Below are 144179 nucleotides of genomic sequence, written 5' to 3' on the forward strand. Positions count from 1 at the left end.
TTCCGCCAGGACAAGGTGGCTATCAGCGGGGATATCAAAGGGATGTTCCTGCAGGTGAGACTAGTGGAGGAGGACAAGCCCCTGCTGCGGTTCCTATGGAGAGAGAGGATCGGAGATGAGAACCCAGCCATCTACCAGTGGGAAGTACTCCCCTTCGGAACCACATGCAGCCCGTGCTGTGCTACATTTGCACTACAGAAACACGTCGCAGAGGACCCAACAGCAGATGAAGAGGTCCGACACAGTGTGAAGAACAGTTTCTACGTGGACAACTGTTTACAAAGCGTTTCGACTCAAGAAGAAGCCGAGGCTCTCTTAATCAAGCTACGCGCCTCCCTGATCAAAGGCGGCTTTGATCTCAGGCAGTGGGCCAGCAGTGACCCGCACGTATTGCGCAGCCTCTCCCCCGCGGACAAGGCTGCCAGCAGCGAGACCTGGATGGCGACCATCCCAGGAGAAGCCCAAGAAATGACACTAGGACTAGTCTGGCGCTTCAAAACAGACTCGCTCCACTATAGACACAAACCCCTGACTCCAGAGCAGGGAAGGTCGACGGCGACACCGACCACCAGACGGAGTGTGTACAGAACACTCGCCAGACAATATGACCCGTTGGGATGTATTCTACCTTACACCACCAGGGCAAAGAGGATTGTACGAGCACTATGGGACAAGGACCAGGGCTGGGACGACCCCATACCCGCACACCTTGCCTCAACATGGAGAGAGTGGGAGACGGAACTCCGCTCACTCCCAGGCGTCAATATACGCCGCAGCTACTTCCCATCCACAGTGAGGCCAGAGACATGCAAGATTGATCTACACGTTTTCAGCGACGCCTCCGAAGTAGCCTATGGATCGGTGGCCTACTTGCGTGCCCAAGAGAAGGGAGGAAAGATACACACTGCTTTCATCCTGGCTCGCTCAAGAATAGCCCCACGAAAGCAACAATCTATCCCGCGTCTAGAGCTCTGCGCTGCCCTAGCAGGAGCGCATCTAGCCACGTTAATCCAACGTGAACTCACCATCCCGGTACACAGAACAATCTTGTGGTCAGATTCCACGACAGTACTCACATGGATCAAGTCTGATTCATGCAGATACAAAGTCTTCATGGGAGTCAGAGTCACCGAGATTCAAGAGTTAACAGAAGCAGCGAGCTGGCGGTATGTGGACACCAAACACAACCCAGCTGACGTCATCACCCGGGGAATGTCTCTGGATGACCTCACCCGTCGCAACATCTACAGTGACGGACCAGAATTCCTCAAGCTCCCGGAAGAAGAGTGGCCTACGCCCACCCCACGGGAAGCAAGTAACGAGGAGGCTGAGAACAAGAAACCTATGTTCTGTGGACTGAGCACAGTCGCCTCCACAGACCCCAACATAGATGACTGCATTACCCTAGAGAGTGCGCAGCAAAGAACATTCCTGTGGCACCACCCAGAGATTCAGTCCACCAATGACATTTCAGCAGCTGACTACGAAGAAGCAGAACTTCTTCTACTACAACGAGCCCAGAGAGACTCGTTCCCCGATGAGCTAGACTGTCTACAGGGAGGAAAGCCCGTCCCATCAGACAGCAGACTGCTCCACCTGGCACCCGAGAGTGACGCCCATAATCTCATCAGAGTGGGTGGTCGCCTGCGGAGAGCCCCCGATCTACCGGATGACATTAAGTACCCGATAGTCTTGAACAGCCGACACAAGGTCACAGAGCTGATCATAAAGAAATACGACGAGGATGTACACCACGCAGGAGCAGAGAGAGTCTTCGCGGAGATCAGACGTCGCTATTGGATACTTCAAGGAAGAGAAGCGGTGCGACGCTTCCAGCGAACCTGTCTAGACTGCCGAAAGCGGCGCGCGCAGCCCAGCATACCACGGATGGCTGACCTACCCCCCTGTCGCCTCCGACTCGGCGACAAGCCATTCCACTCCACAGGCATGGACTGTTTTGGCCCGTTGTATATAAAGAGAGGAAGAGGAACCGAGAAGCGGTGGGGTATTGTATTCAAATGCATGACCACCAGAGCGATACATATCGAGCTCCTTCCGACCATGAGCACAGACTCATTCCTTATGGCCTTCCGAGGATGTACACCACGCAGGAGCAGAGAGAGTCCTCACGGAGATCGAGGGAGTATTGAACTCAAAGCCCCTCGGTTACGTCTCCAGTGATGTAGCAGATGTCGACCCAGTCACCCCCAACACACTCTTAATGGGGCGGCTGGACCCCGCGCTACCCCAGACAATGTACAGGCCTGAAGAAGCGAACGGCCGAAGAATGTGGAGGTACAGTCAAGTACTAGCTGACAAGTTTTGGAGCAGCTTCCTACTCCACTACCTACCGTCTCTACAGACCCGCCAGAAGTGGGTAAAAGAGAGAGACAATTTGACAGAAGGAACAGTCGTCATGATTATCGACCAGTCACTACCCAGAGCTATGTGGCCGGCTGGCCGCGTAAGCAAAGTGATCACTGGTGCCGATGGCAAGGTCCGAGCAGCTGAAGTACTCGTCCAAGGGCGCACTTACACACGACCCGTGGCGAGGCTAATAGAACTGCCCCGACTCCTAGATACTATCGATGATGACCATGACCCCATGACTTTGTGAGTTGACTGACCCTTACAGCGGACCTTGAGTGGTAGACAGTGCGGTTAATCTGTCTCTGCTTAGCTAATTAGGTGGGACTAATTAGGGGGCGGCTGTTGTGAAGGATCAGATTAAACCGAATATATATATTTATTTATATATATATATTTAAATAGTATTTGTATATCGTTTGATATCCCCTGTATATTCCTTGTACAATATGCACTGAATATCCCTTTAGTCTACTAAACAGCCCATAATAGTTTCATTCTACCATTGGACGAGAACCTGGCGCCAGCAGCCATACCCCTAGGTTCAAGTTCAATCGTGCCGCCCAACATGTCGTGGCAAGCCCGGTTCCGCGTAGGAATACGTCTGGCGAAATACGAATGGTACTATTTGTTCACAGCGCATATATATATGGCGCAAGTAAAGTAGAACTTTCTTTTAGTCCATTAGTTCTTTACCCTCCAACCGAGTAACAGACGCGAAGCCTCACCCACGACGCACGTGTGGTGCAGTAAGGCCTACTTGGCCTCAGAATAGGCATTGAGATATCGTGTGGATTAATAGTTGAATTGTCATAGTTTGGCACTATACCGTCGAGTTGGACGTATTCTATTAAGCTAATAATAGTCTATTTATGTATGGTGCATCGTCGGTTAGAGTTATAAAGTGAGCAGCACCCCCATCGTTCCTGACGTTATCTGGAGTCTTAACCAGGCTGGGCAGACCACTAGTGGTGCTTGCATCCGAGGAGCTCCGGGCCAGGACGAGCGGACCTGTACATTGGATTACTTTACCCGGACGACGGCGAGCCTTCCACGGCTTGGATTATGCTTTGGGTGCTTTGATTATTCCATGGATAACGGCCAACACTGCTGAGTGTTGGAACTACCCCCCGGAGAGGAGTCCAGGTGAGACGGCGCTCTACACCAGTGAGGTCGCCTCACGTCTCTCCGTTGTGGACCGGCAGCTACCGTCCACCAGAGGGTCCAGCTGTATTAATCTGCGGACCGAGGTTCTGTGGGCACCGTGTTCAAGACTTTGAATTCTCCCAAGAAATCGTCGGCCAGATGGGATACCGCCAGCGGCTCTTCTAATCCCCCCCTCCTACTGTCTTACAACCAGCGGGACCCCCCCCCCCCCCCCTTAGTGTATCCAGCTATAATCATTTAAGTACCATCGCTATAGTTTCCTAAAGATCCGGGTTGTATACTTACTCCCTGCGTAACCAGAGATTGGACATTCAATGTTGATTTACCTACGAATACTCATTTGCCATACAAGTGCATTTCAAATCATAAGTGTAAACAAGTGAACGTTGTATATACCTTTTGCTATATTAAATATTCGATTTGTACATTTGTGTGGACTTCGTTTCATCAGGTGGGAAAGTGTTCATCATATCTATATCATGTACTGGATGGCCAGAAGTTAAAGTACAAGAGGTAGTGGTTTAATAATACCATACTTATCAATACAGTCAGGGAATTGTACCCCTCAGTTACAGCATCTGTGCTGATTGATTGATTGAAATTTGTATTAACAGATTGCAGAATGGGTACAATACAGTACAGCTCAGTACACACAATTGTTAAGGGGATGCAGACCAGAGGAAGACTTTCGTCTTGTTTACATCAGGTTCCCCCATTTTCAATTCATCATAACATATTATGACATACATGACATACAGATTTGTTGATTCTGATGGTTGATTGAAGAATCAAAGGGAGGAATGAAGGATCTCGATGGTTTTTCAGTGTATATAATGTAAACAAAATGTATATAATGACAGCACTGCTTAGAGCCATCTGAGAGCAACACAGAAGCAGAGAGAGAGTCTGTCAGCCGGCAGTGTGTCTCCACATAATAATAAGGATTGAGAGTGCAGACAGGCTTTGGACGTTTAGTGTGTGGTAGGAGCTAATTAACAACCTGCAGATGAGGCTGTGCTGTTGTCATCACCAGATTATCAGAGTGACTTTTATGATTTATTGGGAGAGACCTGCTCTAATTGTGATGACTTTACCACAGCAGAGATTATTGTCCTTGGGGATTTAAACACTGACTTTCTCAAGAAGGACTCTACTATTTTCAAAGCTTGTGATACCTTTTGTAGATTGTTTGATCTTCATCAGATGATTAAGGAACCCACTCGTGTTACACACACCTCCCAAACCATTATTGATCTGGTTTTGGTATCAGATAGGACCAGGATAAGCAAAAGTGGAGTAGTAGAATATACTATCAGTGACCATTCCATGATCTTTGTGACTAGGAAGATACAGAGAAATATATTTAAGTGTCACAATACAGTGAAAATTAGGTCACTGAAAAACTACAGCAAAGCTGCTCTCATCAAGTGTTTTAATAATGTAAATTGGGCAACTGTACTGAAATGTAATAATATTGATAAAGCCTGGATATGTTTTAAAGCATAGAACAGAGCCCTGGGTTACTGATGATATTTTAAAACTGATACATTTAAGAAATCTAAGTTTTTCAAAATTTAAGAAATCAAGGGATAATTCAGACTACCAAGAGTTTAAGAAACTAAGAAGTGAAGCGAACAGGGAGATTATGCCAAAAAATCCCACTTTTCTGAAAAGATAATCGAACACAGGAACAACCCCAGTAAATTGTGGAAATCATTAAAGGATCTAGGCTACAGCAAAAGGCTCAAAACCAAACCTAGCAGCCTTTGTTTGAACCACGAGGGTAAATTGACCTCAGACAAAAAAGAGGTGGCGGAGGGGCTGAACACCTACTTTACATCAGTGGCAAATAATCTAGTAAAAGATCTCCCACAGCATTCAGGGCGTTTCGGAGAAACACAAGTTAATGAGTATTACTCACAACTAGGGCTGCAAGAGGACTCTTTTTCTTTTAGTAAAGTGACAGAGAGCGCAGTCCTCAAGAGGCTAAAATCAACTTAATCCCAGTAAAGTGACAGGATTAGATCAGATGCCTGCTAGGTTTCTTAACGACGCAGCAGAGTGCATCACCCCTGCTATTACCCACCTAATCAATCTCTCCATAGAGCATGGGAAGGTACCATCAGATCTAAAGAGTGCTAGAGTAATTCCACTCTATAAGAAAGATAATAAGTCAGACAAGGGTAACTATAGACCAATTAGCATTTTAAGTGTACTATCAAAAGTCATGGAAAAAATCATTCATGAACAGATCAATACATATTTAGTGAGAAACAGTATCCTATTTGAGCATCAGTCAGGCTTTAGACAATCTCATTCCACTGAGACATGTCTGGTGTATTTGACTGACTGCATCAGAAAGGAGATTGATGCAAAGAAATTCTGTGGAATGATCATGTTGGACCTACAAAAGGCCTTTGATACGGTTGACCATAGTGTCCTTTTATTTAAATTGAAGGCGATTGGGTTTAGTGGGTCAGCGTTGAACTGGGTCACCTCATATCTATCAGGCAGGTCTCAGATGGTAGATGTAAACGGGACCTACTCCTCAGCAAAGGCAATCACCTGCGGGGTGCCTCAAGGGAGTGTCCTGGGGCCTCTCTTCTTTCTCATTTACATAAATGATATGAAGAATGCCTGTTCATCAGACCTTTTTCTTTATGCGGATGACTCAGCCATTCTGGTCTCCCATAAGGACTTGGCAGTAGTGGAGAGGACCCTTAGTGAGGAGCTATCAAATGTGCAGACATGGCTGTCAGATAACAAACTATCTCTTCATCTAGGAAAAACAGAGGCCATCCTGTTCGGATCAAAGAAACGGCTTGGTAAAGAAATTGAAATGAAGATAAGAGTAGGTGAGAAGCAAATAACAAACAAGGATTCTGTAGTATATCTAGGCTGCATAATGGACAAACATCTTACAGGAGAGGCCATGGTTAAAAAAGCCCACACTGAAAACGAAATTCCTAGCTAGACAAGGGGAACTACTGGACCAGGCAACACTTAAAATGCTAGCGGGCGCATTAGTACAAAGTCACTTTGACTATGCTGGCACCTCCTGGTTTAGTGGCACTCCACAGGTCCTGAAAAACAAACTTCAGACAGCTCAAAACAAATGAATGAGAGTAGTCCTTAAGCTACCTCCATGCACTCACCTAGGGCCAACTTTCTTTAGGCAACTAAACTGGCTTCCGGTCAATAAAAGGGTAATTCACATCAATTTAGGTCTCACACACAAGATAGTTCAAAATACAGGTCCGAAATATCTATCTAATTATTTTAATTGATTCCGTGACAATCATTCATACTCCACTAGAAGGAGCAGTACGGATTTTATTCTGCCAAAATGTAACTCCCTAATGGGCACAAATACTTTTTTATATTCTGCAGCACTGGAGTGGAACAAGCTTCCAGTGGCCCTGAAAAACATCGAAGAGGGGGGAAGCTTTAGACGTGCCACAAAGAAATGGCTAGCCAGTGAAGTATAGAATAGCCACGTCTAGGAAGGAGAGGGTAGTGTTTTTATGGGGTTGCTATATGTTTTATTATGATGCTCTGTTTTTTATTATGATGATCTATGTTTTATTATGATGCTCTATGTTTTATTATGATGCTCTGTTTTATTATGTTTTATTATGATGCTCTATGTTTTATGATGTCTGTCCATGTCCAAAATCAGGGACCATGATGGAAATAAGTGCTTGCACTTTCTCATGTTTTTATCCCTTGGATGCTGTCTTTTACTCCACAATAAAAATCAATCAATCAATCAATCAATCTGGCAAGTTATTACATTTTCCGGTTGTATTACATTATAAAGTCCTTCTAAATTAAAAAGTTATTACATTCTCCAGTAGTATTACATTATCCAGTGTTACATGACTGTATGTTTCCCATTTTTCTCCCAATTTAGTCATTATACCAATTCCCAGTGTGTGTCACGGTCCTGGTCATTGCGCTGCCCTACTGTCAGTCTGGGAGGGTGTAGACTACCACATGTGTCCTGTCAGTCTGGGGAGGGTGTAGACTACCACATGTGTCCTGTCAGTCTGGGGAGGGTGTACTAGGGCTGCAACTAATGACTATTTTGGTAGTCGACTAATCTGTCGATAATTTTTTCGATTAGTCGACTAATCGAGAAAAAATTATATTAAAAAAAATATTATATATATTTTTTTATTTATTTATATATATATATATATATATATATATTTTTTTTTTTGCACTACCTATCTTTGTGAAAGTGGCTTCTCAGCTCTGGTCCAGCTGAAGACAGAGCAGAGGAACAGATTGGACATTGAGCATGACCTCAGAGTTGCTTTGTCTACCATCACCCCAGACTTTGAGACTCTTGTCAGGACCAAACAACATCCCCAGTTATCCCATTAGTTCCCCCAAACTTACTGTCGGTCTGTTATGAACCCTTGTGCACCCCTGGGGTCTTTTTCTACTTTTTTGAAATATTTTGAGTGTGTGTGTGAGCACAGCGGTGTCTGTGTTTATTATTATTTCATGAAATTGGGTAAATATCTTAATTTTACATATGTGCAGCTGGTTGAAACGCTGGGATATTATGTATAAAATGTAGAAATTAATATTTGTATGCAGGTCGAATATACTTTGCTCACAGAGCGAGCCCACTTGTGTGAGTTCTGTCACCAGCCAGCTAGTTCACTGTGATTGGTCACGCCCCTCTGCTCCCGGCTGCTCACTGGTGAGACGAGAGAGGGCTCGCTCTGCCATGGGAGGGGCTCTTGTGTTGAGAAATATACCGGCAAATAAGTACTGTACCCCCGCAAAAAATATGAGTTATAACCGGTCCTCTCTAACGTTAGACTCTCGGCTATTTCTGACCGCTATTTCTGACCGAAATAGTCTACCTTTCTTTTTTATAATGGCAGATTCTTATTCACAGGTATTTTGTCCCGTTTTGATATGCTGTAAAGTATTGGAAAAAAATAATAGATATATGGTGAATATGGCGGTTTATCAGGGTTTTTTCAATAAAAACTGACGTGGTATCAAACAAACACTAATTTAAGTGGTTAAAATTCGAAAATATGTGTAATTTTTTACAGATATCTTGAGAATAGGCTATGAATGTTAAACATGGGTAAAAAAATGTTTTAAAAATAGTAAACAGTTAAAATTATTTGGCTTTAAACATGATGTATCTTTTCCTCTCTTAAGCCCAGTGAGCTCCCCCATTGTTAGGCATGCACAAGGTAAGAAGTCTTCAGCTGGACCAGAGCTGAGAAGCCACTTTCACAAAGATAGGTAGTGCAAAAAAATATATAATAATAATAATAATAATAATAATAATAATAATAATAATAATAATAATAATAATAATAATAATAATAATAATAATAATAATAATAATAATAATAATAATAATAATAATAATAATAATAATAATAATAATAATAATAATAATAATAATAATAATAATAATAATAATAATAATAATAATAATAATAATAATAATAATAATAATAATAATAATAATAATAATAATAATAATAATAATAATAATAATAATAATAATAATAATAATAATAATAATAATAATAATAATAATAATAATAATAATAATAATAATAATAATAATAATAATAATAATAATAATAATAATAATAATAATAATAATAATAATAATAATAATAATAATAATAATAATAATAATAATAATAATAATAATAATAATAATAATAATAATAATAATAATAATAATAATAATAATAATAATAATAATAATAATATATATATATATATATATATATATTTTTTTTTAAACGACTAATCGACGCAACAATTCCTCGTCGACGATTTTTTATAATCGACATCGTCGATTATGTCGACTAATCATTGCAGCCCTAGTGTAGACTACCACACGTCTCCTCTGATACATCAGCCGAGTCGCCAGCTGCTTCTTTTCACCTGACAGCGAGGAGTTTCACTGGGAGAGAGTAACGTCACGTCACATCATCTCCCCCAGATCCACTGCTGTGGCTAATGGGGATCCAAATAATCTTAAACTTAAACCCTCCCAGCTGAACAGTAGACCGACCAGTAGGAGTCACTAATGCAACAACCAGGACTCCTATACCCTCACCAGCTACCCACCCCAAACACCTTTCCACTACCCAGATGCCCATGTTTCTCTTTTAAATACTGTATACTCCTTATTTAACTTCCATGTATTGCATGTGTGTAAAATGTATTTGATGTGAAACCGATTTTTCCTGTCGTCTTGACCGACGAGAAGAGATATTGTATCTCAATAGGACCTTCCCGGCTAAATAGAGAGGTGTAGTGGTTACGTCATTGGATTTCCCACGCAGTCCACCCTCCTTGAAATTGACATGTATTTCCAATGGACCCATTTCTAAATCGTCTCGTTTAAAACAAATAAACCATGAACATTGGCATGGTGTACCTTTATGTGCGTATTCATCCACAATCTATAGCTCAACATGAAAAAATTCTTAATTAATCGTAAAAGTAGCTAAATAACTATGTTTATGTTTTCGTTCACTGAGGAACTACACTTTGGCGCTGCTGACTGACGTCACCACAGTGTAGACTCCTGGCTGTATTAGGCAACAGCACTGAACGACAGGCGTTTTACTGGTAAGTGTAGTTATTTTTTAACGACAAATTAAAAACCATGCAACGTCTCTCATATGGGAACTTTTTGCAACCGGCACTTTGGCGACCCCTAGTGGCTCGGGTGTGCATATTTTGTAATACAATTATATCGAATTGAAGGCTTATTTGTTGCCTGTCGATAGCGACAAAATCCAACAAAATCCGTTCAGGGGGGCGGCTAAGTGGCGCAGTGGGCAAGGCGCTCGCCACTAACGCAGGATATGCTGGGTTCGAGCCCAGCTCTCGCCGTTGCTACCAGCTTGGCTGGTCGTTCATACTAATACAATTGGCAGTATTAGGGGGTGGGAAGCTGGTGGGTGGGGATCAGACGTTGTGGACAGCGACTCCTACAGGTCGGTTGGTGCGCCTGCACAGCAGAATCAGGAAGCAACGGGGGCGGAGTGTCCCTCCCACGCAGACCCTCGCCGCTGAGAGATCGCGCTGTGCAGGTGAAAAGATGCGACGGCTGCCTCCTCGTGTACCGGAGGGGACACGTGATGCAAGGCTTCGTCCACATTGCAGCCGACCAGTGGGAGGCATGGCCTAACAATGTTTGAGACAGGGGAGGGGTAGAATTGGTCAATACGAAATCGGGGAAGGGAGAAGTCTATTGAATTGAAGTCTATGAGAAAACTGAGTTTTTCTTTGTACACAGTTTACCAAAATCGCTCCTAATCACTCATTTCTGAATGGATCTTTATGAAATTTGGATATGTACTACATAAGGCTTCAGGCTATGGCTCCGTCTAGATTTCTAAGCCATACCACCTTGAGTAACACGTTTTCTTTTTACAACTCAAGTTCAGACCTATGTAACGTTAGCACTAAAAGTGAATTTTCTTCTGGAATCAGAAACTTCAGAATGTCATCTTTCAAAAGAAACCAGGCTCATGCATGTGCTATAAGTATAATGCATGTTGTTTTGGTTTGCAAAAAAAGTATGCAGTCCTCAAAAACGAAAACTAAAATGGCCAATTTTGGGGGCGCTTGCTAACAGGTTATAACTAACTTTATTTCAACCAAAAATGCTTAAACAATAATGTTAGTGATAGAAGGGAACTCATTTTGTGCAAAAATGGAAAGCTTGCCAATGTTCATGAGGCAGAATTATTACAATAGCCGATAATACATTTTCCCAATGATAAATCCCTATAGGGGTGGACCACGCGGGAAACTAAAGTGACGTCAGACTACACCTCCCTGTAAAGGCTAAATAACAAAATATCTCGTCAGTGTGCAGTGTTGTTATTTGGCTCACCTAAAGCAGGGTCAGCACAGTCTTTGTACTGCTCAGGTGTGCAAACCGTTGTGGTCCCTGTTCCAAATAACACAGAAGATAAAATAATCACACATTTGAAATCTGCAGAAGCCACTATAGCCAATATATTATGTCCCCATCATAACAGACTAGGCCTGTCCCCGACTAAGGATTTGGATAGTTGACTTTGATTGGCCGAAATTTGCCGATATTACCACCCTGAATGCAAAAAGAAAAAATAATAATAAGTAAAAAAATTCTTTAATTATTTTAATTGTTTTCATTCCATTTGGGCCGTGGGGGGTGCTTAATGTCTAAAGGAGTCGACTGAACTCACTGAAGGCTCCTTGTCCTCTGCAAAAGCATGCAATTGGTCCACTGATGGATACATCTTGATATTTGTCTAGTCTAGTGTGTTCATTAGATGGGTGAAATCCTCTTTCAGTGCCTTCAGTGTTTTCTTAGGCAGTTAGCCTCGCTGGTATATGCGCGCCATTAGCGTTAGCCATGCCTCTAGGCCTCTTTGCTTTTGGAAAGAATGAAAAGAGGTTGGCAGTCGGCTCCTATTTGACTAATCGGGGTCAGCCCTATAACAGTCTATGTCACCATGTACCGGGCATGTGAACCATCCTGCAGTTGTAGTTCTCCACCAGGTAACGCATCTCACAGTCGATGCGGCAGGCGGTGATGCTGTACGTGGAGAAGAACTCGGAGTCTATGGGGGTGGATTTGCAGTCTCCCCAGGGCGGAGGGAGATACAGAAGCTGAGGTAGAGAGTAGAGCACAGGTTTCCCCCCTCAGTGTTGCCAGATCACAGTCAATATCACATCATTCAGTCCAGCAGAAAACCAATAAAACAGAAGGACCACAAGCAGACAAAAACACATCACAAATGTATCGAACACAATAAAAATACATAAAAAAAGACAATCAAATAAAAAGTGTGTTTCTTGATGCTATCGTCATTTAAAATAAGACCAACATAATATTGCTGATAAACATGGCTCACAGATAGCAACAAGCAGACGTCATGCAGAACATTACTGATGCAGGTCTAGTCCTTGGGAGGAAGCAGAGTACCATGGGAGATGGAGACAGGCTTAATATAATCTGTAAAATGTGCAAGTTCACACAAGACACCACAATCAAAGATTTTTGAACCAATCTTGAGAATGTAGAATTTGGTGCAATAAATAATATGGAGGGGCTTTCAGATCGATAAAATGGTGTTGCCTTGTCCCACACTATATACATAATATCCTATTCTAAGGCAAACAAAAAAAAAGGTAATTATGATGATATGGTTGAAAGTATAAATTATTCTAAACAAGTTTGCTGAAGCTGCCCATTATGTCTTTATTTCTAACTAGAAGGTCACTTGAAGAGATGCCTACACCTGCATGAGCGGGCAAAGCCCTAGCCATCTGGGTAACGTCAGCTATATACACCTACAATAACAATTTATTAAGGCTATATTTCATTCCTGCCATGGAGCAAGACGCCTCACTAGAATCGACCTCCATTTTGGAGCCCTATCTCACCCACTGGAACGTGTCAGTTTATGAACCATAACGGCACACTTGATAATGCACCACATCCAATTCTACTTCTACAGTCATGAATGGTCTCTTAAATTGGACCTGCCCCTACTTTTGACCAGCCATTGTGTTTGGCCAAATAGTGAACATTCTACAGTAAATACTAGGGATGCACCGATATGAAAATTGGCCGCCGATACCGATACCGATTGTTCAACTAACACTATCGGCCGATACCGATACCGATACCGATATTTGTATATTTGTATATAAGTATTTGTAAAAAAAATATTTTTTTTTTATTTATTTTTTATTTTGAATTTTTTTTTAATGAAACTACTGTATATTTGTATGTGTATGTTTGTATTTGTAGGCCTCTTTACTTACTTAAAAAAAGGAAACATCAAGAAATATGTTTATGGTATCACTATCTCTCTCCCAGTATCGTCTTGCGGCCTGCAGAGGGATACTATTTTCTCAACCAGAGCTTTCAACCAATGCAATGGAACCATTCTTGCGGCCTGCAGCAGGATACTATTCTCTCAACCAGAGCTTTCAACCAATGCAATGGAACCATTTTGATTGACAGTCGATTCGGCCAATTACGCCACACCGGTGACCGCTAGCACCCACCTCCTGCTGTCCTTACCACCAATCGGCAAGCGTTTATAAATTTGTCTACTTCCGGGCATGTTCTGTTTGCGAGAGCAGAACACACTTAACGTAGCTACCGGCGCTCCACGCATGACCAAATGAGACATAATGATTTTACTGCAACAAATGTTATAATAAAACAAAGCCTTTCTATACATTTGTCTGGTTGAAAACTTTATTAACAGATTGCAGAATGTGTAGTTGGGTACGGAATGAGCAACGGAATGGAACCGAGCTATGAACGTACTAACGGAGTAATGCCTTGTTTACTGCTATCTTCGGGTAAATAATATGCTTGTTATTGAACGTGTAACACTTCATTTTAACAGCAGATACTTTCTTAAATGCCATCTTCCCGAGAGAGGGTGTTGACGGGGAGTTGTTATTAATAGCATTGAACAGCTAACCGAAAGCTAGCGTTAACTATTGTTAAAGGTTTAGCCATAACGTTACCTTGGCTAAAGTTGCGGCTATTCATAATGCAGCAATAATGACTGCAGACCTGCAAGCAAAGTACAGCAAGTTGACAAAGGAGTATTCCAACGCAAATCACATTTTCACCAGTAACGTTAGTCTTGCATCTAATAGCTAATAACGTAGCTACGTTAGCTGCCCGGCCCGCCGACCGGCGCTCCACGCATGACCAAATGAGACATAATGATTTTACTGCAACAAATGTTATAATAAAACAAAGCCTTTCTATACATTTGTCTGGTTGAAAACTTTATTAACAGATTGCAGAATGTGTAGTTGGGTACGGAATGAGCAACGGAATGGAACCGACTCCGCTAATGAACGGACTCGGAGTAATGCCTTGCTGCTATGGGTAATAATAATATGCTGATGTTATTGTCCGTGTAACACTAACTATATAACGCTAATGCCACAAAACGAATGCCTTGTTAATCATAAATAGTTACTTTGATGCAGTAGATTGTGTGTGTGTGGGGGGGACGGCGGGCGTTGTGCAGGTAGATCGCGCGAGTGAACTTTTTTTTTTTGCCTTTTGACGCTACACAAATTGATGGGTATTTATCGGCGACTGCTATCGGCACATTTGAGCTTATCGGCCGATAGCAGTCAACAAGGCACTTATCGGCCGATACCGATACCCGACCGATATATCGGTGCACCCCTAGTAAATACCTTTAAACACAATGTTGCCTAGCTAACACAATCTTGTTATAGCTAAGATATTTGCTGGAATAACTTAAAATTTATTTTTATTATTACAATTTATAATACGCATTTGATGTAGAGATTTCCAAATTCTAACAAGACGACAGAGGACAATTGGCCAACAGCGAACATTAAATATCTAACCTACAAACATGAAACTGTTGTGAAAGCACAATATTGATGTAACTACAGTAAGAGATTTCCTGGGATCCTGAAATGTTTGCAAATGTATTTCCCCAACAATATGAGGCTGGCCTGGGCACTGGCATGTTGTAAAGTGTTGCCAGAGAGCTCTAAGGCCCTGTCCACACGAACACAGGGTGTTATGTAACTGTGATTTAACACTTTGAGTGCCAGGGACGCGATTTGTCGTTAGTTCATGCTGCCAGTTGAGTGCCGCCAACGACATATAGCGTTTGTTTGTCGTATTTCTTTTTATTAGCGATTTGAATTCATATTTCATCATTTTTCACAGATATATCAGCATGTCCCATATGTGTGTGTGTGGCTGTGAGTGTGTGCTCGCTGATCAGGAAATAAGATAATCGATTTTTCAGCCCGCTTCCCTAGCGTGCATAAGTACATATACTATCGATAATCTAGCGTTTATTTGAAAACGATTCATAAATAGGCCGAAAAATTTCAACGTTTTTGTGTATGCCAGAATATTCCAGTAAAGGGCGATTATCACGGAATCTATATATTTTCCTGAAAAACTAGGGCTTTTCAAAATGCTATACAACGGAAATTGTTAGGGTTTGAAACCGACCTCAAACGCACGGCACAGACAGGTAGTTCAGAGTTAGCCAAATACTAGGGCGTATTTATTTTCAGAGTCAAAAAGGAGCAAGTAACAATCTTGAAACAAAGGGAGACTGCCTTCAGCAGAGTTATCTGCGGCTCTGCAGATCCTCTTGGTGTTCGAGGTGGGGAAACGGTGTTGACGCCGAAGCGGCTCTGCAGATACTCCCAGCTTCAACTCGAGGTGGAAAAGAGAGAGAGAGAGAGAGAGAGATCAATAACAGTCCACATCACACAGAGGCAGTGCGGTCTCCTCCTCCCTTAGCTGAGTCCAGAACAAACAAAACGATATCTTCAGTGTTCACCACAACACACAATTTAGCTGAGGGTCAGTGCAAAACAAAAACGATAATATTCAGTGTCTCTTCTAAACACACACCCCAGCTGAGTCCAGTGCAAGCAAAATGATAATCTTCAGTGTCTCCTTTAACACACAACTTAGCTGAGTCAAGTGTAAGCAAAAATAGAACTCTTCAGTGTTCTTCAAAACACACAAAACAGAATAGTCCAAAAAGGGGTTTGGTTCAAACTCACCAAAGCGCAAGAGTAAAGCGGGTAAACGAGGCGCAGCTCAAAACGGGGGGACAAGGTCTTCACCAGCGGCAATCCACAGATGTCCTGGAGGGAGAGTAGACGAGGCACAGCAACGGGGAACAACAGGCAGAAACAGAAGTATTCAAAACGACCCGACATCGATTGAAGGGAAGTCCCAGTATAAAAAGCCTCTGGGGCGCTAATCAAAAACTATGACAGGTGCGTGCTGGAATTGATACTTGCTCCAAAAGCGTGTGGCGGGGAATGCACCAATCAACACAGTACCTTAAAGGAGCGTAGCGTGTGGCGGGGAATGCACCAATCAACACAGTACCTTAAAGGAGCGGAGCGTGTGGCGGGGAATGAACCAATCCTCACAGAAATGAACCGATTAAAAAACAATCCGTCTCGACAATGTTGACTGCAAACAAGTCATTGATAAACGACGGGCAGATTAGACACATAGCCATAATTTAAAACAGAGATTATGCGTTCACAACGCTATCATTGAAGTGGGTGGCGGCATTCAACCATGTTTTGACCATGTTATGGCCGGTAATCAAAGTGTTAATGTGTGCAGTTGCACTGTTCGTCCACACGCATCCGGGTTTTTGGAACAGTGCAACCGCGCTCATTTATAACCGGAGTCCAGGGTGGAGTTTTGAGCGCATCCCGGTTGCAGTGGTTGCGCGTGGACATAGTAACCGAGATTATTTCCAGTGTTTACGGCAGAGCTGTCTTTTTCTGGTCTGCATCCCCTTAACAATTGTTTTTATTGAGCCGTATTGTATTGTACCTGTAACATACTGTGTGTTATCTCACTACACCACACTAACACACTGATGTGATTCGCTTTCTGCATCCGTCGCGTCCCTTAACGGAGTTGCCGTAGGTTGCGACTGTCAATCAGAAATAAACAACATGTCTACAAGCTAAGTCGTGTCCGTGTCTGTCAAGTACATTACATGGTGTCAGAAGCTTAAATAAAATAAGAGAAAATGGCATACTCGCATTTTGAACACCCCAAGATCGACTGGGAGGCTCCTGATTTGTATCAAGAGTTTGGGAGATTCAGAAGTCACGTCGAGTTCGTCTTTGAGGGTCCGCTCTCGGAGCTAGCAGCTAAGAAGCGAGCCGGCTGGCTAGGCACGTGGGTCGGCGAGCAAGGCAGAGAAATCTACAAGACGTTAGCCTGGGCTGAGGGCGAGAGAGCAGATCCATCTAAAGTGCTGGATAAGTTTGCCAGCTACATCAGGCCAAGAAAAAACAAGCGGATAGCCAGGCATCGTTTCAAGCAAAGGAAACAAGGACCAAGTGAAGGTTTCGACAACTTCGTAAAGGATTTGAGACTCATTCTCATGGACTGTGAGTACCCCAACTCCGACGACGTGCTGATCAATGCAATCATCGCGGGAGTTAGAGAAAAACTGGTCCAAGAACAACTATTGGATAAAAGTGAGGCGCTAACGCTACCTAAAGCTATAGAAATTCCCCAGTGGTTTGAATTGTCACAGAAACAGATAAGAGGATTCACAAGTCTCAGCAGTATCTGTTAAGCCAAAATACACAGTGCCAAATAAGAAAATGTACAATGAAGGACAGATAAAACCTGTGTATCAGAAGAAGGCTCCAAAAAATAGCAACAGGGAAGCTGTGGGAGAGACCCCCAGCACAAGTGGAACATGGGGAGGTGTGGGCGAGACCCCCAGCACAAGTGGAACATGGGGAGGTGCCCAGCTAAAGGCTCAGAGTGTTCCTACTGTCACAAACCCAACCACTGGATGGCAGTGTGTCGCAAGTGTGCAGTTAGCTCTGTGAGTGTTGAGTCAGATCAGGATGACGAAATTCTGAACATAAATCTAGCACAGACAGATAACCCGGAGAATGATAAATGGACAGTAGACCTAAAAATACTGTCTCAGCAAGTGCCGTTTAGGATCGACACAGGCGCTAAGTGTAATACACTAACAGCTATCAGTCACTAATGCACACAGGTGAGCTAAAACGCTCTAGTAGAGTACTCCGCTCGTATACTAATCATAAGATAAGCCTGTAGCTGCAGTTGATCTACAGATGGCATACAAAAAGTGTGAAGTGAGCGCCGAATTTGAAATAGTAGACATAGCGCAGGTCAGGAGAATGTGCTCAGTGGAGCTTCAGCAGAGGCTTTGGGCCTTATTGCTCGTCTTGACTCACTTCAAAGGGGATCATCCCTATGTTCCCCGGGTCCTATGTTCCCCGGGTTCTATGTTCCCCGCTTTGATTGATTAATAGATTGAACATTTTATTAATTTTTATTATTTTATTAATTATTAATGTCCGCCTTGTTTCAAACGGTTAAGCTTAGGCCCTCTTTCGAACTGGTTGAATGAATGAATGAATGAATGAGAACTTTATTAACAGATTGCAGAATGGGTACAGTGCAGTACAGCTCAATACATACAATTGTTAAGGGGATGCAGACCAGAGAAAGACTTTCATCTTGTTTCCACCAGGGTCCCCCATTTCCAATTCATCGTAACATATATGACATACATGACATACAGATAGACAGTACTGCTACATCTATACATTTATGACATACCAGATTTGCAATTACAGTACTGTATTTGTGATACAAAAAGAGTCCAGAAAGAAAAGAGTATATACATTAGGCGTAGAAACTGTACATTCAGGTGAAGGTTAGGTTAGAGTTTGGAATCAGGGCTGGTGGTCTAAAATTTTCAATCAATCAATCAATCAAAGCGGGGAACATAGAACCCGGGGAACATAGGACCCGGGGAACATAGACATGCTCCCCTTCAAAGCAGTGTAGCCACCACAACACAAAGCATACCACCTGGTCTGGATGAGTTTCCAGAGCTACAACGTACCAGGCACCTTGCCAATTCTCGTGTTGCTCTTCAGCCTGGAGATGAGGTTAGGATGCAGCCGCATCCTGGCAATGACAAGTGGTCCCCTGGAGTAATAGTGAAACCTCACAGTGCTCCTCGCTCCTATGTTGTGGACTGTGGAGATAGAGAGTACCGCCGCAACAGTCAACATCTTCACGTGAGCACTCCAGCCGCTAACCATCCTCGCCGCTGGGTACAGGAAGCACCGTGGACTGAAACATTAGGCCCACCCGCCGAGGAGTTACAACCTCCAGCTCTTCCTGGAACACCCCACTCCCCACCCAAACCGCCTCTGAGCCCCACCCGAGCCCAGCCACTTTGACTGAATGTTACTAGGCGGGCCGAGTTGTTAAACCTCCAGATAGACTCAATCTTTAAGTGAGTTATGCCATGGACTGAATCTATAAGTGACTGTTCTGTTTGCACTTTAAGTACACTCATTTTCAGGTTATTGGCAAAGTCATTAGCTAAAGTAAAGTTCTCACAATGACTGTTATTTCGTTAATTGTTATAGTCATTATAGTACTACAGTTGGATAGTCGTTAGTGTTAGTTAGTGTGAAATAATTTTAAATAACAAACAAGCAGTTTTGATTTAAAAAGTTTGGAGTGGAAATTCATGCATGTGTTATTGTGTATTGTTTTTGCTAAAAGAAGGGAGTGGAGGACAGGAGTGATGTGTTCAAAACTCATAAGCTTTGACTGACTTTTGAATGGAACTGTGAATGGAGGGAGTGTGAATGGAACTGTGTGAATGTGAGCAGGGCGTAGCTGAAAAAGAGCATCTGTGCTGAATGGGTACAATACAGTACAGCTCAGTACACACAATTGTTAAGGGGCGGGTGGGGTAGCTGTACATTGGATGCTCAGCGAACCTACCAAATAAAGGTTAAACAAAGAATTAGGGATGCTCGATATTGGCTTTTTTACCGATACCGATATTCCGATATTGTCCAACTCTTAATTTCCGATACCGATATCAACCGATATCAACCGATACCGATATATGCAGGGTTTCCCCGTCCAAAAAACTGAATAATTTCAGGTAACTAATAATTTCACTGGATATATATATAACAAATATTGTTATTGTTTTTTTTTGTTTTTAAACCGATACCGATATTTTCCGATATCACATTTTACTGCCGATATCGGCCGATAATATCGGTCGGCCGATAATATCGGACATCCCTACAAAGAATGCATGGAATTCACGCTGAGACAGCTGACTCTTAAATGGGCCCACCTTAGGATCACCGGATCAACCTGAATTTCAACAAGAGCAGGCTATAAAAGTCTTCAGGCCATCAGTGCTGAACACAGACGATGAAAATGAAGACTCATGTGACATTGTTCTTCCTGGTTGCTGCAGTCGCTCTGCAGACACCAGCTGAACCTGACTATGGAGACATGATTTCAAACATTAAACTTCCACTGGACAACTACCAACCACTTCTGAATGAAGTCGAGGTTGAAACTGTGAGTATATCTGGAGGACTCACACTCTCTTAACACAAGATAATTTTGTCAGTTGAATGAAGTGAAGTAAAATAGTATAAAAGATTATTATACATAATGAAGTCAGAAAGTTATCGTCCAATAGGTGAGGCGAAACTGAAATGACTTTATTTTTATTCTGTCTCAAATTCAGTATAGAATAAAAAAGTATTTTATATATACATTTATAAAACGGGTATCTCAAATCAAGCAATATGATTGATACCTAACCAGGTAATTCCTGGCTATTGGTTACTTTTCAATGTGCTAACCTTTGGGGGGAAATCATGTTTTTTTTGCGTTTTTAGAATGATATCAGGTAAATAACATGTTTAACCTTGAATGAATGAATGAATGAATGAATGAATTTATTCACACACACACACATAGGGTGACCACCTGTCCCGCGACTCGCGGGACAGTCCTGATATTGGGCCGTTTGTCCCGCGTCCCGCAACAACAAAACAATGTCCTGCAATTCAAAGATAAAAAAAAAATATATATATATATATTATTTTTTATTTTTTATTTTTTATTTTTTATCTTTCAAAGATTATTATTTAATTTTTTTTTTAAATGTTGTTAATTTAATGCCTCGTTCCAATACCCTCTTATATTTAAAATAAAAAAATCGGGCGACGTCACAAACCAATGCATTGCGCAGCCGAGCAATAGTATCCATCTGCAGGACCACAGCACCGACACATTCAGTACCGCGACACTTTGCGGACCCACACTCATAGGCGGCGCGTATATAAGGCCAGGGGAGGCTATGCCGACCCAGTCTGCGCATTATTATAGGCAGCCTAGGCTACGATATTGTGTGCGTGTGGGCTGCTGCAGCCCGGTGGTGACAATACGCAAAGGGTCGGCCAACCAAGGTGTCAATGGCAGTAGGTGTGGTGTGGTGGCCGTTTAACATTCCAGACTGCGGGCAGTAACCAATCACGCCGCATCACCAAACTAACCGATGCCAGTCTGGTCTTCAAAACCCTCCAAGGTCTAGCCCCACCCCCACTTTCCGATTGTTCACCTCCAGGTTCGCGTGTAGTCTTTTACCAACAAACTTGCAGTTCCGCGTTCGGGTTCAGAACTGTTGTACCGGGTGGCGTCTATTCGCATCCTAACACTAATTTCCATTAAGGACAAGTACATTTAGCGAATCAGCCCTCTCCGTGAGAGCTGCCAAGACCTGGAACTGCATTCCAAGTTACATGCCGCCTGGGCATAACACTGGATCACCTGAGGCCAAGGGCTTGCTCTACGAGGGCATGATGAGACTGAGTCAGAGTTAATCAAACCGTGGAAACTTTTTAGAGCTACTATGTACATTGTTTTCAAAGCATGATGAGATCCAAATTATGGAAAACGTTTCCTTCATTGCCGTCGGCACCGCAACTTGTGAACGGCCTTTCCCAATGAGGCGCATCCGAAACTTTTGCTGCATTAAGGTAAGACAATGGTTAATCATATTGGATGCCTTCATTTGAACAATTAATTTGCACTATATGAAATGAGTGGGGCTCGCTGTAGTAGCCTAGATGTGGGTGTGACATCAGAACCTGGACAGCACCGTTTGCGTGCAAGCAAAAAAGAAAAATGTTGCGCGCTACGCGCGAGTTTCATCCGATCTATATCCTACCCTAATGTCCAGCTCACCCGCCGCCTATGCCCACACTCTCCAGACCCTCGCTCCCATTGGCTGATTTGGGTCACGTGACCGTCCCACCCAATGGCTGAATTGGAGTGGGACGGTCACGTGACCCAAATCAGCCAATGGGAGCGAGGGTCTGGACAGTGTGGGTCCGCAAAGTGTCACGGTCCTGAGCAGGGGTGTAGCTCCAGATTCTGGGCCCCATGAAAGAATGTATTTGTAGGCCCCCAGTGAATGCGAGCGCGCGTAAGCGCGCAAGTGGAAACTTTTTTGGCCATGTACATTGGACTGTACATTGGAATATTGACAAAACCATACTTGGCCACCATTTACTGTACATTGGAGGGGGTTGGGTTAGGACATTTACAGGGACCAGTTTCGAATTGCAGTCTCCCGTAGGTGTTCTTTGAGAGTGGTTTTGAAAGTGGGTAGTGATTCACATTCCTTTACAGCTTTGGGTAGGGCGTTCCACATTGATGTGGCATAATTGCGAAACGTGTTTAGTCCCTTGTTTGAGCCGAATCTGGGTTTAACATGATTTGTGGAGCTCCCTCTGGTGTTGTGATCGTGGTATTCACTGACCTTTGGGAAGTATTTTGACATGTACATGGGTACTGTAAGGGCCATATGAGTGTTTTTGTTATGGATTATTATTATTATTATTACTATTATTATTATCATTATTATTATTATTACCAATAGAAGGATTTTTTTTTGATCCACTTTTTCTCCCATTTTTCTATATTTTCTCCCATCCCAATTTCGTATCATCCAATTCAACCCTCCCCTGTCACGAACGCTGTTTCTTGCCTCCCACAAGCCGGCTGCAATGTACTTGAGGTAACAGCAGTCGCATCTTTTCACCTGCGCAGCTCGTTCTCTCAGTGGCGAGGAGTAACGCGTGGGAGGCTCACGCTGCCCCCGACACTTCCTGATTCTACTGCGCAGGCGCACCAACCGACCTGTAGGAGTCGCTGTCCACAACGCCCGATCCCCACCCATCAGTTTCCCACCCCCTAATACGGCCAATGTGTATTAGTACGGACGGCCAGCTAAACTGAAAGCAATGTGGAGCGCTGGGCTCGAACAGGCAAGCCCAGCGTCTCCGTCATTCGTGGCAAGCGCCTTGCCCACTACGCCACGTAGCTGCCCTATTACCAATAGAAGGATATGATTTATGGGAATGTTATGATTATCTGTGTAACCAATTGAATGGACTCTGTTGTACTGTGGGTGGATCACCTGTCAGGCGGATCAGCCACAGCGCGGCGGAGATCATAAATGGGTGATAGGAATCAGCTGGGGTGTGTAGCCACGGGAAAGCATAATATTTTCTGACCGCTTCGGAAACGCTTCGGAAACGCTTCTGATGGCTTCTGATCGCGTTATAACGTTTTAGATAGTCTTTGAACCATTATAGGAAAATAGGATCGCTTTGATCACCTCTCCCATGTAACCCATACATATTCTAAATAAATCGGATATCTGTGGTATCTGATAACGGAACTCAAGGTGTGGAGACTATTATTTGGATGGAGCGCGTACGGAATCACTCCCCGACTACCACTAGAAGCGGACCCAGGCAGAGGCCTCTACAGGTACCTTGGTCGTGTAGTGTATCTTGTAGACCAGGCCCATTGCAAGTTGCTGTACGTCAGTACTGTCGTCTACTCTAAGCCATCCTAGGTTGTCAAAGTGGGCAGGGGTGAGGTGGGTTCTAGGAGTAAGGTCAAGCAATCGTTACAAGAATCGAGTTTGTTGGTTGACTTTTTTTATTACATTGGATGCCATTTTGTCACAGGAAAGATTAGCCTCTAGGATGGAACCCAGATAGGTAATTTCATCTTTCCTTGTGACAATATTGTCACCCACTGTAACTGAGAAGCCGTCGGTCTTGCTGAGTTTGTTATTTGAACCGAAGAGAATGGACTCTGTTTTGCCCATGTGTAATGATAGTTTGTTATCAGCGAGCCATATGCAGATTTTGCTTAGTTCCGAGCTGAGTTTTTTTTTTTTTTTTACCAAATCTTTTTATTTTCATTTTTCAAACAAGAAACAACACAGCACAATAATGACAATAATACATAACAGACATCCAAGAACACAAACTAACACAACAATGACTAGACAATAAATTAGACCTATATATATTGGATACACAACCAGTCAAAACAAGTTGTCACAGAGAAAAAGGATAACAAAATAAAATCTTTACTATAAAAAAGTGCTCACCGAGCCCCCTCCACCTCCAGGTCCGGCAACCGCAAGCCACAGTCCCGGAGGACCCACAGCCCGGCCCCCCCGCGAGCCAAAACACCACGCCTCTTTAGTGCCTCGACCCGCAGAGACCCCGAACCGCGCCCCCCCCCCCCCAGCCAGAGCCCACGATCACCAGATCCAGATCAGAAGGGGGTCAGAAAATATACATCAATATTGAATGCAAAATAATAAACAAAACAAAAATACAAAAACCACCATAACCATCAACATACATGAATATTTGCTCGTTCTCCAACCCCCCACCCCCTTCTCGCCCCAGGACCCCAACGTGAGACATCAATATAATACCTTATTCAGTACTCAATTTCCAGAGTCATATGCGTTCTTTTAGTTTTTCCACCACAGCCCACCAGACAGCGATACTGGCCTCATTAACACCTATAACACGTGCAGTGGAAATCTCCAAATAAATAACATCAAGATAATTGAGAATCCATACCTTCGGACATAACTTATCTGGTTGTATCCAGCGTGAGGCAATCAGCTTTTTGGCAGCAGTCAGCCAAAATGAGCCTCTTTACTTGTAAATATCTTCAATATATCAAATGCAAAGTAGTTTTTATGGGGGGGATTATTACAGGCTAGCATAATGGCAATGATTAGCAACAACACTGATTTCGATGGATTTTTAGTTTTTTGTAATGTCAAATTGAAAAGAAATACTCACTCTTACCATTAGGGAACTAATTGTCCTCTTCAAAAACGCCATAAAAATATGATATGCTTTTTCTTTCATACATCTTTTATTCAACTTCAGCCCTGATCATAACCACCACGTATTCAATACATTTTCGAATTATAACCCTTTAAATGCCAGTGTGTGTGATGGCATCACAAATTATTGTTAAAAAAACACAAACATTTTAATATTTTCAATATATCAAATGCAATGTAGATTTTTCTGGGGGGAATTATTACAGGCTAGCATGTGTCAATGATTAGCAACAACACTGATTTTGATGGATTTTTAGTTTTTTGTAATGTCAGATTTAACAACAACTCTTTTCAGAAAAGTGGGAGTATTTCATTTTTAATCTGACATTACAAAAAACCAAACATCTAAAAATAAAAATGGTTATGATCAGGACTGAAGTTTAATAAAATATGTATGACTGTTTAGACTGCGTTACTCTCTGTCTGTTTACTCTCTGTATACTCTCCGTCTGTTTTTAATATTTTGGGACTTAGCACTTTTCTTTTTTTTTGCTATGCGACTTACTGTGAAGCACTTTGGTTGACGTGTGTGTCATGTGTCATGTGTCATGTGTCAGGTCTAAATGTGCTATACAATTAAATTAGATTGATTGATTGTCACAGTGATCTCCTGGTTGTTGTTCCCCACTTAGGTTATCTAACTATCGCGTCGCTGCAACTAGAAACACTGGCCTAGCCTGCTTCTAAGTTATGTGGCCTGAATTTTTTATTTTTTTATTATATATATATATATATATATATATATATATATATATATATATATATATATATATATATATATATATATATATATATATATATATATATATATATATATATATATATATATATATAATTATATATATTTTTTCATCAGCACAGGCCAGGCCAGGCCAGAAAACTCCCGGTGCTCCTGATGGCCAGTCCAGGCCTGCATACTGCCATCAATAAAAGCACTTGCAGCGTACATTAGTATTTAGTAATGCATAATTGGTAAAAAAATTCAATCTTTGCAACTTCAAAGAAAGCTTGCTGTATTACCTACCTCACACACAGCAGTAGGGTGCAGGGTTACAGCTCAGACTGCATTAAGCCCTCTGGCATCTGAACATTCAAGAGGGGACGTGTCTAAAACTGACAACTTAAATGGATGGAATATTGTAGTGACGGGGCTGCTCAGAGTTGTGCCTCAAGTTCCCAGCATGCTTGGACTTTGTGCCTCAGTTAAACTAACTTACTCTAACCTAACCTAAAGGATACATTGGGGGGAAAATAGGGACAGTGCAGATCGAGAAACATCTAAATGTTAGCTAGATATTAGCCCATTGGTTCCTTGCAAAAACTCAGAAAATATTTGCTAATGGCCATATAATGTGTTTAGAATATAAGCAGGGTTTAACTATTTTGCAACACCCCTAGACTGTCTTCATCATGGCACCCACTTTGGGAAAGCCTGCCCTAGTAACCTGCATCACATTTTATCCACTAACAGAGCAGTCATTAAGACACGTTATTAAATTTTCTTGCTATGTTTTCACCACTCAATAGGGCACTTTAGCATGACATTATTTAACCGTGGGGCACATGGTCAAGTTTAGACCATTGGAAGAGCACTAATAGGGCACACCCTCTCATTTTCCGCCACTCAAAAGGGCACTTTAGCGTGCATTTTTCAACCGTGGGGGCACCAGGGGGGCCCCCCTTGCCCCCCCCTGAGTCCGCCAGTGATCTGTAGTGTATAGCATAGCAAAAGTATACCGTTACCTGGCCCATGGGGACATTAACGTGTGTGTTGTTTCATTAGGGGCTCTGCTTGGCATCACAACTGCACTTCCTCGCGTACGTGCACGCGCACTGAATAAATTCCACAAATGTACCTTTAATACCAGTATTAGTCTGACCACACCCCTCATCAGCTTACCTTCATAAGCAGGTGTGTGGTCACCTGCTCTCCTCCTTCTCCCTTTCACCACAAGAAAGTGCCTCGGTAGTACCCCACTTGACGTGTTGTTAGTGGAGAAAAATTTTGTTTACAAGGAAGGAGATACGTTGACATCATATCTTTATTTTCTCTCTCACTATTTTCGAGAAAATACGGCGATATTGTCTTCGTACTGGAGTGTCTGGAAGATGTTGATCATTCTAAAAATCCTCCACCGGTTTTCGTATTGGGAGCACGCCGCTGCATGCTTCTCAACTGCAGTTCCTTGCTGTGTTTGTTGGGGTGAAACCTGTCAGGCCACAGCTGAACTGTCGGACATGCCGCTGTTGTTAGAAGCGGTGCGTTCCAGGTTGGGTGAGTAGTGTTTTGCTGGCAGGCTCCACTTGTCTGTTAGTGCTATGGGGGCTACTTGACAATGTTTATGGAAACCGGCCCCAGGCTAGGGTCCTTTGTTCAGCCACCTAGGCGACAGAAGGCCTTGGTCTGAAGACCATTATAGTTTTAACTAGTGGGCCGCGACCATTAACACTGGTGATCCCTGTGTGTTTTGGACGAGTGGATTCTCTCTGTCACCGTGTTAAGGCCCCATCTTTCATATCCAAATGAGAGTATTCCTTCACGAGGGGATATGTGCATGGATGTGCGATAGCGGCAGATCCATGTTCAAAGTCAGCTACACAGGCCAGTTGGTATTGTGCTGATTCCGTCGGGTGTTGGTAAGATCACCGTTGTGAAGCGGTGTTGACATCTTGTTTTCTCTTTTCTCTTAAAAAGTGAGGAGAGGTTCAGAACGGCGGCCTGTCTGGGTGAGTGTTATGTCATTGTTTACAGGTTCAGTTGATAGCTGCTTAGCTTACGGTTAGCCAGTCAGCTGTTAACTGCTGCGTTAGCCTGCTGGGATCGCTGCATGGCCTGCTCAGGTTGGGCCTACTGTTAGCCAGTCAGCTGTTAGCTGTGGTGCTAGCATGTCGTGATCGCTAGGTAACGTTAGCTTGCTGCTATAGGCCATGGCCTGGCGCGGGGTAGCTTAGCTTCTCGCGCGCCGCCATGAGCTCGCTTCTGGTCGCGTGCGTCGTTAGCTGGGCGTCTCGCGAGCAGGAGCAGTAGCACCCGAACGGTTGGAGCGGCCGTTAGCTTGATGCTATTCTGTTGAACGTGCTTTGATTTTAACATGTTTTACACTCTTGACTACGACGTCATCCTTGACAGGGGATGTTTCGTCGACCCTGCCCTGAGCCAGGACGGCAAGGTTGCATCAACAAAGGACTGTAGTGCGGGTTGGAGCGGCGACGCTGCCCAGTTCGAACAACACAGGAGCGGCTGTGTTCCTACGGTGTCTGTGACTGCACTTCGCTGATCTACGTTCCGGGTAGGAACAGGTTTGACCAGACCTTATAACACGTTTTCTGGTTTTACTTTTCTAAATGTATTGTGAATAACGATGTTTTTCCCAAAACGTGTGTTGCTGCAATGCATTTGGGATACGGCGCGGGTTATGTGTGAGCTGTTTTTGTCACTGGCAGTTAGCTTCTCCGTGCAAATCGGGATGTAATGATCTGGTTGTTGTGTGAGAAACATCATGGTGTTTATATGTACCGTGTACTCACAACTAAGGTAACTGACCTATGAAGCTATGCTTGGTGACAAGTGAGTAAAAGAATGTTCTTTTCTCAGCCTGTGATGACAATGAACAGTGTGTTCACATATTAACAGGTTTTCCTGTTTTAACTGGCCGTATTGAGGGTAAAATAAGAGGATTGTGTTTCCCCCCGGTTCCCTGGGGACTTTTTCATCCTCCTATCAGACATGTTTGTGCACTATTTGTGTCTTTTGTGTGGTAGGGATGCGATGTAACTCTTAGCTTGATTGCTGAGGTTGTGCTAAAACTGCTGGAGAAACTTTATTTTCCTAAAAGAAAAAATGGTTTGGTCGCTGTCGTGTGTGCTTAGCAAGGCCTGTGGCCGATACTAATCGAGAATGATGTATTCTCTCATTGTGAAAAACGGCGTTCCTCTGTTGAGTGTTTTTGCCATTTTTTGTAGGTGATGATGGGTTGTGTGTGTCATGTGACCTACAACTGGGTTGGACTGGCCACAGAAGCACATGTGTATGTTGGACCGGGGCTCTTAGAGCCCTCTCTATTCTGTGTTTTTCCTTAGTAAAAATCAGATAGCAGGTTAGCTCATGCGCTGTGTGGAGCTGTCAAACGCTTCATAGAGCTGACTATGACTGTGTCATATTCTCTTTTTGTCATTACATCGTATCATGGGTGTGGGGTCGTAAAGGGGTGAACTGGTAACCTTTCCTCTCCCCCTTGTTTCTGTCGGTCAGGGGTACACCCCCTGTCCTTCAAGGTTCCCGTCACGTGGCGGTTCGGCATGTTACGGGGGGGGGGGGGGGAGTTCCTGGTCCCACGGCCTGGTATATTGGGCGTGTGCACCGCAGGAATTCCCCCGCCATAGAGTACGTCACCGTGCGCGTCTCTGTTGGTAGGACTTCCGTGTGCTGTTCAGGTCCATGTGATGGATCTGTTTCAGGGGGGTGGTCAGGGCTCCTCCTCACCAAGCGCCTATTCGGGCCTTCTGTGAGTTCGGACTCCTTCTTCCATGTGAGGGAGCCTCCATCGGAGTACAGAGCCTTCCTCCTCAGATTGTCAAAGTGAGTGGACCCTCTAGAAGGGTCCTATTCTATTGTATATGTATTCGATTCAATTCGATTATTGAGTGTGTATGGGTTCAGTGCCTCTTCCCCGGAGAGCACTAAAACCAATTTTTTACATGGCTCAAGGTGCAATATATTCTTTTCAATCTGTACAGCTCGCGTGGGAAGTCTCTCTGGGGATCCCCGTCTCCTTCCTATGGGAGGGTGGTGGGATGTAAAAATGTGAACATTTTTTACCCCGGCTGTGTAGACTGGGATACATACTGTTGATGCTTCCTTCTTTTCTATTCCAGAAGTGTTGGAGTTAGGGAGTGTCACACCCCTCTTGTCGTTCCCCTGGGCGCCTTGGGGATTCAATGACAGGTCTAAATAGCCTGTTCATTGATGGGGGTGTGTCCCGACGCACGTATAGTGCTAGCTCGCTGTAAACAGGCGACTGACTGGCACGCCTTGGTTGCTTGTGGTTGAAACAGCGTTTTTATAAAGCAACTGAGATGGGGGTTTTTCCTCTTCCGACGACCAAATCCCACGACCTGGGTTGGTTTTTCGACGGATTCTCGTTCATGTCTGGGGGATGATGACGGAATGGATCTGAACATATGTAGAGGGGTCTCACGCCCTTGGGGTGGGCCACCAGGCGCGGTTCGGCCGAACGTCTGGGTGGCGCCTTCTTTTTCATGTTGAGATCGACACGCATATCTGCCCTTTCTCCTGGAGTTGGCATGTCGGCGTGGTTAGGGCACGGGACTGGTTCTGGTCACGCTGGACCGGATCAGTTGAACCCGTTGTCCGCCGGGGATGCAGATCTGCTGTTCTGGTACCCTGAGGGACTTGGGCTTTTTTCAGGCGGAAAAATGCCAGGTCGGTCCGGGTGTCACAGGGTTAAGCGCTATGGAGACCCTGGTTGGGTACGTTTTTACTCAGCACTGTCGTAATGGCTTACGGCCATGCCAACCTGTACACGCTCGATCTCGTCGGATCTCGTCCGCTACACAGGTTGGTCCTGGTTAGTACTTGGTTGGGAGACCGCCTGGGAATACCAAGTACGGTGTGCTTAGGGGCTGGTTCTCCATTATTTTTCGCTCCTCTCTCACGCATGGCGAAGAGGGGCCTGTTGGGGGTGGTCTTTGACCTCCTCTGGTGACCCTGTGCTTCCCGTATCGCCAGGCCCGGTCCGAGGTAATGTTCGTCGACCCGTAGGCCTGGGTTAACCCTTTTTTGAAAACTGAGATACTTGTACTGCGGTATAGCCGGTGTATACCTGCAGGTGTGTTTTGGAGTTTTTTCTTGAGGGGTTATAGGAACAACCACCGCGTTGGGTAACACCAAGGTGGTTGATTCCCTGGTGTGTTGGAGCAGTGTCAACTCCCGGGTTACCCGGTTGAGGGTGCCCCTGCACGTTCATGACGTCTGCCAATCGTGTCAGCCTTCTCTGCCTCAACCCCTCTGGGTGGGGGTTTTTAAATGGAGGCTTGGTCATGCAACAACGCCAGCATACGCCCCTTCCGCCGGGGCAGCTGTGTTCAGCTGTCCCCTCTGGCGCCTGTCTCGTCCGCAGTCTCCAGGCTAGGGTTAACAGCCTGTTGCCTGGTTTTTCCCCGGTGCGCTGCCTGCTTCCGTTGGTTAACCTTTTTTGTGTGCTTACGGCCATGCTGACTGCCTGTTCTGCAGGGTCAGTGTGCCAGGCGGTGTACTATTGGGGGGACAGGGCCCGCTCGGCTTACGGCCATACCGACCTGAACACGCCCGATCTCGTCCGATCTCGGAAGCTAAGCAGGTTCTGGCCTGGTTAGTACTTGGTTGGGATACCGCCTGGGAATACCAGGTGCAGTAACTGAGGGGCCTTTGTCCGAATACGCTGGCGATGTGGGGGGCGGGGCACTACGTGCCCACCTGGTGGGGTCTTGATGCTGGCATCATGGACTTCTCCGGGCCCCCATTCCAGGGAGTCCAGTCCTTTTGGTGGGTCTGGGTCTGTCTTGTGGTGAAAGCTTGGGAAGGAGGAGAGCAGGTGACCACACACCTGCTTATGAAGGTAAGCTGATGAGGGGTGTGGTCAGACTAATACTGGTATTAAAGGTACATTTGTGGAATTTATTCAGTGCGCGTGCACGTACGCGAGGAAGTGCAGTTGTGATGCCAAGCGTCACCCCTAATTAACAGAACTTGGTTATAGTCATAACCTAACGTTGTCGGGCCTTACAAATAAATTTTATTTTGATTTGATTATCAATAAGGTAGGATATCTGGAACACACAAACACACTATCTTTTAAATCACATGCCATGAAACTCGGGGACCTGGCTGAATTTAAGACTGCACAAATCATGTTTAAAGCACGAAACAATTCACTCCCGGGCAGGGGTGTAGCTCCAGATTCTGGGCCCCATGAAAGAATGTATTTGTAGGCCCCCAGTGAATGCGAGCGTGCGTCAGCGCGCGAGAGAAAAACATTTTGGCCATTTTTTTATTGATGAAAACGCATAATATGGTTTTTACCTATACATTCGGATCAGCAGTTCAGCACCTGCACTGTTGGTGGGTGAGCCTAGTAAAGGATGTCGCATTGCGTTCATCTTCAATGAATGGACCAATGCAATAGTCTACTAAAGCCCCCCCTCTCTCTCTATATATCTCACACACACACACACACACACACACACACACACACACACACACACACACACACACACACACACACACACACACACACACACACACACACACACACACACACACACACACACACACACACACACACACACACACACACACACACACACACACACACACACACTTCAATAATCAATAATACACCTGAGTGATGTCTAGTAAAAAAAGAGGGAGGAGAGGGGGACGTCACATATAGTTGTTCAGAGGAGCGCCTCTTCAGCAAGTCTGGCCCGACTATTATTGAGAATTGTTTGTTATAATAACAGAATACACGGGGAATATCGCCGGGACACTGTCCAGAGGGGGGCAATAGAATCCGGAGGCTAATATCCCCAAAACCGGAGGTGAGTTTAATAAGATTAATAACAAAATGAGCTATATATAGCCTACCGTCTGCGTCGAATATGATATATAGGCATTTAAATAATAAATACATTTATTTAATTTTAATTAGCAATAATTTTTTTTTTCTTTTTTTTTTTTTTCCATATATCATATTCGACGCAGACGGTTTTATTTTCTATTTTTATTTTTTTTGAGGCCCCTCGTCACTAGAGGCCTTTTGGAGGCCCCTCGTCACAAGAGGCCCCAAATTAGTATTATTATTTTTTTTACTTTTATTTTAAAAAATTTTGGAGGCCCCTCGTCACTAGAGGCCCCACATTTAATTTTTATTTTTTTTCTTATTTTGGAGATCGATGTCATACTGTGACACTGAAATGAAAACATATTTCATCAACTAAAATATTTAGTCAACAAAAATATTTCATCAACTAAAATATACAGTACGTCTGCAAGTGGCTAATCTTGAGTATTTTTTCTCCTCTTCATAAGAGTTTGAGGTTTTCCGTTTGAGGTAAAAACAGCAATAAAAAGTCAAAACTTGCATCTCCACATCCCAGCCCCGACGCCTGAATACTTTTACCAACGGATTTCCAGTTCCGCGTTCGTGTTCTGCGCTCTGATTGGCCACTGACGTTTCTGGTAGCGCCAATCGTGTGACGCCTCTTTCTTTCACCGGTTAAGCTTAGGCACTCTTTCGAAGTTGGTTACGGTTAGAGTTTGTCTTAGAGCAGGGCGATAGAACACCAGCCCTGATTCCATACTCTAACCTTAACCAACTTTGAAAGAGTCGCCTAAGAAACGTCAGTCAATATTTCTATTGTATTTTTTTTCTTTTATACATACATACATACATACATACATACATACATACATACATACATACATACATACATACATACATACATACATACATACATACATACATACATACATACATACATACATACATACATACATACATACATACATACAGCCCCACCCCCACCTAATAGACAGTCCCCTCCCCACCGTATGTAATGTATATATTTTCTCCCCACCGTATGTATATTTCTCTCCCACCCACCCACCCCCTCCTAATGTACAGTCCCCTCCCCATCATATGTATATACTCTCTGTCAGGATCTATGGGTAACAGTACTGTATATTTGCATATCATATATGTCACAAATGTAACACTGCTATATACCTGTGAGAGCAGGCAACTGCACCTCCTCATCCATCACCCTCAACATAGGGGCCCCCCAGGGCTGTGTTCTGAGTCCCCTCCTCTACTCCCTGTACACACACGACTGTGTGGCTCAGCGGAGTAGCAATACAATCATCAAATTTGCTGACGACACAGTGGTGGTGGGCCTGATCTCTGCCAACGACGAGAGGGCCTACCTGGAAGAGGTCAAGGTCCTGGCGGGATGGTGCCAGGAAAACAGCCTCTCCCTGAACGTCAGCAAAACAAAGGAGATGATTGTGGACTTCAGGAGGTCGGGGGTCAAGGACTACAGCCCCCTCAGCATCGACGGGGCACCGGTTGAGAGAGTCAACAGCTTTAAGTACCTCGGAGCCTACATATCCGAGGACTTGACATGGACCACACACATTGACAGTGTTGTGAAGAAGGCACGACAACGCCTATACTTCCTCAGGCGCCTAAGGAAGTTCCAAGTCAGTCAGAAGATCCTTAAGAACTTCTACTCATGTACAATAGAGAGCATCTTGACCGGCAACATCACCTCCTGGTTTGGGAATAGCACTGCACAAGACGGAAGCAGACTACAAAGAGTGACACGTTCAGCCGAACGCACAATTGGAGGGGGGCTCCCCACCCTCCAGAACATTTACAACAAGCGTTGCAAGGGCAAGGCTAAGAGAATCATTAAAGACTCCAGTCACCCGAACAACTGCCTCTTTGAACTGCTGCGGTCAGGCAAGCGATACCGGAGTCTCAAGGCGAGCACAGAAAGACTCAGAAGAAGCTTCTATCCCCAGGCCATCAGGCTGCTAAACGAACAATGAATGAACACTACACAACAACAACAACCACCAAACGCACATAGCACACACATCCACACGCACACACTCACTTTAAACAAACACACTGTAGCACCCACTCCACACACTTTATAGCACACACCCACTTTAAACAAACACACTGTAGCACCCACTCCCCACACTTTATATTTATTGATGAAGGATTGCACTACAACTCGTACACCTTACTGTAAATTGTACCTAAATTGTACCTCATCCCATTTCTGCTTTGCACTAGATAGTACTGTACATTAGTACACTGCATAGTATTGTATATTATATGGTAACTCAGAACATTGTACATATGTCTATACCGAACACTGTGACCTCATTTTCTTCTTCTAAATTACATGCTATACTATGTTATTTGATACTATCTTGTCTAGCACAGTCTCTGGAGCGTAACAGTAAGAAGCATTTTGTATGAAAGTATTCTGTACTTCTGTATGACAACTATTAAAGAAACTTGAAACTTGAAACTTGAAACTATGTCATGTATGTCCCTATGCCATAAATGTCATGATGTCATATATGTTGTGCATGTCATACATGTCACTATGAATTGAAAATGGGAGACCCTGATGTAAACAAGACAAACGTCTTTCTCTGGTCTGCATCCCCTTAACAATTGTGTGTATTGAGCCATACTGTATTATTTGTACCCATTCTGCAATCTGTTAAATACAATTTTCATTAATTCATTAATTCACAGACAGTAACACAGGACAAAAACACATTTCAACCCCCTCCCTTCCCTAATTATAATTTAAATTGACATTCATGTAAAAGTAAGCTTACTATTCTAATATTATATTCTTGTCTCCAAAGTGTGTGCATGTTTTTTTTCTTCCTGAGGATGGCGCCATCCCCCCATCTAAACATGATGTGTTTCTTTTCTCTTCTTGATTAATTGATTGAAAACTTTATTAACAGATTGTAGAATGGGTACAGTACAGTACAGTACAGCTCAATAATTGTTAAGGGGATCCAGACCAGAGAAAGACTTTCGTCTTGTTTACATCAGGGTCCCCCATTTTCAATTCATCATAACATATATGACATACATGACATACAGATAGACAGTACTGCTACATCTATACATTTATGACATACCAGATTTGCAAATACAGTACTGTTTGTGATACGAAAAGAGTCCAGAAAAGAGAGTATATACATTTGACGTAGAAACTGTACATTGGAGGAGGTTGGGTAGGTGGGGTGGGGTTGGGGGGGTGGGGGGGACTGTACATTGGAGGTGGTTCGGTGGGTGGGAGGGGTGGGTCGGTGGGGGACACTGTACAACTGTACAAGCAAAACTGTACATTGGAATATTGACAAAACCATACTTGGTAATTTACTGTACATTGGAGGGGGTTGTGTTAGGACATTTACAGGGCCCAGTTTTGAATTGCAGTCTCCCGTAGGTGTTCTTTGAGAGTGTTTTTGAAATTGGGTAGTGATTCACATTCCTTTACAGCTTTGGGTAGGGCGTTCCACATTGATGTGGCATAATTGCGAAACGTGTTTAGTCCCTTGTTTGAACCGAATCTGGGTTTAACATGATTTGTGGAGCTCCCTCTGGTGTTGTGATCGTGGTATTCACTGACCTTTGGGAAGTATTTTGACATGCACATGGGTACCAGTGGGAGGCATAGTCTAGCAACGTTCAAGACAGGGGAGGGAAGAATTGGATAATACGAAATTGGGATGGGAGAAAAATAGAAAATGGGGAGAAAAAGTGGATCAAAAAACCCTAGTTATATGCGTAGCTGTGTGCTTTTAACGCAGCCCTGAGGACCCTTGGCTGTGTTTCGTTGAAATTCAGACTCGGAAGGGGGAGCTGACCAACCACACCTGGGCTATAAGCCGGCCGGAGGTGGGCGTGGTCAGACAGATGGGAGGTGCATGTGAGAAGTTTTCATTGGACGCGCACAGGCGCTGAGTGTATCCCATAGTGCGAAGCAGACAGCTACGCTTATCATATAACTAGGGTTATAGGATAACCTTCGTTATCTGCTGTACATCCACTGTTTGTGTGCTTTTAGCAGGAGTTTCATCAACCTGCTGAATAAACAAGACAAAAAAAAGAGAGAAAACATTAGAACACATTCCCATTAGTCATTACTGAATGATTTTGTATCTTGTTTGAATTTGGCTGGTATGTTGACAGTCAAGGTACCTCGAGCACTAAACAAAAGGTTGGTGCAATTAGATATAGCAACATGGAGAATGGCGATAGAACGCCAGGTAGTTTGCAGTCTGTTCGAGCGGAAATGGACAAAGGAATGTACTTGTTGAGTGTTGTGCTAACGTCGACGAGCTCAGCTGAGCTAACACTTGGCTAACAAGCTATATGGCGGATTATACACGTTTATCAAGCTCTCCTGCCCTGGACGTTTCAACTAAACAGTGAGTCTCTCTCTCTCTCTCTCTCTCTCTCTCTCTCTCTCTCTCTCTCTCTCTCTCTCTCTCTCTCTCTCTCTCTCTCTCTCTCTCTCTCTCTCTCTCTCTCTCTCTCTCTGCTTAACGTTAACGTTTGTAAATAGTTTTTTTTAGGAGCAGTACTGTTAGGCTACTGCTGTGCTGGCCATTCATGAAGCGAGACATTGCTGATTGTTTATTTATTTTATAACACAAGACTATGACTACCAACTGCCTAGCCAGCCGTGTATCAATCTTGGATGCAATAATAACGTTACTTACCACACTGACTATGTCGATGGCTCATTGATTTAACTACTGCAGCTCTCTCGGATTGAAAATACGTGGATTATGGCTTGTTCAATATCGTCTATGTTTGAATGAATGAATGAATGAGAACTTTATTAACAGATTGCAGAATGGGTACAATACAGTACGGCTCAATACACACAATTGTTAAGGGGATGCAGACCAGAGAAAGACGTTTGTCTTGTTTACATCAGGGTCCCAGATTTTCGATTCATATCGATAGTTTAATAGCTAGCCTTGGCTCGTTTAACAATATGCAAAATATGTGTACAGCCCTGTACTCATACTGAAGTTATTCTTGGTATATAATAGGTCTGATTGTGTAACGAATCGATTCCACGTCGCGCTGTGTGTGAGAGAGAGAAGGAGAGAGGGAGAGATCTGCCTGTGTTTGGAGACGGGCGAGTTTTGTTTCTAACTTTTCTATTTATATTGTGTTTCAAGTTGTGAATTAGAGTCTAGACTATACTTTATTTGACTGGTTGTGTGTTGTTGTAGTAACAGCTGAGCGACTCGTTCATAAGAGCCGATTCATTGCCGTGAGCGTGAGTCGAATCGCTCACGTCTTGCCATGAGTCTTGCGTGGTACAGTACTGTACTGTACAAAATATTTGGTATAGCGCCCCTAGTGGCGAAGTACCCACCAGCCGCCACTGCTGTACTGTACCCATTCTGCAATCTGTTAATTAAAGTTTTCAATCAATCAATCAATCTGTCTCTGTCTACACTGTCCAGATAGATTCCTCAACGTATCTTCGCCATGCTCTAAGACAAACTCTAACCTTAACCAACTTTGAAAGAGTGCCTAAGCTTAACAGTCTAAAGAACTTGCAGTCACGGCACGGCACGCTCTAAGACAAACAACAGTCCTAGACCAACCTAGGAACCAAGCTAGAAGCTAGAATTGGAACATTAGAAATTGGATTCGGCCAATCAGAGATCGTCTCTGTGAAATTCTGCCATGGAAAAAAATACTGGCGTCGGCCAATCAGAGAGTGTCTCCGCGAAATGCGGCTATGGAAATTCTCACGGAAGTTCACGCTGCTTTCTAGACCGCTTCAAATCGCGCTTGGATTCCAACATAATAGTCATATTTCAACGCACAACGCCGTATGCACTGATTGGCTGTGACGGAGACAGCGATCAAACTGTGACGCGCACTCAGAGCGCTATCGCGTATAGCCCGGGCCGAGAAATACAAAAAAAAAAAAAAAAAAAAAAAAACGTGATGTCACTTCCTGCTCTGGAAAACGATGTTTTTTTAATTTAGATAATAACGTTATATTGTGCATTGGAAATACAAACATACTTAAAATGAGTAAATATTATTAATTTTAAACATGTTTATATTATTTATAGGGCTATAAAACACAAAAACGAAAAAGTTTTATTGTCTTCTTCTCTGATTTAACAGCAGCTGGCCAGCAGGTGGGTCGGCGCCCTAGCGCCCCTAGTGGTAGAGCCGCCACTGCAGTACAGTACAGCTCAAGAGAGGCAGAGAGAAAACCTTAAATGGGTTGATGTACTTACCTAAAATGTAGACAAGTATTGCAATGAATTACAGTTATTAAAGTGGAGATGAAGCAGTGAACAATGTGATCCTAGTTTGTTTGTTGTGTACCTTGTGTAAGACAGGGTTCTATAATCAAATGTGAAATCTATCTTATTTGTCTGAAAAATCAAATATAATATCCCTGTTTTCAACATGGGCGCCGCCATTTTGTTGCTGACGTCATGGCTGACGTCATGGGGCTTGTTTGGTGTATACACTGCTGGTTAGCTGCCTATAGTGAATGGGTCAGTCAGTAAATAAAATGTTGCCTACAAAACAACGGGACCGCGGTGGTTCTGTTTGTATTGCTCCTGGCTGTTCAAACTAATTTTACCATGTGAGAGAGAGGAAAGTTGGTTAATTTCCACAAACTACCAGTGAAAAAAACAGTGTTGTTGGCATGTTGGCTCAGGCTGGCTGCACTCAGGCGGCGTGATCAGCCTGTTGGACAGGGAATGAAGATCCCCAGAGAACACTTCATTGCCTCGGATTATGGTGTTGGGGGTGGAAGGTTTGTCCAGAAGACCACTAATCAGCTGAAGCCTGATGCGGTTCCCTCGGTCTTCGACAGACAGACCGGCGTTAGCTCTCGGGAGCGATGGCTAGCTAGTTAGCACCAGCCGGGGACCGGCGTTAGCTCTCGGGAGCGATGGCTAGCTAGTTAGCACCAGCCGGGGACCGGCGTTAGCAACCGGGAGCATCGCGGAGCATTCAGCCTGCTGGCTACCTAGATCCACTTCAACCAGCGTCGCGGAGCATTCAGCCTGCTGGCTACCTAGATCCACTTCAACCAGCCGAGCGTCGGGAGCTCCAGCAGCTTGTCGATGTGCTAATAGCCTGGAGCCAGCTACCGTTAGCTTGCCGAGGCTCCAGCACACCGACAAGCTGTGTAGCCAGCTACCGTTAGCTTGCCGAGGCTCCAGCACACCGACAAGCTGTGTAGCCAGCTACCGTTAGCTTGCCGAGGCTATTAGCACACCGACAAGCTGTGTAGCCAGCTACCGTTAGCTTGCCGAGGCTATTAGCAGGCTGAATGCTCCGCGACGCTGGTTGAAGTGGATCTAGGTAGCCAGCAGGCTGAATGCTCCGCGACGCTGGTTGAAGTGGATCTAGGTAGCCAGCAGGCTGAATGCTCCGCGACGCTCCCGGTTGCTAACGCCGGTCCCCGGCTGGTGCTAACTAGCTAGCCATCGCTCCCGAGAGCTAACGCCGGTCCCCGGCTGGTGCTAACTAGCTAGCCATCGCTCCCGAGAGCTAACGCCGGTCTGTCTGTCGAAGACCAAGGGAACCGCATCAGGCTTCAGCTGATTAGTGGTCTTCTGGACAAACCTTCCACCCCCAACAACATAATCCGAGGCAATGAAGTGTTCTCTGGGGATCTTCATTCCCTGTCCAACAGGCTGATCACGCCGCCTGAGTGCAGCCAGCCTGAGCCAACATGCCAACAACACTGTTTTTTTCACTGGTAGTTTGTGGAAATTAACCAACTTTCCTCTCTCTCACATGGTAAAATTAGTTTGAACAGCCAGGAGCAATACAAACAGAACCACCGCGGTCCCGTTGTTTTGTAGGCAACATTTTATTTACTGACTGACCCATTCACTATAGGCAGCTAACCAGCAGTGTATACACCAAACAAGCCCCATGACGTCAGCAACAAAATGGCCGCGCCCATAATGATAAATGCTTCAAAAATGCACATAACAAATCGTTTTTTCTTAGAAACTGCTTATTTTTATAACGTGATTTTTTCTATGGCTTATCTAAATACTAATGTGATGCTATGAATATGTATTTATCGCACTGCTTCATCTCCACTTTAAGACAATAGAATGCCTGAAACATAATACAAAGTATCCTATACTTACCCAATTACCTGAAATCTTGTCATACTTACCTGAAACAAAATTTAAGAATGTGAGACAGACAGCCAGAGAGAGACAGAGACAGATACGTCGGTCATTTTGATCGGAGTGTATATTCCACCACAAGCAAACACAGGCAACACACTCTCCAAGCTCCACGACGAGCACTAGCGGACTGGCCATCGGGACCACCGGGAGTTTTCTGATTTTCAGTTCTGGCAGACTGGCATGGCCTGGCTGCCCTGGCAGACTGGCAAATGCTTTTAAAAAAATTTTTATTTGTTTGTTTGTCCCCGCAGTCAGGCCACTGAACTCCGAAGCAGGCCAGGTCGGTATACATGTTTCTATTTGCGCATATATAAGTTCAGGCAAGCAGGCAGGAATGCGTGATTTTTTTTCATAGCCGCAGTTTGCGAAGACGCTCTCTGATTGGCTAGCCCGCGTACAGCGAAGACCCCCTCTGATTGGTTTAGCTCCGAAGGGCTTTTCCGCCTTGTGCATAATATTCTCTGCTTCGAAGTGGTTATGCTTTGGCCTCTGCCGAAACCGGGAGATATGAAAGTTTTGGATCGCTCTAGAATGGGTGAAGACGAATGTCGGACTAAAATTGAAAGAATGAGACGAAAGCGGGGCGCAATCAGAGGTGTTACTACACAAGTTTTGAATCAGATGGACATTGAAATTGACGTGGAAACTCCGGATGTTGATCACTTGATCACTTTATTGGATGTACTGCTGGGAGTTAAAGAAGACAGTTTGTTGGAACCTGACTGTGAAATAGAACAGCTGTCTGATGGATGATTTGGATGCTGATATTGAAGCCGCAGGAAATGTAAGCAGTGGCGTCGTTTCAGTAAAAGCCAAGGTATGGCAATTAGGGAGGGTGGGGGGATGATGGTGGATTTTTTTTGTCAAATCAGTTGCGCAATAGTCACTTTTGGCGAGTTGTTTCTATACAATTCACTTATATGACATTTAGATATGACACAGGACTACACAAGCATTTTTTGTATAGAAATGTGTCAACAGACTAAAGCAGGGAACCACAATATTTTGCATACAAATTATGCTAAATGTAATATCATAACTGTCTATTATTTTTCTTGCAATTGAGCCAATTTTCCTTAGGTACGGTTTTGAGGTGTGTGTTCAACAGAATGTAGTATCAAAAACACATTCACAAAAAGTATGGGTTACTCAGTAACTGGGTTACTGAATGCTGAACTGCACTGTTATAATCACTAAGCCATTGTAAGACCTTACCTGTGTCCCACTCCCTGTATCACTTGTCTCTGCTGCCCTTTGATTAAAAAACGTCTGTATGTCCATTTTCCTTTTTTTGTGTGGCATAGTAAAAGTCACTTAGTAAAACTGAGATAATTGACAATATCAAAACATGCTAGGGCTGTACCGAATAGTTCGAAGCTTCGTTCATAATGTTGACATTCAAATTCTAAATCAACATAAAAAAATTGTAATAAAAAAATAATAATAATAATACAATTTTTAATTTGCCACGGTATGGCGAGTGCCATACCTTGCCATACCAAAATGACGCCCCTGGATGTAAGGAACGCGTCATTATGTTGAACTGACGGCAGCAGCGTGAGGGTGAGTGATACTATAATGAATCGACTAAATCACAGAGAGCGCCAGTGAAGTAGAGAAATTTAATGTAACTGCACCGGTAAACTTCTATAAAGGACACTTTCGTATTATAACCTGACATTTGGACAATCCATTATTTGGAAAGTAGTTATTCTATACTTTGGTGTAGTGTATACCAGTGGTTCTCAACTGGTCTAGCCTCGGGACCCAACATTTTCCTTAGTCATTAAGTCGCGACCCAAATTTCTTAACCACTATGATTTTTTATTTTTTTTGCAGTAATACACAATCTTTCATGCATTGTTAAAAACATGAAAAGTGCAACTAGGGCTAAAAACCCAATGAAATAAAATAATAATAAATAATATATGCTTCTTAGCAGATTTATTAGCTTAACATAACAGACCTAAGTTTGGGGGAACTAATGGGATAACTGGGGTTGCAACAAAAGTGCAACTAGGGCTAAAAACACAATGAAATAAAATTTACACACACATCCGCGACCCAATCAAAATGACCCCGCGACCCACTTTTGGGTCGCGACCCACCAGTTGAGAAACACTGGTGTATACAACTTGTATGGTCCGTTTTGTGACAGCGTCGCTGTCCATGGTGCTGAAGGTCGCATTTATACTAGTGTATACAGCCTCTACAGTGCCACCACGTGATACAACGCAGCAAGATACAAAACGCAGTTTTTTTCCCGGGCCTGGCCTGGCCTGCCTGAGTCAAATTCCCGGTAGGAATTATGGTCCCAGTCCGCGACTGACGATGAGGTAAACATAATCCAAGCAGCTAACGTTGACGCTGCTATTGTGGTTGCGGGTGACTTCAATAGCGCTAATCTGAGAAAAGTGTTGCCAAATTTCTATCAGCATGTGACTTGTCCCACCAGTCTCAAGCTGCTAGCGCTTTCGGCAAATCAGATCATGACACCATCTTTCTTTTACCTGAGTATAAACAAAGTCTCAAGCGCGTTCCTGTAGTAACGCGAGAGGTTAAGCGTTGGTCTGGGGAATCAGAGGACACACTCCAGGCTGCACTTGAATGTGCAAACTGGGATGTGTTCCGCAATAACACAGACAATATTAATGACTACACTGAAACAGTGCTGGACTTTATTTGTACTCTGGTAGAAGAAACAATCCCCTCTACCACAATTAGAGTTTACCCAAACCAAAAGCCCTGGGTAGACAAATCCGTCCGTGAGGCTCTGAAAGCGCGCACCTCAGCCTACAACGCCGGGCTTGTGACAGGCAACATGAATGAACACAAGGCGGCAAGATACAACGTAAGGAGGACAGTAATAGAGGCAAAACGGCGACTGCCGATGGAGACTCAGTGTTCAGGATAACAGAACATGAGGTGAGGAGGACCTTTAATAAAGTGAATATCAGGGCGGCTGGGTGGCGCAGCGGACTAAGCACTCGTCACCAACACGAGAGACACTGGTATCGAATCCGGCTGTCAGCGTTGCCTCCGGCTTGGCCGGCCGTCATACTGGCTCAATTGGCAGAGTTAGTGGGAGGGAAGCCGGTGGGGTGGTATTCTGGTCGTTGTAAACAGCAACTCCTACAGGTTGGTCAGGGCGCCTGCACAGCGAGGGAGGGATATGGCGAGGGTAGTGTGACCTCCCACACGTTACACCTCGCCAATGAGAGTCCGCGCTGGCAGGTGAAAAGATGCTGCTGGCTGTCTCCTATGTCTCGGAGGAAGCATCTGATAGATTTCAGGGCTCCCTAGACCGACCAGTGGGGGGCACATGCGAGCAACAACCAGGAAGGGGAGGGGGGAATTGGCATAATGACGAGAAAAAAAGTGGATAAAAAAAAAAGTGAATATCAGGAAGGCAGCAGGACCGGACGGTAGGCCGCATCCTAAAAGTCTGTGCCGACCAATTGGCCCCGGTATTCACTGACATATTTAACCTGTCCTTAGAACAGGCTGTCATCCCCACCTGTCTGAAGAAGGCCACCATTATCCCTGTACCCAAAAAATCCACACCCGCTTGCCTCAACGACTACAGCCCTGTAGCTCTCACCTACAGTACATACCCATGAAGTGCTTTGAGAAGCTAGTGAAGGGCTACATCTGTTCCTCCCTCCCCATCAACCTGGACCCCCTGCAATTTGCATATCGCCCCAACAGGTCCACGGAGGACGCCATAGCCCATGTGCTGCACACAGCAGCATCACACCTGGACAAGAGGCAGGGCAGTGGCGGCTCTGCCACTAGGGGCGCACGGGCGCCGCCCCACCTGCTGTTAAATCAGAGAAGAAGAAAATAAAACTTTTTAGTTTTTTGTTTTATAGACCTATAAATAATATAAACATGTTTAAAATGAATAATATTTACTCATTTTAAGTATGTTTGTATTTCCAATGCACAATATAACGTTATTATCTAAAATAAAAAAAACACTCGTTTTCCTGAGCAGGAAGTGACGTTTTTTTTATTTTTTATTTTTTTTCGTATTTCTCGGCCCGGGCTAGACGCGATAGCGCTCTGAGTGCGCGTCACAGTTTGATCGCTGTATCCGTCACAGCCAATCAGTGCATAATGCGTTGTGCGTTGAAATATGAATATTATGTTGGAATCCGGGCGCGATTTGAAGCGGTCTAGCCAGTAGCGTCAAGAATTTCTGTAGCCGCATTTCGCGGAGACGCTCTCTGATTGGCCGACGCCAGTATTTTTTTCCGTAGCAGAATTTCACAGAGACGATCTCTGATTGGCCGAATCCAATTTCTAATGTTCCAATTCTAGCTTATTCCTAGGTTGGTCCGTTGGTGAGAGATAGTTGTGTTGTTGTGCTGTTGTGAGATGCAGGCAGCAGAGCGTGCCGTGACTGCAAGTTCTTTAGACTGTTAAGCTTAGGCACTCTTTCAAAGTTGGTTAAGGTTAGAGTTTGTCTTAGAGCATGGCGATAGAATGCCACGTAGTTTGCAGTCTGTTCGAGCAGAAATGGACAAAGGAATGAAGTACTTGTGTTGTGTGGTAACAAGCTAACACTTGGCTAACAAGCTATATGGCGGATGCAGTCTGGACACAGTGGACAGTGGTCTGGAATACATCAACAGTGGATTATACACTACTTTATCAAGGCAAGCCCTCCTGCCCTGGACGTGTCAACTAAACAGTGAGTCTCTCTCTCTCTCGCATTTGGATTGAAAATACGTGGATTATGGCTTGTTCAATATCGTCTATGTTTGAATGAATGAATGAATGAGAACTTTATTAACAGATTGCAGAATGGGTACAATACAGTACGGCTCAATACACACAATTGTTAAGGGGATGCAGACCAGAGAAAGACGTTTGTCTTGTTTACATCAGGGTCCCAGATTTTCTATTCATATCGATAGTTTAATAGCTAGCCTTGGCTCGTTTAACAATATGCAAAATATGTGTACAGCCCTGTACTCATACTGAAGTTATTCTTGGTATATAATAGGTCTGATTGTGTAACGAATCGATTCCACGTCGCGCTGTGTGTGAGAGAGAGAAGGAGAGAGGGAGAGATCTGCGTGTGTTTGGAGACGGAGCGAGTTTTGTTTCTAACTTTTCTATTTATATATTGTGTTTCAAGTTGTGAATTAGACTATACTTTATTTGACTGGTTGTGTGTTGTTGTAGTAACAGCTGAGCGACTCGTTCATAAGAGCCGATTCATTGCCGTGAGCGTGACTCGAATCGCTCACGTCTTGCCATGAGTCGGTTGCGTGGTACTGTACATGTTTGCAAAATGTTTGGTATAGCGCCCCTAGTGGCGAAGCATCCACGGGCCACCACTGAGGCAGGGGAACTATGTGAGAATGCTATTCATCGACTACAGCTCAGCATTCAATACCATAGTCCCCTCCAAACTCATAGCCAAGCTCAGGGACCTGGGCTTGAACTATGACCTCTGCCAGTGGGTCTTGGACTTCCTGACGCACAGGTGGTGAGAGCAGGCAATTGCACCTCCTCATCCATCACCCTCAACATAGGGGCCCCCCAGGGCTGTGTTCTGAGTCCCCTCCATGACTGTGTGGCACAGCGGAACAACAACACAATCATCAAATTTGCTGACGACACAGTAGTGGTGGGCCTGATCTCTGCAAACGATGAGAGGGCCTACCTGGAAGAGGTAGAGGTTCTGGCGGGATGGTGTCAGGAGAACAACCTCTCCCTGAACGTCAGCAAAACAAAAGAGATGATTGTGGACTTTAGGAGGTCGGGGGTCACGGACTACAACCCCCTCAGCATCGACGGGGCACCGGTCGAGAGTGAACAGTTTTAAGTACCTCGGAGTCCACATATCCGAGGACTTGACATGGACCACACACATTGACAGTGTAGTCAAGAAGGCAAAAGAACGCCTCTACTTCCTCAGGCGCCTAAGGAAGTTCAACATGAGTCAGAAGATCCTTAAGAACTTCTACTCATGCACAATAGAGAGCATCCTGACTGGCATTATCACCTCCTGGTTTGGGAATAGCACCACACAAGACCGTAGCAGACTACAGAGAGTGGCCCGTTCAGCCGAACGCACAATTGGAGGTGGGCTTCCCACTCCCCAAGACATTTACAACAAGAGTAAGGCTAAGAGAATAATAAAAGACTCTAGCCACCCAAACAACTGCCTCTTTGAACTGCTGCAGTCAGGCAAGCGATACCAGAGTCTCATGGCAAGCACAGAGAGACTCAGAAGGAGCTTCTATCCCCAGGCCATCAGGATGCTCAATGACAATAACACTATGTAACAAACCATCAAATACACTCACAGCACACACATCCACACGTACACACTCACTGTAAAGAAACAACTCACTGTAGCACCCACTTTACCCACTTTAGACACTTTAACACACTTAAAGGGGAACTATTTTACTATTTCTTTCACTATTTGGGCACTTTTACACAATTCCTGTGAGTCTATGGAACACCTCTGTAATATATATATATATTTTTTTTATTCATTGTTTTGTATTTCTAATCAAGTCCTCAAAAACAGCATTTTTCTACCTCAAGATCTCGAGCTGTTTTGAGCCTGGGCTCCTAAACCTTGAGCAGCGTCGTGTTCGCCTGAACATTAACATGCAGCAGTGACTATATGACATCACATATAGGGCACATTTTCAGACGACTCAGTTCAGTGAGGGTGAATATTGTGAGAGGAGAATTGGAAGAATGCGCCAATATGATAATTTTGAGATATAGATCATATTAATATAAGTTCACATAGCTAGGAAACAATGCTAAACTCTCAAAAAGGCCATTTATAAGATAGTTCCCCTTTAATATTTATTTATTTATATTTACACCACAACTCATACCTCATTGCACCATTTTTGTTGTTTACACTTGTTTACGTACTTGACTTCTATTTTATACTTATATTATACTTATTCTATACTTATCTATTTTACCTAGCACACTCTCAGGAGCAAAACAGAAAGAAGCATTTCATACAAAAGTATTCTGTATTTCTGTATGACAACTAATAAAGAAACTTGAACTTGAGATAATTATTATAATGCAAATCTTATAGACCTTTTCAACTTGACAATATAAACATTCTAAATGGCCCCATTTGTGTTTCCTGTTGCAATGTTTGATAATACAGTATCTGACAGGAAGTAAGCATAGGACAAAGCTGTTCCCCTAGCAATGGAATTTGAATGAAAAGGTATAACACTTTATAATAATGATCAATTACTGTGTAATGTATATTTACACAAGAGGGTAATCAATAGATACATAATCACGGGTGTGATGCGGCAGGACAGAGGTATAAAGCCAAATAATAACCAATTTAGAAAAAGAAAATGATAATAACGTGTTACATTGTATACATATTGGTAAAATACAGTTTACAATTGGATATATATATATCAGCATTTATACATATTTCCTTACATTTTGTAATCGATTTTCCACCCTGTTAGGTGCATGTTCCAGCATGTTAGGTTTACTTTATATACCTAACAGGGGGAACCTAACAGGGTGGAACATTTTCAACCAAATTAGCCGTTAAACAATACCTTATTATATATATCAAACACGTTTTACTTAATTTTTTTAGTGTAATGTGGTTTACTTTCCTCCTAATTTTGCCTAACAGGGTTGAAATTTAAGAGTAGGACATACAGACTAACGTTAGGTTATGACTATAACCAAGTTCTGTCAATTAGGGGTGACGCTTGGCATCACTACTGCACTCCCTCGCGTACGCGCACGCGCACTGAATAAATTCCACAAATGTACCTTTAATACCAGTATTAGTCTGACCACACCCCTCATCAGCTTACCTTCATAAGCAGGTGTGTGGTCACCTGCTCTCCTCCTTCCCAAGCTTTCACCACAAGGTGAGGACAAGGGCTGCAGCGGCCGTCTGATGCCAAGCGTCACCCCTAATTGACAGAACTTGGTTATAGTCATAACCTAACGTTCTGTTTCATTAGGGGCTCTGCTTGGCATCACTACTGCACAAGGGGAGGCCAAGGGGAGCCGCTGGCTGACAAATACACCCCAATGACAGCCCCCCAAAACCATCAGAACAGGGAGGGCCGAGCCCCCCCGACCCCCCCTAATGGAGGGTATCCCCCCTATTAGGGGCTTCACGGGAAGGCGACGGACCCGACCGTGCGAAGAGGCACTCAAGCACTCAACGCACAGGGTGAGCAGACCGTGGCTTGACCCCACGACTACACACACGCACAACCCGCATGCCACCCGGGAACGAACGGAGGAACAACCTCGTTACTGCCCCCAGAATCACGGGGTCAAGGGCAAACCCAACCCCGTGGCAAGGCCGTAGCAGCGGAGCGCGAAGGAAGACCCAGACCCACCAAAAGGACTGGACTCCCTGGAATGGGGGCCCGGAGAAGTCCATGATGCCAGCATCAAGACCCCACCAGGTGGGCACGTAGTGCCCCGCCCCCCACATCGCCAGCGTATTCGGACAAAGGCCCCTCAGTTACTGCACCTGGTATTCCCAGGCGGTATCCCAACCAAGTACTAACCAGGCCAGAACCTGCTTAGCTTCCGAGATCGGACGAGATCGGGCGTGTTCAGGTCGGTACGGCCGTAAGCCGAGCGGGCCCTGTCCCCCCAATAGTACACCGCCTGGCACACTGACCCTGCAGAACAGGCAGTCAGCATGGCCGTAAGCACACAAAAAAGGTTAACCAACGGAAGCAGGCAGCGCACCGGGGAAAAACCAGGCAACAGGCTGTTAACCCTAGCCTGGAGACTGCGGACGAGACAGGCGCCAGAGGGGACAGCTGAACACAGCTGCCCCGGCGGAAGGGGCGCATGCTGGCGTCGTTGCATGACCAAGCCTCCATTTAAAAACCCCCACCCAGAGGGGTTGAGGCAGAGAAGGCTGACACGATTGGCAGACGTCATGAACGTGCAGGGGCACCCTCAACCGGGTAACCCGGGAGTTGACACTGCTCCAACACACCAGGGAATCAACCACCTTGGTGTTACCCAAAGCGGTGGTTGTTCCTATAACCCCTCAAGAAAAAACTCCAAAACACACCTGCGGGTATACACCGGCTATACCGCAGCACAAGTGTCTCAGTTTCCAAAAAAGGGTTAACCCAGGCCTACGGGTCGACGAACATTACCTCGGACCGGGCCTGGCGATACGGGAAGCACAGGGTCACCAGAGGAGGTCAAAGACCACCCCCAACAGGCCCCTCTTCGCCATGCGTGAGAGAGGAGCGAAAAATAATGGAGAACCAGCCCCTAAGCACACCGTACTTGGTATTCCCAAGCGGTCTCCAAACCAAGTACTAACCAGGACCAACCTGTGTAGCGGCCGAGATCCGACGAGATCGAGCGTGTACAGGTTGGCATGGCCGTAAGCCATTACGACAGTGCTGAGTAAAAACGTACCCAACCAGGGTCTCCATAGCGCTTAACCCTGTGACACCCGACCTGGCATTTTTCCCCCTGAAAAAAGCCCAAGTCCCTCAGGGTACCAGAACAGCAGATCTGCATCCCCGGCGGACAACGGGTTCAACTGATCCGGTCCAGCGTGACCAGAACCAGTCCCGTGCCCTAACCACGCCGACATGCCAACTCCAGGAGAAAGGGCAGATATGCGTGTCGATCTTAACATGAAAAAGAAGGCGCCACCCAGACGTTCGGCCGAACCGCGCCTGGTGGCCCACCCCAAGGGCGTGAGACCCCTCTACATATGTTCAGATCCATTCCGTCATCATCCCCCAGACATGAACGAGAATCCGTCGAAAAACCAACCCAGGTTGTGGGATTTGGTCGTCGGAAGAGGAAAACCCCCCATCTCAGTTGCTTTATAAAAACGCTGTTTCAACCACAAGCAACCAAGGCGTGCCAGTCAGTCGCCTGTTTACAGCGAGCTAGCACTATACGTGCGTCGGGACACACCCCCATCAATGAACAGGCTATTTAGACCTGTCATTGAATCCCCAAGGTGCCCAGGGGAACGACAAGAGGGGTGTGACACTCCCTAACTCCAAAACTTTTTGAATAGAAAAGAAGGAAGCATCAACAGTATGTATCCAACAGTATGTATCCCAGTCTACACAGCCAGGGGTAAAAAATTTTCACATTTTTACATCCCACCACCCTCCCATAGGAAGGAGACGGGGATCCCCAGAGAGACTTCCCACGCGAGCTGTACAGATTGAAAAGAATATATTGCACCTTGAGCCATGTAAAAAATCGGTTTTAGGGCTCTCCGGGGAAGAGGCACTGAACCCATACACACTCAATAATCGAATTGAATCGAATACATATACAATAGAATAGGACCGTTCTAGAGGGTCCACTCACTTTGACAATCCGAGGAGGAAGGCTCTGTACTCAGATGGAGGCTCCCTCACATGGAAGAAGGAGTCCGAATAGGCGCTTGGTGAGGAGGAGCCCTGACCACCCCCCTGAAACAGATCCATCACATGGACCTGAACAGCACACGGAAGTCCTACCAACAGAGACGTGCACGGTGACGTACTCTATGGCGGGGGAATTCCTGCGGTGCACACGCCCAATATACCAGGCCGTGGGACCAGGAAACTCCCTCCCCCCCCCCCCCCCCCCCCCCCCCCCCCGTAACGTGCCGAACCGCCACGTGACGGGAACCTTGAAGGACAGGGGGTGTACCCCTGACCGACAGAAACAAGGGGGAGAGGAAAGGTTACCAGTTCACCCCTTTACGACCCCACACCCATGATACGATGTAATGACAAAAAGAGAATATGACACAGTCATAGTCAGCTCTATGAAGCGTTTGACAGCTCCACACAGCGCATGAGCTAACCTGCTATCTGATTTTTACTAAGGAAAAACACAGAATAGAGAGGGCTCTAAGAGCCCCGGTCCAACATACACATACGCTTCTGTGGCCAGTCCAACCCAGTTGTAGGTCACATGACACACACAACCCATCATCACCTACAAAAAATGGCAAAAACACTCAACAGAGGAACGCCGTTTTTCACAATGAGAGAATACATCATTCTCGATTAGTATCGGCCACAGGCCTTGCTAAGCACACACGACAGCGACCAAACCATTTTTTCTTTTAGGAAAATAAAGTTTCTCCAGCAGATTTAGCACAACCTCAGCAATCAAGCTAAGAGTTACATCGCATCCCTACCACACAAAAGACACAAATAGTGCACAAACATGTCTGATAGGAGGATGAAAAAGTCCCCAGGGAACCGGGGGGAAAACACAATCCTCTTATTTTACCCTCAATACGGCCAGTTAAAACAGGAAAACCTGTTAATATGTGAACACACTGTTCATTGTCATCACAGGCTGAGAAAAGAACATTCTTTTACTCACTTTGTCACCAAGCATAGCTTCATAGGTTAGTTACCTTAGTTGTGAGTACACGGTACATATAAACACCATGATGTTTCTCACACAACAACCAGATCATTACATCCCGATTTGCACGGAGAAGCTAACTGCCAGTGACAAAAACAGCTCACACATAACCCGCGCCGTATCCCAAATGCATTGCAGCAACACACGTTTTGGGAAAAACATCGTTATTCACAATACATTTAGAAAAGTAAAACCAGAAAACGTGTTATAAGGTCTGGTCAAACCTGTTCCTACCCGGAGCTAACGACGGACGCGATCAGAAGCGAGCTCACGGCGGCGCGCGAGAAGCTAAGCTACCCCGCGCCAGGCCATGGCCTATAGCAGCAAGCTAACGTTACCTAGCGATCACGACATGCTAGCACCGCAGCTAACAGCTGACTGGCTAACAGTAGGCCCAACCTGAGCAGGCCATGCAGCGATCCCAGCAGGCTAACGCAGCAGTTAACAGCTGACTGGCTAACCGTAAGCTAAGCAGCTATCAACTGAACCTGTAACAATGACATAACACTCACCCAGACAGGCCGCCGTTCTGAACCTCTCCTCACTTTTTAAGAGAAAAGAGAAAACAAGATGTCAACACCGCTTCACAACGGTGATTTTACCAACACCCGACGGAATCAGCACAATACCAACTGGCCTGTGTAGCTGACTTTGAACATGGATCTGCCGCTATCGCACATCCATGCACATATCCCCTCGTGAAGGAATACTCTCATTTGGATATGAAAGATGGGGCCTTAACACGGTGACAGAGAGAATCCACTCGTCCAAAACACACAGGGATCACCAGTGTTAATGGTCGCGGCCCACTAGTTAAAACTATAATGGTCTTCAGACCAAGGCCTTCTGTCGCCTAGGTGGCTGAACAAAGGACCCTAGCCTGGGGCCGGTTTCCATAAACATTGTCAAGTAGCCCCCATAGCACTAACAGACAAGTGGAGCCTGCCAGCAAAAACACTACTCACCCAACCTGGAACGCACCGCTTCTCACAACAGCGGCATGTCCGACAGTTCAGCTGTGGCCTGACAGGTTTCACCACAACAAACACAGCAAGGAACTGCAGTTGAGAAGCATGCAGCGGCGTGTTCCCAATACGAAAACCGGTGGAGGATTTTTAGAATGATCAACATCTTCCAGACACTCCAGTACGAAGACAATATCACCGTATTTTCTCGAAAATAGTGAGAGAGAAAATAAAGATATGATGTCAACGTATCTCCTTCCTTGTAAACAAATTTTTCTCCACGTCAACTAACAACACGTCAAGTGGGGTACTACCGAGGCACTTCCTTGTGGTGAAAGCGAGAAAGAAGGAGAGCAGGTGACCACACACCTGCTTATGAAGGTAAGCTGATGAGGGGTGTGGTCAGACTAATACTGGTATTAAAGGTACATTTGTGGAATTTATTCAGTGCGCGTGCACGTACGCGAGGGAGTGCAGTAGTGATGCCAAGCAGAGCCCCTAATGAAACAGAACACCATAAAACTTGCAAAAAAGCAACAGATCATTGATGCTTACCTCACTTTGCTTCTTTGAATTTTCTGTGGTTCTACTTCCTGAATGTTGGTTCATATGAATTGTAGTTCTCTTTTATTCAGATGGCTAAAAATCACAAACTAACAGGATGGAACACAATTTTGGCGACACAAAGTAAATTCAATAAAAATAATAAATAACAGGGGCGGCCGGGTAGCGCAGCGGACTAAGCGTCTGTCTACCACCACAGAGACAGTGGGATCGAATCCAGCTGTGGTGCTTCCGGGTTGGCTGACCGTCCATACTAACACAATTGGCAGTGTTAGCGGGTGGGAAACCCTGGCGTGGGTGGGTCCTGGTCGTTGTAAACAGCGACTCCTACAGTTCGGTCGGGGCGCCTGCACAGCAAGGGAAGGATCTGGGAGAGGTAGTGTGACCTTCCACACTTTACACTCTTCCAGTGAGAGTCCGCGCTGCCAGGTGAAAAGAAGCGGTGGGCTGGGTACACATGTGTCGGAGGAAGCATGTGATAGTCTCCGCCCTCCCGGACCGACGGTAGGGGGTAGAGTGCGCAACGACCAGGAAGGGGATTGGGAATTGGCATAACAACTAACATTGGGATAGGAGAAAAATCTGAAAAAGAAGGAGGAAAAAGATAATAATAATAATAATAATAATAATAATAATAATAATAATAATAATAATAATAATAATAATAATAATAATAATAATAATAATAATAATAATAATAATAATAATAATAATAATAATAATAATAATAATAATAATAATAATAATAATAATAATAATAATAATAATAATAATAATAATAATAATAATAATAATAATAATAATAATAATAATAATAATAATAATAATAATAATAATAATAATAATAATAATAATAATAATAATTATTATTATTATTATTATTATAATTATTATTATTATTATTATTTAATAATAATAATAATAATAATAATAATAATAATAATAATAATAATAATAATAATAATAATAATAATAATAATAATAATAATAATAATAATAATAATAATAATAATAATAATAATAATAATAATAAATAACATTCATTTATCCATTTATATATATTTATAATTAAGAGAGATTTTTACTTGAACTATATGATAATAAAGGCATATTTCAATATATATATATATGCATTTTTGTGTTTTTAATGTTATAAAGAGGACCTCAATCTATAATAAAAGCCTTTCATTATAAACATGTGATTCATTTGAACCTCTTCCACCTGTGCGGTCCGGTCAAAATGGCGAACCTGTCGCAAAAATAAAAAGCTGATTGTATTATTTACAGTAGATTTCATTCTCGGTTCTTCATGCACGCCTGGTGATATAAAACCAAATTGAACTCTGCCATTGGAAAGAGTAGATTTGGCCAGATCCATAGATGTGCAAGTTAGCTATAACAAGGTAATTTATAGGCCTCATATTCTATAATAATATTTCAAATAGCATGGGTCCGGATGGCAGAATTCAGTACTGTATCTACAAAACCTTCTGTTTAATCATCTTCCCTTTATTCATTTCCTTAGATTTTCTGTACACGTGATTTCAAGAAGTTTTTCATGTCTGGTCATTTTTAGCACAGTGTTATTCACTGTCAAAGATGCAAAGGAAAATCATAATTCATATTCTCCTTTGTTTCATCACAATTTAAGCAAGCCTAGTAATATACACACTATTTCTGACACTGGGAATACATTCACTGAGATCCATAGATGTCCCTAGATACCAAGAACATGCCAATGGACCTTGTAGAAGTCGATCAATCTTCTATTTACTTACGTATTTTAGGTGGATTTTCAGAAAATAGGGCTTCGGGATTAAGATGTTAAGTAATATATAACAAGTTATATCCTGAGGACGGAAAAGTCACCAATACCCAGGAATGACCCAACCATGGTATATTGAGTGTATATCCACAGTTATGATTCTAATTCCTTTTCACAAATCAGTATCACTTTGTGTCTGAGGGGGGAAACAACGTTAGCCTTGCCTGAAAAATATTGAAACTGTATAATAATGGTCCTAGGTCGTACGTTAAAACAACGTTCTGCCTTGGTAAATATAATAATAAACGTTATTTGTATAGCACCTTTCATACAAGAATTGCAGCTCAAAGTGCTAAATAGTCTGCATATCTGCCTGACTAGAATAATGCCATTGATTGAATTGATTGAAAACTTTATTAACAGATTGCAGAATGGGTACAGTACAGTACAGCTCAATACATACAATTGTTAAGGGGATGCAGACCAGAGAAAAACTTTCGTCTTGTTTACATCAGGGTCCCCCATTTTCAATTCATCGTAACATATATGACATACATGACATACAGATAGACAGTACTGCTACATCTATACATTTATGACATACCAGATTTGCAAAAAGAGTCAAAAAAAAAAAAAAAAAAAGAGTATATACATTTGACGTAGAAACTGTACATTGGATTGGGTAGGTGGGGGTGGGGGGGGACTGTACATTGGAGGTGGGGGGGGGGGGGGGGGGCAGCTAGGGGGGCCAGCTAGTTGTTAGTGTGTATGTTGCATAGCAACCGCGGGGGGGCGGGGGCGCTCTCTCGTTGTCGGAACACAGTGTGAGAAGAGCATTTATGCAGGTGAACACCAGGAAGGCTGCAGGCCCAGATGGTATAACAGGACGTATACTTAAGTCCTGTGCAAACCAGCTTGCCCCGGTGTTCACCGCCATATTTAATCAATCCCTGGCGGAGTCAGTAGTCCCTGCCTGCTTCAAGATGTCTACCATCATCCCTGTACCGAAGAAACCCTCCCCAACATGTCCAAATGATTACAGACCGGTGGCACTCACCTCTGTGGTCATGAAATGTTTCGAGAGGCTGGTCAAGGACCACATTTGTGCCTCTCTCCCCAGTGATATGGACCCTATGCAATTTGCATACAGGACAAACAGGTCCACTGATGACGCGGTCTCCCAGGTACTGCACAGCACTCTCTCCCACCTTGACCGTCAGAAGGGGGGCTATGTGAGACTGTTGTTCATTGACTACAGCTCAGCGTTCAACACCATAGTCCCCACCAGACTGGTGGACAAGCTGATCGAGCTAGGCCTGAGCTCCGCCCTGAGCGCCTGGGTACTGGACTTTCTGAGTGAAAGACCCCAGGCGGTCAGGGTGGGGGGTCAGACCTCCAACACCATCACCCTGAGCATCGGGTCCCCCCAGGGCTGTGTTCTAAGCCCCCTGCTGTACTCACTCTACACACACGACTGTGTGGCCAAGTTCAGCTCCAACTCCATTGTGAAGTTCGCCGACGACACGGTGGTGGTGGGGCTGATCTCGGACAACGACCAGAAGGCCTACCGGGAGGAGGTTGAGGTACTGGAACGTTGGTGCCAGGACAACAGCCTGCTCCTGAACATTGGTAAAACCAAGGAGCTGATCGTGGATTATAGGAGAGGACAGCGGGAGACACACACACCACTGAGGATTAACGGGGCTACCGTGGACAGGGTGAGCAGCTTCAAGTACCTGGGGGTCCACATCTCAGAGGACCTGACATGGTCAACACACATAGTCACAGTAGTAAAGAAAGCGAAGCAGCGCCTCTACCACCTGAGACAGTTAAGGAAGTTCAGAGTATCGGGGAAGATACTCCAGTCCTTCTACTCAGGAGCTGTAGAGAGCATCTTGACCGGAAACATCACTGCCTGGTATGGGAACAGCACGGCACAGGACAAGAAGGCCCTACAGAGAGTGGTGCGCTCAGCCGAACGTACCACGGGTATTGCGCTACCTCCCCTGCAGGCTCTATACAACAAGAGGTGCAAATCCAGAGCCTGCAGGATAATGAAAGACCCCCACCACCCCAATAACAGCCTGTTCCAGCTGCTGAGGTCAGGCAGACGCCTGCGAATTCTAGAGACTAAGACGGAGAGGCTTAGGCTAAGCTTCTTCCCCCAGGCCATCAGAGCCTTGAACAATGAACATTGAGAGACACAGAAACTGAACTATCCACACACAAGTACATACACGACACGCACGCTGAGCACGCTCACACACTAGCAGCCACTTTAACACTCATGCCGCACACACGCACACTTATGGCCAGAGGAAAGGCCACTTAAAGTAGTATTACATCAGGAACAGTGTATTGCACTACTAAAGCTAACTAGCATGTCCTATATGCTCTGTAAATACTAATGTACAGATACCGAGATGGCACACCATGTACCTGTTTATTGCACTGTTTTATTGGATTCTATTAATATGTTGTACCACTGTATTTTTATTGGATTCTATTATATGTTGTACCACTGTATTGCACATCGTCGCGGGCAAGACCAGCCGCATTTCATTGTATACCTGTATGCCGTGACAATTAAAACTCTTGAATCTTGAATCTTGAATCTTGAATCTTGAATCCTAGAGGCTAATCTTTCCTGTGACAAAATGGCATCCAATGTAATAAAAAAAGTCAACCAACAAACTCGATTCTTGTACCGGATCTCCTCTCTGGTAAACAAGAATACCCTGAAGACTCTGGCAGGAGCACTCCTTCAAGGGTACTACGACTATGCTTGCACCTCATGGTACCAAAGCACCTCAAAGGCACTAAAAACCAAATTACAAACATCTCAAAACAACCTAGTAAGACTACTGCTTGACCTGACTCCTAGAACCCACCTCACCCCTGCACACTTTGCCAACCTAGGATGGCTTAGAGTAGACGACAGAGTACAGCAACTTGCAATGGGCCTGGTCTACAAGATACACTACACGACCAAGGTACCCATGTACATGTCAAAATACTTCCCAAAGGTCAGTGAATACCACGATCACAACACCAGAGGGAGCTCCACAAATCATGTAAAACCCAGATTTGGCTCAAACAAGGGACTAAACACGTTTCGCAATTATGCCACATCAATGTGGAACGCCCTACCCAAAGCTGTAAAGGAATGTGAATCACTACCCACCTTCAAAAACACTCTCAAAGAACACCTGCAATTGAGACTGCAATTCGAAACTGGCCCCTACAAATGTCCTAACCCAGTTGTACAATAAAGACCAAGCATGGCTTTGTCAGTATTCCAATGTACAGTGCCCCCCCCCTACCCAACCCCCCCCCCCCCACCTCCAATGTACAGCCCCACCCAACCCCACCCACCTACCCAACCTCCTCCAATGTACAGTTTCTATGTCAAATGTATGTCAGTATTCCAATGTACAGTGTCCCCCCCTACCCAACCCCCCCCCCCCCACCTCCAATGTACAGCCCCACCCCACCTACCCAACCTCCTCCAATGCACAGTTTCTATGTCAAATGTATATACACTCTTTTTCTGGATTTTTTTAGTATCACAAACAGTACTGTATTTGCAAATCTGGTATGTCATAAATGTATAGATGTAGCAGTACTGTCTATCTGTATGTCGTGTGTGTCATATGATGAATTGAAAATGGGGGACCCTGATGAAAACAAGACGAAAGTCTTTCTCAGGTCTGCATCCTCTTAACAATTGTATGTATTGAGCTGTACTGTACTGTACCCTTTCTGAAATCTGTTAATAAACGTTTCAATCAATCAATCAATCAATCAATCAATCAATCAATCAATCAATCAATCAATCAAGCCTGTTGTGGGCTATTGCTTAAATATGAAGTCAGAAAATGATCGTCCAAAAGGTCACTGAACACTGAAATTCTTTTTTGTTTTGATTCTGTCTGAAATTCAGTTGTACCCCAAGGATGTAGATTATTCTACTGTGTCCGTCAGAAGCCTGACATTTCGTGCCAGAGAGACAGACTGCGACCTCTCTGTTGACCAAGAGTCACAAGAACAAAGCAAGCCATGCCCTCTGAAGGAAAATGGGGTAAGTACACCCTTAAAGCCGTACATTTTAACATTATGTGTAAATGTGGGGTATATTATTCACATACATTCTTGAAGAATTTAATTTGTATATGGAATATAGGCTTTTTGGAACTTTCTTAACCCGTTGCTAATCAGAATAGGTCAGCTAGCTGCGCTCGCAGTGTAATCGAGTAATAATTTTCTTTATTTTTTTTTATTTTTTTTAAATAGGTCAGCTTTACTTAAAGGATCAATAGGCGGCTGATGATTTTTTACAGCATTTTAAATGTCTTATTGTATCTCTATATCAATAATTGATAATACAAAAAAAACAAGACATTTGACACTGAAATAAAAAAAATAAGGGGCAGGAGCTAAAACAGCGACATCCAATCAAATGAACAACCAAGTCAAATGATTGGAACCGGCTAGCTGTTGTTGTGGAATTTTTTAATTAGCCAAACAGTGAAACTGTATAAAATCAGATGAGTCTAATTGTATCAAAAATAGAACATAGTTTATTATCTGTTTCTATTAGCCATAGATGCACAGTTTACAATCAGAGACAAATGTGTACACACAAAAGCGTCTGACCAGAAAGTGAGACAGAGCTCTGGTTAGACTTACAATAAATACATAGTTTGACATGACGTCAAAAGATGACAAATTAATAACAGATATGACAAGAAAAGTAAACAAAAATGAGATTAGGGGTTTTGTCGTATCTGTCACAAGATTGATATGAAGACAATGAGAAAAAGAACAAGATGTGATTTACTTGGACATGTCATATCTAAGTCAAGCTGGCCAGGACCTTTAAGTTGTTTTAAGAAACACTGTCAGACTGTCGCCCTAGTGTCTGAGCTGTATACTAGTTAAACTATATTAACTAGTCAAGGCTGTACAGAGAAAAATTTTACAGAGCTTATGAACATGATAATATTTTCGATCACACTGGGTCTCATTCCCGAACGAATTTACGACAAAAAATTTCATCTTAGCCAGATTTCGGCCCATTTAAGACATATTAGGGCTGGGAGCGGGAGTCCCAAAATTTTCCTGAGATCAGATTTGATCGTGGCTGAGAGCAGATTTAAGAGTGCTGAGGAGCAGTCTTATGATTGATTGAGTAATTGAAAATTGTATTAACTTGACAGACTGTGTTCTCATAGTGATTCCTTCATGTCAACGCTACAGGCCTCCTTGGAATTAATTACTTAATCATAATTAAAATAAATATGACAATATTTGTACGATAAGAAATTACGCATTTGATGTCGGAAAAATAAATAATATGGATTCATCTGATCACAGGGCAGCTGCTTAACCATATCTGAACCAGCTATTTTGGACAAATGTATAATTACTTTAATTACTCAGATATTCAAACACAATTATGCAATTATTGTGAAATTATTGAAAATTATTATTATTTAATGCCTTCTGTGGAATTTGTATTTATTTGTTACACATCTGTTTTAATGATTAATTATATACATTTGAAAGAATGCAGGGTCAACATGCAATGTATCCCATTGATTGGTATACAATGGGACAGACCTGTGTTTGATTGAAAACTTTATTAACAGATTGCAGAATGGGTACAGTACAGTACAGCTCAATTACATACAATTGTTAAGGGGATGCAGACCAGAGAAAGACTTTCATCTTTTCAATTCATCATCAGCAAAACTGTACATTGGAATATTGACAAAACCATACTTGGTTATTTACTGTACATTGGAGGGGGTTGATATAGCTATAAACCTGCATTCCTTCGAATATATCATTAATCAATTAAACTTATATTGAAATACACTATATAGCCTATACACCAACACTGAAATGACAGTGGATAAATAAATAAGAACTAAAGCTAATCGGTGGAAATAGACTGCATTAATATTCCATAACAAGTCTTGTGTGCGCCTACGAATGAACAGTATAGGCTTAATTATGGAATAACAAGCCATACTGCGTTCATTCATTACGCCCGTCGTCTATATATATTATATTTCATTCATTCATTCATATACAGTACTGCGCGCGCGTGTGTGTGTGTGTGTGTGCGCGCGCTGCGGCAGGTGTACCACGAGCTGTATATGATGCCAATACATTAATCTAATCTAGTTTGATGGCTCGCAAGACTCGCAAAGCACTTCCGCCATTCCATTTTCACACAGCTGCATTTGCCTTATAAGGAGCTCTGGAGGCGTTGTTTTGTATGCAAATGACCTGAACGGGAACGCGCGTTTCGAGTTTAAAGGGGTCCCCACACGGCGAGCGATTTAAGCCAGGCGACCGATTTTTTTAGCGAGCCGACAGACAGAATTGTATCGCCTTCATTGTTATGAATGAGAGAACCCACACGGCAGGAGATTCTGAAGCGACCATCGCGCAGCTATTTCTGTCGCCTCGCTAAAAATCGCCTCGATCCTATTTTTTGAGGCGACACAGCAGGACAATGAGGAAATAACATGACTTCTACAGTAGAAGCAGTACAGAAGTTCTACTGGTGTATCATTTGTACACCTTTAATGTATCATTCAATACATTCATTGATCAATAGCCTACGTATTATTACCATGCTACTTGTTATGTTCATTATTATTAACGGGAACAATTTAAATGGGAACTATTTTACTATTTCTTTCACTATTTGGGCACTTCTACACAATTCCTGTGAGTCTATGGAACACCTCTGTAATATATATTTTTTTTTATTCATTGTTTTGTATTTTTAATCAAGTCCTCAAAAACAGCATTTTTCTACCTCAAGATCTCGAGCTGTTTTGAGCCTGGGCAGCAGAACTGTGTGCAGCTCATCATGCACGTCTCCATTATCATGCAGCTGTGTCTCTCTGACATCACAAATCATCACATTTTCAAATGACTCAGTTCAGTGAGGGTGAATATTGTGAGGAGAATTGGAAGAATGCGCCAATATGAGAATTTTGAGACATAGATCATATTAATATAAGTTCACATAGCTAGGAAACAATGCTAAACACTCAAAAAGGCCATTTATAAGATAGTTCCCCTTTAAATAAATAACGTTAGTTTGAGAAGCTATAGTGGCCGCTTGTCATTAACTAATAAATGAACAATGCCCCACGATGCACCTACTAGTGTTTTAATACTCGGGTAACAAAATAAGTTGTGGATGTTGACAGAGTTTAATGTCCAGGCTGCAGCTGATGTAGTTTGTAAGGTTTATTGTCCAAAGAAAATTATCGTTGAGAATAAAACAGTTTGCGTCTTCCGTGAAAAAAAACACTCTTTCAGCAGCTGCATAACAATACTTGTCCAATTGGTGGTAGTGAACGTATCGTAGCGATCAGGCATGCAGTAATGTCAGGAAGAATGAGGAGAGGTTGTATTCGTATATGATGGTTTAATTCCAGCTCAATATGGGTTTTACAGGTTAATACTCTCTCGTAACGCACAACACAGCTACCTGCTAATTATATATACGCTCGCTTCACGACAAACTAACGTCCGGTCCCGGCCGGCGGTCCGTCCTCCTATATCTCCCGGGGGGAAACACCCCCAGCTAAACAGAGCGACACATAGCTTATGCATCTCATTATACCTGAGAACGGTCGCCTCTGGTGTGGGGGGCTAAGCGATTGTCATTGAGCGACAGGCGATCACATCGCCAGGCGACGTCTGTCGCCCGCCGTGTGCAGACCACTTAAGACAGAATGCCATTCTCCAAGCAGATATCAGATCATATCATTTGTGCGACCGTTTCAGCCACTTAAGACATATTACCAGCACGTTCAGGACTCAGAGTGAACTTGTCATTGATTCTGTCTCAGTGGTTCCAAGATAAGTCTTCCAGAATAACTCTTTGAAATATTTTCGGGAATGAGACCCACTGTCTATCAAACCATCTAGTGACATGTTATTCACTTGTTGTTTTTTTTTATTTATTTTTTTTATTATTTTTTAAACAAACACATAAACAAACATGACAACACACGATAAGATATACAAGCATTAGTTGACAGTGCACATCCAATGAAATCACCATTTAGTTAATTGTCTTATACAGGATATACCCTTAATACCTGTTATCTCCGCACAGAGAAATAAAGCAGATGGTGGCATGGCATTTCCAGATTTTTTCCTATATTTTAAGGCGTACACATTAAGTCCATTGACAACATGGTTTGACTCCCAAGCATTAGCATCCTGGAGAAAAATAGAAGAAAACATAGTAGCCCCACATAGACTGAAGGACATAGCATACACTAAACTACCAATCAAGCACTGTGAACGAAAATTTGGCCCCATAGTTACTCATGCGATCCGGATATGGCGTGAATCACAAAAAAAAAATCCTAACCCACAAAAATGGCACAATCATACTCCCTTATTCAATAACAATGCACTCTTAATTGGAAAACGACCTATAAGATTCCCTATATGGGAAGAGCAAGGCATACACTCATTAGGGGATGTTTTTAACAAACAGGGTTTTTGTAGTGATAAGGAAATACGCAAAAAAATGTATCTCACCAAGTCCACATGGCTTTTTCACAAACAGTTAGAGCTATGTTTGAAGTCTCACGGTGTTCCATTAGACAGACCAATTGAACACCACAGATACCACAAATTCTTCTACGCAAGAGAGACATCGAGAGGTTTTGTTTCAGAATTTTATCATCAATTACTAACGTCCTCGTATGAAACCCTCCAACTAGACTCTGCCTGGAGGAGGGATATACCAGACCTGGAAAATGACTTTGATTGGCAAGGAGCCTGGGCAAATGTCCGACTTACATCAAGGAACCCGGATCATCAACAAATCAACCTTAACTATATTCACAGGACATACTTGACTCCTATAAGACTGTGCCGAATGGGGCTTAAACAAGATTCCAAATGCACCCAATGTTCAAATGGGGACGAAGGGACATTTATGCACATGTATTGGGACTGCTCACCAGTTAAGGCATTCTGGAAAGATGTGACCCAACAAATATCAAAACTCGTATCTTGGAATATACCTGTACACCCCTCGGTATTACTATTGAATGATGTTTTTGAGTTTGCAGTGAATCCACAGCTAAAGAGATTGGTTTTATCGGGTATCACAGTAGCCAAAAAGCTGATCGCATCACGCTGGTTTCAACCGGAAAAAATTTGCCGTAAAGTTTGGTTTCTTACATATCTCGATGTAATTTACCATGAAATATCTACAGCAAGAATTCTGGGTCTCAATGAATCCAAAATGTCAATGTGGTTAGAAGTGGTGGAGAGAATAAAAGCTAGCTTATAATGGTAGTGTCTGGTTAGGTGCGAGGGATAGTGGAGGTACTTCTCAAGGTGGGGTCCGGGAGGGGGGGGTTCGAGCTGGAGCATATGTGTGTAGGTTTTTTAGATAACAGGTATTAGGGGTATATCTTATATAAGACAACTAACTAAAATGTGATCTCATTGGATGTGCCCTGACAATTAATGCTTGTATATCTTATCGTGTGTTGTCATGTATGTTTATATGTTTGTTTAAAAAATAATAAAAAAAAAAAATACAAAAAAAAAATACCTGTTATCTAAAAACCTACACACATATGCTCTAGCTCGTACCCCCCCCCCCCCCTCCCAGACCCCCCATTGGATAATCCATCCATTATCCCTCGCTCCTAACCAGACACTACCATTATATGCTAGCTTTTATTTTCTCCACCACTTCTAACCACAATGTCATTTTGGATTCATTGAGACCCAAAATTCTTGCTGTAGATATTTCTTGATAGATCACATCGAGATATGTAATAATCCAGACCTTTCGGCACATTTTTTCCGGTTGGAACCATCATGATGCTATCAGCTTTTTAGCCACTGTGATACCCGATAAAACCAATCTCTTTAGCTGTGGATGTACTGCACACTCAAAAACATCATTCAGCAGTAATACAGAGGGGTGTACAGGTATATTTCAAGTTAAGAGATTTGATAATTGCTGGGTCACCTCTTTCCAGAATATCTTAACTGGTGGGCAGTCCCAGTACATGTGCATAAATGTCCCCTCGTCCCCATTTGTACATAAGGAGCATTTGGAGTCTTGTATAAGACCCATTTTTTTCAGTCTTATATAGGAGTCAAGTATGTCCTGTGAATATAGTTAAGATTGATTTGTTGATGGTCCGGTTATTCACTTGTTATGCGCATATACAAAGGTTGCTGCTAACACATAGCTGCCTGCTAGCTACCTAGTGGGGAGTGGCTTTGGAGGCATCCTGATGCATTCTGATTGGGAAGGGCCTTGTCAAATTTGTCCGCCCCAAAATCAATGTCCACCTATTGTTCCTTTAAGTGTTTACAAAAATGACCAATGTAAACCAATGTAAATGTAATCGAATCTAAACAAACCAGCAAATGCAATTAAATACTCATAGTGGTACCTGGTACCTGTTGTCAAGTGTTAGTCCTTGTATCAAGAGCCCAGTTAATCAACAAAGAGAATATCTCCAGGCACAGACTTTAGGGTATTGTTGAACAATCTTCAAAAAATATGTTTTACATGATATGAAAGTACAGGTTCATACCTTCAAATAATTGACCTTCACTGACGTTTAAAACACCTCGGCGAGGCGCCTCGGTGTTCTAAACTCCGTGTCGGTCAATTATTTTGCAACAATGACCTCGTAGCTATACATTATCCCTTACTTAACAACCTGCACACCAGGGGGCATTAGTGTCCCCTCGCGTCACAGTAAGCAGAGAGTTACAGTGGTGGACTGTGGGATTAACGTAATTCACACACTGAAGTTGGAACTGTCTATACTAGGTTGTGGGGTCCGGGGACGGTTTAGCGTGTGGTACCTTCTCGACTTACGCAGTTGAATCGAGTTGTTTACATGCAGTAGCTTTAGCTACTAACGTTATCATAGCATCATGGTCTGTAATGTGTCAACTGGACAACGCTAGCCTCGTCTGCCAATGCCATATAGATAGCGAACGTTAACGTTTGCAAACGAAGTCAACGTCATCCAGCCGACACCACAGATCTACCATATTATGACAACGTTAGCTAGCGGCTAGCGCTAAAGCTAACCAGAGGGAAACGTTAATGTACGGTAGTCAGTGTAGCGGGAGGCAGCACTTGATTTCCATTGGCAAGAGTTTATCTCATTCTATATCACGGCACGAAAAATAAAATAAAAATACTTTTTTTTGCGACCTTATATAAGAGCCCGGCCTGTGTTTGTCTAAATGCACCAATAAAAAATAAATCAAGTACAAAAAACAGGACAATAAATAGGTTTTTGTAGAAAAAGAAATAAGCCACAAAGGTACCTCCTAATAACGGAGTTTATATTGAAAACGTAAAACAATAAACCACTAAGGGAGTTTATGTGCCATAGTGGGCAAAGACAGTTCCAAAAGAAACACAAGAAAACTGTCATGAAAAGAAACACTACCATAAAAGGCTCAGCCTATATAAAACAAAGTGTAAAATAAAGCCAGTAACCCAAAACAAGAATGGCTACAAAGAAAGGCTAAATTCTGAATAGGGCAGAGATCAGCACTACACTTCAATATAACAAGCCTGACCAGAAGGATAGCCAACACCAAAGGAAATGAAAAAAGCAGCTAACACTGCGAGATTCAAACTTAAATAGACTCAGCTTTAACATAGGCACAGCTGCACTGAATCAGGTGCAATCAAGCCCACACACCTGCCGACCCATGATGCAATTAACCACAGAGACCAGTGATTGACAGCTATCCCTCACTGGAGACGAAATAGACAGCTGTACCTCACAGAAAGGCGAAATAAAGCAAAAACCATGACAAAATCGGTCATTCCTGTCTGAATCCATGCTGGGTCTGATCCTCTCGTTTGAAAAAGGAGGCAGGGAAAGCAAAATAAAGTATTGGTTTTGCTACATGCAGTTAGCCAAGTCTTCGTTCTTATCGAACCAGCTCCTAGAAAACGACAGAGTATATTGTCTTCCTCTGTCTGTTGATTGTTGCTGAATTGAGATCTCAGGCTGATAAGGTCCAAACTCTTTCACTCTGAGTTTTTCTTGCAGTGTTCGTCTTTCAAAATGTGTTTTTTTTAGGGATTGAACTGAATTCTCTGCCTCCATGGTAGCTAGCAAGCTAGCTAAGCTAACTCTCCATCACGGTCTGAAAATACTCCTCCTCCTCCAAGCGCCAAGTCTTTTCTGTCTGACGAGTGAGTGACGAACACACCAGTGTGACTCTGCTTGCTTGGAGCGCTAGAAAACTGCACGCTCAGACATCATATTTGAAGATGCTGATTGGCTAAATGTAGTTGCTAGGACCATTTATATTGGCTGTGTTGCGCAGTGATACCCACTCAGTGAGGCGTTAATGTCTAGCCCTCAGAAGAGAGTGGATGACATGACTCACAAACATGATTTATATTTGATATATATTACACATTATTGTGCATTTTAAACACAAACATACTTAAAATGAGTAATAAATAAATTATTATTTATTAAAATGTATTTATTTATTAAAAAAATATTTATTATATTTTTAGCGGTCGAAATCTAAAATCCAAAACCACCCTGATGTAAACAAGACGAAAGTATTTTTCTGGTCTGCATCCTCCTTGTAGCAGTTGTTTCTATTTAGCCGTACTGTATTGTAGGCTACCCATTCTGCAATCTGTTAATAAAGTTTTCAATCAATCAAAGATACCACAATAGCTTGTTTTGAGACCTTCAAAGCTTGGAGCTGTTTCTGTTAACAATGCATGTTGAACTACTTTACCTAAGGGCCATTGCAATACACATAACCCCTCCCCCACTTAACACCTTCCAAGTGATTTAAAGGAGAGCACACAAAAATGCAACATTCATGCTCCAGAATGTTCGCTCTCTTAACAATAAATCTCTCCTCATCCATGACATAATTACTGACAGAGAAATAGATTTTCTATGTCTTACTGAGACATGGCAATATCAACAGGACTTCATTTCACTCAACCAAGCCACACCCCCAGGCTATGTTTACATCCAAAAGCCACGTACTCAGGGTCGTGGTAGTGGGCTGGCCATAATACATCGGGCTGACTTCCTAGTCAAAGAGCTCCCAGTACCCACTGTCACGTCCTTCGAGTGCGTGGCTTTCTCATTACCTGGGCCTACACCACTCCAGGTAGTCCTCATCTACCGCCCCCCCAAAGCCTCCACCTACTTTATGTCTGACCTGTCTGAACTCCTCACCACTGTCTGCACCATGTGCTCATCCACACTCCTGCTTGGGGACTTCAATATTCATGTCGACAACACCAGCTGTTCCACAGCCATTGATTTCCTCTCACTACTGGACTGCTTCAATATCACACAGCACACAAATGGTCCCACCCACACCAAAGGCCATACACTTGACCTGGTCTGTTCCACTGGCACAACACCATCTGATGTACAGTGTCTCGACCTGGCGGTGTCCGACCACCATGCTGTCCTTTTCACCCTCCCTGCTTCCCTACCAAAGCTTCGGAATGCACGCACCATCACCTACAGGAACATCAAAACAGTCAGTGCACTAGCTCTGACCAACCTGCTAACCATCCACCTGGCCTCAGCTCCCCCCAGCACCCAGGTGGATGGTCTGGCTGCCCACTACAACTCCGCCCTATCCCGCAGCCTGGACTCTCTCGCCCCCATCAAAACCCGGACTGTCACCTACACCCGTCCTGCCCCCTGGTACACCCCTGAACTTCGCTCCCTGAAGGCTGTCGGTCGCCAATTAGAGAGACTCCATAAAATATCTGACCTCACTGTCCACCTCGAGGCCTATAAGGACCATGTGCAGACCTACAAGCTAGCTCTCACCAAGGCCAAAACAAATTACTATTCCACCCTCATCGGCAACCAGCAAAACCACCCCAGGACACTCTTCTCCACCATCAACCGGCTACTCCGCCCCCTCGACCCCCCCCGCCCATCTGGTGCCCACGACCTCTGCTCCAGGTTCCATGTCTTTTTCCAGGACAAGGTCAATACCATCTACCAGCAGCTAGTAGTGCCCCCCTCTTCCCCATCACCTGCTCCTCCCCCTGGGTGCCCCCCCCCCCCAATGCAGCCTCTCCTCCTTCTCCCCGGTAAATGGTCCCCAAGTTGTCAAGCTCATAGCCTCAGCCAAAGCCTCCACCTGCTCACTTGACCCCATGCCTACTACCCTGGTCAAGATCTGCCTCCCTGCTCTCTGCCCCACCATGGTCAACATCATCAACTCCTCACTAGAATCTGGTCTCATCCCCCCCTGCTTCAAAACAGCCTCCGTCACCCCCATCATCAAGAAACCCGGCCTCGACCCAGACGAGCTAAACAACTACCGTCCGATCTCCAACCTTCCTTTCCTTAGTAAAATCTTGGAAAGAGCAGTAGCCGCCCAACTCCAACAATACATGTCCAACCATGAGCTCTATGAGCCTTTTCAATCCGGCTTCAGAACTCAACACAGCACAGAGACCGCCCTCATCAAAATCACCAACAACCTCCTCCTTGCAGCTGACTTTGGCCACATTAGCATCCTCATCCTCCTGGACCTTTCTGCAGCATTCGACACAGTCTCCCATTCCATCCTCCTCAACCGTCTATCCAACAACCTCGGAATCACTGGCTCAGCACTCTCCTGGTTTCAATCCTACCTCACCACCCGGACACAGTTTATCACCATCGGCGACTCCAGTTCCACCCCGGCCCCAGTCAACCAAGGCGTCCCCCAAGGCTCCGTACTTGGCCCAATCCTATTCACCATTTACATGCTCCCCCTCGGTCAGATCATCCGCCGCCATGGCCTCAGCTTCCACTCCTATGCCGACGACACGCAACTCTACCTCTCCACCAAACCATCCACCCATCTCCCCCCACACTCCCTTATCAACTGCCTTCACGAAATAAAAACCTGAATGTCATCTAATCTCCTCAAACTCAACAACAATAAAACCGAGCTCATGGTTGTGGCACACAAGGCCCTGCTCCGGAAGGTTGGGGATCTCACCCTCAACATTGACGGCTGCTCCATCTCCCCATCCCCTAAGGTCCGCAATCTGGGCGTTATCCTGGACTCCACCCTTTCCTATCAATCCCATGTAAATTCCCTCACCAAATCCGCCTTCTTTCACCTCAGAAACATTTCCAGACTCCGACCATCACTTTCCGACACCACAGCTGAGACCCTCATCCACGCCTTCGTCACCTCCCGCCTGGACTACTGCAACGGGGTCCTGTCCGGGGTCCCAAGCAAAACCCTGGACAGGCTCCAGTATGTTCAAAATTCAGCTGCCAGGGTTCTAACCCGCACCAAACCCTGGCAGCACATCACCCCCATCCTCATCCACCTCCACTGGCTCCCCATCAAATCCCGCATCACCTACAAAACCCTCCTGCTCACCTACAAATCCCTTCACGCCCTGGCACCTCAGTACCTCACTGACCTCCTCCACCCCTACACTCAGTCACAGTCCCTGTGATCCACGGACACTGGTCAGCTCTCCATCCCCCGAACCAGACTACGGACGTTCGGGGACAGAGCTTTCAGTGTGGCAGCTCCCACCCTCTGGAACTCCCTCCCCACAGAACTCCGGCCCAACTCTGGACTCATTTTAAAAAAAAAAACTGCTCAAAACCCACCTCTTCAACTTGGCCTTTAACCCCTAACTTTCTCACTTTATATGTATATGTTGTGTCTGTCCACTATGTTTGTTAATTTGTCATCCCCCCCCCCCCCCTATGTAAAGCGACCTTGGGTCCTCTGAAAGGCGCTATATAAAACGAAGTTATTATTATTATTATTATTATGTGGCTTTGTTATTATGATGTGATGACGAGAGAGAGAGATCTCTCTTTTTTTTTTTATCCACTTTTTCTCCCATTTTTCTATATTTTCTCCCATCCCAATTTCGTATCATCCAATTCAACCCTCCCCTGTCACGAACGCTGTTTCTTGCCTCCCACAAGCCGGCTGCAATGTGGACTAAGTCATACATAGCACAAGTCCCCTCCGGTACTTGAGGTAACAGCAGTCGCATCTTTTTACCTGCGCAGCTCGATCTCTCAGTGTCGAGGAGTAACGCCGACACTTCCTGATTCTACTGCGCAGGCGCACCAACCGACTTGTAGGAGTCGCTTGTTCACAACGTTCGATCCCCACCCTTCAGTTTTCCCTCCCCGTAATACGGCCAATGTGTATTACTGCGGACGACCAGCTAAACTGAAAACAATGAGGAGAGCTGGATTCGAACACGCGAATCCTAGCGTCTCCACACTGGTGGCGAGTGCCTTGCCCACTACACCACCTAGCCGCCCGAGAGAGAGATCTCTCTTATTGTGATCTTGTAAAAATAGTAAATGGCTGCATTTATATAGCGCTTTTATCCAAAGCGCTTTACAATTTGTTCCTCACATTTTTACCCATTCACTCACACATTCACACACCGACGGCAGAGGCAACCATGCAAGGTGCCAACCCCAGTTGCCCGGGAGGAGCAGTTCAGTTGCTCAGGGCAAACACAATATACAATGTGTTTATACGATCTGTATTCTAAACAAACAATACAATTATATTTATCTCTTCAGAAACTGATGCTGTGCAACATGAAGATTACCCACTCTACTGAGGAGGTCAGCGACGTCACTACCTTTGAAATGAGATGTGACCTGGCAACAGGAGAAGCTTCACTGGTAAGCCCATTCAGACCTGTAGAAGTAGCCTAATGTTTCACAGGCAGAGCACAAAAGTTACAAAGGTTGTCAGTAGATTAAAACAGACTACCCTTCAATTTCAGGATTCATATTTTTCTTTTTTTTTTCTTTTTTTTATTCAACAAACATGACCATGTTCACGTCTTAAACTCATACTGAGGCCTTAGTTTTGGTTTTAAATTGCATATCATCATTCATTTATTTATTGTCACACAGAGCAGAAGAATTTTGCCAAAACAAACGCATTTCCTTTGATTTAATTATACATCAAATGATTTATGTCAAGGATGAGGGACATCCACTAGTTGCAGAACTTGCAGTCACCTGATTTTTACAGACGATGGCGCCATTGCTCTCATGAAGCAGCAGGTTGGAGGCGGGCAATGCCTCGTTGAATGAAGTTAACTTTTCACCTGGATAACGTCAACATTCAGGGTGAATGTAATGTGAGAAATTGGGATGAAAACAAATACACATTTCTTGTATTTTATTTATTTATTTTTTAAATCTTTTTATTTTTGATCGGATCGGGAAAGATCGGTATCGGTAGATACTCAAAATCACATGATTGGGATCGGATCGGGAGCAAACAAATTTGATCGGGATATCCCTATCTGTACCCCCTTGTGAAACTGACCCTGGACCGGACAACAAACCCTGAGTATTGAACATTCCCTTTTTGTACGAGAGCCTGGAACGTGTTTTGACCCTGGACTGTAATTTGACTACTCTCTTGCCCATCGGACCTGTACTGTTGATCAATAAATATTCTTGTTTATTGAAATTGTGTTTGTGTGGATGTAGCAGGTATATATAAAATATACTAATATGTATTCCACAAAGAATCCCTCCCTCACGTTTTATTTTAATTTGTATATTTTTATCTTTTATTCTCAAAGTCTTTTATTTTGAAACCGTTGTCACTTCCTCCCGAAGTGACGTATTTACTTTGGTGCGTGCCTCTTCCCGTTCAGTCTGGCCTGAACGAGGAGAAGCCTATGTAAGCTATTGACGCCATCTGCTGGCCAAATGTTAATATGTGCCTGTCTGGGATGTTTCAACAGGAGAAATAAAACAATGAATGGCCACAACTGTCTCTTCACTTCCCATACACGACGACATTCAAGAGGGTGGCCTTAGACCAGTTACAGTGGTGCCGTTGACCAGGACGACGCAAGTACCAACACCAGCTTGGTCACCGGGAGGTCGTCGAACAGAACTACAGAAGAATAGCCAAGAAAAAATGCTGTGATCACTATAAATTTTTTTTGCAATGAGGGTCAAGGCCAGCTTGATCATCGGAGGTCGGAGGAAGAGGAGGAAGAAGAAGAAAAAAAAGTTCCCTTGGGAGGTTTGTGTCGAAGTGACTGTGTCACAGTTGAGAGGACACCGTGTTCTTTCTAAAAAGAAGAGAGAAGAGGACATTGTGTTCTTTTTGAAAAAAGAGGACAGTTGAGTTGTTGGAAAGGACTGGTGGTCAGTTTTTGTTTTTCTGTTTTTGTTAAAGGTGCTGAAGCATTTGGAGAATTTTTTTTGTGATTAGTGGAATATATATATAATTTTTTTCCCTTCTTTCCTGATAGCTCGTTTTGTAGTGAGAGAAGGAAGATGGATCCCTATGTCGTAGAGGGGAGTTCATACATTTTTTTATGGTGATTTGGATACATGTAAATAGTATAATTGGGGATGTGGGATTGTTGATTGTTATTTGGTTAGCTGTTTGACAACAGTTGCGGTGGTGTGGTGAAATGGCAGCGTGCAGAGCCTGGAATTTTATTGTCGAACCATTGGAACTCTCTGCTTGGGGCAGAGCTGGTGCCCTGCAGTATACAGAGTCGGGAACTCTCTGTCACGTCACGGGAACTCTGTGCTTTGTGCAGAGGCCAATTTTTTTTTATTTCACGCTCCTTGATTTCCACGTCCTGTGTTTGTATCTAGGTGTTTAGGTTGCAGGGCAGGTTGCCGTGGTTGTTGCAGTTAGCTCACACCGTGTGGTCAAGGGGCAGTATACTGTAGTGACTGCGGTTAGCCTTTGCAGGGCAGTGTACTGTAGCAGCTGCAGTTAGCTCACACCGTAGAAACCGACGTTGTCTAGGTCAATGGGCAGTGTACTGTGGTTGCTGCAGTTAGTGCATATTTGTTTAGTCTATGTACACTTTTGTCTTGCGATGTGTCACTGTAAGTAGTGTTACTGCATGTGCTCACAAGTAGGATATGGGACTCAAGTGGGCCGGGTAGGTTTGGTGTATAAGGCACCAAGCGATTCTAGGAGGGACATAGGACTGTACACCCTTTTGTTTTCTCTGAACCTGTTTGACAGGTAGCTTCTAGCTGATTCTGAAGATACGTTTCTTCATGTAAACCCGTGCCGGTTCTGACGTGTGTTGGAGGTCCCTGTTAGTGTGTGTCATGTCTGTCGGTTCAGGATTTTAGTGGAATTCAGGGGGGGAGTATGTAGCAGGTATATATAAAATATACTAATATGTATTCCACAAAGAATCCCTCCCTCACGTTTTATTTTAATTTGTTTATTTTTATCTTTTATTCTCAAAGTCTTTTATTTTGAAACCGTTGTCACTTCCTCCCGAAGTGACGTATTTACTTTGGTGCGTGCCTCTTCCCGTTCAGTCTGGCCTGAACGAGGAGAAGCCTATGTAAGCTGTTGACGCCATCTGCTGGCCAAATGTTAATATGTGCCTGTCTGGGATGTTTCAACAGGAGAAATAAAACAATGAATGGCCACAACCATAGACGCCTGGCCTTACGAGCACGCGGAGCAGCTGCTCTCCCACTATTGAACTTGGGGGAGCAAGGATATGATCTTGCTCCACCACTTTTTGATCATATGAAAAATATGATATACCCCCCCCCCCCAATATATAAATCTAACCATAACTACGTAATTTCAATCAAATTAATAATACGCAATGACACTTAATAACACATTTTTAAGTTTCCAAAGATTGCGAACCCCCCCCCCCCCCCCCCCCCCCTGCCCCATTATGGTTTGATCCAGTTCCTCCCATCTCCAGCGCGTAGACCTTGGCTCACACTGCCTCACAGCGCTGCAGTCTGGCTGCAGGAGTCAGTGTAAATATCAAAGCCCACAGAGTGTGTCATAATATTGGTGGCAGGCAGGCAGGCTTTTCCAGTAAGTTGTTCAAATAAAAGGATTATGTTAGACATAAGTTACTATTGAGTGGTAGTAGAACTTCTACGGTTCTACCACGCAATACATAAAAGTGTTTCACGGTCCCGAATTGCGATCTGGTCATACGGTTTCCTCGAATAAATAATAATAACGTTTCCCTCTCTGGTTGGCGTTAGCTTTAGTGCTAGCCGCTAGCTAACGTTATCTAGATATGTGGTGTGAGCTGGATGACGTTGACTTCATTTCCAAACGTTAACGCTATCGCTATCTATATGGCAGACGAGCAGGGCCGGATTAACGACGGCCGCGGCCCGTGGGCCTATAGTGACGAGGGGCCTCCATATTTTTTTTTCCTTTTTTTTTTAGATCGATGTCATGATTGTGCACTGCAGACTCAGGGAGGAGGCAGAGAAGGAGAGAAAGAGACACAAGATTTACAGGTAATGGAAATATATCTTTTTTATCTTTCTTATTAAAAACTTGGCCTATTTGAAAGGAGATTGATTTAATAAAAATGAATGAGCGAAAAATCAATATACAGTGTATATACAGTATAATATATTATTATTATAGTAATTGGCTATCATACTGCAATATAAACTGAGTTTTATAGTGAAAAGAGCAGCTTTATTGGTCAAGATTGAAGGCTCTATATTGCAGGAAATTGCACGTACAGGTTCATTAAATTTAAAAAAAAGTCCTACCCACCCCTTGCCTGTCCTAAAAAAAAATAATAATAATATTATAATAAAAAAAAAAATGTAATAAAAATTATATTCTTGCACCCCCACTTTCAACTATAACTAGGCGGCCATGGCCACAACTGTCTCTTCACTTCCCATACACGACGACATTCAAGAGGGTGGCCTTAGACCAGTTACATGGACATTGGAATTGTTTATTTTGGTCCGTGTTGCACTGCACTGAAACCAAATTCCACCAGCCTGGCTGGGTGGTCATTAAAGAAATTGATTGATTGATTGTGTTGAGCCTGAACACCACAAGGCTCGTCACAGTATACATACTGTATATTAGGCGTGTAACGGTACACAAAAACCACGGTTCAGTACGTACCTCGGTTTTGAAGTCACGGTTCGGTACAGGTTTTCGGTACAGTGGGGGAAAGTTTGGCTTTCCATGTTCCACTCAGGGGTGATGTAGTGTGCAGTTACTGTTAACTCATTGACTGCCAATTTTTTTAACACTTTTTTCAGCCCATTCTCAATGTAAATAAAGTACCAAAATCGACCACAGGAAAAACCATACATAATGTACATTAGGGGTGTAACGGTACGCGGATACGTACTGTACCGCGTCTGATTGATTGATTGATTGATTGAAAACTTTATTAACAGATTGCAGAATGGGTACAATACAGTACAGCTCAATACACACAATTGTTAAGGGGATGCAGACCAGAGAAAGACTTTCGTCTTGTTTACATCAGGGTCCCCCATTTTCAATTCATCAGGACATATATGACATACATGACATACAGATAGTCAGTACTGCTACATCTATACATTTATGACATACCAGATTTGCAAATACAGTACTGTTTGTGATACAGAAGGAGTCAGGAAAAGGGAGTATATACATTTGACGTAGAAACTGTACATTGGAGGAGGTTGGGTGGGGGGGGGTTGGGTACACTGGGATATTGACAACCATACTGGGTAATCTACATTGGAGGTGGTTGGGGGGGGGGGGGGCACACTGTATATACAAGCAAAACTGTACATTGAGGGGGGGGGGGAGACACTGTACAAACAAACAAAATTGTACATTGGACTTGTTATGGTTTGTAACCGACCCCAATCGCACAACACAAGACAGGTATGATGGTTTGCCAAGAAACAGATATTTATTGAACAACAGGGAAATACAGGGAAAAGGGCACTGTCCCTTTAAGGGAGAATCACAAATACAGGAATATAATATGAGGGGAAGGAAAGGTGCCTTTAAGAGGCGGGCAGGAAAAGGGAACACTAAGGGAAAGTAAGGGAACGCCTAAGGGGAAGTAAGGGAACGCCTAAGGGAAAGTAAGGGAACGCCTAAGGGAAGGTTAAGGGAACGCCTTGGGACAGAGGAACTAGAGACTAGGTAAACCAGGGACAAGGAGAACTAGGGAGAGAGGACTAGGGACTAGGAGAGCTAGGGAACAGGAGAAACGGGGACTAGGGGAACTAGGGACAAGGAACTAGGTGGAACTAGAAGGGGGAGAACTAGGGAACAGGAACTAGGTGGAACTAGAAGGGGAGAACTTGGGACCAGGAACTAGGTGGAACTAGAAAGGGGAGAACTAGGGAACAGGAACTAGGTGGAACTAGAAGGGGAGAACTTGGGACCAGGAACTAGGTGGAACTAGAAAAGGGAGAACTAGGGAACAGGAACTAGGTGGAACTAGAAGGGGAGAACTTGGGACAGGAACTAGGTGGAACTAGAAAGGGGACTGAGGCCCGCGGAGGCGGGCTGGGGTACAGGGAGGAACTGGGGACAGGTGGGAAAACATCTGGGCCGCTCTGCAGGACAGAGGAGAGAGTTAATGCACAAAAGGGAAAAAACAGAGCAGGTGCAGAACAGTCCAAATAACAAAGTGAACAAAGTAATAATATCTTCGTGTGACAAACACACAGGGGGAGATGTAAAGTCCAAAAATACTATTCTAAGTGAGAACCAAAAACAGAGGCATTACGCTGGGAGATGAAATGTCCAAACTAACTAACAGAGGCAATACGCTGGGAGATGAAATGTCCAAACTAACTAACAGAGGCAATACGCTGGGAGAGTGACATCACAATCAAAACTCACCCAGGCGTATGCGTAAAGGTACAGGAACAGCAGCGGGAACGGGGGCAAGGGCACTACGCTGAGTGAGTGACATCACAATCAAAACTCACCCAGGCGTATGCGTAAAGGTACGGGGACAGCAGCGGGAACGGGGGCAAGGGCACTACGCTGAGTGAGTGACATCACAATCAAAACTCACCCAGGCGTATGCGTAAAGGTACGGGGACAGCAGCGGGAACGGGGGCAAGGGCACTACGCTGGGTGAGTGACATCACAATCAAAACTCACCCAGGCGCATGCGTAATGGTACAGGGACAGCAACGGGAACGAAGGCATCGCCACCGGGGCGGCTGGCTGTCCGAGCCGAGGGAGAGAGTGCTGGAACAGTGGCGGTGACGAGGGCATCGTCCACCGGGTAGCCGCTGTCGGAGCCGAGGAACAGAGTGCTGGAACAGTGGCGGTGACGAGGGCATCGTCCACCGGGTAGCCGCTGTCGGAGCCGAGGAACAGAGTGCGCGCCACACCTTGGTGTGCGCGTCGGAACAGGGAGCTGGAACAGTGGCGGTGGCGAGGATGTCGTCCACCGGGTAGCCACTGTCGGGCCGAGGAACAGAGTGCGCGCCACACCTTGGTGTGCGCGTCGGAACAGGGAGCTGGAACAGTGGCGGTGGCGAGGATGTCGTCCACCGGGTAGCCACTGTCGGAGCCGAGGAACAGAGTGGCGCGCCACACCTTGGTGTGCGCGTCGGAACAGAGAGACGCATCGGGGTGCGTCTGCCAGGAGGAGTGTGCCAAGCACGAAGGTCTGGAAGATGCGCGTCGGCGCGCTGAGGTCTGGAGAGCGTGCCAAGCTCGAAGGTCTAGGAGATGCGCGTTGCGCGCTGGTCTGGAGAGCGTGCCAAGCTCGAGCGTCCTTGGAAGATGCGCGTTGCGCGCTGGTCTGGAGAGCGTGCCAAGCTCGAGGGTTCTTGGAAGATGCGCGTTGCGCGCTGGTCTGGAGAGCGTGCCAAGCTCGAGCGTCCTTGGAAGATGCGCGTTGCGCGCTGAGGACTGGAGAGCGTGCCAAGCTCGAGCGTCCTTGGAAGATGCGCATTGCGCGCTGAGGACTGGAGAGCGTCTGCGCTGGTCTGGATGTGCGTCAGGACGACAGCTGCGCGGGGGGTCTGAAGTGGATGACTGGGATGCCTCCCGTGGAAGTCTAGGGAGCGCAGACCAGTCCCACTCTCAGGCAACGGCGACAGCAGGCGAAGGCTGGAGCAAACATCTCGACGCCGGAGAATGGAACAGCATAGGCAGACAGAGGATCTCCCGAAAGAGTCTAGATGTTTAGAGAATATGACTCGGCAAGTATACAACACGACCCCACGCCAAAACGAGGGGAAGCGCCCTGGTATTTAAAGCCCACAGGGGGACTAATTAGCCTGCCACCACAGGTGCGAGAGATAATAGAATATCAAACAGGTGTGGCCACTAAGGGTAAGGAACGAGAGGGTGGGGGCTAGAGAGAGTGAGTAGGGAATTCCTAACAGTAGGCTTAAAGAAGACAGAGAATAGGGAATTCCTAACAGTAGGCTTAAAGAAGACAGAGAATAGGGAATTCCTAACAGTAGGCTTAAAGAAGACAGAGAAAAGGTAGTGAGCAGCGGGCAAAACCTCACAGGACTATTGACAAAACCATACTAGGTAAATGACTGTACATTGGAGGGGGTTGGGTTAGGATATTTACAGGGGCCAGTGTTGAATTGCAGTCTCCCGTAGGTGTCCCTTGAGAGAGGTTTTGAAAGTGGGTAGTGATCCACATTCCTTTACAGCTTTGGGTAGGGCGTTCCACATTGATGTGGCATAATTGCGAAACGTGTTTAGTCCCTTATTTGAGCCGAATCTGGGTTTAACATGATTTGTGGAGCTCCCTCTGGTGTTGTGATCGTGGTATTCACTGACCTTTGGGAAGTATTTTGACATGTACATGGGTACCTTGGTCGTGTAGTGTATCTTGTAGACCAGGCCCATTGCAAGTTGCTGTACTCTGTCGTCTACTCTAAGCCATCCTAGGTTGTCAAAGTGGGCAGGGGTGAGGTGGGTTCTAGGAGTAAGGTCAAGCAGTAGTCTGACCAGTTTGTTTTGAGATGTTTGTAATTTTGTTTTTAGCGCCTTTGAGGTGCTTTGGTACCATGAGGTGCAAGCATAGTCGTAGTACCCCTGAATGAGTGCTCCTGCCAGAGTCTTCAGGGTATTCTTGTTTACCAGAGAGGAGATCCGGTACAAGAATCGAGTTCGTTGGTTGACTTTTTTTATTACATTGGATGCCATTTTGTCACAGGAGAGATTAGCCTCTAGGATGGAACCCAGGTAGGTAATTTCATCTTTCCTTGTGACAATATTGTCACCCACTGTAACTGAGAAGCCGTCGGTCTTGCTGAGTTTGTTATTTGAACCGAAGAGAATGGACTCTGTTTTGCCCATGTGTAATGATAGTTTGTTATCAGCGAGCCATATGCAGATTCTGCCTAGTTCCGAGCTGAGGGTTTTTTCAACCTGTAACTTGTTCTTGTCAGAGACCAGCAGGGCTGAGTCGTCCGCAAACAGGAACAAGTTGCAGTCACAAGCTGACGACATGTAATTTGCATAAATTAGGAACAGTAGCGGTCCTAGTATGCTTCCTTGTGGAACACCACAGCTCACTGTGAGGGGGGGGGATAGGGTACCGTTTACCTCCACCATCTGTTCCCTCCCCTCAAGGTAGGATTGCATCCAGCTCACTGATAGACTATCAAAACCAATTGCTTTTAGCTTGTCAATCAGAATGGAGTGATTGACCGTGTCAAAGGCCTTTTGTAGGTCAATGTGGTCCTCCGGTACAGTACGGGTTGTGCACCGTACGATTGCAACGGTGCGGAACCTTTTTTTGCGGAACTTAAATCCCCCCGGCCCCACGTAATTTATCAACAACACTGCGGTCTGCTGTGAGCATTATAAAACAAACGTGTGTTTAACCGACCGTGAATTAAAGTGTCAATGCTGTTTGTCATTTTAACAGCAGATACTTTCTTAAATGCCATCCTCCCGACAGAGCGGTGTTGACGGGGAGCTCTGATGGGTTCGCTTGGTGGTGTTATTAGCATTGAACAGCTAACCGAAAGCTAGCATTAACTAACGTTAAAGGTTTAGCCATAACGTTACCTTGGCTAAAGTTGGGGCTATTCATAATCCAGCAATAATGGCTGCAGACCTGCAAGCAAAGCACAGCAAGTTGGCAAAGGAGTATTCCAACGTAAATCACATTTTCACCAGTAAAGTTACATTCTTTCCATCTCCCGTTAGCTCATGCTAGCTAACCTAGCTCACGTTAGAGTCGTATCTGAACCACCTCGCGTACACAATTAATGACATGTTGTGGACAGCCATATCGTGACAATGTTTAGCTTTTAGTGCCAAATGATAAGAGTCTGAGGCGGAGTCTCAAGAGAGAATGTTGAATATTTAATGTGCAAAAATCACAACAGATCCTCTGTGCTACTTCAACGGAGCCTTGTAGACTGAGTAGGGTATATCTGCAGAGCCACTGGGTAGCGAGTGCAACACCGTGTAATGTCCGTGTGGATCATTGGAGTAGGGTATATCTGCAGTGCTGCAGCCCCATACTACAGCCCCATATGTTTATAATTTTTTAAACATACACATAAACATAAACATAACAACATAAAATTAGATATACAAGCATTAATTAACAGTACACATCCAATTAAATCACCATTTAAATAAATGTATTATACGAGATATACCTAATACTTGCTATCCCTACACAATTATGCTCTCGCTCGCTCCCCCCCCCCCCCCGGACCCCTACTTGGATAATCCATCCATTATCATTCGATCCTTACCTGGCACTACAATTCATATGCTAGCTTTTATTCTCTCCACCACTTCTAACCACATTGCAATTTTGGATTCACTGACACCTAAAATCCTTGCTGTGGATATTTCTAGATAAATCACATCGAGATATGTAAGAATCCAAACCTTCCTACAAATCTTTTCCGGTTGAAACCATCGTGATGCTATCAGCTTTTTAGCCGCTGTGATACCTGATAAAACTAATCTCTTTAGCTGTATAGGGACTGCAAACTCAAAAACATCATTCAACAGCAATACAGAGGGGTGTACAGGTATATTCAGAATTAAGAAATTTGATAATTGCTGGGACACTTCTTTCCAGAATATCTTAACTGGTGGGCAATCCCAGTACATGTGCATAAATGTACCCTCCTCCCCTTTTGTACATAAGGAGCATCTGGAGTCTTGTTTAAGTCCCATTCTGTTCAATCTTATACGAGTCAGGTATGTCCTATGAATATATATGTTATGGTTTGTCACCAACCCCAACAGCACGGCACAGACAGGTAGTTCAGAGTTAGCCAAAAACCAGGGCGTATTTATTTCCAAAATAACAGGGGATAGAAAAAACAACAGAAAGCATAAGTGGGGAATGTTCTTGGCAGAGTAGCCTGCGGCTCTGCAGCTCGTCTCGGTGCAGAGACGGCACAGTGGAGTTGCGCCTCTGACTCTGCGGCTCTGCAGCTACTCGAAGATCCAACTCGGGGAGGAACAGAGAGAGAGAGAGTTGTCAACAAACAAGCCAACGGAATACAAGGCAGTCCAGTCCTCCTTAGCTGAGTCCAGTATAAACACAAGTGACTTAATCTTCAGTGTTACCAACACACAAGTTTAGCTGAGTCCAGTATCAGCACAAGTGACTTAATCTTCAGTGTTACCAACACACAAGTTTAGCTGAGTCCAGTACAAACAAAAACGGCAAATCTTCAGTGTTACCCAAACACATAAAAACAGAAAGGTCCCGAGTCAGGAAGATGCAAAGAAAAACAGAGTATCCAAAAAGTACGTTCCAAACTCACCAAGGCGCAATTGCGCAAAGCGGGCAACGAGGCACAGATCCAACGGATGACAGAGAAAAGCAACAGCGGCGACTTCCATAGACGTCCTGGAGAAAAACAGACGAGGTACAACACAGGAGGGAACAAGCAGCAGCCAGTGGTAATCCAAAACGACCCGACCCAGAACGTTAGGAACACCAGAGTATATAAAGGGCTCCACCGAGCTGATTAGAACTCACTTCAGGTGCGCGAAGGTAATTGGTACCTTGAAGCGTGCGGAATAGGACCAATCCTCACAGTACCCCCCCCCTCCACGGGAGCCACCCGGCGACCTGCCCGGCCTCGGCTTCCCCGGATGGGACCGAGGGCGGCACGGAATGGGAAGTGGCTGTAATAGGCCGGAGGGTGCCTGGTGGGAGGCCTTGCTGCGGGCGCAGACCGTGCAGGCCAGAACAAAACCCCTTACGTCGTTCCTCATGGTGGGCCACCAGAATCGACGAGCCAGGAAGGAGAAAGTGCGGCGTACGCCGGGGTGGCAGGCAAACAGGCTGGTATGGCCCCATCGGAGAACCCGGGACCGGACTGAGTCGGGGACGAAGAGGCGACGAAAAGGAACGTTGCTGGGAGCGGGATGGAAACGTAGGGCACGGCACGCCTGACCACGGTCTCGATGCCCAAGGTGACCACTCCCACCACCCTGACCTCTGGGAGGATGGGAGTCGGATCCTCAGCGGTTGGAGCCCCCTTGGAGTGTAACCGGGACAGAGAGTCGGCCTTCTCAGGGACGGTCAGACTGTAGAGGCGGCTGCCGGGAAGGGGGGCCCCTGAGCGGAGGTTGATGGCACAGTCGTAAGGCCGGTGAGGAGGAAGGGCCTGAGCCCGGGACTTGCTGAAAACCTCCCCGAGGTCGTGGTACTCAGGGGGAATAGTTGAGAGGTCCGAGGGCGGCACACAAGGGGAACTCCGGGGCGAAGGACTGGACGCCGCCTGAAGACACTGGGCATGACAGGAGGAGCTCCACCCCCTGATGGTGCCGGAGGACCAGGCGATGTGGGGCTGATGCAGCGCGAGTCAGGGCCGACCCAGGACTACTGGGACAAGAAGGGATCTGGTAATAAAGAACTGGAGTCTCTCAACGTGGTTACCAGCAATGGTGAGGAGGACAGGACAGGTGCGTTGGGTGATGTCAGCCAGGCGGTGATGATCCAGCGCGAAAACCTCCAAGGGCCGCTCGAGGTCCTCAAATGGAATGTGGCCTGGGTGGCAAACTCAACGTCCAGGAAACTCCCCTCAGCACCAGAGTCAATGAGTGCACCCACCGTCGCCCGCTGGTCCGCCCAGGCTAGGGTGACGCTCGTCAGACGGTTAGGTGGTGCACGGGTGTGGGAACAGGAAAAACGGCTCACCAGGATCTCCCGGGGTCCCGGCGAGCCTGGTCCTTCTGGCCGGGTAGGGCAATTGGAGATACGGTGTCCATCCCGGCCGCAGTAGAGACAAAGGCCGGACCTGAGCCTGGATTCCCGTTCGGCCGGGCTAAAGCGGGTGCGTCCCAGCTGCATGGGTTCCTCCTTGGTCACAGCTCGGGAGGGAAAAAAGCCACCAGTCGCGGAGGGGGCAGGACGGTCGGCAGAACAGTCACGAGTACGGGGGGTCTGGGGAACGTCTGGGGGTCCCAGTCGTGCTCTCTCACGCCTTCTCTCCCGGAGGCGGCCGTCGATGCAAATGGCGAGGCTGATTAGGCCCTCGAGAGAATCGGGCTCCTCTCAGGTCGCGAGCTGGTCCCTTACAGCGTCGTTGAGCCCCTTCAGGAAGGTGAGATGAAGCGCCCGATCATTCCAACCGTTCTCGGCTGTTCAGACTGCGGCCAGTCTGAACTCCAGCGCGTAGTCGATGACACTGCCACTGCCCTGCCGGAAGGTGCCCAACCGAGCTCCCGGGTCCTGGCCACGAGCTGGGTGGTGGAAAACCCTTCGGAGCTCTGCCATGAAGTCTGGGTAGGAGAAACAAAAATCGGCCCTCATAGACCAGGAAGCAGTAACCCACTGTGCTGCTCGGCCTGTGAGCAGGTTAGTCATGTAAGCTAATCGGGCTCCCTCTGACGTAAATCGGCTGGGTTGATGAATGAAAACCAACTCACATTGCATGATGAATGTGGCACAATCCTCGAAGTTACCGTAAAACAAACGTGGTTCGGAGAGCCGGGGCTCCCGAGGTGCGAGGTCGGGAGGTGCGGGGTCGGTCGCGGCGGCGGGTGGTGATCTGGCTGGGACTCCTGGCACAGGTGGGGTTAAAAGCAGGGTGTTAAATGCTGCACTGAGAGCCTGTAGCTGGTGCAGAATATCAGCCTGCTGATTACCCTGGGTAGTCTGCTGGGTGGCCAGAGTGTCAAGGGAATCCAGAATAAGCTGGACCTGGGCCCGGAGGTACTGCACAGCAGCCGCAGCCGCACCTAACTGTTGGGTGTGGTCGTTGGTCAACTGGATCTGGACCGCCAACGCTGCCCTAACTCTGTCTGTGTCGGCTGGGGTCGACATGGTCGGGTCGTAATGTTATGGTTTGTCACCAACCCCAACAGCACGGCACAGACAGGTAGTTCAGAGTTAGCCAAAAACCAGGGCGTATTTATTTCCAAAATAACAGGGGATAGAAAAAACAACAGAAAGCACAAGTGGGGAATGTTCTTGGCAGAGTAGCCTGCGGCTCTGCAGCTCGTCTCGGTGCAGAGACGGCACAGTGGCGTTGCGCCTCTGACTCTGCGGCTCTGCAGCTACTCGAAGATCCAACTCGGGGAGGAACAGAGAAAGAGAGAGTTGTCAACAAACAAGCCAACTGAATACAAGGCAGTCCAGTCCTTCTTAGCTGAGTCCAGTATAAACACAAGTGACTTAATCTTCAGTGTTACCAACACACAAGTTTAGCTGAGTCCAGTACAAACAAAAAACAGCAAATCTTCAGTGTTACCCAAACACACAAAAACAGAAAGGTCCCGAGTCAGGAAGATGCGAAGAAAAACAGAGTATCCAAAAAGTACGTTCCAAACTCACCAAGGCGCAATTGCGCAAAGTTGGCAACGAGGCACAGATCCAACGGATGACAGAGAAAAGCAACAGCGGCGACTTCCATAGACGTCCTGGAGAAAAACAGACGAGGTACAACACGGGAGGGAACAAGCAGCAGCCAGTGGTAATCCAAAACGACCCGACCCAGAACGTTAGGAACACCAGAGTATATAAAGGGCTCCACTGAGCTGATTAGAACTCACTTCAGGTGCGCGAAGGTAATTGGTACCTTGAAGCATGCGGAATCGGACCAATCCTCACAATATAGTTAAGATTGATTTGTTGATGGTCCGGGTTACGTGACGCAAGTCGAACGTTTGCCCAGGCTTTTTGCCAATCAACATTTTTTTCCAGGTCTGGTATATCCCTCCTCCAGACTGAGTCTAGGGGGAGGATTCCATATGAGGACGTTAGTAATTGAAGATAAAAATCTGATACAAAACCTCTCGATGTCTCTCTTTCATAGAAGAATTTGTGGTATCTGTGGTGTTCAATTGGTATCCTTAATGGGACTCCATGAGCCTTCAAACATACCAATAACTGTGCGTAAAAATAATATGTGGATCTGGTGAGATAAATTTTTTTATGTATTTCTTCATATTGTGGGATCGCAAGAAAGGATGAAACGGGAGACAGTAGTCGAGTCTTTCCTTTACTTCCCAACATAAATTACATACATCAAAACAGAGTGCAGAGGCGTTTAACGTTACTACTTCAAAGTGACAGCAGCCAGCTGACAGCTGACAGGTGACCTAATATACGTCACCAAATACCCACACCGTTCCCAGAATCCCCAGGCTTAAAGGAGCATTCCTCTGCTCCTCAAGTCCAGTGAATGTCTGCACCAATTGTGCGTGATAAGTGTCACCACACAGGCCCCCCCAGAATTCACAATAACCCCCCAAAAGATCATCCACAGTCAACGAGGCGGGGGGCGGATCAGGCGCCCAAAACGAGTCCGTATCACCCGTGCAGGGGTAGAGGTGGGGATTGGGGCGTGTGGGGGGGATTCAGGAGATATGAGGTGACTAGAGGGAAAAGCAGTTGGCAGGGGCCGGGCAGGGGGTCGTCCACGCCGCGGGGGCCGGGCCAGTTCAACTGGCCTGTCTAGGTCCAAATGGGCAGGCTTGAGCCGGTCGACCGATACCCGCTCTGACCTTCCTCCAATGTCCACCATGAAGTTCTTAGGCCCCGCCTCCAGGACGCGAAAAGGGCCGTCGTAAGGGGGCTGCAGAGGAGTACGGTGGCTGTCATGGCGAATGAAAACATACCTGGCTGACTGCAGATCCCTAGGCATGTAGGACTGCGGGAGGCAGTGCTGGGAAGTTGGGACTGGGGTGAAAGCACCGGCGCCATCCCTGAGCACAGTCCGAGATGAGGTGACCGACCAGGGAGCCTCGGCATCCGGGAGGAACTCCCCAGGGACTCGCAGCGGCTGTCCGTACACCAGCTCAGCAGCCGAGGCCTGCAGGTCTTCTTTGGGGGCGGAGCGCAGGCCAAGCATGACCCAGGGAAGCCGGTCGACCCAGTTGCAGTCCGTAAGGCTGGCCCGCAGAGCAGCCTTCATAGAGCGGTGAAACCGTTCACACAAGCCGTTGCCCTGTGGGTTGTAGGCTGTGGTGCGGTGGAGCTTCACTCCCAGGCCCTCGGCGACTGCAGTCCAGAGCCCGGACGTAAACTGTGGGCCCCGGTCGGATGTGAGATCAGATGGTGTGCCAAAACGGGCTACCCAGGACCCAATGAACGCCCGGGCCACCTCGGCGGATGTGGTCGATGCCAGCGGGACCACCTCCGGCCACCTAGTGGTTCTGTCCACCATGGTGAGGAGGTGAGTGAACCCGTGGGAGGGGGGCAGGGGACCCACCAGGTCCACATTGACATGGTCAAAGCGCCTCTCCGGCACGAGAAACGGTGCCAAGGGGGCTTTGGTGTGACGGTGTATCTTTGCACGCTGGCACGCCACGCAGGAGCCGGCCCAGGCTGCGATGTCCTTCCTGAGGCCATGCCAGACGAATTTAGCACTGACCAGCTTAGTTGACGCCTTCACCCCCGGGTGCGACAGGCCATGGATGGCTTCGAATACCTGCCGCCGCCAGCCAGCGGGAACCATCGGACGGGGCTGAGCGGTGGAGACGTCGCAGAGGAGCGTGGTGTTGGCAATACCAACCTGCACATCCTCTAACCTTAGCCCAGTGTCGGCTGTTCGGTAGGCCTGCATGTCCTTGTCAGTGGCCTGGTCGGCAGCCATGGCAGCGTAGTCCAGTCCCAAGTGGACGGCCCCCACCACCGTCCGGGAGAGGCAGTCAGCGACGTAGTTGTCTTTACCTGCGACATGCCGTAAGTCCGTGGTAAACTCGGAGATGGCGGAGAGTTGGCGCTGCTGGCGCCCTGACCACGGCTCGGTGGCCTTGGCCATGGCGAAGGTGAGTGGCTTGTGATCCACAAAGGCAGTAAACCGTCGGCCCTCCAGCAGGAATCTGAAGTGCCTGATGGCCAGGAAGAGGCCTAGGAGCTCCCGGTCAAAGGTGCTGTACTTTCTTTCATTGTCCCGCAGCTGGCGACTGAAGAAAGCAAGCGGTTGCCAGCCCCCCCCCACCCACTGTTCGTACACTGCCCCCACTGCGTAGTCTGAGGCGTCAGTTGTGAGGGCGATAGGGGCGGTAGGAAATGGGTGTGCCAGTAATGCGGCATTGGCCAGTGCAGTTTTAGCGCCCAAAAAAGCGTCGTCGGTACACGGGGACCAGTCCACCTCGGCCTTGGGGTCCTTACCACGCAGGGCCTCATACAAGGGGCACATGAGGTGAGCAGCACGGGGAATGAACCTGTTGTAGAAGTTCACCATGCCTAGGAACTCCTGCAGGGACTTCACGGTGCGGGGGCGTGGAAAGCTGGCAACGGCGTCCACCCTGGCAGGGAGCGGAACGGCTCCCTCTGCTGAGACCCTGTGCCCGAGGAAATCTATAGACGACCGGCTGAACTGGCACTTGGCGGGGTTAACAATGAGCCCATGTGCACTGAGCCGCTCAAACAACTGCCTGAGATGTGTCAGGTGCTCCTCTGCAGACGTGCTGGCTACGAGAATGTCGTCCAAGTATACGAACATGAATGCCATATCCCGCAGCACCGAGTCCATCAGTCGCTGGAAAGTCTGTGCCGCCCCCTTGAGGCCAAAGGGCATCCGCAGAAACTCGAACAGGCCAAAAGGAGTGATGACCGCCGTCTTGGGAACGTCCCGTGGGTGAACTGGTACCTGGTGGTATCCCCGCACCAAGTCCACCTTGGAAAAGATGGTGGTCCCCGCCAGGTGGGCGGAGAAGTCCTGTATATGCGGGACGGGGTACCGGTCCGGGGTCGTGGCGTTGTTTAGGCGTCGGAAATCGCCACAGGGACGCCACCCACCATCAGCCTTAGTGACCATATGCAGGGGGGAGGCCCACGGACTGTCAGAACGGCGCACAATTCCAAGGCGTTCCATGGTTGCAAATTCCTCCCTGGCAATGGAGAGCTTAGCTGGGTCAAGGCGCCGAGCACGTGCATAGACCGGGGGACCGACAGTGGCTATATAGTGCTCCACGCCATGCTTAGCGACTGCTGAGGAAAATGTAGGCGTGGTGAGGATAGGGAACTCCGCTAGGAGGCGCTGATATACATCCCCAGCAGCAAGCATGTTGGACAGACCTAGTGTCCCTGGCCCTCCCAGCGTGCACGGGTAGGTAGCGAAGGAGACAGCATCGATTAGGCGACAGTTTGTAATGTCCACTAGCAGCCTGAATGCACACAGGAAGTCCGCGCCGAGGAGAGGAACTGACACAGCGGCCATGACAAACTCCCACCCGAAACGGCGCCCGCCAAAACACACCTCTACATACCTGGTTCCGTAGGTACGTATAGGCGTGCCATTAGCAGCGTCCATGGGGGGACCGTGGCCCCCAGCCATAGTGTCCACAGCTGTAGCAGGCAGGATGCTTCGTTGCGCGCCCGAGTCGACTAGTAGTCGCCGGCCAAATAAGGTGTCCTTAATAAATAGCAGCCTGCTGCCTCCGCCAACACTCATGGCTGTTAATGAGCATTGGCCCTGGCGTTTCCCTGGTCACTGTAATTGCACGGTGGGCGACACTGTTTGGCCCTGGCGCCAAACCGGTTATGGAAATAACACCATCCACTGTTACCTTGGCGACGGGCAGTCACTGCTGCAGCGGCGTCCGCAGCGTCCACTAGGTGGGTAGGTGGGTGGTAGGCTGGAAGCAGCGCATGCACAAACTGCTGTCGGTTGGCGAGATAAATCCTGTCCGCTTCGGCAGCCAGCGCGCGGTAGTCCTTGGTGAAGGAGACGGGAGAGCTGGCCAGGGCGGTGCGCACAGGCGCTGGGAGCTGACGCATGAAAACATGTTTAAATAAAAAAGAGGGATCTGCCGAGCCCAAAACGGACAGCATCCTGTCCATCAGTTCGGACGGCTTGCCGTCGCCGAGGCCGTTAAGTGACAATAGACGATCCGCCTTTTCAATCTCCGACAGTTCAAATAATTGCAAAAGGAATGCCTTGATAGCGTCATATTTGCCGGCAGCTGGCGGGGCTTCCAGCAGCCCCATAGCACGGGCCGTCGTCTGGGCATCCAATGCTGCTACCACATGATAATATTTCGTAACATCCTGTGTTATTCCTCTCAACTCGAACTGAGCTTCAATGTGTTGAAACCAGGGTCGAGGGCTGTGATGCCAGAAGTCGGGTAACTTGATTGCAGCGGCGTAGATAATGTTCACTTCTCCGTCCGTCATGATGTAATATTCCTCACGTACTTCGGGTCACCAATGTGGGATCGCAAGAAAGGATGAAACGGGAGACAGTAGTCGAGTCTTTCCTTTACTTCCCAACATAAATTACATACATCAAAACAGAGTGCAGAGGCGTTTAACGTTACTACTTCAAAGTGACAGCAGCCAGCTGACAGCTGACAGGTGACCTAATATACGTCACCAAATACCCACACCGTTCCCAGAATCCCCAGGCTTAAAGGAGCATTCCTCTGCTCCTCAAGTCCAGTGAATGTCTGCACCAATTGTGCGTGATAAGTGTCACCACAATATCTACAAAAACCCTGTTTGTTGAAAATATCTCCTAATGTGTGTATGCCCTGCTTTTCCCATTTATGGTATCTTATAGGTCGTTTTCCAATCAGGAGTGCATTGTTATTGAATAGGGGAGTATGACTATGCCATTTATGTGGGTTAGAATATTTTTTTTGTGTTTCACGCCATATCCGGATCGCATGAGTAATAATGGGGCCAAATTTCAATTTGCATTGCTTAATTGATAATTTGGTGTATACTATGTCCTGCAGTCTATGTGGTGCTACTATATTTACTTCTAAATTTCTCCAGGATACTGATGCTTGGGAATCAAACCAAGTTGTCAGTGGTCTTAAAGTGTACGCCTTAAAATAGTGGTAAAAATCAGGATTCATATTTTATGTCATTGTCTTGTCTCTCTCTCTCTGCCAATTTGGGACAGTAGTTAACTAAATTATCAATGTGTAGCGGGCGCGTGCATACAAGAATACGCCAACTCGACTGATGCGCCAACTCGCCAAGTACCCACCTGGCTACTTTGCATAACAATAGCTCAGGTCGTCAGGTGGGTTCAGGGGTGCAGTGCACTGCTCATGCCACGCTGTACCATGCCGTTCCACCACCTTTCTGAGCAGAAGCACACAAAAATGCGTTCACAACTTTCACTCGACTCGTCGTGCCGTGCGCCAAGTACCGGTACTCACCTAGCTACCAGTGTTAATTTTGTCAACTAAAATTATGACGAAAGATGTTCGTCAACAAAGGTTTTTTTCATGACGACAACGAGACGTGACGTCACGTTATTGAAGACCATGTCACGCTAATGAGACTAAATCGTTTATTAAATATCGTTGACCACAACTGAGGACACAAAAATTACTAAAACAAGACGAGACAAAATAATTATAACTTTTCTTAATGCCATCGTCCCGAGTCAGAGCAGTGGCAACTGACAGAGAATGAGGCACCCCGATGTGGGCCACCTCCCAATCTCTTAACCACCCATCTCCACTGCTTGTCTTGAAGATGCACCAATCAGGGGCAACCAAACCAATCAGGGAGATGAGTGGCATCTGCGGAAACAGAAACAGCGATTAGGAGATGACACAACACCACACATAGAAAACACAAATAATATATTACCCTGATGTTACATGGTGTTAAAATATATGGCAATAATGATAATGAACAACCCACGTACGTGAAACCTCCCCCCATAGAAGCGAACCTACCGGGTGAACAAAACATTATTTCCTATACAACCAACATCAGAGCAGTACCCCCAGACCTACCCTCTGGATAAGGCATCGGCCACAACATTGTCCACCCCCTTTTTGTGACGGATGACAATGTTGTAGCCCTGCACCAACAGGGCCCAACGCATCGACCGCTGGTTGTGGTTATACATATGAGCCAAGAACACCAGGGGATTGTGGTCCGTGTGGACCAACACCGGAATAGCGCTGGAACCCACGTACACCTCGAAGTGCTGGAGAGCGAGGAGCATCGCCAGCGTCTCCTTCTCGATGGTCGAGTAGTTCAACTGATGCAGCTTGAACTTCACAGAGAAGTAGCAAACCGGATGATGCACCTCGCCCTCTCCCGCCTGCAACAGCACAGCTCCAGCCCCAGCAGCACTCGCGTCGACCTCCAGCTGAAAGGGCAACGCAAAGTCAGGGGCTGCCAGAACAGGAGCACTGCATAGGAGAGACTTAGCAGCCTCGAAGGTGCACTGACACTCCTCGGACCACACAAAAGGTACAATAGGACTACATAAAGAAGTGAGGGGAGCCACCACCACAGAAAAATTCCTACAAAAACACCGGTAATACCCTGCCATCCCCAGGAAACGCCGTAGCTCGCGTCTCGTGGAAGGAGCCGGATACGCCAGGATCGCTGTCACCTTAGCGTCCACCGGGCGGACCTGTCCGTGACCCACCTGCTTCCCCAAGTACGTCACCATGGCTTTCCCAAACTCACACTTGGCGAGGTTCAGAGTTAACGAAGCCTCCGCCAAGCGTGCAAAAACCACCCGTAATTTGTCAATGTGCTCCCCTCAAGTGTCCGAGTACACCACCACATCGTCCAAATAGACGTTACACTTAGACACACCCCCCAACACCATGTGCATCAAACGTTGGAACGTGGCCGGTGCGTTCCTCATTCCGAAGGCCATGACGGTGTACTGCAAAAAACAGTCTGGTGTAACGAACGCCGAAATATCAGATGCTCGCTCTGTCAGGGGAACCTGCCAGTACCCCTTCAAGAGATTGAGTTTCGTAATAAATACAGCGGACCAATACTGTCAATGCAGTCATCCATTCTGGGCAACGGGAACGAGTCAGGCACTGTCACCGCGTTCACCTTCCTGTAATCAGTGCAGAACCGGGGAGACCCATCAGCCTTAGGAGCTAAAAGGCAAGGAGAGCTCCAGGGACTACGGCTATCCTTAGCCATCCCATGTTCCATCAGATACTCAGCCTCCTTCCTCATCACCTCCCTCTTCGCCACCGGACACCGATAAGCGTGTTGTTTAATGGGGGTCGCACCACCCACATCAATATCGTGCTCCAGGACGGTCGTTCTGGAAGGCACATCAGACAACAACACAGGATAGGACAACAACAGTTGACGTACATCATCACTCTGTGACTCGGGCAGATACAACAGATGGGCAGTGACCTCACTCATGAACTCTAAGTTAGTCAAACGCCCCGTCTGCTGACCCTCGGACAACGCCTTCAAATCGTCGTCCGGCAGGGGATTAACACATGTCAACAAAACAGCTGGAACAGCTCCTGGGCTGCCAGACTGCACCTCCTGCTCACTCTCACCAGCACGGGTGAGATACTTCTTCAACATGTTAATATGACACAACCGTGTCTTCCTGCGCCTCTCGGGCGTACATATAACATAATTGGTGTCTGATACTTTCCTCTCCACCTTATAGAGCCCTGCAAACCGGGCAGAAAGAGCTGACCCAGGCATGGGCAGCAAAACCAGCACTTCATCGCCAGCCTCGAACTGCCGCCCCACCGCCTTCTTGTCAAACCTCACCTTCATCTCCCCCTGGGCAGAGGCAAGAGCCTCCCTGGCCAGCGAGGACGCACAGCGGAGACGCTCCTTGCACCGGGAGACAAAATCAAACACAGTCGATTTAGGAGAAGAACCAGACAACATCTTCTCTTTGAGCAGTTTCAATGGACCACGCACACTGTGACCAAACACTAACTCTGCTGGGCTAAACCCAAGTGACTCCTGTTTAAAACAGCATTCTTCACCCGCTCATAATTTTGACTGTCAGCCATAGTTAATGACACTACCGCTGCACTGGCTTTGCCAGTGAGCCTGGTCTGAAGTAAAATCACCCACATATCCTCCGGCCAATGCAGAGCCTGTGCAATCCGCTCAAAAGCAGAAAAATAAGCCTCTACCTCTGACTCTCGGAACATGGGCACCAGATTAACGTGCTGGCCGATATTAAAGTGAGCCGGGGAAACCCCAGCTGGAGAGGAGGTAGCACTACCAGCTCCAGCCTCCAACCTCATCTTCTCTATGGTCAGTTGAAGTTCCCTGTCCTTCGCCTCCTTCTCCTGCAGCCTGTCTCTCTCTTCCATCTCCTTTCTCTCCAGCCTGTCTCTCTCCTCCACTCTCTCCTCTCTATCTCATACAGCCGCTTTGTCCTCTCTGTCTCGTACAGCTGCTCTCTCTTCCCTGTCTCGCTCCTCCCTGCGCAACATCGCTCTCTCCTCCATCTGGAGACGGGCAAAACGCAGGCTAGAGCGCGTATGGCCAGAAGACGTGGATTCTTTATCTGAATCGCCCGCGCCCTCACTTTCAGCTCTGTGTGTACTACCATTCTTCCTAATAGTACCACCCTCCGGGTTAAGATCACGCAAGGGAGATTTATCGCCAGTGTTTTTAACCTCCTGGTCCACTAACAGTGAGTCACTATGACTTACAACTCCCCGAGCCGTGCTGAACACCTGTTGCTCCACTAACCCAGCTATCACAGCCGCCTTCATATCAGCCTTGGACTGGGAACTTTGCACAGTAATATTATAATGTTTAGCAATAAGGCATAATTCCGCCTTAGTGCAACCGTCCAAATGATCCTCTGACGGATCCCCTACAAAGACCTCCAAAACAAACGCAGACGCAGCCATAATATGTCCTTATGCGTGACTATGATACACCCAAAAAAAAAATATATATATATAATGACCTCACTTAGCCAACCATGACCGTGCGCAATAATAATAGACACATTCTGCATTTATACCTCTTAACCAAAACAATCCAACTGACCACATCTACCAAATGAAAACAATAACAAATGTTCCTAACCACTCAACTAGGAGTCACCTGTGTCACTCTAGCCTATCCCAGCTAAACTACTCCCCTAACGGGATGAGGGCTACACATATCTTCAGTCGCTTACCGATTTCATTGCGCGCTCCACCGGAATCACGACTCGTGCCCCCCACCCCCTAGCCAAGCAGGTGACCCCCCTGTTACCTATGTGGTAGAAAAAAGAGATCTGGTTAAGAGCATACACGAATGGTTAACTATTATACAAAAACACAGCATGGATACATAAATACCAACAAACAACAACGCCACTTTACCTGACACCATCAGCCCCTATGTCAAACGTACACAGCAGACCGGCATTGAGCCCCCCATGTCACAAGGACATGAAAGACCGGAAATGAGCCCCCATGTCACATAGTAATGTCTAAAGACAATATAGAATATAAGCTGGAGCGGGCTGTATGTGAAAACCAGCCCCTCCAGTAGTGCATTAAGCAAGGTCCCAGGCAGGTAAAGAAAATAAACACAAGGCGTTGTTCCAAATAGTAAATGATATTTATTATAGCTGGGATTTAAACCCACTGTTCCCAAAGGGGAAAATATTTATTATCGTGGGGATTGAAACCCACAGCACAAACACAAAGGGCAAAGGGTAATTGGAGAACAAACAGGCAATATCTAAATACGACCAAACAACACTAAGCAAAATATAAAGTAAACACTGGGAACCACCCAGCCATAGAGCACTACAGTATAAGGGAATACTAATAATATATATATATATAACACAATATGATATAATATAATATACAGTATTCTACTTAGCACCAGAGCAACACAAATAGATATATATATATACTCACTTCCAGGCAGGAAGGCAAATGGCTCTAAGGCCCACAACAATAGTATATATATCCTGCTACTGGAGTCCACACACAGTGGCAAACAAAGCAATGGCAACCTCCCAATCCTCTGATCACTGGCAACTGACAGAGAATGAGGCGCCCCGATGTGGGCCACCTCCCAATCTCTTAACCACCCATCTCCACTGCTTGTCTTGAAGATGCACCAATCAGGGGCAACCAATCCAATCAGGGAGATGAGTGGCATCTGCGGAAACAGAAACAGCGATTAGGAGATGACACAACACCACACATAGAAAACACAAATAATATATTACCCTGATGTTACATGGTGTTAAAATATATGGCAATAATGATAATGAACAACCCACGTACGTGACAGATGGGGAGCTCTGTTATTAGCATTAGCTGAAGAGCTATTTGAAAAGCTAGTTTTAGCTTTAACGTTACCTTGGCTAAAGTTGGGACTATTCATAATCCAGCTGCAGACCTGCAAGCAAAGTACAGCAAGTTGGCAAAGGAGTATTCCAAGGTAAATCACTTTTTCACCAGTAACGTTACATTCTTTCCATCTAGCTCACGCTAACTGGCTAACCTAGCTCACACTAATGTGGCTAACTGATCGACCTCTCGCACACAATTAATGACATGTTGCAGACAGCCATACCGGTGACAATGTTTAGCTTTTAGTGCCAAATGATAAGAGTCTGAGGCGGAGTCTCAAAAGAGAATGTTGAATATTTATTGTGCATTAAAAATCACAACAGAGCCTCTGCTACTAGCTGACCTAAACAGAGCCTTCTGGAAGCAAGTGCAACAACGTATAATGTCCGTGTGGAACCAATGTGCCAACAACCTTTCCGTGGGTGAAGCATAGTTGTCATTTAATGATACTAATACTAATCTATACAATCACCTGTTGTTGAATAAATACCATTACTTTCTAGTTATTACTAAAAAACAGTATATATAAAACAGTAGCTGTAAAAAAGAAAAGAAAAAAAAAGTTTTATCATTTATATAATATAATTTCTCTTTTTAGTACAAAATAGACAAAAATGTCATCCGTTTTCGTTGACAAAATCTAGACTAAAACAAAAAAGACAAAATTGAGACAAAAACTGACTAAGACTAAAATGCTCAGACATTTAGTTGACTAAGGGCTTGTGTCCATAGCGGACGTTTTATGAGTTGTCAGCTCCTTCCTGTCATTCATTTCTATGCTACACGCGCGACAGGCGCGTTCCTCTTCCCAGCGCCGCGCCTCGCGTTTATGAGCTCTCGGCGGCAGCGTTTTTGGGCGGACCACTCTCAGCACATAAAGTTGAAACTAGTTCAACTTTTGGAAAGGAGCGCGCTCATCAAGGTAATCAACATCGAGGAAGGGGCGGAGCCGCGGCAGTCGCGAGCCCAGGAAAACGCTCTGAGCTTTTTTTTCCTTTTTTTCAAATCGGTCCGCCTTGAAAAAAAACGTCCGCTATGGACACAAGCCCTAAAACTGACACATTTTTTAAAAATTTTAAAATAAATGAAGATGACTAAATATGATGAAAACGAAAAAGGAGCACTTGACACATGACTAAGACTAAAACTAAAATGAAAATAGCTGCCAAAATTAACACTGCTAGCTACTTGTCTTTGCATAACAATAGCATAACAATAGCATAACAAAGAACAAGAACAGCAAAACCAAAATACAAGCCTTGTACCAATTGGTGGGGGTTTGCTTGAGCTGTGGAACCTCTCGCTATGTGACGAATGGTCCCGACTGGAAGGATGAGACATTTCTTAAGTTGTACTTCAGAAGGAAACTGTCCTTCTGTAAACTGTAAGTTACATTGTTAATTTAGTTTGTATTTACTTTTCTAGTTTAAGTTAATTCAATTAAAGAAATGTAATTGAAATTTCTTTATATATTGAATGCTACATCCTGCAACTTTTTTCAGCTTCTCTATTTCAAGGCAATATTTACAAAAACTAAACTAAAACTAGTAATTTCCTATACAAACAAGTTTTCTACTATTTATGCATAATAATCATTGTAATCATAATGCTGTTCTATGCGCATGCGAGGGAACATTTATGCACATGCGCGCGCGTGCACACGCATGCCCGTGGCATCATTAAAACACAGTGCAACCACTTATGAAATCACCACTGCATCACTGGGTGTGTTCAAATACGTCCTCAGATACATTCACACAAAACCTGTGAATGAAATGTGTTACATTCCATTCCTAGAGGCAATTAGGCATTGTCTTTATTCTGTGCACATGCGAGGGAACATTTATGCGCATGCACGTGGCGTCATTAAAACACAGTGCAACCAGGTATGAAATCACCAACTCATCACTGTTAGCAGGGGTGATTATCTCCCTGTCGCCAATACAATTAGCCCCAGTACCTACGTGTGTAAGTATGTTTGTGACTATCCTGCTCAATTCAACAGTTAGGAGAACAATAGATGTGACAAGATGGGCTTCAGGATTTAACTCTGACACAGTGGCAACCTGAAATGTACAATTATGCTCAACTCTCAACAGTATTGGATAAAGCATAAACCCTCCCTTCTCCAGGTCTAACAGGATAGGTGAGACGCCCCTACTCCAAGGTAAACCATTACTCACAAACACCTGAGAAGTTAATTAAATGTTTCAATCAAATGAAGTATTTATTCTTCAAAAATAAATATTCTCTTTCTCTTTGGTATATTTTCCGTTGAGACTCTTTCCTTTGAAAGACAAACAATAATGCATGTATCACTTTCACAGTAATAACATTCCTTTCAATTCACAATATAGTTGGCACTCAACAGTTATATCAATTGGCTATCGCGTCTCGCTCTGCCTACTGAGATATAACCCTAACAATATGGAGGCGCTGCTGAGATTTATTTTGGCCAGCTGACCAACCAAGAAGGAAGGCCGGTGTCTTTTCTTCAATAACGGAACGAGAACTCCTGACATCAAGAGGAGGCATGGAGAACAAAGAAAAAGAGACGGTGCAGAAGATCCAGACATTCACAACAGCTGTCTGTGGTGCGTCTTCACAATCAGGGGAGAGATGCCAGCAGCAGCCCCTCAGACGTCCGAGACGAGACCACCAGACGACCCTCGACCAAGAGACAGGCTGGAGGAGACAGAGGACAGGCCGGAGAAGAAGAGAGGCAAGCTGGAGGAGGAGGCAGCTCCGCAGGGGCCAGAACACTGCCCCATACCTCCTCCTCCGAGTGAGGCCAGGCACCGCAGCCTGGTACACCAGTGGAGGTTTCTCTATGACAACACGTGAAACACAAATTCACTCATAATTAATTATTATTATTAATTTACATACATATATATATATTTTTTTATTTTTTATTATTATTATTTTTTTATTAGAAATGTTTTTCCTCTGTAAAAAAAATGCCAGTGAATTTTTTTCTTCTTCAAAAATGGCCAAAGTTGACAGCTCTGAGCAGGCCTGCACTGCAGTAATGACTGCAGTAAATATTCGTGCAGAATAACTGCACAGGTTGACCCAGGATTAAATAAATAATAGCCAATCAAAATAGGCTATTAACGTCATCTAAGCACGGTCCGTGCATTTAAACTCTTGCCATTGAATGGGGGATTGAATGATTGACAGCATTGACATCCAATCAGAGTATAATAATAATAATAAATAATAATAATGCAGGACCTGCTCAGAGGTCTTTAATTGGCATGCAATTATCCTCAACACACACACACACACCGGAACACACACGCATGCATTGTCTCTGTAGGATCGCCGATGCGATTCGTCTCTGCGATTAACCCATCCCGTCGTCTTTCCCCCCCAAGGGCAGCCGGGAGCAGACAGGCGTCAACGTGAGCCGCGCCAGGGGACCAATCCAAGTGCTCCTGTCCGTCTTCGTCAAGGACGCCACAGCGTTAGCGATCTGTTGTTGTGCATGTTTTTCCATTGGGTTTATCTTATCGGGGGGGAAACCCTTGCGAGCACGGGGAGAACATGCAAACTCCACACAGAAAGGCCTGGGAGATACCCCACCTGGGTACCTGGCATCATGGAAACCTGGTCCCCAAGCGGAAATCGAACCCTGGACCTTCTTGCTGTGAGGTGACAGTGTTAACCACTACACCACCGTGCCGTGGTGGCTCCTACTCTGCAGCTCTGTAGCTACACGGAGGTTGAATGATTGACAGCCTTGAGTTCCAATCAGAGAATGGCTCCTACTGTGCAGCTCTGTAGCTACACGGCTGTTTCTCCCCTCGCAGGATTGATTGATTGAAAATTTTATTAACAGAGCAGCCACGTTTGAAACCTCTATATTAGTGTATCTAACATTTAGCACTTTAATAGCAACTTATTTTTCGCCGGCGACACATTTACTGAGGACCAGCACAACACACCTGTGGATATTATGATTTAACAAGTCTATCTGTCCAGGAGGATGACAACATTATTGCAGGTACTGTAAGCAGGCAGCCTAGCAGTTTCTAGCTTGGATGCTAATAACTACTAACGTTATCACGCTAGCTTGGATGCTAACTAACGTAATTAAGCTGGTCATGGTTCATGGTGAGCTGTTTGTGTTATAACGAGACAGCAAATTAATGAATGAATGAAAACTTTATTTGGGTGAATCGCTTGGGTGACTGTCTGAGTGACCACCTGTCGGAGTCGGAGTCCCGAAAATGGAACGTGTGTCACGCATCAACAGAACAATGTTTAGTGGATTTCGACAGCATCCTCACGCAAATGAAGGATCGATTAGATCACAAAAGACTGCTGTTTGTTGCATTGCTGGATTTGCAACTGCAGAGGAGGTCATTGAACGTTTCATCAGAAAAGAGCGAAGGATGGATTTCATTTACAAGGAGCGACAGGGACACTATTTCCTCCTAAGAAGTAACGTCGTCAATGGTGAGTGGATTTTTTTTTTATATTTAGTAGCTGTGTGGGGCGGGTCTGTGTTGATTATGATTTAATTGGCTGTATTTTACTGCGTGCGTTCTGCCTTTCTGTGGGTAACGAGCGATTTATTTTGGTCCGCCGTGGCCCCCTCCCTCCTCCTCCTCCCTCCTCCTCTTCCTCTCTCTCCTCCCTCTCTCTCCTCCCCTCCTCCTCCTCTCCTCTCCTCTCCTCTCCTCTCCTCTCCTCTCCTCTCCTCTCCTCTCCTCTCCTCTCCTCTCCTCTCCTCTCCTCTACTCTCCTCTCCTCTCCTCTCCTCCTCTCCCCTCCTCCTCCTCCTCTCCTCTCCCTCTCCCTCTCCTCTCCTCTCCTCTCCTCTCCCTCTCCTCTCCTCTCCTCTCCTTAATCAGAGTTTCCAACGCTATAGGTCTATATGACAGGCGTTGTACTCTTAAACAGTAATGTATATTTGTAGATCTGGTATGTCATAAATGTCTGGATGTAGCAGTGTCTATATCTCTGTATGTCATATATAGATGTAGCAGTACTGTCTATCTGTATGTCATGTTATGATGAATTGAAAATGGGGGACCCTGATGTAAACAAGACGAAAGTCTTTCTCTGGTCTGCATCCCCTTAACAATTGTGTGTATTGAGCCGTACTGTATTGTACCCATTCTGCAATCTGTTAAATAAAGTTTTCATTCATTCATTCATTCATTCATTCATTCATTCATTCATTCATTCATTCATTGTGTTACATAAAACCCACCTGTGGCCTCGTGCAGAGGAAGGTGGTAAATACATGTTAAGATATTCCAATGTACAGTTTTGCATACCATTGACTCAGAATGGTCTGTTTTATTGAAATCGTCACAGCAGTATAGTTTGTTTATACTTCAGAAGTATGATATTTAAACATGGTCCCCAAAATGAATGGAAGCGAATGAGGAGCCTGACACCTGGGAGGAATGGGGGTGTTGCAGCGTTGGGGATGTTTAAAAAATATAATTTAATATAATATAATAATTTGTGCTTCACCTAAAAATTTGGTCAGCAGCCTCCACTGTGGTACACAGATCATCTACGACGGGAGGGAGAAGGCAGCAGTGGGAGAGACACTGAGGCAGAGCTGAGGAGACGGTGGGCCAGCTGGGGAGAGGTGGAGGAGACAGCCCAGAGACACTGAGGCAGACCAGAAGAGGTGCCTTGCCTATAGGACCGCGCCCTGGAACAGGAACCAGCTCAAGAGGAGACCTCGCCCTAGAAGACGGGACCAGGGGTGCACTGTAATAGAGGGGGGGGGTGTATCCTATGAGGTTAGGTGTACCTGAGTAAGGGGGGTTCAAAGGGGTGTTAGGTGTATTCTTCTGAAAGTTGCAATTCTGTGTCTCTCTTTTTTCTCTCTCTCTCTCTCGCTCCCCCCTCTTTGCTCTCTCTCTCTCTCCTCTCTAACCGTTGTTTATCCCTTCTGGGTAGGTGTGATGCGTTTGATGGTTGATAATCGGCGGGTACAGATTAGTGTTGTCAAAAATATCGAAGTATCGACACATATCGATACTGAATATTTAAAACGGCTTCGATACTCATTTCCCGAAATACTGATACTTTCTGCAGTATCGGTACCAGCTGGCGAGTGTTCTACAGCAAGTTGTTGACACGCTGTTCAGAGCGCGCTTGCCCCTCCGCCTGCTCCAGCCCTCCCCCTCACAGAGTCACAGAGCAGTCTTCAGTTTGTAAATAAACATTTTAGCAGTGCCAGCGCGGATCTCCATAAAGAAATGAAAGCGGTTCGTGACAGCTGCTCTTTCAACGTCACTGTGACTGAAGCATTAAACCATTAACTCTAGTTTAATACATGATACGTTGTCTACTGATGGCGCATAATATCAACAGCTGATTCATTGTTAGTAACGTTACAGTTACCAGCTAACGTTAGCTACTGCTAGCAGTTAGCTCAGTTAGCTTAGCTGGCCACCGTTATAATTACTGCATGGAAACGGAGTAACGTTTAAACGTTATGTCGAGGTCATACAATACTACAGTCGACATAAGGTTAACGTTACCCCGTTTCCATCAAGTGTTTAAATAGCAGCAATCTTGTTGAAAATGTAACGTTACTAAAATTCTCCGAGCATAGCCTCTCTCTCTATCTCTCTCTCTCTCTCTCTCTCTCTCTCTCTCTCTCTCTCTCTCTCTCTCTCTCTCTCTCTCTCTCTCTCTCTCTCTCATTATCTTTAAATAAAAATCGAAACTGTTACTAACTGTAATACAAACAGTTCAGTTTGTCAGGTACATGCAACACAGATTACAGTGTTTACATCTGTCTGCTTGAGAAAATACCATGTTCTGCATTTGCAATAAAAATGATTGAAGTGAGATGAAGTTATTTTTAAATGTGTCATCTAAAGATAAACAAAGGGTTTTAAAAGTGTTATATTTATCTTCTCTTATAGTACCAGAGAGAAGCTGAGGAGAATCAACCAGCAACAAAAGCTAAATTTGTTTTAAAAAAAAAGATAATAATAATAATATATATATATTTTTTTTCTTTTTTTTTTGGTATCGAAATGGTATCGAAGTATCGATACTTTTCAAGGTATCGTATCGAAGTTGAAATTCCAGTACAGATCCATTAATTAACTATTGTGTTGACATATTGATTTAATGTCAAATGTCTTTATAACCCCAGAACTGAAGGGAAAATATGCACCAACACAAAGAGCTTGCTGGAGGATGTGTGGGAAGGAGGGGGCAAATCACACGCACATATTCTGGGGATGTCAGAAGCTGAAGGGGTATTGGGAGGAGATAGGGGAGGCAATGATCAGAATATTAGGACACGGATTACCACAAACAGGACTGGTGCTTTACTTAGGAGACCTGACACACGAGGGAATACAAGGGGGGGACAAATATTTAATAAAGATAATGTTGATAGCAGCCAGAAAAGCAATAACGAGACTGTGGTACAAGGAAGACCCACCGACAATAGCACAATGGGTAGGAATAGTGGAAGAAATACAGGATATGGAGAGGATAACACACATGCTGAGGTTACAGGAAGAGAAATTTGGGGAAAGATGGGGAAAGTGGGAGGATTATAAAGGGAATGAAAACGACATCACAGAGGAAGAACCAAATGCAACACAAGAGGGCGAAGGGTAAAGGAGGAAAGAAGTTAGTGTCGCGCTCTCCAGACTCCACGACGAGGTAAATAGAATCCAGGCGGCGAACGTTAACGCTGCCATTATAGTAGTGGGTGATTTCAATAGCGCCAATCTGAGAAAGGTTCTACCTGACTTCTATCAGCATGTGACTTGTAACACCAGAGGCGGTAACATCCTTGATCACTGTTACACGCAATTCAAGGGTGGCTACAAGGCTCATTCTGCTAGTGGCTTTGGTAAGTCGGATCACGCGGCCATTTTCCTTTCACCAAAGTACAAACAGAAAATCAAGAGCACTCCTGTAGTCTCGCGAGAGGTGCAGAAATGGGATTTGACGTCAGAGGAGACGCTCCAGGCTGCGTTTGAGTGCACAGACTGGGGTGTGTTCCGCGACACAGATAACATTAATGTCTACACGGAGACAGTGCTGGACTATGTTCGTACTTTGGTGGAAGAAACAATCCCCACTACCACAATTAGAGTTTACCCAAATCAAAAACCCTGGGTAGACAAATCCGTCCGTGAAGCTCTGAGAGCGCGCACCAAAGCATACAACGACGGCCTAGTGGCAGGCAACATGAATGACCACAAGGTGGCGCGATACAACGTAAGGAGGACAGTGACAGAGGCCAAACGGCGCTACAGGGATCAAATTGAACTCCAGTTTGAACAGGCTCTAGATCTATGTGGCAGGGGCTCAAAATGATGACAGACTACAAAGGCGCCTCCCTCAAACTGAACAGTGACATCTCCTTAGCAAATGACCTCAATACCTTCTATGCGAGGTTTGACGCTGGTAATAACAACACCAGCCCACAAGCCACGGCAATGGGGGGGGGGGGGGTCTGCTGCTGATGGAGACTCAGTGTTCAGGGTAACAGAGCATGAGGTGAGGCGGACCATTAAAAAAGTGAATAGCAGGAAGGCAGCAGGACCGGACGGCATCCCCGGCCGCGTCCTAAAAGTCTGTGCAGACCAACTGGCCCCGGTATTCACTGACATATTTAACCTGTCCTTAGAACAGGCTGTCATCCCCACCTGCCTGAAGAAGTCCACTATTATCCCTGTACCCAAAAAATCCAAGCCTGCTTGCCTCAACGACTACCGCCCTGTAGCTCTCACCTCCATAGCCATGAAGTGCTTTGAGAAGCTAGTAAAGGGCTACATCTGCTCCTCCCTCCCCATCAACATGGACCCCCTGCAATTTGCATACCGCCCCAACAGGTCCACGGAGGACGCCATAGCCCATGTGCTGCACACAGCAGCATCACACCTGGACAAGAGGAAGGGGAACTATGTGAGAATGCTATTCATCGACTACAGCTCGGCATTCAATACCATAGTCCCCTCCATACTCATAGCCAAGCTCAGGGACCTGGGCTTGAACTATGACCTCTGCCAGTGGGTCTTGGACTTCCTGACGGGCAGACCCCAGGTGGTGAGAGCAGGCAACTGCACCTCCTCATCCATCACCCTCAACATAGGGGCCCCCCAGGGCTGTGTTCTGAGTCCCCTCCTCTACTCCCTGTACACACACGACTGTGTGGCTCAGCGGAGTAGCAATACAATCATCAAATTTGCTGACGACACAGTGGTGGTGGGCCTGATCTCTGCCAACGACGAGAGGGCCTACCTGGAAGAGGTCAAGGTCCTGGCGGGATGGTGCCAGGAAAACAGCCTCTCCCTGAACGTCAGCAAAACAAAGGAGATGATTGTGGACTTCAGGAGGTCGGGGGTCAAGGACTACAGCCCCCTCAGCATCGACGGGGCACCGGTTGAGAGAGTCAACAGCTTTAAGTACCTCGGAGCCTACATATCCGAGGACTTGACATGGACCACACACATTGACAGTGTTGTGAAGAAGGCACGACAACGCCTCTACTTCCTCAGGCGCCTAAGGAAGTTCCAAGTCAGTCAGAAGATCCTTAAGAACTTCTACTCATGTACAATAGAGAGCATCCTGACTGGCAACATCACCTCCTGGTTTGGGAATAGCACTGCACAAGACCGAAGCAGACTACAAAGAGTGACACGTTCAGCCGAACGCACAATTGGAGGGGGGCTCCCCACCCTCCAGAACATTTACAACAAGCGGTGCAGGGGCAAGGCTAAGAGAATCATTAAAGACTCCAGTCACCCGAACAACTGCCTCTTTGAACTGCTGCGGTCAGGCAAGAGATACCGGAGTCTCAAGGCGAGCACAGAAAGACTCAGAAGAAGCTTCTATCCCCAGGCCATCAGGCTGCTAAACGAACAATGAACACTACACAACAACAACCATCAAACGCACATAGCACACACATCCACACGCACACACTCACTTTAAACAAACACACTGTAGCACCCACTCCACACACTTTATAGCACACACTCACTTTAAACAAACACACTGTAGCACCCACTCCCCACACTTTATATTTATTGATGAAGGATTGCACTACAACTCGTACACCTTACTGTAAATTGTACCTAAATTGTACCTCATCCCATTTCTGCTTGCACTATATAGTATTGTACATTAGTACACTGCATAGTATTGTATATTATATGGTAACTCAGTTACGTCTATTCTGCATCGAACATTGTACATATGTCTATACTGAACACTGTGACCTCATTTTCTACTTCTAAATTACATGCTATACTATGTTATTTGATACTATCTTGTCTAGCACAGTCTCTGGAGCGTAACAGTAAGAAGCATTTTGTATGAAAGTATTCTGTACTTCTGTATGACAACTATTAAAGAAACTTGAAACTTGAAGTTCAAGGAGGGTCTCTGAACCCATGTCACACACTTTTGCTTTAGTTAGTATTTTATAATTTTTTTTTTGGGGTATTACAATTGTTTTATGTTTTTGTACTTTATTATTTATGTCTGTTTAACAGTGTTATATTAATATTCAGGGATGATGTGGTTTGTGTATGGGTGAATCAAAAGGCAAAGAGAAAGTTAATACAAAAAAAAAAAGAAAAAGAAAAAAAAGGACGAAGGAAGAAAGAAGCTCAAGGAGGGTCTCTGGACCCATATCACACATGCATGCCTGAGTCAGTATTTAATATCTTTGAGTAGGAATTATATTTTTATACCTGTTTAAGGGAGGTACACAATCAGCCTTTGTATTAAGTACCTGGGAAAACAACTGTAGTGGAACCAGACAACTAACCATGATACCCATGTAACCATTTATGTGCACTGCTTTTTTTGTTTTTATTGTGTTGTTAGTTTCTTTTTTCTGTAAGTGCTGTTTGTCTATAAGTGTTAATAAAAATGTAAGTTAAAAAAAAAAAAAGTTACTGTCAGGTTCCTTTTAGAAGGAAAAGAGCAGTCGGTGGATGATATTTTCGGTGTCCTCCTACAGACATATGGTGATAAGATTCCCATCGGTACAAGACTTAAAGAGTTCTATGACAGGACACAGATGCAAGGAGAGACTATACTCTCATATGCATATGATCTTCAGGAAAGGGTGGGTCGTATTATACGCAGGGATCCAGACCGTATTCCCGAGGCTAATGCTATGTTAAAGGAGCAGTTGGTGCTAGGGCTTAGAGATGACTCATTGAGGCGTGAGATGAAGCGTCGGGTCCAAGAGGAAGTGGGTTTGAGCTTTGTCGAAGTGATGCAGGCCGCTATTACATGGTCAGAGGAAGAAGAGGTCCAAGGTCAGGGTGGCACTAGGAATGGTATTCGTGCCAGAGGAGTTGTAAATGCTACTGCGGCTGCAGAGGATGTGTTATTGTTGATATATGACACGTATATCACGTACATTTATAGCAGCCTTAAATTCTCTCTCTCTACGGACACTTAGCTAGCCAGAGGACCACTCACAGATTCTTATCAGTGACCATAAAAACTCACACACACACACGCTGCAATATCCTCAACTGCCCCCCAAGACACACACACACACACACACATACATACACTCTCACTCCACACCCCCCACACTCTCAAAGCACACACTCTCACTCCACACCCCCCACACTCTCAAAGCACACACACACACAAACCTACACACACGCACACATCTCCCCCACACGCACACACACACGCATACATACACCCTCACTCTCAACGCGCACACATTGACTCCTTTGGTGAGAGATCTCACCAGACTAGCCTGGATCAAATAATTCAACTCATTGTCACAAAATGCCACAAGCCAACTAATATACGACCCGGTCAGTTACTGGTCACATACCACAGTCTCCATTAATCGTTATCGATAGAGACACACACGCACAAATGCGCACGTAAATGTGCGTACCACGCACTCATGCACGGCGGACATACTGGCTGACCAATACACACAGACACACAACGTGCACGCAGGACGAAGACCACAACCACACTGATCGATTGGGGGACCAATAAAACACCCTGACAGAGAAGGGACTTGACTTCTTTTTCACTTCTCTGCTTGACTTCGACACGACTGCACTGACTGGACTGGACGGACGAGACTGGACTGACGGAACAATGACTTGACTGCATTTTCTTTCTTTTATACTCGACCGGCCGGTTGTAACAATCTAGATTTCAATTGTACCTTGCTATATTCACCTTGTATAATACTTTGCTTATTCACTTTTTATATTACATTGCTTGTTAACTTTTTATAATAAATACCTTCAAAAGTGTTTCATCTCTTATATCTTTAAATATGTTATTACAACTTTCACGACTGAGTCTAAAACGTGACAATGGAGATGCTTCATGAAGAAATCCAAAAGATAGCTATTCGTCAGGAAGAGCTATACAAGACATTGCACAGTAAAAGTCATGTCAAACCACCGCAAAGCCCACCATCAAAGAAAAGTCCTTTGAAAGACAGTGAAGGGAGATATATTCGCTACACTTGTGGTGAACCAGGGCACAGTAGTAAATATTGCAGATCGAACGAAGCCCCATGTGATACCAGGGCCAGAAACCCCCAAACCAGATGTGCCTAGGGCAGCTGCGGCTGCAAGTAATGGTTGGTCTATGGTCGGAAGCCAGGCAGCGGAGTGTGTAGCCCAAGAGGCTTCTGAATCTCTCAAGAAGGGTGCATTTGAAGGCGGCTGGGTGGCGCAGTGGGCAAGGCGCTCGCCACTAATGCAGGAGATGCTGGTATCGAGCCCAGCTCTCGGCGTTGCTTCCGGCTTGGCCGGCCGTCATACTAACACAATTGGCAGTGTTAGAGGGTGGGAAAGCCGGTGGGTGGGGATTGAACGTTGTGGACAGCGACTCCTACAGGTCGGTTGGGTGACGCCTGTACAGCAGAAACAGGAAGTATCTGGGGCAGCGTGAGCCTCCCACGCGTTACTCCTCGCCACTGAGAGTTCGAGCTGTCTGGTGAAAAGATGCGACAGGCTGCCTCCTCGTGTACCGGAGGGGACATGTGATGCAAGGCTTCTATCATCACTACAGCCGACCAGTGGGAGGCATAGTCTAGCAACGTTCAAGACAGGGGAGGGGAGAATTGGAATTATGAAATTGGGATGGGAGAAAAATTTAAAAATAAGAAGAAAAAGTGGATAAAACAAAAGTAGGGTGCATTTGGAGATTGTTGGATTGTTGAGTTGACAATAGCTGGGGTAAAGACCACTTGCCTTTGGGATACAGGGTCAGTGGTGACCACCATCACAGAGTCTCACTTTAAGGAGTACTTCGGAAAGAAGGAGTTAGCATCAGCCAACTGGGTTGAACTCACAGCAGCATGGATTGGAGATTCCTGTGTTGGGGTGTTTAGAAGCAGAAATAGAGTGTATGGGGAAGACATTCCGTAAGTGCATCTTTGTGGTAAAAGAGTGTAGTCCGTAGGCAGGTGGGTGGGCCACCAGGCATCGTTGGAATGAACGTCATTGATGAGCTCGAGGCCCTGTTTCTGACAGGGGAAGGAAGGGATCAGATGGGTAGGCATAGCCAGCGTACAGAAGAGGCCAGTATCCGGTGGGTGTTGGCAAAAGTGAGAAAGAGAGTTGTGTTTGTACAGCCTGATGGTAGGATTGGGTTAGTAAAATTAGCAGGTAGATGGTCCATAACTATTCCCCCGTTCAGTGAAAGAGAGCTTGAAGGTCAGTGCAGGGTGCCACCCAAGGTAGAGTGTCAGGTGCTGGTAGAGGCTATGCCGGAGGCGAGTTTACCAAAAGGGCTCCTGGTGGCTAATGTCCTCACAAGGGCCACAGGTGGGAAAGTCCCCATTAGAGTGTTGAATTCAAGTGAGAAAGCCATAAGGCTATGGCCAAGATTCAGGTTGGCAAAAGTGTGCAGACCACAGGGAGTGTTTTCCAAAAGAGGCAGTCGAGTTTGAGGAACGTGGTGGGGTGCTGCATGTTAGGAAGAGGGACCAGAACCGGGTTCTGGCCGAGGAAAGTAGGGTAGGTCAGTTGCCTGTCCCAGTCCATGTGAACTTTGAGGGCTTAACACTGTCGCAGTGTCAGCAGCTCAATGGACTGCTAGAAAAACACAAAGATGTGTTTTCCAGGAACGACAGTGACTACGGTTACACCACAGCTGTGACACACAACATTCTTACTGGTGAGGCCACACCGATCAAACAAAGGCACTGCAGAGTCCCACCACAAATATTACAAGAGTTCCAAGAGGTGACAGTAAGGGCAACGGTACAGGCGGTTGGAAAGGTGATGGTCAGTGGACAGAGTTGGTGTGAAATAGAAGAGCAGCAAAAGATAGACGAGGTTGTTGGGCCCATCTATAAGGCGGTGGGGAAAAACGCCAAATCGAGTCCTGCTGAACAGTGTGTCATGGGGCCGAAGTTAAAGAGGCTCACTCAGCAGTTTGAACGTCTGATATTGCGTCAGGGTGTCCTGTTCAGTTGTATTTTTGATCCAAGGGATGGGGAGGAAGTGCATCAACTGGTAGTTCCAGAGTCACTACAGCGAAGGGTGTATGAGAGCCAGCACGAGCATGGGGGGCATTTCGGGGAGAGGAGTTGGATCAAGCAGTGTAAAAGGTGTACACTGGCTAAAGATGTTTTCCCCAGGATCCGCGCTCCCATGACGTGTACTAATGTAACTGCCCCGTTGGAAGTCCTTGCAATGGATTACAATGTCCACCGGAGGGTATGAGAATGTACTTGTGCTCACGGACATGTTCAATAGGTTTACTGTCGCTGTGGCCACCAAGAATCAAACTGCCAGCACTACAGCCAGAGCTCTCCTGAAGCACTGGTTCGTTTACTATGGGTGTCCGGCTCGGTTGCATTCGGATCAGGGGTGATGCTTTGAAGCCAATGTAATTAAGGAGCTGTGCAAGGTCTATAGCATAGCTAAGAGTCGGACAAGTCCCTATCATCCCCAGGGTAACTCTCAATGTGAGAGGTTCAATAGGACAATGCATGACATGTTGAGGACATGAAATAAAGAAAAAAATAGACAGCCTTCCCTCACAGAAAGGTGAAATAAGGCAAAAACCATGACACTGTTTGTGTGTGCGTGTATTCCAGTCTGTTTGTGTGTGCGTGTATTCCAGTCTGTTTGTGTGTGGGATAGTGTGTGTGCGTGTTAGCTGTTAATGGACACCAGCTGGTCTCCCTCAGATTCCTGGTTCTGCCTGGACAGCGGCACCACGTCTTCTTCAATCCAGAACGAATGCACAATTCAGTCTAGGCACCACGTCTTCTTCAATTCAGTCTTTGCTGAGGTTGTCTTTCATCTTCTGTACTCGATACGATAGGAACATCAACGAACACGACCGCAATAATGCACTCACTGGTATTTACTGCGCATGCCGTTCAAGGCGCGAAGCTACATTTTACGTTAACACTTCACGTACTGACCGCAGGTCTCGGCGGTAGCTACTGACTTTTAGCTTATTAAAAGTCCATCAAAACTCTCACAGAATATTCATCTGCTTCGTTCTTCAACAATGTCATTCACTTTCTTGAAACTCACAGCACTGACGAAGCCTCTTTCGCTTTCAGTCGAATGTTACTTTTCAGAAACGAACGCCGCCATTGTCGCGGTTAGCATGATATTCTCTCAGACACGAGGGTACTTGTCGCATAAAACTCACGTTACGATAACAATGCGACCACACACGGTTATTAAACTGTCCGTTCTAATGTCCGTTACTTCTTTTTATAAGTTGTGTTGGCTTAACGTCAACCTCTAGTAGGTTTGTGAAGAGACGGTATTCTCCGTGCCTCTCTCATGGACGACGTCTTGTTCCAACATGCCTGGACACGCCCGTCACTGTGGGACTCCACTCAGGTACTCCATTCTGATAGGCTGGTTCTGAAAACTCCCGCCCCGCTCGTGATAGGACCATGTACCTGTCAGTGATGTACCTGAACGCGTTCAATGAACGATCGTTCGTGAACACGCTCGTATTTTGGGCGAACGTGAACTGAACGTACTGTATTTCCACTAAATGATCGTAATTGAGAACGTGTTCATTCTCAGCGCTGTATAACGGCGTTCAAAAGTGCGTTCATTCTCAGCACTATATTATAACGGCGTTCAAAAGCGTGCCAGATTTCATATGCCTTTCAGCCGAAAACCCAGTTAAAACACACCGTAAACAGGCTTAAAAATAATGCGGGAAAACCACCCAATCTGGCAACCGCTCTGGTCGGAGCTTCGGGGAGTCGGGTAGTTGTATAGCAGCAGCACTCGCACTTTTAGAAGGCTCTGCACTCGCTCAGAGTCAGACTCTATGCGGCGTCGGCGTACAGTATGAGCATTTAAAAGAGTTTTTGTTATGTTGTTATGTTTTGCACTTTGAATATTGAACTTTGAGGTACAAGCTTAGTTTCATACCTCAGCCTGGTTCCTACCTCGTGTTGTGTTAGTACAGAGTTATGCCGGCACATGTTTATATGTTATATGTTTATTGTTTGCACAATGACTACTTTCACTTTTGGTACTTTAAGTATATTTAGATTACGTTTATCCTCATGTTTTTGAAAATATACTGTAGAGATGAAAGCTGCAGCTGCTACTAGTGTGGACTGAATGGACGGCAGCAAAGCGTTATGGAAATGCCAGTATTCTGGGTTGTGGCAATAAATTTGACAAATAATAGCTTGCAGCAACGTATTGAAAAAAGAACTATAAACTATAAATTCGTTCATTTTTGAAACCATGAACTTTAGTTCAATTTTTTTTATTATGAACTATGAACTGAACTAGTTCATTTTAAAATTTGTGAACTGTGAACTGAACTAGTTCATGTAGAAAGTGAACTTTCCCAACACTGGTACCTGTTCATAATGATTCCACTATGTGTAGAATTACGATGGTAGGATAACCATCTATTTGCATCCCCTACAGTAAGATAAGATACAAAATATAAGATAAGATATTCCTTCATTGATCCCCTTGGGGAAATTCAGGCAGCCGAGTAGCATGGGGGAGGGGGAGGTACAGGTACATGATAATAGTAGAAGACATGATACATAATAATAATAATAATAATAATAATAATAATAATAATAATAATAATAATAATAATAATAATAATAATAATAATAATAATAATAATAATAATAATAATAATAATAATAATAATAATAATAATAATAACTAGACAATTCCGCGCGGGGGAAATTGTGAAAGTGTGGGTGACGCCTGTGCACCGCCGGCCAACGGGGGAGAGGGTCTCTCGCGAGTCTCTATGACAAACGGTTCAAAGGATACAAAAAGGGGGCGCGGCCTAAGGATCGGGGGAGTGGTCAACATAGACCAATCAAAGAGGATATCCCTACTGAGTGCAACGACACAACCCGCAACACTATTACACTATTACACACTATTACACTATTACACACTATTACACACTATTACACACTATTACACACTATTACACTATTACACACTATTACACTATTACACACTATTACACTATTACACACTATTACACTATTACACTATTACACTATTACACACTATAACACTATTACACTATTACACACTATTACACTATTACACACTATTGCACTATTACACTATTACACTATTACACACTATTACACTATTACACACTATTACACTATTACACTATTACACACTATTACACTATTACACACTATTACAATATTACACTATTACACACTATTACACACTATTACACTATTACACACTATTACACTATTACACTATTACACACTATTACACTATTACACACTATTACACTATTACACACTATTACACTATTACACTATTACACACTATTACACTATTACACTATTACACACAATTACACTATTACACTATTACACACTATTACACTATTACACTATTACACTATTACACACTATTACACTATTACACACTATTACACTATTACACACTATTACACTATTACACTATTACACACTATTACACTATTACACACTATTACACTATTACACACTATTACACTATTACACACTATTACACTATTACACACTATTACACTATTACACACTATTACACTATTACACACTATTACACTATTACACTATTACACACTATTACACTAGTACACACTATTACACTATTACACACTATAACACTATTACACTATTACACTATTACACACTATTGCACTATTACACTATTACACTATTACACACTATTACACTATTACACACTATTACACTATTACACTATTACACACTATTACACTATTACACTATTACACACTATTACACTATTACACTATTACACACTATTACACTATTACACTATTGCACACTATTACACTATTACACACTATTACACTATTACACTATTACACACTATTACACACTATTACACTATTACACACTATTACACTATTACACACTATTGCACTATTACACTATTACACACTATTACACTATTACACACTATTACACTATTACACTATTACACACTATTACACTATTACACTATTACACTATTACACACTATTACACTATTACACTATTGCACACTATTACACTATTACACTATTACACACTATTACACTATTACACACTATTACACACTATTACACTATTACACACTATTACACACTATTACACTATTACACTATTACACACTATTACACTATTACACACTATTACACTATTACACTATTACACACTATTACACTATTACACACTATTACACTATTACACACTATTACACTATTACACTATTACACACTATTACACTATTACACTATTACACACTATTACACTATTACACACTATTACACTATTACACTATTACACACTATTACACACTATTACACTATTACACACTATTACACTATTACACTATTACACACTATTACACTATTACATGATTACACACTATTACACTATTACACACTATTACACTATTACACTATTACACACTATTACACTATTACACTATTACACACTATTACACTATTACACTATTACACACTATTACACTATTACACTATTGCACACTATTACACTATTACACACTATTACACTATTACACTATTACACACTATTACACACTATTACACTATTACACACTATTACACTATTACACACTATTGCACTATTACACTATTACACTATTACACACTATTACACTATTACACACTATTACACTATTACACTATTACACACTATTACACTATTACACTATTACACTATTACACTATTACACACTATTACACTATTACACTATTGCACACTATTACACTATTACACTATTACACACTATTACACTATTACACTATTACACACTATTACACACTATTACACTATTACACACTATTACACACTATTACACTATTACACTATTACACACTATTACACTATTACACACTATTACACTATTACACTATTACACACTATTACACTATTACACACTATTACACTATTACACACTATTACACTATTACACACTATTACACTATTACACTATTACACACTATTACACTATTACACACTATTACACTATTACACTATTACACACTATTACACACTATTACACTATTACACACTATTACACTATTACACTATTACACACTATTACACTATTACATGATTACACACTATTACACTATTACACACTATTACACTATTACACTATTACACACTATTACACTATTACACACTATTACACACTATTACACACTATTACACACTTACACACTATTACACTATTACACACAATTTTTCCGGTTTTCAGACTTTTCCGAGTTTTTGAACTTTTTCGGATTTTTGATGTTTCCGAGTTTTCGGAATTTTCCGAGTTTTTGGATTTTTCCGAGTTTTCGGATTTTCGGACTTTTCCGAGTTTTTGAACTTTTTCGGATTTTTGATGTTTCCGAGTTTTCGGATTTTTCCGAGTTTTGGGATTTTTCGGAGTTTTGGAACTTTTTAGATTTTTCCGAGTTTTCGGATTTTTCCGAGTTTTCGGGTTTTGGGATTTTTCCGAGTTTTTGAACTTTTTCGGATTTTAGATTTTTCCGAGTTTTGGGATTTTTTCGAGTTTTCGGATTTTTCCGATCAACATCGACCAATGGCACAATCCGCAAGTCTCTACGACAAACGGTTCAAGAGATACACTGAGGGGGTGTGGCCTAAGGGGGCGTGGTCTAAGGATCGGGGGAGTGGTCAACATCGACCAATGAAAGGTGGTCAACATCGACCAATGGCACAATCCCCAAGTCTCTACGACAAACGGTTCAAGAGATACACTGAGGGGGTGTGGCCTAAGGGGGCGTGGTCTAAGGATCGGGGGAGTGGTCAACATCGACCAATGAAAGGTGGTCAACAGGGGGACTGGTCAACATCGACCAATGAAAGGTGGTCAACATCGACTAATGGCACAATCCGCAAGTCTCTACGACAAACGGTTCAAGAGATACACTGAGGGGGTGTGGCCTAAGGGGGCGTGGTCTAAGGATCGGGGGAGTGGTCAACATCGACCAATGAAAGGGGGTCAACATGGACCAATGAAAAATGAAAGAGGATATCCCTACTGAGTACAATGACACAACCCACAAGACAGAGGGCGCTGTCAGCAATTCAGTAGTGCAACACAGTGATGGCCAATGATGGGTTAAGTGGATGATGTCATTGGCAGCTCAGCCACGAGCCACACAGCTGAACCAATCATGAGTGAGCCATGAGCCACACAGGTGGCGTGTAGCTTTATGCCAAGCAAGCAGTGCAAAAATTTACCGTAGTGGCGTGCAGTAATGCGCCTTTCATTTTCCGCCGCCCAGCGCCCAGGTCGCGCGGAAATAGGCTGTCTATTGCCATTCTCTTTGACAAACTCTAACCTTAACCAGCTCCTTAACAGCGCCTAAACTTAACCGTTCTAACCTTAACCAACTCCGAAACAATGCCTAACCTTAACCTTAACCTTAACCATGCCTAACCTTAACCATAGAAATTATATTGCCATTCTCTTTGACAAACTCTAACCTTAACCAGCTCCTTAACAGCGCCTAAACTTAACCGTTCTAACCTTAACCAACTCCGAAACAATGCCTAACCTTAACCTTAACCATGCCTAACCTTAACCGGCGAAAGAATACACGTTAAAAAAAAATCACGTTAAAAAATATTTTCGATGGGATTCGAACTCGCCAGCAAACGAGCCATAGGATCCACAGCCATGTGGCCTTGCCAATTGAGCTATTTCTAGATACTGAATAAGGGGCGGTGACTTATATATATTGAGCTCCGCTCGTGTCGAACCAAGGCGGGATCTCATGCGCATGCGCGGGCACCTCGCGCGAGCACGCCGGCGCACGCACGCACCTGAGCGAGCACGCCGCCGCCGGTGCACGCACGGTAGCATTTGTCTGAAAAGAAGGGCGCTTTACCGCACTGGCGTGCGGTGACGAATGCGGAAGCATTTTTGCACTGCTTGCTTGGCATTAAGGAAAACGCACACAGGTGAAGCAATCACTATGACTTGCATATTTTCTATCTAATGCATTTCTATGGAGGCAGATGCATGACTGCATTGTCACATTGATTAAAAGAAAACTATAAGAGATGAAGCGTTGTGACGCGCACATGAGCACTACAACGAGTAGGCGAAGGGTTGTGCGCGATATTGTGACATTCGTGCGATATTGTGGCACTCCTTCGGCGATCGGAACAGAAGGCTAAAAAATAGTGTGAAAAATGTGATTTCTAGAGTGCGATTGCATGGCGGTCAATGGGGAGGAGAACCTTCAAACAAATGGTCGTCAGTTGAGATAGAAATGTCCAATTCCATTTATTTTTCTTTTGTGAGCGGGTTGACAGCCGTGTCATCGCTTTGATGTGTTTGTTTTATTTCTACGTCCAAAATTGAGATCACACTCGCAATTCACCCAAGGTAGGGGGAAAAAGATTATTTCAGCTGCTACACTCTAAAATGCAATGCATTCCCAATGGGACCGAAATTTTACCGTTTAAAGTCGATTCGTAGCCAGACGGTGCGGTGAAACTTTTACGGGTTCGAGACCGGTGTTGCCATAGGCAAGCCGCTCGTTTTGATACCTTTCACGTGTATGGGGCGCGAACGCTTACGTGTTGCAAAGTGTTTGCAAAATCGGTGGAATAAAGAATAAAGAATAAAAAGAGTATGGATATGTATAGTGTGGGTGGCAACCTGGCTTCGCCAGGTCACCCACACTAATAATAATAATTGTTGTGAAGGGCCAGATTAAAACTGAGAATCTACCTTTATTGTTTGATATACTTTGTATATTATTTATATATACACAGAATATCCCTTTACCTGCGTTCAAACCAGAGTAATATTCGCTCTCCTTATTGGACGGCGCCCTAGGCGCCACCTCGCAAGCCCCCAACGTCAGGTTCAAAGACAAGCTCAGGCATGTCAGAACATGCGCGGAGACAGCGTATTGATCCCAGACAAGGACTGCGGTTTGGGACTAGATAATCACTTAAGTATATATACAGCGCAAGGTGCGCACAGCAGTAGATCACCTGCTTGTCCATCTAAACAAGCCAACGTAGTTCATCGTGTAAATTGAGAACATGTGCGAATAGAATAGTAAAGTGTCAGAGTTTAATGCAGTAACGTCAAGTTCGACCTAATCTAATGTGAAGTAAATAGTCGTTCATTTATTGTATATCGTGCAACCACAGTTCGATCGTGTGTAGCATTACCCAGCGGTTCGTCGTGTTTTAGCTAGTGTACCTTAGCCAGGGTGTGTGGCCTAAATACGTCGCCCGCACCCGAGGAGGCCTAGTCGGAGAACCGTTGGACATGTGCACAGGAGAACCAGCGTCGGCGATTGCAGAACCATTACTGGTTGGGTTATATTGATTTGGAACGTGTTACCCGGAGAAGAGCCTCGTTGATTTCCACTGTCGTTTGGGATTCAACCTCGTGAGGATTACAACTCGGGCTGGCCTCATGGACAGAGGCTGGCTGGCTGTCATCATTGCTATCGAGCATTTGGATTACAGTTATTGCTTTGCTGCTGATCGTGGGATTTACAAGGACTGACTCCTGTACGTGGAGTCTCTTTATTCTTCATTGAATCAGACTGAGTATCCGAACATTCCTCTACCCTCCAGGCCTTACACCCCGGAGGGAACCCATTGTCTCCAGGCGGTACCAGCGTTGCCTTATATAGTTGCTATTATACGACAGGTGGCGTCAACTTAGACCCATCGTAGGAATCCTGCTATTCCCAGTGACTTATGCTGCTGACTGACTTTATTCATATTCTTCGCCATACAAGCCCGACCCTAATTCTCATTCTGTAACCTAATGTTGCATAATAATAAAATACCCTCAAATACTATTTCTTTGTCAATGCCGTGTTCTTGTGAGTGTTCACCATCTATATTCTATACTGTCTGGCCAGTAATTAAAGTACATAACTAGTAGTGGTTTAATCTATCACAATCTTTAATACAGTCAGGGTTTTGTAACCCCTCAGTTAAAATTGGTCCCTCGAGCCGGAGGGTATCAGTGTAATATTTAATATAATATTAATATTGACATGGCCAGCGGTGAACACTCTCCAAGCGGCTCCCCTAAGCTAGAACGCCCGCAGCGCAAACGTCAGCTACCTCCATATCTGGAGGACTTCGCTGTCGTTTTACCCCCTAGCTTATCTAAACAGACGTTAAATACGGATAAATCGGATAGTTTAAGCATGCCCAATCCTATTGACTTGGCGACCCCGCCAGTAGAGACCCCAGTGGGTTCAAGCCAAACTGACTTAGCTCACGGGGGGGACCAAGTGGGACATGACGTGACTATACCTCCAGACAGCGTCACCGGGATAGACCCCGGAGCGCTCCAGGAGAACAGATCTCCAACAAGCACTGTCAGCACCCGATCACCTCCGTCAGTGTCATCCCCCAGCGAGGCGGACCAGAGACTGGCGCAAGCCTTGATTGCCACGCTGACAGCTTCAACCGAAAGAGACCGACTCCAGGGTGAGCGCGACCGGCTTCAAGCAAATACGCTTAGTGAGCGCGAACACTCTGCCACGGAACGAGAGCGCCTTCACGCGCAACTCCAAGCACAAGCCCTTAGTGAGCGCGAACACTCTGCTACGGAACGAGAGCGCCTCCGGGCGCAACAATTAAGTGAGCGCGAACACTCTGCTGTGGAACGAGAGCGCCTCCAGGCTCAACAAATGAGCGAGCGCGAACAACGAGAGCGCCTCCAGGCGCAACAATTGAGCAAGCGCGAACACTCTGCAGCGGAACGAGAGCGCCTCCGGGCGCAACAATTAAGCGAGCGCGAACACTCTGCAACGGAACGAGAGCGCCTCCAGGCGCAACAAAGGAGTGAGTACGACCGCATCAGACTGGAGGAGAGACGCCTTCAGACGGAAGAGAACATCGAACGAGACCGCGCCAATGCACAGCGCGACGCTGCCAATGCACAGCGCGAAGCAGAGCGCGACGCCGCCAATGCGCAGCGCGAAGCAGAGCGCGACCGGCTGCAGGCGCAGATGATAGAACAATTGATCGCCAGGGCGACACCCCCTCTCTCCGCATGGAGCTCCCGGAGATCATCACGACAAGGGTCTAGGGCACCGTCCCCTACCCGACAAAGCTACCCGGGACCAGGCCAACAGGAAGAACCTGCCTATGTCTCCGAGACCCCTCCCCGACCGGTCCATACGAGACCCAGCCAACGGGAAGAACCGGCCTACGTCGCCGAGAGACTAACTAGGAGACTCCAGGACCTAGAGGAGGAAGAGGAGGGATATCAAGCCCACCAGCACGAACATACTTTGGACCAAGAGGCCCAGTACAGCCCCGACTTCAGCCCAGAGTCACTGCACTACAAACCCCCGACCCAACTCAAGGGTGAGTTTGACGTACAGTCAGCACCGAGGAACAGCACCTGGGGACCCGGCCTCTGGTACCCACCAAGTACTAACCCACGACCACCCGTATGGGGAGACTCGCCCAGGAGGCCTCTTCCCCTACGCTCACCAATGTACCAGCCATCCATGGCATCTTACCTTGGCACACCGACGTTCCCAGACTTTATGCGCGAGGACAGAGCACAGTACACGGAATTACGCATGTGTTTAGAGACTATGATGTCCGATGTCCACGACGAGTCGTACAAATATGCCATCCTCCTCAAGCATCTCAAGGTGCCCAGAGCGCATAACATAGTGCTGGCATATTCCAACTCAAGCACCCCATACTCCGCGGCTCTGGTGGCCCTCGACGCGCGCTATGGACGCATATGGGATTACGTGATCCAAGAAATACGAGATATCGACCGCCTCCCCCCAGCCAAAGACAATAGAGCACTGGATGACCTCTCTATCAAGGTACAATCCCTCGTGGGGATGCTGGGGTCCCAAAAGGAGAAGGGAAGATATGAACTGTATGCCAATTCTAATGTGGAGCGGATACTGGAGAAGCTCCCTCCAGCCCGCCAAGAGCGTTTTCGGCGGCAGAAAGACCACCGTGACCCCAACGGCCCAGAGCCATCCCTCCTAGACCTGGCTGCTTTCCTCGCCAGGGAAGTTAGCAGTCTACGACTGGACACATTCGTGTGGAGTGGCTCTAGCCCAAGAGATGGACCTCGGAGGTCCAACGATAACCGCCGGTCAGTGACCGTTATGCACCAGGCCGAGTCAGTGCCGCAGCACAAGAACCACAGCACCCCCCACGTGAAGGGGAAGTGGAAGATTGTATGCCAGTACTGTGAAAATGAACATTGGCTGTCTCAATGTGACACCTTCAAGAAGCTGACCGCTGACGAGGTGAGTCAGTGGATCAAAGCCAACCGCCGCTGCTTCCGCTGCGCGCGCAGCCATATGGCAGCTGAGTGCCGCCTAAAGAAAAGATGCAGCAAGTGCGACGGCGCCCACTTGGAGGTCCTACACGACAGCAACAAGAGGAGACCCGTACCCCCAAGCAGCTCGAGAGTGAACGTCATGTACATAGACCCTGCGAAGAGCGGGAGCTCCCGAGTGCTCTTGAAGGTGGTCCGAGTGCTCCTAAGCTACGAGGACAAGGTCATGGACACTTACGCCGTCCTAGATGATGGGTCAGAAAAGACTCTCCTCCTCGCATCCGCCGCAGCCCGGCTGGGTCTGCGGGGGACCGAAGAAACAATGACAATCCGTACCATTAGAAGAGACCTGAAGACCATAAAGGGTGAAAATGTCTCCTTCACGATAGCAGCGGTCGAGCAGCCCGAGAAGCAGTATAGCATCACTAACGCCTTCACCAGCCACGACATAGGCCTGTCACGGTACACCTACCCCATCACAAAGCTGACAGAGAAATACGTGCACCTACGTCAACTACCTATACCGCTCATCGACGACGCCACCCCGACCCTGCTCATAGGATCCGACCACGCACACCTCATCGTCCCCACGGACCGGGTCCACATCGGGCCCAGAGGCTGTCCAGCAGCGGTCGAGACCCGCCTGGGTTGGACACTACAAGGCCCCCTCTCCGGGTCTTCCAACCGACCGACAGCCCCTCGCTGCCTCTACACGAGGATAAACGAAGACGACACCACCCTCTTGCAGCATGTCGAGAGGCTATGGACATTAGACGCGATGCCCTTTAAGAATGAAAAGAAACTTGTTCGCTCAAAGGAAGACACTTATGCCATAGCCCTCCTCGAGCAGAAGACAAAGAGAGTTGAGGTCAACGGAGTGATGAGATACGCAACTCCACTCTTGAGGCGAGAGCGTATGCCCACCCTCCACGCCTCAAAAGAAGCGACAGAGCGATATCTACTGAACACCGAGCGGCACCTAGCCAAAGACCCCACTCAAGCCACTGTGTACCGCGCTGAGATCGACAAGCTGATCACAGCGGGACACATAAAGAAAATTGACATTCAAGAGGCCGACCAGACGACCGAATCCTGGTACGTGCCCCACCACAAGGTCCACCACAACGGCAAGGATCGCATTGTATTCAACTGCAGCTACCAGATCGGACTACAGAATCTGAATAAAGAACTCTTGCCCGGCCCGACACTCGGCCCCTCTCTCCTCGGCGTACTACTACGTTTCCGCCAAGACAAGGTGGCCATCAGCGGCGACATCAAAGGGATGTTCCTGCAGGTGCGACTAGTGGAGGAGGACAAGCCCCTGCTGCGGTTCCTATGGAGAGAGAGGATCAACGATGAGCAACCATCCATCTACCAATGGGAGGTCCTCCCCTTCGGCACCACATGCAGCCCATGCTGTGCTACGTTCGCACTACAAAAACATGTGACAGAAGACCCTGAAGCTGACGAGGAGATCAGACAAAGTGTAGAGAGGAGTTTCTACGTGGACAACTGTCTGCAAAGCGTCTCGACGCCAGAAGAAGCCGAAGCCCTCCTACTCAAGCTCCGCGCCTCACTGATCAAAGGCGGCTTTGATCTCCGGCAGTGGGCCAGCAGTGACCCTCAAGTACTTCGCAGCCTCTCCCCAGAGACAAAGGCAGCAAGCAGCGAGACCTGGATGGCGACCACCCCAGGTGAAGCACAGGAAATGACATTGGGCCTAGTCTGGCGCTTCAAAACAGACTCGCTCCATTACAAATACACACCCCTGACCCCGGAGCAGGGAAGGTCGACCCCTCTACCGACCACCAGACGGAGCGTATACAGAACACTCGCAAGTCAATACGACCCGCTGGGGTGTATCCTACCTTACACCACTCAGGCGAAAATGATTGTACGAGAGCTGTGGGACAAGGAACAGGGCTGGGACGACCCCATACCCGACCACCTAGCTTCCACCTGGAGAGAGTGGGAGAGAGAACTCAGCTCGCTCCAAAATGTGAACATACGCCGGAGCTACTTCCCACCCACAGTGCGGCTGGAGACGTGCCAGATGGACCTGCACGTCTTCAGTGACGACTCGGAAGTGGCTTACTTGCGGGCCCGAGAGGAGGGAGGAGAAATACACACAGCCTTCATCCTGGCTCGCTCAAGGATAGCCCCCCGCAAGCAACAATCGATCCCGCGTCTAGAGCTCTGCGCAGCTCTGGTAGGCGCGCAACTCACCACGTTAATCCAACGTGAACTCACCATCCCGGTGCAAAGAACAATCTTGTGGTCAGACTCCATGACCGTACTCACATGGATCCAGTCCGATTCTTGTAGATACAAGGTCTTCGTGGGAGTCAGAATCACAGAGATTGAAGACCTGGTAGGATCAGCGTGCTGGAGGTACGTGGACACGAAACAGAACCCAGCCGATGTCATCACACGGGGGATGTCCCTAGATGACCTCACACGTCCCAATATCTATAGTGACGGTCCTGAGTTCCTCAAGCTCCCGGAGGAGGAGTGGCCTACCCCCACCCCACGGGAGGCTAGTGAAGAGGAGGCAGAGATCAAGAAATCTATGTTCTGTGGGCTGACGCACCTCCCAGCCCCCACTGACCCTAACATAGACGACTGCCTCACCTTTGAGAGTGCGCAGCTAAAAACATTCCTGTGGCACCACCCTGAGGTTCCCCCCACTACAGACCTTGACGCATCGAACTACGCAGAGGCAGAACTCCTTCTGCTACAGCGAGCCCAAAGAGACTCGTTCCCCGATGAGCTAGACTGCCTGCAGGGAACAAAGCCAATCCCGTCAGACAGCAGACTGCTCCACTTGGCCCCTGAGCACGACACCCATGGCCTCATCAGGGTGGGTGGTCGTCTGAGACGGGCCCCGGACTTAACGGATGACGTCAAGTATCCTATAGTCCTCAACAGCCGACACAAGGTCACTGAGCTCATCATAAAGAAATACGACGAGGATGTGCACCACGCTGGGGCAGAGAGAGTCTTCGCTGAGATCCGACGCCGTTATTGGATACTGCAAGGAAGAGAAGCAGTACGTCGCTTCCAGCGGACCTGTCTAGACTGTCGCAAGTGGCGAGCACAGCCCAGTATACCCATGATGGCCGACCTGCCTCCCTGTCGCCTCCGACTCAGCGAGAAGCCCTTTCACTCCACGGGCGTGGACTGCTTCGGCCCGCTCTACGTGAAGAAAGGAAGAGGGACAGAGAAGAGGTGGGGCATTGTATTCAAGTGCATGACCACCCGAGCAGTACACATAGAACTCCTTCCGACCATGAGTACGGACTCATTCCTCATGTCCTTCCGGAGATTCACAGCACGAAGAGGAAAACCATCTACGTTGTTGTCTGATCACGGGACAAACTTCAAAGGCGGAGAAAGAGAGCTGAGAGAGAGCTTCCAAGCCATGGGGCCAGAACTTAAGACCCACCTCGCTCCCTATCAGATCGAATTCCAGTTTAACCCCCCGAACGCCCCTCACTTCGGGGGAACCTGGGAAAGAGAAGTACGTTCCATAAAGACAGCCCTGTACGCCGTGCTTGGGGCCCAGACCGTGGCGGAAGAAGTCCTCACGACAGTCCTCACGGAGATCGAGGGAGTATTGAACTCAAAGCCCCTCGGTTACGTCTCAAGTGATGTAGCAGATGTCGACCCAGTCACCCCCAACACTCTCTTGATGGGGCGGCTGGACCCTGCGCTTCCACAGACGGTGTACAGACCTGAAGAAGCGAACGGCCGAAGAATGTGGAGGTACAGTCAAATATTGGCTGACCAGTTTTGGAACAGTTTCCTCCTCCACTACCTACCGTCTCTCCAAACCCGTCAGAAGTGTGTAAAGGACAGAGACAACTTACAAGTGGACACAGTCGTTATGATCATAGACCAGTCACTACCCCGAGCTATGTGGCCGGCCGGCCGCGTAAGCAAGGTGATCACTGGTGCCGACGGGAAGGTCAGAGCGGCAGAAGTTATTGTCCAAGGGCGGACCTACACCCGACCCGTGGCGAGGCTGATAGAGTTGCCGAGGCTCCCTGACTCCCCTGATGACGATCATGACCCACTGACTTTGTAGATTGCCCTACTCCTCACAACAGACATTGAGCAGTTGACTGGACTATTAATCTGTCTCCCTTAACTAATTAGGTGCGGACTAATTAGGAGGCGGCTGTTGTGAAGGGCCAGATTAAAACTGAGAATCTACCTTTATTGTTTGATATAGTTTGTATATTATTTATATATACACGGAATATCCCTTTACCTGCGTTCAAACCAGAGTAATATTCGCTCTCCTTATTGGACGGCGCCCTAGGCGCCACCTCGCAAGCCCCCAACGTCAGGTTCAAAGACAAGCTCAGGCATGTCAGAACATGCCCGGAGACAGCGTATTGATCCCAGACAAGGACTGCGGTTTGGGACTAGATAATCACTTAAGTATATATACAGCGCAAGGTGCGCACAGCAGTAGATCACCTGCTTGTCCATCTAAACAAGCCAACGTAGTTCATTGTGTAAATTGAGCACTCGTGCGTTGAGAACATGTGCGAATAGAATAGTAAAGTGTCAGAGTTTAATGCAGTAACGTCAAGTTCGACCTAATCTAATGTGAAGTAAATAGTCGTTCATTTATTGTATATCGTGCAACCACAGTTTGTTCGTGTGTAGCATTACCCAGCGGTTCGTCGTGTTTTAGCTAGTGTACCTTAGCCAGGGTGTGTGGCCTAAATACGTCGCCCGCACCCGAGGAGGCCTAGTCGGAGAACCATTGGACATGTGCACAGGAGAACCAGCGTCGGCGATTGCAGAACCATTACTGGTTGGATTATATTGATTTGGAACGTGTTACCCGGAGAAGAGCCTCGTTGATTTCCACTGTCGTTTGGGATTCAACCTCGTGAGGATTACAACTCGGGCTGGCCTCATGGACAGAGGCTGGCTGGCTGTCATCATTGCTATCGAGCATTTGGATTACAGTTATTGCTTTGCTGCTGATCGTGGGATTTACAAGGACCGACTCCTGTACGTGGAGTCTCTTTATTCTTCATTGAATCAGACTGAGTATCCGAACATTCCTCTACCCTCCAGGCCTTACACCCCGGAGGGAACCCATTGTCTCCAGGCGGTACCAGCGTTGCCTTATATAGTTGCTATTATACGACAGGTGGCGTCAACTTAGACCCATCGTAGGAATCCTGCTATTCAAGTTTCAAGTTTCAAGTTTCTTTAATAGTTGTCATACAGAAGTACAGAATACTTTTATACAAAATGCTTCTTACTGTTACACTCCAGAGACTGTGCAAGACAAGATAAGTATGAAATAAAATAACATAGTATAGCATGTAAATTAGAAGTAAAAAAATGAGGTCACAGTGTTCAGTATAGACATATGTACAATGTTCGATGCAGAGTAGACGTAACTGAGTTACCATATAATATACAATACTGTGTAGTGTACTAATATACAATACTATATAGTGCAAGGCAGAAATAGGATGAGGTGCAATTTAGGTACAATTTACAGTAGGTGTACGAGTTGTAGTGCAAATCCTTTATCAATAAATATAAAGTGTGTTTGTGTGATCTAAAGTGTGGAGAGTGGGTGCTGCAGTGTGTTGTTTGTTTAAGTGAGTGTGTGCGTGTGGGTGTGTGTGCTGTGTGCATTTGATGGTTGTTGCATAGTGTTTATTGTTCGTTTAGCAGCCTGATGGCCTGGGGATAGAAGCTTCTTCTGAGTCTTTCTGTGCTCGCCTTAAGACTCCGGTATCGCTTGCCTGACCGCAGCAGTTCAAAGAGGCAGTTGTTCGGGTGGCTCGAGTCCTTAATAATTCTCTTAGCCTTCCCCTTGCACCGCTTGTTGTAAATGTTCTGGAGGGTGGGAAGCCCCCCTCCAATTGTGCGTTCGGCTGAACGTGTCACTCTTTGTAGTCTGCTACGGTCTTGTGCAGTGCTATTCCCAAACCAGGAGCTATTCCCAGTGACTCATGCTGCTGACTGACTTTATTCATATTCTTTGCCATACAAGCGCGACCCTAATTCTCATTCTGTAACCTAATGTTGCATAATAATAAAATACCCTCAAATACTATTTCTTTGTCAATGCCGTGTTCTTGTGAGTGTTCACCATCTATATTCGATGTACTGTCTGGCCAGTAATTAAAGTACATAACTAGTAGTGGTTTAATCTATCACAATCTTTAATACAGTCAGGGTTTTGTAACCCCTCAGTTACAATAATAATAATAATAATAATAATAATAATAATAATAATAATAATAATAATAATAATAATAATAATAATAATAATAATAATAATAATAATAATAATAATAATAATAATAATAATAATAATAATAATAATAATAATAATAATAATAATAATAATAATAATAATAATAATAATAATAATAATAATAATAATAATAATAATAATAATAATAATACTGTGACAAGCCTGGTGGTGTTCAGACTTGCCACAGTTAAAAAACAAACAAATTTGAATGTCCACACAAGAGCAATATCAATCAATAAGAATATTTATTGATTATGGGCAGAATTCAGTTCGATAGGCAAAGAGAATGGTCGTAATACAGTCCGATGGTCAAAACACAAAACAGGCTCTCGTACAAAAAGAAGGGATTGTTCAATACTCAGTGTAGTCGTCCGGTCCAGGGTCAGAACACAAGGGGGTTTCTCAGGCAGTCTAGGGTCCAGTACACAATGAATACCTTCTCGCTTTCTCCTCTCCTCTTCCTACCTCTCACCTTACAAAACTCAGAATAAACCAATCTCTCTCTCAATGTCACAACTCCAACCTCACCTCCACTCAACTTACCTCTGACTATGTATTTGTAGTGTGTGTGTCTGGGGTGTGTGCACGTGAGATGTGGGTGAACTAATGATGCGTTCTATCACTACTAATCAGCTACCTAATTGTTTCTACTCCTTCCGTGGCAATAATATCTCCCGTCCTTCACATATCCATGAGAGGGGGGGGTGATATCTGCCACAATACATGTTTCACCCCCTTCACAGTGTTCACAGAATGTCTGAAAAGTACAACATATCACATAACAACAACATAGGCCTATAACATAAAAAAATATTTATATCTGACCCACGATGGTCTTTCACACAACCGCTCAGCCATCTTCAGAATAAGGTTAGGTGACGGTCCCTATCATGTTTGCAGCTCAGACACCATAATTAATTTGACAGTGCTAGTGTGAAAGAAATCTTCCCCCACAGTAGTCCTCACTGTAGTAGCCTACCTACGTTGGATTCAAGATGTGCATTGCCTTTTTTCTCTCATTAGAAATCTTTGGGGATTTCACATTTAAAAAGAAAAGAAAGCATATCACTTTCCCAAGGCCTGACTAAAACCAAACCTCCATGTTACTAGCATACAGTAGTAACAATCTGTATACAATCCCAATAACGTACTTTACATCAAATGTTTTAGTCATAGTTTTCTTGTTATGTAAATGATTCAGTCAAAATAATTTGATTAATCAAAATGGCATGATATGACGTTTACAGATTAGTCTACTTTTGACCTACTGGGCATAAAAAGTATGAACCAACTGAACACATATAGTGTTATTAGGCCTAATGTGTGTTTCTGCTGTGTGAAGATGCTGTTGTTTGCTGCTTGTGTCTGGCTGATTCAAACGCGTGTTGCTTATTAACAGCGGAACAGTGCAAAAATGCTTCCGCATTCGACACCGCACGCCACTACGGTAATGCGCCTTCCCTTTTCCTTCGCCCAGGTGCGTGCACCGGCGTGCTCGCGCGCGCATGCGCATGAGATCCCTGCTTGGTTCGACACATATTAACACGCTTTGGTTCAATTTAATCACGCTTTGGTTAATCACCATACACGTGATGGACGCAGCAGGCGATCACTCCTACTGTTATTCAGCTGCGCCGAGGTACATGATTGATTGATTGATTGAGCACTACTACAAATATAGTAAATTACCTTTTATCAAAATATTAACCATTAAATAAAGGTTGTAATTCCTTCATAGTTAAAGACAGTAGAGGTTATACTTTATTATCTAAAGATGGTAAGTTAGAGTGCTGTGTTCACTCATAGTTAAATACAGTAGAGGTTGCGTACTTCATTATCTAAAGATGGTAAGTTAGAGTGTTGTGTTCACTCATAGTTAAAGACAGTAGAGGTTGAGTACTTTATTATCTAAAGATGGTAAGTTAGAGTGCTGTGTTCACTCATAGTTAAATACAGTAGAGGTTGAGTACTTCATTATCTAAAGATGGTAAGTTAGAGTGTTGTGTTCACTCATAGTTAAATACAGTAGAGGTTGAGTACTTCATTATCTAAACATGGTAAGTTAGTTAGAGTGTTGTGTTCAGTCATAGTTAAATACAGTAGAGGTTGAATACTTCATTATCTAAAGATGGTAAGTTAGAGTGTTGTGTTCACTCATAGTTAAATACAGTAGAGGTTGAGTACTTCATTATCTAAAGATGGTAAGTTAGAGTGTTGTGTTCACTCATAGTTAAAGACAGTAGAGGTTGAGTACTTTATTATCTAAAGATGGTAAGTTAGAGTGCTGTGTTCACTCATAGTTAAATACAGTAGAGGTTGAGTACTTCATTATCTAAAGATGGTAAGTTAGAGTGTTGTGTTCACTCATAATTAAATACAGTAGAGGTTGAGTACTTCATTATCTAAACATGGTAAGTTAGTTAGAGTGTTGTGTTCAGTCACACAGTAGACAAGTAGAGGTTGAGTACTTTATTATCTAAACAGTGTTGTGTTCATTCATAGTTAAAGACAGCCGAGGTTAGTTTCTTCTGATATTCCATAGTAAAGTACACGTTAACGTTACAATGTGTTGTGTTCACAACACTGTTTAGTCTGACGACGCGTCGCGAAGTACACGTTAACGTTACAATGTGTTGTGTTCACAACACTGTTTAGTCTGACGACGCGTCGCGATAATATACTATATTCCATAGTAAAGTACACGTTAACGTTACAATGTTGCGTTGTGTTCACTCATAGTTAAAGACAGCCGAGGTTCGCTAACGTTACAATGTTGCGTTGTGTTCACTCATAGTTAAAGACAGCCGAGGTTCCAAGTGATTCGTTGCAATGTACGCGGAAATGCCATATGCATTTGTCTAAGCGGGCGTGAAAAGAAAGGCGCATTACCGTAGTGGCGTGCGGTGACGAAAGCGGAAGCATTTTTGCACTGTTCCGCTGTTAATAAGCAACACGCGATTCAAACACCACATCAGCGACCACTCATTGGGTTGTATCTTTGTGTTAAAGGAGAATGCCACCCATTTAAAGAATTTGCACATTCTTCCTGTGCCGCAGGATAGTTTAGTCAGTATTTGTGAACACGCGCCACTCTCCCTGAAAGCTATAAATCAGAGAGAACCCTCTTTGAACCCTCCAAACTGGGGTGTAAAATCTGGGGCTGCTCCATAGACAATGAATGGGGCTCTGACTTTATGAGGCCAAAAAATATTTGTGTGAGGTTTAATTCCGGTTCAGACGTTGCAGTAATGCTAGAATATTAACCTTATTTGGTAGTAAGAGCTCAAATATTGTACGGCCTCGTAAAGTCAGAGCCTTATCATTATCTATGGAGCAGCCCCAGATTCTACATCACAGATTGGAGGGTTCTTTCTTTGATTTATAGTTTTGGGAAAGAGTGGTGTATGTTCACAAATAGGAATAATGTATGAAGAATATATTAAAGCAGACATCCATGCAACTCTAAAACAAAAATGTATTACCAGAAGTTAAATAAAATACATAAGTTTAGTTGTCTACCGATCAATGGCACCCCTCATCAAAGAAATCCTGCTGAATCACAGCAGAAGTTAAATTGTGTAATTGTTGAAACATGTCCAAACATTGCGTGGGAAATGATTCTCACTGGGTTGGCCGTCATTGCAACACATGTTTTGAATGCTGTACAGTAGGCTCATTGGCCTGTGTTTTCCCCCTGTTGGGCAAGGCAGAACTTGCAGAAACTGACCAGCACATCAGTGTGGCAACCAGTTTGTCCACTATGATAGCGTACAGAAGTCTTGCAATATAAATTGATAGCCTATTTATGATTTAACATGTATATATGTCAACATACATATGTATCATAATACTAAACATTGTAATAGAAGCATCCATTAGCTATGATAGATAGTACATACCGTAGGCTACTGTCATTATAGATTTTGTGTTTTTACTTTTATGATTTTTAACCATGGAAAATAATTATGTTAATTACAATTTCTGTAAATTACTTCTATTGCAGTCTTTTGTTGATGTTAAAAAAAATGCAATATCTGTCAGGAAAACCCATTAATTCTGGACTTGTCCGGTCACAGCTGATATAGCTTTGTTGATATGATTACAGAGGCACCATCCATCCGCAAACGTGGACTTAGTTAGTTATTACATGGAAAGGGCCAGTCAAAAGGAGCACTCAGTTGTTTTCTTTGGAAAGGGGGGGATGTATTTATGTATATATGTTGTATGTATGTAATTAGGTAGGTGTGTAAGCCTATGCATGTTGTTTGATTGATTGATTGAAAAGTTTATTAACAGATTGCAGAATGGGTACAGTACAGTACAGCTCAATACATACAATTGTTAAGGGGATGCAGACCAGAGAAAGACTTTCGTCTTGTTTACATCAGGGTCCCCCATTTTCAATTCATCATAACATATATGACATACATGACATACAGATAGACAGTACTGCTACATCTATACATTTATGACATATCAGATTTGCAAATACAGTACTGTTTGTGATACAAAAGTGTCCAGAAAAGGAGTGTATATACATTTGGTGTAGAAACTGTACATTGGAGGAGGTTGGATGGGTGGGGTGGGGTTGGGTGGGTTGGGTGAGGGCTGTACATTGGAGGTGGGGGGGGGGGGGGTGGGGGGGTTGGGTAGGGGACACACACACATTTTACACTGTCATTGGAATACTGACAAAGCCTTACTTGGTCATTTACTGTACAACTAGGTTAGGACATTTGTAGGGGCCAGTTTCGAATTGCAGTCTCACGTAGGTGTTTTTTGAGAGTGTTTTTGAAAGTGGGTAGTGATTCACATTCCTTTACAGCTTTAGGTAGGGCGTTCCACATTGATGTGGCATAATTGCGAAACGTGTTTAGTCCCTTGTTTGAGCCGAATCTGGGTTTTACATGATTTGTGGAGCTCCCTCTGGTGTTGTGATCGTGGTATTCACTGACCTTTGGGAAGTATTTTGACATGTACATGGGTACCTTGGTCGCGTAGTGTATCTTGTAGACCAGGCCCATTGCAAGTTTCTGTACTCTGTCGTCTACTCTAAGCCATCCTAGGTTGTCAAAGTGGGCAGGGGTGAGGTGGGTTCTAGGAGTCAGGTCAAGTAGTAGTCTGACTAGCTTGTTTTGAGATGTTTGTAATTTGTTTTTTAGTGCCTTTGGGGTGCTTTGGTACCATGAGGTGCAAGCATAGTCGTAGTACCCTTGAATGAGTGCTCCTGCTAGAGTCTTCAGGGTATTCTTGTTTACCAGAGAGGAGATCCGGTACAAGAAACGCGTTCGTTGGTTGACTTTTTTTATTACATTGGATGCCATTTTGTCACAGGAAAGATTAGCCTCTAGGATGGAACCCAGGTAGGTAATTTCATCTTTCCTTGTGATAATATTGTCACCCACTGTAACCGAGAAGCCGTCGGTCTTGCTGAGTTTGTTATTTGAACCGAAGAGAATGGACTCTGTTTTGCCCATGTGTAATGATAGTTTGTTGTCGGCGAGCCATATGCAGATTTTGCCTAGTTCCGAGCTGAGGGCTTTTTCAACCTGTAACTTGTTCTTGTCAGAGACCAGCAGGGCTGAGTCGTCCGCAAACAGGAACAAGTTAGTATGTTTTGTTTGCCTCTGTTTGTGATCAGGCTCCCTCCAAAAGCTTTAAATAGCTTCTTGGAAGACCTGGCACACGCACACAATTTTGATGATGATATTCTCACCATGATGATATATTGTATCGTGTGTGTGTGTGTGTGTGTGTGTGTGTGTGTGTGTGTGTGTGTGTGTGTGTGTGTGTGTGTGTGTGTGTGTTTGTGTGTGTGAATAAAATAAATTTCAATTCAAATGCAATGACGAAAATAAATAAATAAAACAAAGAAACACAAAATCTTAATGATTATGTTGGAAAGTAACTAAGTACTTGAATATTTCTTTAGCTACTCTTTTACTTTTACTACTAAAAGAATGCATGGAATTCACGCTGAAATAGCTGACTCTTTGATATACATTAAATGGGGCCCACCTTAGGAGCACCGATTTCCCCGAAAACCTGACCTTGCTCAACACCGGAATTTCAACAAGAGCAGGCTATAAAAGACTGCAGGCCATCAGTGCTGAACACAGACGATGAAAATGAAGACTCATGTGACATTGTTCTTCCTGGTTGTTGCAGTCGCTCTGCCAGCCGGGGCTCAGACACCAGCTGAACCCGACTATGGAGACGTCATTTCAAACATTAAACTTCCACTGGACAACTACCAACCACTTCTGAATGGAGTCAAGGTTGAAGCTGTGAGTATAATGGAGGACTTCACACTCTCTCTTAACACAAGATACTTTTGTCAGTTGAATGAAGTGAAGTAAAATAGTATAAAAGAGTATAATATACATGAAGTCAGAAAATGATAGTCCAATAGGTGAGGCGTCACTGAAATTACTTTTTGTTTTCATTCCGTCTCAAATTCAGTTGTACCCTGAGGATGTAGATCTTTCTACTGTGTCCATCAGAAGCCTGACATTTCCTGCCAGGGAGACAGATTGCGACCTCTCTGTTGACTCTCAAGAGTCACAAGAACAAAGCAAGCTGTGCCCTCTGAAGGAAAATGGGGTAAGTACACCAGTAAAGCCGTACATCTTAACAATATATGTAAATGTGGGGTATATTTTACAGCTTTACTTAAAGGATCAATAGGCGGCTGATGATTTTTGACAGCATTTTAAATGTCTTATTGTATCTCTATATCAATAATTGATAGTACTAGAAAAAATAAGACATTTGAGACTGAAATTTAAAAAGTCTGTCATAAGGGGCAGGAGCTAAAACAGCGACATCCAATCAAATGAACAACCAAGTCAAATGATTGGAACAGGCAAGCTGTCTATCAAACCATCTAGTGACATGTGCACTTGTTATGCGTATAACAGTTATGCGTAGGGATGTCCTGATCGCATTTTTTTGCTCCCGATCCGATCCCGATCATGTGATTTTGAGTATCTGCCGATACCGATCTTTCACATTAGTAACCGTTTTGACGCATTTTTGTCAGAAACTGGCGAAGCGAGACAAGCCCCTCTGTTGCCTCAATAGCCCCTCGAGCGCGGTGGCTCACATTACATTCACCCTGAGAATGTGCTTCATACGAGAAATATTCAAAGTTTCAATCTGTTTGCACATTAGTATACATTCACAGTGTTCGACTTACATAATGATTTGCTCCATTTTGGTCTGAAACGCCGACGATAATCCTCACAAAGCGAATGTTGACATTATCCAGGTGAACGTTAACTTCATTCAAGCGAGGCATTGCAATCAATACAGCTGTTTGGCAAAGCACCAGCCGCCTCCCCCATTAATTTGCTCGCTCTAGTCACATAACGTGGCTGTTTCTCAGGTGGCGTATTAGATTGGTCGTGTTGAACGCAGCTCTTCTTTCCTCCACACGGAAAATCCGCCTTGCAAACATTGCAACTGGCTATTGGACTGGCTTCGGTTTCAATTTTAAAATGCTTCCAAACTTCTGACATTTTGTCATAGCTGCTCCGAGTCATCAGGTGGACATAACCTGCCGGCGGTGTTGCGAGCTTGTAGGTCTGCTATTTTCGGCATACGTCACTATCGTGCGACGGTGTAAATCAAAGGAAATGCGTTTGTTTTGGCAAATTCTTCTGCTCTGTGTGACAATAAATAAATGAATGATATGTAATTTAAAACCAAAACTAAGGCCTCAGTATGAGTTTAAGACATGAACATGGTCATGTTTGTTGAATAAAATAAAATGTTTACTCCCGATTACCCCCCCCCCCCCCCCCCCCCCCCAATCCCGATCTTCTGAAAATCATGTGATCGGCCCCCTATCCCGATCGCGTGATCGGATCGGGACATCCAGCGCATACACAAAGGTTGCTGCTAGCTATCCTACTGGGGAGTGGCTTTGGAGGCATAGTGATGCATTCTGATTGGGAAGGGTGTTGTCAAATTCAGTTTTAGGATTTGAAAATATTTCTAACTTCTGCCCAAAATCTATTGCTCCTTTAGGCGTTTACAAAAATGACCAATGTAAATGTAATCTAAACAAACCAGCAAATACAATTAAATACTCATACTACCTGGTACCTATATGTTAGTCCTTGTATCAAGAGCTCAGTTAATCAACAAACAGAATAAAACATATCTCCATATTTACAGTACCTTTTTGTTTTTGGTGGTGGATTGGAAGTCGTGATATAGTATATCATGTTTCAACCTTGAGATCATTCTGAAGTGGGTGATAGTTATCCAGAGAAAATGTCCAGAAATGGATACATATATTGCATTTTTGTTTCCAGTTGTCAGGTCACAGGGTATTGAACCCAATATGCAGAGAGAAATGGTAGACAGGTATAGTTCAAACCCAGTACGGGTATATTTAATTAGAAAAGAGTAGTCAGGTATTCAGGCAGAGGTCGATACACGGGGGAAGCACTCTTACAGTCCAGGGGCGTGCGTGGGACAGGAGAGTCAGACAGGCAGGAGTCGATACACGGGTACAGGTTAGTCAGTCAGGCAGGGGTCAAAACAGGTACAAAGTAGTCAGCCAGGCAGGGATCAAAATGGGTGCAGGTCCTCATACATTCCGGGAAAAGGCAAGGAGAGTTGTAAGGCAGGCAGGGGTCAGAGCACGTCTTATCGAGAGCCAGAGAAGAGGGTGAAGAGCCAGGTAGGACTGCGGGGAAGGAGGACAACAAGGGTTAGACACAGTCGAAGAACAATGGACTAGAGAATAATACGAGAGAGCAGAATAACACGACTAACTGGGAAATACGAAGTTACGATCTGGCAGCCTCATGACATCTGGGGCGGGGTTATATCACTGACGTAATTGGCCCACAGACGTCAGAGAGAGAGAGAGAGAGAGAGAGAGAGAGAGAGAGAGAGAGAGAGAGAGAGAGAGAGAGAGAGAGAGAGAGAGAGAGAGAGAGAGAGAGAGAGAGAGAGAGAGAGAAGCCAGGTAGGAACTGTGACAGTTGTAAAGCAATAACTATGACAATTAAGTGATTCGTTATATAGTTTTGCTATACTGTAGTTCAGTCACAATATAAAATGTGTTCATACGTTCTGTATTCTAAATAAACAATTATATTTATCTCTTCAGAAACTGATGCTGTGCAACATGAAGATTGCCCACTCTACTGAGGAGGTCAGCGACATCACTGCCTTTGAAATGAGATGTGACCTGGCAACAGGAGAAGCTTCACTGGTAAGCCCATTCAGACCTGAAGAAGTAGCCTAATGTTTCAGACAGAGCACAAAAGTTACAAAGGTTGTCAGTAAATTAAAACAGACTACCCTTCAATTTCAGAATTCATATTTTATGTCATTGATATGGTCTTTGACAATTTAGTGTACATTCATGAAAATGAATAAATACCTTCTCTCTTGTCTTGTCTCTCTCTCTCTCTCTGCCAATTTGGGACAGCAGTTAACTAAATTATCAACTGGAATAGGAGAAACATACTTATTAATGCTCAAATTCACTTCACAAATTCCTCTTGTCCTGAATTGTCCCTCATTGACTACTTCTGGATTCTTTCTTCCCTCGCCTCATTTCCATACAGGAAACAGTTAGGACGAGGAGAAGCTTGTCTGGAGGTGGAAGGAGAGGAGGCAGCAGGGGAAGTAGCAGAGGAAACAGCAGAGCAGGCAGCAGAAGAGGCGGGCGAGGGCGCCCTGGACGTGGCTCTTCAATCGCTGGAAATAGAAATAAAGATGATGGATCTCGAAACGCATGATAATGGACAATGGACATTATCGTGGATAACTAAAATCATTGCAGATAACCCGCACATTTATTCAAAACTTGTTTTATTTGTTTTTGATGAGAGATGTACTTATTCTGAAATACATGTAGTTTGTCAACATAACCTTCCCCAACAACCTTCCAAACGTACCTCCTTTTTGTCATTAGCTTGTCCTTTTATCAATAAATATGGTGCGTTGAACTGATAACATGCTATTGTTGTGCATTTTATGGCAGGAACTAATCTGTGAAAATAAGTTATATAGTGCATGAGAGCCTGGCACTAACACTGGCAAGGTTATTGGTTTGCTTCTCACTCGTGTGCATTTATGGCATTGCAAGGTGCTCTGGATAAACACAGAGAATGGTGATTAGAATGTATGATCACATACCTACAGTATGTAATATTAGCATGCATGCTGTTGAAAACCCTTTTACAAGATTCCTTTTCAACAGTTTTGTCTTCCCTCAAATGACCAAATAAATACAATAATACTATTCATAGATGACCTCAGGTTTTATCAGTAGGCCTATACAGCCTCCATTGACAATGAATATGAGACTGACACTTTGCAAACAAGTTCTATTTCATCACTAATAGAAATAAGGGACAGTCATCGAGCGTGCACGAAGCACGCGCGAGATTTTTTTTTGGGTTAGGGTTATGTTATTTAATTATTTTGGGGAGCCAGCCCCCCAAACTCCTGAAATGCATAGAAATCTATGAAATCTAAATAAAACAATCTATGACATTTATATTAAAAAGAGCTAGCCCCCCAAACGCCTGAATACTTTGGGCAGCCGAAGAGTGTTTCCGCGTCTCTGATTGGCCAGGTCATTTCTGGTCATGTGACATGTACGCCCAATCGTGGGACCGCAAGTTTCTACACTGGTTAAGCTTAGGCGCTCGTTCGAAGTTGGTTAAGGTTAGAGTTTGTCTTAGAGCATGGCAATAGAACGCCTGCCCTGATTCCGACGGTTAAGCTTAGGCACTCTTTCGAAGTTGGTTAAGGTTAGAGTTTGTCTTAGAGCATGGCGATAGAACGCCAGGTAGTTTGCAGGCTGTTAGACCCGGAAATAGGCGCAGAACTTGCTGTCCCACGATTGGCGCACATGTCACATGACCTGGCCAATCAGAGCGCAAAACTCGAACGCGGAAGCACTCTTCGGCTGCCCAAAGTATTCACGCCCCCAAACACCTAAAATACATAGAAATCTATGCATTTTGGAACAGTTACTATATATATAGTCAAGAAAGCATTATTATATTTATTCGCTTTTTTTTTTTGTCGCGCAGGACCGACAGCTTTATTTGGCTACGCAGGACCGACAGAGGAGAAAGGGTGAAGCGGGAGGAGAAGAGGGGAAGACATGCGGCATATGGCCACCGGGTCTGGGAATCTAACCCGGGGCGACCGCTTCGCGACTCAGCACGCTATGTGGTGTGCTACTGGAGCTCCCAGTCACACTTAAAGTTTAAACCTTAATTATATTGATTAATATAAATACATGTTTATTTATTAGACTTTAAAAACTCAACATTAATGAACAATCAACCATATTAGTCAACTGAAATAGCCCTAGACTATGCCCACATCAGCAGCCAATATGTAGGCTCCTGGCTGCCAGGGCAGGTAAATAGAAATACTGACATCTAGTTAAAAACACAACCAGATAAATAAGATGTAATATCCCATACCGAATCAATCTCAGCCGGAGATGTTTCAGTCATGAAGAACTGTGAAACCATGTGCTTGGGTCCTTTGCGTTCTTATATTTCTGGAATGTTGTTCTCCTGAGGCATGCTGTCTGATGTCAGTCAGTCCACCATGTGCCACAGAAAACACATGCCTACATACTTTGCAGTTTGCTTTATAAACATCTCCACTGACGCTATCAAGCCAGGGGTTTGCCTCTTCCCACTCAGATCTGTACTTCTGGAGGCGTTTTGTCTTTTTAGGACGCGGTGGAGTGTCTGCTGTAGACATTTTCAAACAGCAACCATGACAGGCAGCGGCGCAGCGCACAGACAGAGGATTGGCACAACGGCCCAGAACGTATCTTAGCAACGTGAAAGCGCTAATTCTCATTGGTCGTGAGCTGCTGAGCGCACTCCCATCATACCAGAGTTGCCAAGTCTGTTTATTTTCCGCAACTTTGACACAATTTTGCTTGTTTTTGGCTTGTTTTTGTAGGTCGGTTGGCTCATTTCTCTCACAATACTGGCAACACTGACTGACTTGCAGACAGCGGATCTCTCACATTCCCGACCCATACCATCCTGTATCAGTTCAATACGGAACGCGTCTTTTAGTTTCCAATTACGGGACGATTCCGTATTTTACGGGACGGGTGGCGTCTATTCTTATCCTAACGCATGTATGCTTCCGCGTTCTGCGTTTTGCGAATCCGATTGGCCACTGCCGTTTCTGGTGCGATCTGATTGGCCACTGACGTTTATGGTCATGTGACATGTGCTCCCAATCGCGTGACACGCCCATTTCCGCCTCGACCAGCAGCAAACTACCTAACGCCTAGTTTATCACTGGTTAAGCTTAGGCGACTCTTTCGAAGTTGGTTATGGTTAGAGTTTGGAATCAGGGCTGGCGTTCTATCGCCCTGCTCTAAGACAAACTCTAACTTTAACCAACTTCGAAAGAGTGCCTAAGCTTAACCGGCGAAAGAACTTGCCGTCACACGATTGGCGCGACCAGAAACGTCAGTGGCCAATCAGAGCGCAAAACGCGGAAGCATACATGCGTTAGGATAAGAATAGACACGGACGGGTGGCAACCCTATTCTTGACAAGCCAGAGGTGGTGCTTAAAGCACTGGATCTTCCGTCTTGCGCAGGTAGAGTATTATTTATACCAACACAGTCATGTGTGACCCCTGATGACCCGAGCTAGGGTATATCTTCCGGTGTCATCAACAGCTCGGTTTATTTTCATCTTCTCACTTCACAGATAGCATTAACTAAAGCTAAATCAATTACGTTACTCAAGAGCATGTCGCTGGTAGCCTTGTGACCGCAGATTGCATCGGAGTTGCGGGGTACTCAGCGAGTACTACTTGCCCCCCAAGGGCTGCGACAAGCTATCCCTCTCCAGGGAAGGAACTTGGTGTTGGTGTTCTACACCAAATTGTGGCTTCTAGCCTCATCACCCTGTTTGGAGAAGGCAGTGTTTTCACCCACACCCATGCATAGGATACAGTGGCTTCTACTGTATCTTGTTATTCACAGTTAGCATTAGTGCTGCTAACTTAAGTGAATATTGACAATAACTGTTGTTGGTGAAGGTAGCGTGCTCGCTCCCCACTCCTATTCGGTAAATCATACGGTACATCGGTAAGGCATATGGATCCTATACGAATGCTATGATTAACACTCACAGCTGGATGGATGCTGTTCCAGTGGCAGCTTCAGCTACTCACTTGAATGACTATGAGGAAGAAGGGGCCTTCCGGGCTCTCGTTCAGAATCGGCTCGTAGCTCCTTGGCTGGTACAGAGGATAGTTCCATGGGGGCCATCATTCATATGGCCTTGGCCCCGCCTACAGCACAAGCTCCTGCGAGCGCTTTCTTCCACCTTTACTGTTCCTCCCTCGGAGGAATATCTGAGAGAATCACATGCGTGCTGGAGGGACACGGGTTCACTCCTATCACTCGACTGATGGTCAAACCCAGGCAGCCATGCAGGACGCGGCAAGGTTTGGTCTAGACGACATGCCAACTATTGAGCCTACTGTTGCTTCCCTCATAGTGTCTCCTGAGGAGGCTATGAGGCCATATGCCAGGTGCCGTTGACCCTAATGTCAAGATGACACAGATTACCTACTGTCTGAAGCCTATGATGCAGCTGCGCGCATGGGCTGTATTGGTAACTCCCTCTCACATCATGCTTGCCCTCTCAGTCTCTCTGCAGGACAGTGGCGTCGCGTGGGTAAAATAACTGGGGATGCCAATTCTTTTTTTAATTAAAAATGTTTTTTTTTATTCAAAAAAAAAATATATATATATATATATGTGACCTCTCCTATTCTGTCCTGCCTGCTGTCTCATCCAGAATCGACACGGAATCAGGTGCTGGAGCAGTAGAGTGTGGTTTTATTCTGTACACAATTTGGAACACACAACCACAGCTTGTAAGGTACAAAACAGCATTGGGTCATCTCCATCAGCAAGGTATTCATGTGTGCTTACAGACTTGGATCAAACATGGATCATATAGTGGAATTAGTTTAACAAAGTCTGATAGAAATACAAATAATAACAATAAAACATTTACTTATAAAATACATGTAACTTCAAATAAGAAAATACAGTACACAACATTACAAAATATCATAATAACCTCTTCCCTCTAAAGCCCCATTTTTCATATAACAAAAGGCAGCAGGAACATCACTGTCGCCCCTGCTGGAATAAATGCTGAATTGCAGGTAGGCCTGCATAAGTATTTACTGTGCAAAATAATAACCAAAACCAGATAAACAATATTACACAGAAGACATACCTGTACACAATTTGGAACACACAACCACAGCTTGTAAGGTACAAAACAGCATTGGGTCATCTCCTGTTCACACACAGCATGTTCCATGTTAGTGAGCTGGTTATTTAACACAACAGCTAGCTTAGCATGCTAATCGTTTTTTGTAACCATGAACCAAGCAATTCCATGAACCAAAATATAAAACGAGTGTTACTAGACAATAAATATGAAACACAAGTGCATATTTGGCCACTAACAGGGTTTTTGATGAAGCACAGATAATGTTAATTAAGTATTCTAAGTCTGAGCAGACAGAAAACCATCTTACCATCAGCAATGTATTCATGTGTGCTGAGGACCTACAATGCAACACAACAATTTCAAAGTAAAATGCATCACATACAAAACGAAATAAAATATAAATAGCCATGGCTGTGTCCCAAGTTTAACATAATTGAACTATAATAAAGTATTTGTTAACACTGTTACATACACCCACCTTAAATTATGGTAAACTCTTGTACAAATCTCAAGAGTCATCAAACCAAACAAAAAACAATATCTTAACCACTCAAAAAAATGAATGAAACCAGAGCGCTGACGTATTACACATGCAGTCAATAAAAAATTATCCCATAGGGAGTGCAAAAGAATAGGGTGGTACCAAACCCCACACTTCTCACAGACCAATAGAAGATGCCGTTTACACCTCCTGAACATCTC

At 45.0% G+C, this 144179-nt stretch overlaps 1 protein-coding gene and 1 long non-coding RNA gene across 2 annotated transcripts; both read left to right on the forward strand.

Moving 5' to 3' along the window:
- The first annotated feature begins 20392 nt into the window (after nt 1-20392).
- On the forward strand, nt 20393-103707 carry LOC311239067 (uncharacterized protein). The gene is made up of 6 exons (XM_084327297.1): nt 20393-20521; nt 59669-59806; nt 72363-72467; nt 76006-76079; nt 99201-99235; nt 102600-103707. The coding sequence occupies exons 1-6, from the start codon at nt 20453-20455 to the stop codon at nt 102707-102709; spliced, it is 531 nt and encodes a 176-aa protein (XP_084183423.1). The 5' UTR covers nt 20393-20452; the 3' UTR covers nt 102710-103707.
- A 31612-nt stretch (nt 103708-135319) lies between these two features.
- Nucleotides 135320-139164, forward strand: LOC311239069. The gene is made up of 4 exons (XR_014620415.1): nt 135320-135476; nt 135652-135792; nt 138317-138421; nt 138780-139164. It is a non-coding gene; the product is annotated as an uncharacterized lncRNA (long non-coding RNA).
- The last annotated feature ends 5015 nt before the right edge of the window (nt 139165-144179 follow it).

The sequence above is a fragment of the Notolepis coatsorum genome, assembly GCF_963971535.1.
Source record: "Notolepis coatsorum genome assembly, chromosome: 13".
Classification (NCBI taxonomy): Eukaryota; Metazoa; Chordata; class Actinopteri; order Aulopiformes; family Paralepididae; genus Notolepis; species Notolepis coatsorum.

Coding starts and splice junctions, on each gene's coding strand:
- LOC311239067 (XM_084327297.1), top strand. CDS start 20,453: ATGATTTCAAACATTAAACTTCCACTGGACAACTACCAACCACTTCTG. Junction 76,080..99,200: donor AAGAGACACAAGATTTACAG/GTAATGGAAATA, acceptor TCCCTTCTCCAG/GTCTAACAGGATAGGTGAGA. Junction 99,236..102,599: donor TGAGACGCCCCTACTCCAAG/GTAAACCATTAC, acceptor TGTGGTACACAG/ATCATCTACGACGGGAGGGA.